Source organism: Mobula birostris, chromosome 6, assembly GCF_030028105.1.
Source record: "Mobula birostris isolate sMobBir1 chromosome 6, sMobBir1.hap1, whole genome shotgun sequence".
In the NCBI taxonomy this organism is placed as follows: Eukaryota; Metazoa; Chordata; class Chondrichthyes; order Myliobatiformes; family Myliobatidae; genus Mobula; species Mobula birostris.
In genome coordinates this window covers 166,623,766-166,767,944 of record NC_092375.1, presented here as the reverse complement: position 1 = coordinate 166,767,944, position 144,179 = coordinate 166,623,766, and the positions used below count along the sequence as shown (strand labels likewise).

Sequence of the window (144,179 nt, the reverse complement as noted above, 5' to 3'; positions counted from 1 at the left end):
TCCAAACAGTTCACCACACCACATATGAAAAAGAATTCTTCTCGTTTCATTCCAAGGCCCAGCCCTAACTCTTCCACCTGAGGGGACAACATTTCAACATTCACCCTTTCCTTGATCCATCTAATGCTCTCAGGTTTTGAATATAGAAGATCAGACCAGCCAGTTCTCATTAAATTCAGTTGCTTCTATTTGGACAAGGACAAATAACTTCAGCACTCCTATCTTCATAGTTTTGTTGTCCTGATGCAGTTGCAGGTTAGACTGATTAAAGTGTGAGGAATTCTAAAAGAAAGTCTGGATGATCATTGTGATTGGCATGGATAATTGCCCACTAGGAATTATTTCTTAAATTAGCACTTCGTCACAGTAGAACATAGAACTGAGCAGGCCTTTTGGACCACAATATTGCGTCAATTTTGATTCTAATTTTGAGTAGATGTCCACCTCCTCTGTATCATCTATATCCCTCCATTCCCATCCAATCCATGTGTCAATCTAAAAGCCACTTAAACTCCACCATGACCCCTGGTAACCTATTTCAGGGATCTTCCACTCTACGTAAAAATCCTGTCCTTCAAATTGCCTTGAAACTTCCTCCCTCTAACTTCAAAAGCAGTTCATCTGGTGATTGATATTTTCTACCTGAGTGGAAAAATATTTTGACTATCCACCCTATGTATGTAGGTAAATGTGAGGTCATCCAGTTTGGAAGGAAGAATGAAAGATCAGATTATTACTTAAATGGTACAAAATTGCAGCATGCTGCTGTGCAGAGGGACTTAGGAGTGCTTGTGCATGAATCACAAAAGGTTGGCTTGCAGGTACAACAGGTTATTAAGAAGGCAAACTGAATGTTGCCCTTCATTGCCAGAGGGGTTGAATTCAAGAGCAGGGAGGTCATGCTGCAACTGTACAGCGTACTGATGAGGCCGCACCTGGACTACTGTCTCCAGTTCTGGTCTCCATACTTGAGGAAGGATATACTGGCTTTGGAGGCAGTGCAGAGGAGGTTCACCAGGTTGATTCCAGAGATGAGGGGGTTAGACTATGAGGGGAGATTGAGTCACCAGGGCTGTACTCACAGGAATTCAGAAGAATGAGAAGAGATCTTATAGAAACATATAAAATTATGAAAGGGACAGATAAGATAAAGGAAGTTGTTTCCTCTGATAGGTGAGACTAGAACTAGGGGACATACCTCGAGATTTGGGGGGAATGGATTTAGGATGGAGATGAGGAGGAACTGCTTTTCCCAGAGAGTGGTGAATCTGTGGAATTCTCTGCCCAATGAAGCAGTGGAGGCCACCTTAGTAAATATATTCTAGACAAGAAAAGGCAGGTAGGTGGAGATGAGTCCATGGTCAGATCAGCCATGATCTTTTTGGAAAGGTTGAGCAGTCTCAACGGGTCGGATGGCCTACTCCTGCTCCTATTTCTTATGTTCTTATGTATGCCTCTCATAATTTAAAATACCTCTATCAGGTCACCTCTCAGCTTTCAACAATCCAGAGAAAATATCCTAAATTGGGTTATTCCTTATAGCTTATGCCTTCTAATACAGGTTGTGTCCCAGTAAACCTCCTCTGCACCCTCTCCAACAGTATCCACATCCTTCCTAAAATGAGCCAACCAGAAATGCACATAATACTTGAAGTACGATCTGACTAAAGTTTTATACAGCTGCAAAGTTTTTTCCTTACTTCTATACTCAACATCCTTCCCAATGAAGTCAGGCATGCCATATACCAATTTTTAAACATTTTATCCACTTGTGCAGCCACTAACCAAGAACTGTGAGCCTAGTCCTCAAGATCCCTTTGTATTTCAATGCTATTAAGGGGCCTACCGTTAACAGTATACTTTTCCCTTTCATTTGACATCACAATGTGCAACACCACACACTTGCCCATATTAAACTCCATCTTCCACTTCTCTGCCCATATCTCATATATTCCATTGTATTCTTTGATAATCTTTTACTCTGTCAGCAATCTTACCAACCTTGGTGTCATCTGTGAATTTGCTAATCCACCCATCTACATTTTCATCCAAATCATTGCTATTAATCCCAAACAACATGGGTCCCAGCATCAATCCTTGCGGAACCCTACTGGACAAAACCTTTCACCCCTACCCTGTCTTCCAAGGGCAAGTCAGGTCTGAATCCAAATTTTCTGCACCTTTCAATTAACCGTCTACAAACTCTTTCTTTTCTTCCACTTAGTGCTAATGAGGGGTCTATAATATAATCCCATCAGTGTAATTGTACTTTTCCTAATTTGGAGCTCCATCATAATTAGATTAGATTAGATTCAACTTTATTGGCATTGTGCCGAGTACAGATACAAAGCCAATGAAATGCAGTTAGCCTCTGACCAGAAGTGCAAAGAATAGTGTTATTTACAAAATGACTGTGAATAAAAACAGTGCTACAGCATACAAATATAAAAGTACTGAGACAGTACAATATGGGTGCAATACCGCTTAGCGCTGTGATGTGAGGTTCAGCAGGGCCATAGCCTCAGGGAAGAAGCTCTTTCTGTGCCTGCTGGTGTGGGGGCGGAGGCTCCTGTAGCACCTACTGGATGGGAAGAGAGTAAAAAGTCTATGGTTAGGGTGAGATGCATCCTTGATAATGTGTCTCGCCCTGCCCAGGCAGCGTTTATGGTAGATGTTCTCAATGGTGGGCAATTGGGTGCCGATAATCCGCTGGGCAGTTTTCACCACCCACTGGAGTGCTTTGCGGTCCGATACAGGACAATTGCCATACCGCACTGAGATGCAGTTGGTGAGTATGCTCTCAGTGGTACAGCAGTAAAAGCTGTTGCACCTTTTTGATCAGGATGGAGGAGTTCAAGGACCAGGTGAGATCATCAGAAATGTGGACATCAAGGAATTTGAAGCTTGATACACGCTCCACTACAGCTCCGTTGATGTAGATGGGGATGTGAGTGTGGCTCCAGCATGCCTGAAGTCCACAATGATCTCCTTGGTCTTCTGGGTGTGAGGGGCCAGGTTGTTATCGGCACACCATGCAGCCAGGTGCTGGACCTCGTCCCTGTAGGCCGTCTTATCATCCCCTCTGATCAGGCCAACCACCGTGGTGTCGTCTGCGAACTTGATTATGGAGTTAGAACCATGTACAGGAATGCAGTTGTAGGTGAAAAGGGAGTACAGAAGAGGGCTCAGCACACAGCCTTGAGGCACGCCGGTATTCAGGGTGAGAATGGAGGAGAAGAGGTTGTCTAACTTAACTGATTGGGGTCTGTTAGTCAGAAAGTCCAAGGTCCAATTGCAGAGGGAAGAGCTGATACCAAGCTGGCGAAGTTTGGTGATCAGCTTGGAGAGGATCACAGTAATGAATGCTGAACTAAAGTCAATGAGCAGCATTCTGACGTAAGAGTTGGGGCTGTCCAGGTGGGTCAGGGCAGAGTGAAGTGCAGTGGAGATGGTGTCCTCTGTTGACCTGTTGGTGCAATAGGCAAATTGATGGGGGTCCAGGGTAGAGGGCAGACAGGATTTCAGATGTGATAGAACCAGTCTCTCAAAGCACTTTGCAATGATGGGGGAGAGAGCAACTGGGCGGAAGTCATTCAGGCCCGTGGCAGTGGAATGCTTCAGCACTGGCACGACGGTGGCGATCTTGAAGCTTGTGGGGACAACTGCCTGTGCCAGGGACAGATTAAAAATGTCCGTGAAGACCCTGGCCAACTACCCTGCAGAGACTCTGAGCATACAGCCAGGTATTCCATCTGGACCAGCTGCTTTCCGTACATTCACCCTGCTCAGGGTGGCGCAAACATCAGAGGTGGAAAGTGAGAGAGGCAGTTCACTAGGTGGGAGATCCACTTTGAGTGTGACCTCCTTGTTCTCTCAGTCAAAGCCAGCGTAGAAGTAATTGAGCTCATCAGGGAGGGAAACAGAGCTGGAAGGGGGCACAGTACTCGGTGGTTTGAATAATTACCTCTGTGGATGAGCCCTACATTACACCTTTTCAGAGCACTGCTGCGAAATTTAACCCCCTACCTCTTTTACGCCCTCCCCCATTGAAACCTAGGAACATTAAGCTGCCAATCTTGTCCTCACACGACGAGCTCTCTGTAACAGCAACAACATCATAATTCCATGTACCGATTCAGGGTTTAAGTTCATCCTCCCTATTATAATATCCTTGACGCTGAAAGAAACATATTTCAGTGCACTGATCACACCATTTTATTAGCCTGCTCCTTGTTGTCCTTCCCTTCTGTCTTACTGCTCATTCCACCTTTCTTGTCCTCAACCCCACCACATGTTGGCCTTGAACCAAGCTTCCCATTTTCCTGCCACTTGAGCTTAAACCCTCCAGAGAAGCGTCTGCAACCCTCCCAGCAAGGATATTGGTTCCTTAGCAATGCGTGAAGGAAGTTGATCGGGAAAGACATGGTGAATGACACTATCCTTCCAATCATTTAAACAGTTCCATGTCTATTCATAGCACATGTAACATTGTATCAGCAGGCAGATTTAATGGCGTTCGCTATGTGCCGTGACATATGACATAGGCGATTCTGGTCTTTCCATGACTGTGATTGTTCTTCGCAAATTTTTTCACGGAAGTGGTTTGCCATTCATTGCCTTCTTCTGGGCCGTATCTTTACAAGGAGCACCTTACAGCTCCTTTGGTTGAGACATATCTCCACCCCGCCAACCTAGATGTAACGTATCTTTTGTAAAACTTCCAGACATCCTTTAAAATTAAGCAACCTAAAATATCTGAGTCATGTATTGTTTTTTTTCTATCTAGTTTCATAGTTTAACTGATGGAAAATTTCATTGTTTATATATTCAGGTTGAGGAAAAGACTTTAAATCTAGAAGGAATAAAGAGATGTGCTCTCTGAAAGTGGTAGGACATAGTGAGAAGCTGATAAATAAATGTTCCTCAGCTTTATTAATTGTTTCCATTAAGAAGGAAGATTTGCTGAATTTTTATAAGACTCTGGTTAGACCTCAGCTGGATAATGTATTCAGTTATGGGTTTTTCAGTGGTGTGTCAAATGGATAGGGTATGGAGCACATGCACAGAGCTTTGTAACAAGGCTGACCAAATGTGGTTACTTTGAGAGAATGCAGAAGCAGCATTTGGTCTCTTACAGAAGAGCTTAAATGAATATTTGATAGAAGTGCTAGTTTTGGGGGGGGAAAAGGGTCATTTGTTTTCTGTGGCAGAAAGGTCAATAAGCAGAAGACACAATATTAACCTGACTGGCAAAAAAAAAACCCAGAAACTATCTCTGGGTGCCACGGTAACAGGATGCCATTACAGCTCGAGACATCCTGGAGTTCAGGGTTCAGTTCCGGAGCTGTCTGTAAGGAGTTTGCACATCCTCCCCGTGGAGTGCTTGGGATTTCCCCGGGTGCTCCAGTTTCCTCCCACAGTCCGAAGGCATACCAGGTAAGTGAACTGGCCATTGTGAATCGTCCTGTAATTAGGGTAGGGTTACACGGCATGGCTCGAAGGGCTGGAATGGCCCACTCTGCACTGTATCGCTAAATAAAATAAAGTAACAAAATATATGAAGGAACATTTTCTGTACAGCAAGTTTTTATGATCAAGAATCTATTGTCTAAGAGGGCAGGGGATGCATTTAATAATAGCATTCAGAAGAGAAGTACTTGCAAAGAAAGCTTTACAGGGCTGCATGGACTAAAGCAGCTGAGTGGGCCTATTTGGATAGCTCGATCAAAGAGACTGATAGTTTTAATGTCCTTCTTCTGGACTGTATCACTGGTTGATTCTTTTTGTTCATCTTTTCCATTGGAGGATTTTACCCTAGCTCCAATGGGAGGCTAGGAAAAAAAGAGTTGGTAGCTAATTCAACACTGTCGGTGGTTAGGCAACTGCAGGGACACTCAAACCATTAAGTGTTGTTGATGTGTTCCAATAGAGTTGGGCTGTAGCAAAGCAATTCCTGCACTTGAAAAGTAACACACAGAAAATGCTGGAGGAACTTGGCAGGTCAGCCAGCATCCATGGAGGTGAATAAAGTGTCAATATTTCAGGTCGAGTCTCTTCTTCAGGACTGGAGAGGAAGGGGGAAGACACTAGAATGAAATGTTGGTGTGAAAGGAAGGAGGATAGCTAGAAGGTGAGAGGTAAAACCAAATGGGTAGGAAAGGCAAGGGGCTGGAGATGGAGTCTGAGAAGTGTGGGAAGTGCACCGTGGGAGAAAAGGAAAGAGGATGGGACCCAGGGGGAGATAAGAAGAGGTAAAGGGCCAGAGTGGGGAATTAAAGAAGAGAGGGGAAGGTGGAGGGAATTCTTTTTTACCATTAGTTGAAATTGATCTTCATGCCATCAGGTTGGAGGCAACCGAAATGGAATATAAGGTTCCTCCACCCTGAATGTGGCCTTGTTGTATCACGAGAGGAGGCCATGGACTGAGATGTCGGAATGGCAATGGGAATCAGATATAAAATGTTTGGCCACTGGCAAGTTCCCCTTTTGGTGGATGGAGCAGAGGTGCTTGACAAAGCGGTCCCCCACTGTACTTGAATGTGTTTATATGCTAACAGAACATCACAATGAAGACGATTATACTCCACTAGGTAGAAAGAGATGCCAAATCACCGCAGGGATTCATCCAATAACAAACAACCAAATCATTACACTCTTTCTCATGTTGGGTGTTCTGTGAGAAGAGACTCCTTTCTTGATTCCTCAAAGCTTTTCCACCATCTGTAAGAGACAAATCAGGAGAGTGTCAGAATACTCTTTTCTGGACCTGGGTAAATGCAGCTCCATCAACACCCAAAAAGCTTCTCACCAGGATAAAGCAGTTATTCTGCATGTACATCATTCACTATTGTAATATTCTCTTGGACATAGGCACACCATTGCTGCAGTGTTTACTGTGTATAAAATACACTGCTGCAACTTATCACAGTTTATTACTTTATTGTCACCAAACAATTGATACTAGAGCATACAATTGAAGCACAATATTCAATTGTGCTTGACAAACAAAAGTACCAACCTACAAAACAAAACACATGAAAACACGACCAAATATGAATTCTCTTCCTGGTACATGCCATGATGATATAAAAATGTATTTATTTTCAGCATTATAGCTGAATTGAAATCATGGAAATCTCTAGACAACAATATTGCGTGAGTACTTTCACCATGCTGGCTGGAGCAGTTAGAACCATACCTTCACACATCTTCCCAGGGCCAGGAAGGTTCAAAGGGGTATGGGCCAAGCAAAGGCAAATTGAACTCGCTTGGGTAGGCAACTGGATTAGCATAGATGAGCTAGGCTGGAGGGCCTATTTCTGTGCTGTCTGCATGACACTGTCAGAGTAGAGCCAGGGAATGAAGGCTAGCCTTGCCTTGCCATTATTGGCTGCATCACATGTTGTATACATTTCAAAATGAGATAATGTTCAATGCTGACAACACCAGGATTTGTTGTCCTTTGTTAATTGCCCCTTTAACTCAGGGGCATTTTAGGCAGTTTCAGAGTGCAGTTGTCAGCCACCCTGATGAATTGTGGTCTTCAGCTGTAGCCCATTCTCCAAGTTTCGATGTGTTGTGCATTCAGAGATATTCTTCTGCACATCACTGTTATGACACAATGTAATCAGAGTTACTGTTACCTTCCTGTCAGCTTGAAACAGTCCGAACATTCTCCTTTGAGCCTTCTCATTAACAAGTCATTTTCACCCACTAAACTGTCCTGCACTGGATTATTTTTGTCCTTTGCACCATTCTCTGTAAACCCTAGAGACTGTTGCATGTGGAAATCCCAGGAGAGCCACAGTTACTGAGATACTCAAACCATCTATTTGACACCAACAACCATTCCACGGTCAAATTCACTTGGATCACATTTCTTTCCCAGTCTGATGCTTGATCTGAATAACAAGTGAACCTGTTGAACATGCCTGCATGGTTTTATGCATTGAGTTGCTGTCACATGATTGGCTGATGAGATATTTGCAACAACGAGCTGGTGTGGAGTGTACCTAATAAAATAGTCACTGAGTATAAAGTTATTTGTAGGCTAAACCAAGTTAAGATGACCAATTTCCTTCCCTGACTGACAACAGTGAATTAAGTAGATTTTTACAATATTGGTCACCATTACTTTTGTTAGCTTTTCCAGCTATAAATGACCTAAATTTAAATTCCCCACTGCTGGGGTAGGATTCAAACTTGTAGCTCTAGATTAATAATCCATGCCTCTGCACATAAATTTAGCAATTTAAATTCCACGGTAAATGAATGAGGATAATTTTTGAAAATAGACCGAAGATTACCTTCAGTGTGTGATTGTGCTCTTTAGTCTACATAAAAATGGTACTGAACATCTGTTGTATCAAAAAGTGCAAGAGGTACAGATCTTGGACTACTTACTGGTTGTCTGCTGTCAGGAGGCATAGGCAAAACAAACTATATATCTAACAAAACTATGGAATTTCAAAAGTTGTTAGGAAATATTTTTCAGAACTATTTTGATTCCATTACTTCTCAACGAACACCATGTCCCTGGAAAACTCATACATTTAGGCCAACATGGATGATTGTGGATAGTTACTAAATATGGTAAACAAGAGACAGAGTCACAGAAAGATCATGATTCTGTTGCTTAAAATACTTAATTATCTAGGCATTATAAAGATAGGTAATGAAGTTGAGGTGAAGAAGTGGCAGATGTCACCCATACAGACTGAGGTGTGAGTGGGAAGCCTAGCTCGAGGAAGTCTAAGACTAGTCTAGGAAGCAAGGAGTAAACTGAGGAGGGTGGTAAATTCTTTGATTCCTGAAACAAAAACAGCATCTGAAAAGCATATGTGGAATTTCTGGATCTCGTCTTAGTACATGTGTGACATTGGAATGATTTCTAATCTTGAACTTCTGAACTGGCTTCGACAAACCCAAGAGATTCTGCAGAATGCTGGAAATCCAGAAAATACACAAAATGCTGAAGGAACTCAGCTAGTCAGGCAGAATCTATGGAGGGAATAAACAGCTGTCATTTTGAACTGAGACTCTTCATCAGGACTGAAAAAGAAGGGGAAAGAAGCCAGAATAAGAAAGAAGGGGAGAGGAGAAGGAGTACAAGCTGATAAATGATAGGTGAAACTGTTAGTGTGTATTTTTGAGATGCAATGTAGCACCCCTCCCTCTCCCCCTCCAATGGCTGCCAGCTTGTGTGTGTTGTGAATAAAGACTTTTGTATCTACCAGATGTGTCTATCTGGTGGCTCCATTCACAGTCATAACAAAACCAGGAGAATGGGAAGGTATAGTTTGTTAACTCATAAGAGCAATGCGGAATAAATTGGTGCAGGCCACAATATTAGTCAATTATTGCAAGGTATGCCTGAAGGGAAATGGTGATGTGCAGTCGTAATTTGGAAGCTGCTCTACACTTTTGGATAAGGCATTAAACTATGCCAAAAATAGGGACATTGGAATGACAACAAAAATAGAAAATACTGAAAATATTCAGCATCCTTGGAGAGAAAGAAACAGATCCATGTTTTGATTTGATATATTTTAATAAGATGAAAAGTTATCAGTCTGAAACAATAACTGTTCCTTTCATCTTTAAGGCTGTCTGATCTGTGGAGTATTTCCAGAACTTTCTGTTTTTATGTTTTAATGTCTTAAATTGAGCCCAGCTTGCTCTCTCGTCTGGTGTAAAACAAACCATGATGCTACTCTGAAAAAGAGCAGAGAGGTTATTTCCTGTGTCCTGGCAAACATTTGTCCCTCAATCAACCAATTTTTTAAAATTACCTGTCAATTATGTTAAAATTGGAATTTGAAGATATTCTGAGGTCATTAAAGGCACTACAGAGCTTTAATTCTTTCCTTCGAACATAGTACAGCACAGCGCAGACCCTTCAGCTCATACCTCTGCTGTCTATAATGCTGATTTAAACTGCACATCTGCCTGCATGCTATCTCTATCCCTCGCCTCCCTCCCTGGTTATGTATGTCCATTTCACTTCTACTCCAACCACAACATCTGGCAGGCATGCTCCAGGCATCTACCACTCTCTGTGTGGAAAAACATGCCTGGTAAACTTCCTTTAAATTTTCTACCTCTCACCTTTAAGCCATGCTCTCTAGTAAGTGACCTTTCCAACCTGGGGGAAAAAAAACTCTGATGGTCTACCCTCATAAATTTACCAATTAAATTCATAATTTTACATGTTGCTTTTCAGCCTCCAGTTCTACAGAGAAAACAATCCATGTTTGTCTGATCTCTCCTTATAGCTAACATCCTCATGAATCTCTTCTGCACCCTCTCCAAAACCTAAGCATTCCTCTGTTATGAAGTGACCAGGACTGCACACCATACTTCTAACGTAGCCTGGCCAAAGTTTTGTACAGCTGCAACATAGCTTCCCAGCATTTGTACTTAAACATCAACTGATAAAGACAAGCATGCCAATGCCTTCTTTATACTCAATCTATTGGTGTTACTATTTTCAGGGAGCTATGGACATGCACCCCAAGATTCCTCTTCACATTGCTACACTACAAAGTCCTGTCATTTACCACATATTTTCCTCTATATTTGACCTCCCAAAATGCAGCAACTCATACTTGTCCTGATTGAGTTCCATCTGCCCACATTTCCAACAGGTCTATCTCCTTCTGAATCCTTAGATAATCTTTCAAAACTATTCAAAACTCTCTCAAATTTTGTGTCAACTACAAAGTTACGAATCAGCCCATTAATATTTCCATTGATATATAAAACAAACAACAGGTCCCAGTACTGAACCATGCAGAACACTATTGGTCACAGACCTCCAATCAGAATAACACCCCTCCACCTGCACCCTCTGTCTCCCATGCCAGGCTAGTTTTGATTACGGTCTAGTGCCTATATCCTGTGGATCAACTTACTATGAAGGACTTTGTTGAAAGTTTTACTGAGGTCCATGTTTACACATCCACTGCTCTCCCTCATCAGTCACTTTTTCCACTTCCTCAAAAAACAGTCAAATTTGTAAGACGTGTGTTCCCCTTTACATAGCCTTGCAGATTCTCTCCAATAAGTTGGTGTTTTTCTAGATATGAGTAGATCCTGCAAGAGTCTTATTCAATAATTTGCTTACCACTAATGTAAAGCTCACCAGCCAATAATTTCTGGCTTGTCTCTACTATGTTTCTAAAACAAAGAAATCACACTGGATGCTTTGCAGCTCCCATAAAATGCTGAGGGAACTCAGCAGGCCAGGCAGCATCTATGGAAAAGAGTACAGTCAATGTTTTGGGCCGAGACCCTTCAGCAACACATTTTCTCTTGTTTGACACTGGATGCTTTGCCCACCTCTGGGATGAAGTCTGTGGCTAAAGAGAATACAAAAGGTTTTTGTGTTTCTGCCTTTGCCCATTCACTTACCGGTTCTTTTTGGAGTACCAAAACCAACGTGGATGTGGGAGAAAATGTGTTAAAACACAGATTAATTGCCCACATTATTGTTACAAAAGGAGGATTTGCATTACAGTTCCATTCTTCATCCATCTTTTTTAATATCGTAGCTGAAACTTAGCCATTCACTGTTCCATATACAAGTACAGTCCTGAACCCGAGCTCATTCCACGTAACCCAACTAACAGTATGGCAGTTTTTTTCTTCCTGGTTTATTATCTGTATCCTCTTTGGGTAAATGCTTTCCTCTTTTAAAGAAGGTTTGGTAAAAGAAGATCAGCGTATGTAACATTAAATACTTGCTATGGCCAGATCCAGATTACAGCATGCACAATTAACAAATGTGTCTATATTTCACTGGACAAAACATGATTAATATTTAACCATTATCTGGTTCAATTTATTATATGTACTCTATAAAGGATTTCTTCCATATCCCCATTAAATGATTTTTGTTGATTGCCAAGTGTTTGCATTCATTATGAAAAATGTACTTGATGCCTCGTCGCTATCTGTAAAAATTTTCAGTTCAGAACTATAATGCACTTTGAATTATTTATTAAAAGCAGTCATGATTCATTGCTAAATGAAGGTTAATATGATTGACTGTGCACTGAACTACTGAACATGTTGATTTAAGAAAATTTTATTGTGAGCCGTTCAGTTCAACAACTAACTTAAATGATGGTTAAGATGTTAAATGGAATGTATTGTTTACTGGACCTTGAGGTGCTTATCAGTTCCCAAACTATGTATCCTTTCACCTGTTGGTTAGGCAATGTGGGTCTAGTATATTTCTTCTTTAAAATAGCATCCTATTTGATACCAGTCCACAAAAAGCTCCAAGTGCTAGATGTATTTTTTTCAGATCACTACAGTTCATGAACACTACGATGATGGCCTTGTGGTGCATTGTAACGACTATTTGTGTCGGTCCTCACAGTGAAGGACACGCCTAACATGCCAAAGAAATAGAAGGTAAGAACTTCGATACAATGCTGTTGCTAAAAAGATATTGATGAGCAAACTAGTGGGCCTAAAAGCAGACAAGTTCCTTGGTCCTGATGGAATTCATCCTGGGTACTGAAGGGAATGATGGATGTTTAGCAGAGGCATTTGTGATAATTTACCAAAATTCCCAGGACTCTGGATAGTTGCTGGTTGATTGGTAGGCAGTGAATGTCATACTGCTGTTTAAAAAAGGATGCGGGTAAAAGGCAGCCAACAATAGGCCAATTAACTTAAGGTCTGTAGTTGGGGAAATGCTTGAAGCTATTATTGAGGAAGGAATAGCAAGACGTCTGGATAGAAATAGTTCTATCAGGCAGACAACATGGATTCTTGGAGGACAGGTCTAGTTAGGCAAACTTGCTGGAGTTCTTTGAGTATAAAATGAGTGTAGTGGATAGAGGGGAACAGGTGAATGTTCTACACTTGGATTTCCCTTAGGCATTCAATAAGATGGGTATTTCTCAGGCTGGCAGCCAGTGGTGAGCGAAATGCCACAGGGATTGGTGATCAGCTTGCAACTATTCATGTTAAGGATTTGGAACGGGGACCAAGTGCAGTGTGCCTAAGTTTGCTGATGACCCTAAATCTGACATGGTGTTTGGTGATGGCCAATTGCAGAGGGAGAGATGCAGAAGTGGAATAACCAGTTCACTGAGTTTTAATAAGAACTGTAGAGAACAAAAAGAAAATGATAAATGCTAGGCTACTAACTTAAACTCTCAAACTACAATCTAATGTTGTCCCTGCAACTCAGATGCAGTAACTTAATACTTTATTAATCCTTCTCCTTTACAGCATCAATCTAAATTATAATCTTCTTTCCCTGAATGTCAATGAAGGTAAGCAGAGAGCATTGCCATTGCTTTGGTTTGGTTAAGACTTGACAAGACTGGAACAAAGGAAGGTAGTTAAATACAACCACCAAGAAGCCTAATTGGCTGGAATGTGCATTCTCACAAGCATGATTGCTGACCCCGTTCAGCTGCCCTGTTGCAAGGATGCCCAGTCTCCATGGCAGAGTCTGTGGTTGTGACAAAAATGAGTAGAAAGGAAAATTATGCAAAGGATGCAGAGAATCTGCAGAGAGATAAATATAGGTTAAGTCACAGGGCAAGAGCCTGGCAGATGAAGTACAATGTTGCTAAATGTGATGTCATCAACTGTTGAAGGGAAAATAGAAGGTTATATTATTATGTAAATAGTGAAAGATTGTTGCATGCTCTTGTAGAGAGTGAACTTGGGAGTGCTTGTGTATGAATCACAGAAGGTTAGTTTGCAGATGCAACATGTTATCAAGAAGGCAAAAATGATATTCATCTTCATTGCTAGAGGGATTGAATTTAAGAACAGAGGTTATGCTGCAGCTGGAAAGGGGACTGATAAAGCTGCAGTTGGGGTACAGCGTGCAGTACCAGTCTCCTTACTTCAGGAAAGATATAGACACAAGAGATCCTGCAGATGCTGGAAATCCAAAGCAACACACACAAAATGCTGAAGGAACTCAGCAGATCAGGCAGCATCTATCAAAATGAATACAAGGGTTTCAAAGGTTTCAAAGGTACATTTAATGTCAGAGAAATGTATACAATATACATCCTGAAGTTCTTTTTCTTTGCAAACATCCACGAAAACAGAGGATTGCCCCGAGGAATGAATGACGGCTAAATGTTAGAACCCCAACTCCCCCCTCCCATGCATAAGCAGCAGTAAAGCAACAACCCCCTCCCCCACCAGCAAAAAAAAGCATCACCAGCTCCCACCGAGCACTCAAGCGTGCAGTAAAGCATGAATAAAGACACAGACTTGCAGTACCCCAAAGACTACTCGTTTACCCGGTATTCGACATACCAAAGGCTCTCTCTCTCCTCCTAATAATTGAAAAGAACGTGTCCCCGTTTCACAGTGAGAGGGGGGACATAACAAACAACTCGCTGATTTACGATGCTAAGAGTCCATTCTGTCACTTTTTCCGAGCTCTGTGCCAAAAGAACTCGGGTCTCTGGGCACACAGCCAGCAGCTAGCTCGCTGCTTACGATCTTCTGTCTCCCATGACACAACGATTTCCTGCGGAGGCACCAACCACGAGTCCGCCCGCCTCCAGAGCCACGAAATCCCATAACCCTGAAGGTGTGCTAGTCTTCTAGGCTGCGTCCTCGCTATATCGAATAGTGGCCAGTTGTGAGGCACGAGCGGGTCCTATTCCTGCAAAGAACCAAAGTCAGCGTGCAACTCCAGATCGGGGGCTACAAAAGAACCCTGAAACATAAAAATAGAGATAGAGATATTAGAGATAGAAGTAGAGCTGTTTCCCAAGATGCAAACAAAGGAGTCGCTGTTAGGCGCCATTGTCTCCTAAACTCCACCTGTCGGCGTTTCAGGCCAAGACCTTTCATCAAGACTGGAAAGGAAGGGAGAAGAAACCAGATGGAGAAGGTAGGGGAGGGGGAGGAGGACGAGCTAGAAGATAATAGAAAACAGGTGGGGGGGGAGGGGGATGAAGTAAGAAACTGGGCGTTGAGAGGTGGAAAAGGCAAAGGACTGGAAAAGGTGGAATCTGATTTGAGAGGAGAGTGGACCATGGGAGAAAGGGAAGTATGAAGGGTACCAGGGAAGGTGATAGGCAGGAAAGGAGAAGAGGTAAAAGTCTAGACTGGGCAACCAAAGAAGAGGGAAGTGAGAGGGGAAAATACTGGAAGTTGCATAAATCAATGTTAGGTTCGAAGCTACCTAGATGGAATATGAGGTTTGCCCCTCCAATGAGAGAGTGGCCTCATCATGGCAGAAGAGGAGGCCATGGACTGTCATGTTAGAACGGGAATTAAAACGGTTGGCCACCTGGAAATCCCACTTTTGTGGATGGAGCTGAGGTGCTCGATAAAGTGATCCCCCAATCCATGCTGGCTGTCTCCAATATAGAGGAGCCAACACTGGGAGCACTGGATACAGTAGACGCCTCCAATAGATTTGCATGTGAAGTGTCGTCTCACCTTAATGGACTGTTTGGGCCCCTGAATGGAGGTGAAGGAGGAGGTGAATGGACGGGTGTAGCACTGCTAAGACTTGCAGGGACAAGCATCAGGAGGATGATTAGTGGGGAGGGATAAATGCACAAGGGAATCACAGAGGGAGAGATTCCTGTGGAAGGAGGAGAGTACGGGGGCAGGTAAAGATGTGCTTGGAGGTAGGGTAGAGTTCAAAACAGCAGAAGTTGCAGAAAATGTTGTGTTGATGTAGCTGAAGACAAGAGGAAATCTATCCCTGTTAAGCAGGTGGAAAGATGAGGTGATTGCTCATGTCTGTACAATGAATGAGGTGCAGGTGAAGGCAGCATCAATGGTGGAGGAAGGGGAACTTCATTCTTTGAAGAAGGCAGACACATCTGATGTCCTGGAAAAGAAAGCCTCATCCTGGGAACAGATACGAGGGAGACAAAGGAACTGACAAAAGGAACGGCATTTTTACAGGAGACAAGGTGGGAAAAAGAATAGTCGTGGGAATTGATAAGTTTATCAATGATATTAGTAGATAGTTTGTCTCCAGTGATGGAGACAGAGAGATCGAGAGAGGGGGGAGAGAGGTTTCAGAAATGGACTGAGTGAATTTAAGGGCAGGTTAGAAATTGGAGGCAAAGTTGATGAAATTGTTGCTCTCAGCAGGGGTGCATGAAGCAGCTGTCAATGTAGAGCAGAAAGAGTTGGGGTGCATTACCAGGGAAGGCTTTGAACATCAGCTGTTGCACATACCCAGCAAAAAGGCAGGCATAGCTCAGGCCCATGGTGACACCTTGAGGTTGGAGAAAGTGGGAGGAGCTGAAAGAGAAATTGCTGAGGGTGAGGACTAGTTCAACCAGACGGGGGAGGGTAGTGGTGGTGGTAGGAAGATTATACTGGCTTGGGAGGCAGGTGTGGGGGAAATTCATCAGATTGATTCCAGAGTTAGGGGTTTATCCTATGGGGAGAGATTTAGTTGCCTGGGACTGTACTTGCTGCATTTCAGAAGAATGACAAGGGGTTGTGAGAGAATCATATAAAATTATGAAAGGGATAGATAAGATATAGGCAAGAAACTTGTTTTCACTGGTAGGCAAAACCAGAATTACAGGACATATCCTCAAGATTTAGGACAGAGATGAGGAGAAATACTTTCCCAGAGAGTAGTGAATCTGTGGAATTATCTGCCCAAGGAAGTAGTAGTGGATACCTCATTAAGTATACAAGACAAAGTTAGATTTTTTTTTTGCATAGCAGGGGAGTTAAAGGTTATGGGGAAAAGGCAGGTAGGTGGAGTAAGTCCATGGCCAGATCAGAGGATTCAAAACGAATGGCAGAGTAGGTTCAATGGGCCAGATGGCCAACCCTTGCTCCTATTTCTTATGATCTTATAAAAGAGCATTGCTACACTTAACAGCAACCCAGCATACTGCATCATCATTTTGTGGATGGTAGTGGTGAAAACACTCATCTGGTTAAGCATAGCATAGTGATTGTTCTACATATTTAAGCGGCTATGTTTCCCACTGGAGTCGATATTTTTGCTTTAGCTTGGCTCAATCACCTTTCTCTGCGTCAAAATTTAGGCTGATGCTGGGCGTGTAAACTCTAAGGAGTTGGTTCTTTACATGACTAATTGCATTATAACAAACATTCAGAAATATTTATTGTACTGGACTGCTAAAAATGAAGAGTCTCAGTGGTGGGTTGCCTGCACCTCCACTCTAGGGAGACGGTGTGAGGGGTATGTCAGGGGTCGGGGGTGGGGAAGAGAGGGATTGGAGGGAAATGTGGGAGGGTGGTATAAAATTTGACAAATCTCTACAATTTCTCCCTCGAGAGTGGGGAGCAGGGAATGGCAGGCACAGGCAGTCTAGTGACAGGTGAACACAAATCAATTACTTCTGAAGGTTCTGTTTCTCACTACTATCAAGTCAAGTCGCTCTTTATTGTCATTTCGACCATTAACTGCTGGTACAGTACACAGTAAAAACGAAACAACGTTCCTCCAGGACCATGGTGCTACAAGAAACAACACAAAACGACACTAGACTATGTGAGACAGCATAAAACTACACTAGACTAACAGGCTACACTAGACTACGTAAGACAACACAAAAACTATACTAGACTACAGACCTACACAGGACTACATAAAGTGCACAAAACAGTGCAGGGCAGTACAATAAATAATAAACAAGACAATAGGCACAGTAGAGGACAAATTACAATAGAATAATAAATGATGTAGATGTCAGTCTAGACTCTGGGTATTGAGGAGTCCGATGGCTTGGGGGAAGAAACTGTTGCACAGTCTGGTCATGAGAGCCTGAATGCTTCGGTGCCTTTTTCCAGATGGCAGGAGGGAGAAGAGTTTGTATGAGGGGTCCGTGGGGTCCTTCACAATGCTGTTGGTTTTACGGGTGCAGCGTGTGGTGTAAATGTCTGTAATAGTGGGAAGAGGGACCCTGATGATCTTCTCAGCTGACCTCACTATCCACTGCAGGGTCTTGTGATCCGAGACGGTGCAATCCTGACTGATCTAGACACTGGGTTCATCTGTTCCATATTCTTTGGCTCTACAATGTCACACAAACACTTGAGACAATTAGCTTTAATCCCCGGCACTGGATGAATCCATAAATGTTGGGACAGTAATTTTTCCCAACTATCTGTGTTTGGTTATCTTTTGTCATCCAACTGTTCAGTTGATGGAAGTTAAAGATGATGTGTGGAATAACATTCAATTGTAGTTTAATGTCATTGTAGATGTTGTGGTTTGAGAAAAGCAATGGACACTGGAGATCAGATGTCAATAGCAATCTTATGAAACGTAACCCTTAACTAGATGATGTCACAGAACTGCAGCACCTGGATGAAGGAGAGGACCGAGAAGTGATGGTCAGAATGGTGAGTAGACATTCAGAAAGACAGGCAAGCGACCATATAGGTAGTTCCACACAGTCGGACAGGAAAGGAATAATGAGGGAGACAGGTAATGTGGAAGGAGACAGAGTGAGAAGGACAAGGAAGGATGGAATATCTTTATGCATGATCACATAAATATAGATCTTTATGGCCTTATGAGAGTTGTATTTTGTTCTACTCAAAATATGGCAAGCTGGACTAGAGGAATTCAAATATACGCAGAGATCTGGAAAAAATAGATGTACTTAAGGAATTTGTCGAGAAAAGAATGGTTTAATTACTTGCAAGGGAGAAAGGATTGAAGTTTTTTAAAGTAGAGAAGGGAGGTTTCCAAATTTAGAAGAGGGGTAATAGTCCCTCAAAGGGTAAAATGTTAAAACTCAGCTAACAACGGAGCCATGAGTAAAGTTGTGTGGTCAGAACATGGATGAGTGCAGAGAAGGCAAGAGAAGAGATCATGTGCAAGGTGGGACAGGTGGAACCTCAAGCTGTTTGGTATCATGGATCCAGATAAGCAGCAGAAGCAACAGAAGCAAGGACCTAAATGTGTAGGAGTTCCTTGCACATGTTGTTGGAGGTTGGTAGTTGTGACTGGCATGAGGAGGACTAAGCATTGAATTGTGGAGCTCCTCCAGACCGAGAGGAGAATCTTAAGCCATTGTTAGGAAAATCTTCTCAGCTATACTCCTTTAGACTGATGAAGATGGAGATGAGGGCTGTTTCAGCAGGAATGGTCAGGTTGAAGAGATCTTGTACAGAGACCATAGCATTGAAAATTACAAATTAAATGTGGTTGAGCATGCTCTCCGCTGTAGAGGTGTGGCTGGAGGGTTGAAGGCTCACCAGTTGGGTTGTTGAAAGTGCAGTCATTTAGGCAAGAATGTTTTCCAGCTGTATACATAGAAGAAGGGTGATTGGAATCAGATTTATTATCACTGAGTTATATGGCATTTAATTTGTTGTTTTGTGGCACCAGTACATCACAGACATAAATTACAGAAATAAATAAATAGTTCAATAAAAGCAATAATGATGTTGTATTATGGGGTTGCGGATCGTTCACAAATCTGATGGAGGAGAAAAAGCTATTTCTGAATTGTTGGGTGTGAAGAAGGAAAGTGAGACAAGAGCTTGGTCAGAGATGAATTTATCTGTCATCAGAGATAATGGGAGTTGTGAAATAGCAAAGGCCAGAAGATTAACTGTGAATACACACTGTAGACTTTGTACGAAGGGAAAACTTAAAAAAGCAGTGAACTCATCTGAAAGAGACTCAGTTGAACTGTAATGAACATTGAAATCAAGGAGACATACAGTTAATATTTCAAATCAATGACCACATGAAGGGATATTGAACTGAAACATTGACCCTTATTTCTCCCTGCTCTTGCTGAAAATGTTCTGTTTTTAATTCTGGTTTTCAGCATCTGCAGTATTTTATTTGTGGAGAATGAGAAGTTGATTTTACTGCACCTTGAGAGGAGTGAAGATAGAAACATAAAAACATAGAAAATAGGTGCAGGAGTAGGCCATTCGGCCCTTTGAGCCTGCACCGCCATTTATTATGATCATGGCTGATCATCCAACTCAGAACCCCGCCCCAGCCTTCCCTCCATACCCCCTGATCCCCGTAGCCACAAGGGCCATATCTAACTCCCTCTTAAATATAGCCAATGTACTGGCCTCAACTGCTTCATGTGGCAGAGAATTCCACAGATTCACCACTTTCTGAGTGAAGAAGTTTTTTCTAATCTCGGTCCTAAAAGGCTTCCCCTTTATCCTCAAACTGTGACCCCTTGTTCTGGACTTCCCCAACATCGGGAACAATCTCCTGCATCTAGCCTGTCCAATCCCTTTAGGATTTTATACGTTTCAATCAGATCCCCCCTCAATCTTCTAAATTCCAATGAGTACAAGCCCAGTTCATCCAGTCTTTCTTCATATGAAAGTCCTGCCATCCCAGGAATCAATCTGGTGAACCTTCTTTGTACTCCCTCTATGGCAAGGATGTCTTTCCTCAGATTAGGGGACCAAAACTGCACACAATACTCCAGGTGTGGTCTCACCAAGGCCTTGTACAACTGCAGTAGTACCTCCCTGCTCCTGTACTCAAATCCTCTCGCTATAAGTGCCAGCATACCATTCGCCTTTTTCACCGCCTGCTGTACCTGCATGCCCACTTTCAATGACTGGTGTATAATGACACCCAGGTCTCGTTTCACCTCCCCTTTTCCTAATCGGCCACCATTCAGATAATAATCTGTTTTCCTATTTTTGCCACCAAAGTGGATAACTTCACATTTATCCACATTAAATTGCATCTGACATGAATTTGCCCACTCACCCAACCTATCCAAGTCACTCTGCATCCTCTTAGCATCCTCCTCACAGCTAACACTGCCACCCAGCTTCGTGTCATCCGCAAACTTGGAGATGCTGCATTTAATTCCCTCATCCAAGTCATTAATATATATTGTAAGCAACTGGGGTCCCAGCACTGAGCCTTGCGGTACCCCACTAGTTACCGCCTGCCATTCTGAAAAGGTCCTGTTTATTCAAAGGGATATTTCAAAGGGAGTCTTTCTGGAGGAATGATAAACAATGACAATTTTAGATTTGGAGGGAAGAACAACATGAGGTTTAATGGAATAGAAAGTGTCAAGGAACAGGGGGAAGCACAAGTTGTGAATTGATCAGGAAAGCCATGCAGGAAGTGCAATAATGATAGAATGTACATTGAGGAAGGGGGGGGGGTCTTCCTATACCAGCAACATCAATTAGCCAAGCTTCCATCAAGGTAAGTACTGAAGGTGACTTGTGATATATTGATGCTGAATTGTGTTTCTCATTCTACCTAAACATTTTGGGAATAGAGATTAAAGGTTAGTGGTATCCTTCTGCACACTTGGCATGGCCTCTGCTTTGGCTAGCCTCTCAGTGCTTGGATAATTATAGCAGTACCCACAGGGGCGATTCTGAAAACTCAGTCAGAATCCACGAGTATGAGCTTTGGTTTAGTTCAAGGTTTCTCTGCTGACAAATGTCAGACCAACATGAAAAACAAATCAATTCTGGAATCAACTAATTAATAGAATGAATGAAGGACAATTCATTTCCTGTTTTCATCTTCTCTGCCATGCTGAAGCAAGATGTAGCAACAAAATCAACCTGCAAACTTTATCTTCTCCTGTGCATAATAAATCAAAACTATCATTTGTGTTTATCCCCTTTGGCGTCAATGTTTCATTTTACTTTCACAGTCATGACAATATTTTAGTTTATACCACTTCCAATCTATTGTAACACTCACTCAAGAGCTTTGGGTTAACTTTGTACTAGTACCAAGCCCAAGGCAAGGCTGTTATTTTTATTCAAACTATCTCCAAAAATAAAATTGTAATTTATATTAACATTGACCCTTGAGCTGGACTGTGGTTTCTACAAACACTTACCCTAAGATAAGACTGTAATTTATATTGGTAATAATTCCTAAGGCAAAACTCATTTGTACAAGCATTAACCTCCAAGATAAGGCTTTGGGTTGTACTAATATGATACCCTCGGGTAATGCCGCGGTCTGAATCTATGGTTACTCATTTCTTTCAAGGAATAAGTTTCTTCAGTACTTGGGAATATTCCATAACGAAATGGAAAGTATGACTTAAAACAGACATATTTAGGTTAATTACGCTTCTGCGTGGAAGTGAACAATCCATAAATCACGTTCGTTTTAGGTAGATCACGAAATTAAATGATTACTGTTTGGTTTTCGTACAGTACTGCGTTTGCATGAACACAATTGGGTTAAAACATTAATAATTCCAAGTAGCTTAATTCTTTTAAGGAAATAAACAGAGTCAATGTTCTGCTATACTTTATCCAAACAAACATTCACATACAGAAAACACTCAGGAGGCAAAGCAACATCCGTGGACAGAAAATCTCTCGAAGTGCTCTATAGAACGACATGTAAAACAAAATCGGATCACAAACCACTTCTCTTCAATCTCAGAAGGATTTATTAGCTCTTGGAGACGGAGTCTTTGACACTGGGCGTCGCTTTTTCCATTGTTCGCAACTCACATGTATGACACGACACCGGATTTCCCAGAGTAAAGGCAGTGACTTTGGGTAGTTAGCGGCACTCTTCTTGGAGTAGCAATGAGAAAGAATAGATTTATTTTATATTCGTTTGACACATCGCTCTTTAGACTTAACCAGTTCGGAAAGCATCACTGCGATTCACATAACTTCATAAATACAGCCTGAGGCATTCCGGAGTTCGGGGCTCAATTCCGGCGCCATTCCCTGAGGCGCCTCCGTACGTCCTCCTCGGGGGAATGGGTGGGGCTTCCCCAGGCGCTCCGGTCCCCCTACCCCAACAGTCCAAAGACGTACCGGATAGGTTAGTTGGTTATAAAATTGTCCCGTAATTGAGTTAGGGTTAATCGGCGTGGCTCGAAGGGCCTCTGCGCTCTATATCACTAAATAAATAAATGCATAAATGAAGATATGCGTGTTCAGCCGATAAACCACGGCTTTATTTAAGTGTAATACTAGAACACAATGTAAGTAAAAATTAAAGATACTCGTTGTGAGCCAAGTATACATGGTGGCGATAAATGTACTGATGAGAGGTCTCGGCTGAAACATCGACTGTTCATTCGTTTCCACAGAGGCTGCCTCATCTGCTGAGTTCCTCCAGCAGTGTGTGTGTGTTGCATTGGATTTCCAGCATCTGCACGATCTCTTGTGTTTATCAACGGGAACATAAGTTACTTTAATTAAGATATGGCATTGGCTGGAGGCAGGAAATGCAATTTCTACGTAAAACTGACTTTGGAAATTCCTTTGCAGTTTCATTTCGTTTAAAATCCAGCGTTACGCTCCCTGAACGTTCCCGGTCATACGACATCGGCGTTTTCAAGTGCGTTTTGGTCATTTTGACCACCAATTTAGTCACACAAAAATGATCAATGAATGTTTATCTGTATGAGTATGCCCCCCAACCATATTCGAAGCCAACAGAACGGGAAAACACCACGAGCTCTTTGATCTTTGGTATTAACCGATGTTGACCACTTTAGTCAAACACCAAGGAAAAGACATGTTTATTTATTTAAAATTTTATGTGCAATATGTAGAAACTGGCCGTCGTTAAACATAGAAATAGGCTCTGAAAAGTATAATGAATAAATTATTTCTGAACCGTAAACTGTTGCACGACTGATTAAATATCGTTGCACCTAAACGTAAAAATATAGTTGCTAAGTTTTTCTTCCCCGAATATCAAATTGCTCCTGTGCAGCCGGTGCCAGTGCGCATCACTCCGAAGCAAGTAGGGGTAGCTGCAATTCCAGAGCACAAACTGCACAAACAGCGCCCCCAACTGGCCGTTGTGCAGAAGAGCTTCAAAAGGGAAAAGATCACAGGCGACCGCGAAACGATTTGGAAAGTGTCCAAGGTGAAGAAACGTATGTATGTAGCACTTGGCACGTGCAATAAAACTCTCAGAGTCTGTCAGTGGATATTGATAGCATATTGTAAACCATGCAGCATTAGAATGGAAGAGTCTTCTTGCTAATATTTTTGGCAACTGTTAGTTGCAGTTCGTCAACTAACTTAAATGCTTTAAGTATTTGCTCCCACACTGAGAGCTTTTGAATTCAGTGGGAATTAACCTTTGGAAATTTGCCAGTGGGCCTGCTCTCAAACATTTATTCTCTGCAGTTAGAGAGCAATTTGGAATTTGTGGGAGAGTTGAAGTGCAGAATTCATTGCCTGGGAAGCAGTTACATTTTATAAAGGGAAGTTAAATACACCTTTATGGGTTTTGTTCCCCGCTTGAGACCGATTTAAACAGCAGAGGCAAATGAGCCAGCACGGAAAGGAATGTACAGATAGTAAGTGAAGGATTTACGGCCTCGTTACAAACACAGGATGTTGAGACGCGGTAAATTATTTGTCACTGCCCCTTGCTGAAGCAAGAGGCTGGTGTGAATGGCTGTGTCCGGACATAGCCGGCTGGCACGACATCACTGACTGTGTGAGAAGATCGCTGACTCTCCCAGGACACTACTAATTCCTCCCACATAACCAGTACTCGGCCATTACAAAATCTCCAAACGTACAACTGACACGCCGGAGATATCTCCCTGGGAATCAGAGACACTTGTGTATTGACCAGCCTCTCCAGGGGTATACTGAATCCCAGAGCATCACGGATATCACTGGCTCCCCGATAATTGCTAGCTCGTTAGCATTCACTGACTCCCTAAAATTCCAGGATTATTTAATCTCCCTGATGTTCAATAACTCCCCCAGAATCCTCCTGATATATGTGCCCCTCCGTAATGCCGCCGATTTCCTGGGCATAACTCTATGACTGGACATCACAGACTCCCCACATTGTTCACTGACTATGAACACCATCGAAACCCCGCAACTCAGGAGATCGCTGCCTGGAGAACGTTGACTCCGGATATCGGTGATAGTGCCACATCACCAGCTTCTGAAACCTATATGAACAGAGTTGTCCAGCTCCATCATGGGCACTAGCCTCCGTCGTACCCAGGGTATCTTCAAGGGGCGATGCCCCGGAAAGGCGGCGTCCATCATTAAGAACCCCCGTTACTCAGGGCGTGCACTGTTCTCATGGTTACCATTAGGAAGGAGGTATAGGAGCCTGAAGACGCACACTCAGCGATTCAGGAATAACTTCTTCCCCTCTGCCATCCGATTTCTGAATGGATATTGAACCCATGAACACCACCTCACTACTGTTTTATTTCTATTTTGCACTACTTACCTAACTATAAATCTACCTGCTGTAATTCACATTTTTTCTCTATTATTGTGTACTGCATTGTACTGCCGCAAAAACAACAAATTTCACGACATATCCCTGATTCTGATATCTGGCCACCACCACCCTTCATAGCACCAGCTCCCCGGGGCTCGGCATCTACGGAATGCCCTGGAATCGCAAACTCTTCACGGTCACCGCGCCGCGTACTTCGCTGATTCCCGGAAAAGTCCCGACTCGCCGGTGATCCACGATTCCCTGAATATTTCTGCCTTCCCGGGGTCTCCTCGACTCCAGTGGTGTGAGAGCAGCTCCATGGACCAATGGCCAGATAACAACCTTCTCAGGAAGAAGGGAATCCAACGACACCCGGCCCTTCCGCTCTTCTCCTTCTCTCCACCAAAGCCACCATCTCCCTGGACATCAGCCATTCTTCTGAAAACACCGACGGCCTGAACGTCACCGTCTCCCTGGCCCTCAGTAATTCCACTGATATCACAGATTCCCTCGGCTTTATGAATCCCCCATCTTCATTTCAGTTAATCCATGAATTACCACTAATTCTCTGGGCATCAGGAAGACCCTGAACATACATCCCTCATGCCCTGGAAACACCGACCCCCCTGGGAATGAACCATTCCTGCATATCATTGGTTCCAGCATACCACTGCTCCCCGGATAAAACTGAAACCCTGCCTATAATTGACCCAAAGGACATTGCCAACTCTCTGGAACGCCGTGGCTCCCCAGACTTAAGAACTCCCCGCACATTCATGACTTTCTGAAAGTGCCGGATTCTGGGCCATGAGTCCCCCGAGAGCACCAATACTCTTGAACATCTCGGGGCCCGGGACGGTCCACGGCTGCCTGAAAGTCGCCGGATCACTGAACGAAACGGAGTCCCTAGATATCACCGAGTTACTACTGATTTACTATGAATTATTATTTCCGGGGGATTACTGATTGCATTGTTAGGCAGGGACTATTGAATACCTGGAATACAGCAAATCCCTGAAATCCATTGCTTACCTGGGCAGCACTGGCACATTGGATAACAATAAGGATTGGGACATCGCTGACCAGAAATCCGTGACTTTCTAGAAAGTATTAAGCATGCCGACATCAATTTATCTATACCGCCTCAATGGACATGCATGATTCCTGGATCGCTGGAACACCCTGAGTGTCTGATATCAAAGGGTCCTCATACAGCAGTGGATTCCGGAGTATTAATGAATAATGATTAACTCCATGGAAATGACTGATTCTACAGCGGCACTAAAGCGCACTTGCTGTCGAAACATTACTCGGTCCCTGGATGTGAACAATTCCCAGGTATCGGGGGGTTGTTGACATCCTGGTGAAGGGTCCTGACCCGAAACGTCGACTGATTGCTCTTTTCCGTAAATGCTGCCTGCCCGCCGAGTTCCTCCAGCTTGTTGTGTGTGTGTGGCTTAGGATTTCCAGCATCTGCAGATATTCTCGTGTCCCTGGTATTACCGATTTCCACGTGATCGCTAATTCACTGCATATCATGTACACCCAGAACACCAGTGTCTCTCGGGGTGCCACTAGATTACACTGACATCAGTGATCTTTTGGATATCCACAAATCCCTGAAAATGACTGACTTCATATATTGCTAACTCCAAGGATCTCATTCTTAGGGAATCACTGCCCTTCCTGGTCATTATCCGCACCCAAACACCATGGAATCACTGGACATCACCGATTCCTGGGATATCATATAGCTGGTTCTCACTGATTCCCTTGATAAAACTGTCTGCTGAGAAATCGTTGACTCACCAATATTCCTATCTCATTGACCACTCCTGAATCTCCTGATATCAATGCATTACTGAAAGTCATCTTTGAGTGCTGGAAAACTATAATTTCTGTGACTGAGCAGAGATCGCTATGTTCCGGAATGTTACTCACCCCTGGACACTGCAGGCTTGCATCCCTTAAGCAGCACAGAATACTTGAAAATTACTGATTCCCACAGCTTTCTGAGTCCATTACTCTCTATCCATACCTGTGGACTGTTCCCTGCAAAGAGTGTGAACCCTTGAAAAGACGCTGTTTGGAGCCAGTGAATTCATACTCACCACTGATTCCCTTGAAGTTACTCAAAGCCGCTGAAAATCTGAATCAGAAGGAATCACAGGATCCCTGGACATCAGAGTCTCCCAAGAAAATACCAACTTCTCAAACATTACACGTTCTCTTGGATATCACTGACACCCTGAAATTCACTGACTCCCCAGATACGACTGCCTAACCAGTGATCACAGGTTACCTGGACATCACTGCCTGCCCACTGATCACTGACTCCTGGACATCTCTGCCTGCCCAGTGATCACGGGTTACCTGGACATCTCTGCCTGCCCAGTGATCACTGACTCCTGGACATCTCTGTCTGCCCAGTGATCACGGGTTACCTGGACATCTCTGCCTGCCCAGTGATCACGGGTTACCTGGACATCACTGCCTGCCCAGTGATCACTGACTCCTGGACATCTCTGCCTGCCCAGTGATCACTGACTCCTGGACATCACTGCCTGCCCAGTGATCACTGACTCCTGGACATCTCTGCCTGCCCAGTGATCACGGACTCCTGGACATCACTGCCTGCCTCGTCAACACTGACTTTTGACATCACTGGTTTCCTGGGGCATGGTTGACTCTCCAGACATCACTCACTCCCTGGAACAACAGATAATCAGCGGGTGGAACTCAATGGATCTCAATGGGGAAAAGGGAGTTGTCAATATTTCGGGTCAAAGCCTTGCCTTTCCTTCTCCACTCTTCCCCCTGAACTCTCCCTTTCCCTCATTCGAACCCACCCCAGGCACCCCACAATTACTCTTCACCATCTTCTGTGTCCAGACTTTGCACCAGATACAATTCCTGCCAGATACCCCCCCCCCCCGCCTCAAAACCATCCTCCTCTCTGACTCTGAGCTCTTCATATGTCGCTTTCCTCTGTTCACTCCCTGGAGAACATGCATTCCCAGAAGAACACAAGCAAATCAGAGTAAACGTTGACCTCCAGCACCCACTCCCCCCCACCGTTCCATCATTCAATGTGAACACAACGAATTTGCCTCGGTGCAGAGCCCCTCTTCCTTCCTGTTCCACATTGTCTTCAATTCCCAAAGCCTTCAAAGATGAATCTATCTCCTTCTTAGTTATTCAACCTCCATTACCTTCCTGACCACCGAATTCCAGACATACCCCATCTTCAAGAAGCGGTGTCTCAGAAAGGCAGCGTCCATTATTAAGGACCTCCAGCACCCAGGACATGCCCTTTTCTCACTGTTACCGTCAGGTAGGAGGTACAGAAGCCTGAAGGCACACACTCAGTGATTCAGAAACAGCTTCTTCCCCTCTGCCATCTGATTCCTAAATGGACTTTGAAGCTTTGGACACTACCTCACTTCTTTAATATACTGTATTTCTGTTTTTGCACATTCAATATACTGTACATAATTGGTTTACTTGTTTATTTATTATGTTTATTTTATTTATTTATTTATTTATTATTCTCTCTCTCTCTCTCTCTCTCTCTCTCTCTCTCTCTTTCTCTCTCCGAGATTATGTATTGTATTGAACTGCTGCTGCTAAATTAACAAATTTCACGTCACATGCCGGTGACAATAAACCTGATTCTGATTCCTCAGACAGAAGAAATTCCCGGGCACCTCAGTTTTTAATGTTGACTCTGTATATTGTAGCGATATTCCAAACTCTTCCACTGGCGATACCACGTCAACAACTGCTTTATCACACCCCTGTTCTCCCTGTCACACCTCACCCCAGATCGTTCAAACATGATTTTCCCTTCATTAGTTCATGTTCACTCTGCATAATCCCATTATTCCTCCACAACCATTACCACGTCCATTATGGATCCCAGCATTTTACCCGCTATTGATACGAAGCCGACAATCTGCGGGGATCTGTTTTTCTCTTCCCCAGGCTCCCCTCCTTTTTCTAAAATAGTGAGATCACATTTGCTATCTACAATTTACAAAACAATTTCTGTAAGTACAGACCCTCGGAAGGTCACTGCAGCATCCACAATCCCCAAAGCCACCTCCCCGGTGTTCTTGGTGTCACCGACTCTCTACCCTGCAATAAACTGCTAGCTTCATTTGAACCAGAGATAGGTAGATTTTGGGAGGCACGATAAGCAATCCCGGTACAGAGGCATAATTTTCGAAAATGGCGTTGAGGTAGTTGAGTCATGTTCGGATTGAGTGAAGGAATAGGTTTGAAGTGCTGTGAGGTTTACACCTGCTCCTATTTTTTTATGAATCCCGAAATCCAGTGGTTTTAGCATCACAAACCTTCCCCGCGATCACCGAATGCGTGAAACCATTGACTCCGTCCACACTACCACTTTATCGAATAGAACTGACACCCAGACAACACCGATATCTAGACTTCACAATTTACTAACGCCCCAAATCCCTGGAGTCACAATCATTCCACGGGATACTGTGCATTCCCCTGAAATCAAAGAATCAGCGATAATCACCGACTCATGGGAAATCACTGAATCTCTGAAAACACTACTTTCTCTCGGGACATCTCCCCAGAGTATCGTTAATTCAGTAATTACTCAGACTCCTGGGGCGTTACAGTTCCGCCAACTGTTAGAGACTCCCGAGGCATCACTGTCGCCCTGAACATAGCTCGCTCGCCCGACATCATAAATTCCCGAGAAAACGCTGACTCCCAGGGTTGTCTTAGCACCCTGGATACCACACAATCGCGGGCCGCTGGGACATTTCTGACTCCCGGGATATCACGGAACCCCTCCCTTCCCCGCCCATAACGACCATATCACAAAATCCCGACTCTCCGAACAATGATTCCTCAAATATCCCAGGACATCGTTGACACCCACTCATTCACTCCTGAGACATCACCGACACCCGGGACATCATCGACTTCACAGCGGCGTAGCTGGGGGAAAAAATCCGTTTTGATTCCGATTTCCTTGCGCGGCTTGTGTGGAGAGCGCCCGTTCACTCAGCGACCATATGGGTGTCTCCCGTTTTCTCCCATTCCGCGTGTAGGGTGCTATGTTTTCGGTAGAAGGCGAGGCTTAGTGGGACCGTGGGGAGAAAGGTTACAGGGGAAATGAGTGGAACTAGTTGATCCAGAGCGACAACAGACTGCTGCCTCATAGTCCCAGTCATCCTGGCGCAGTCTCGATCTCCGGTCACTGTCAGTGAGTTTTCTCTTTGTCTCTGTGATCGGAAGGGGTCCCGCCGGCCGAGAGGTCCATGCATTCAGTGCCATCTCTGGAAGCAATGATGTCTAAAGAGTTCAAACAACAGGAATTCTGCAGATGCTGGAAATTCAAGCAACACACATCAAAGTTGCTGGTGAACGCAGCAGGCCAGGCAGCATATCTAGGAAGAGGTACAGTCAGGACTGACGAAGGGTCTCAGCCTGAAATTAGAAATGTGTGCAATAAAGGAACAGCAGTTATAATGGGTGACTTCAATCTACATGTAGATTGGGTGAACCAAATTGGTAAAGGTGCTGAGGAAGAGGATTTCTTGGAACGTATGCGGGATGGTTTTTTGAACCAACATGTCGAGGAACCAACTAGAGAGCAGGCTATTCTGGACTGGGTTTTGAGCAATGAGGAAGGGTTAATTAGCAATCTTGTCGTGAGAGGCCCCTTGGGTAAGAGTGACCAGAATATGGTGGAATTCTTCATTAAGATGGAGAGTGACATAGTTAATTCAGAAACAAAGGTTCCGAACTTAAAGAGGGGTAACTTTGAAGGTATGAGACGTGAATTAGCTAAGATAGACTGGCAAATGACACTTAAAGGATTGACGGTGGATATGCAATGGCAAGCATTTAAAGGTTGCATGGATGAACTACAACAATTGTTCATCCCAGTTTGGCAAAAGAATAAATCAAGGAAGGTAGTGCACCCGTGGCTGACAAGAGAAATTAGGGATAGTATCAATTCCAAAGAAGAAGCATACAAATTAGCCAGAGAAAGTGGCTCACCTGAGGACTGGGAGAAATTCAGAATTCAGCAGAGGAGGACAAAGGGCTTAATTAGGAAGGGGAAAAAAGATTATGAGAGAAAACTGGCAGGGAACATAAAAACGGACTGTAAAAGCTTTTATAGATATGTAAAAAGGAAAAGACTGGTAAAGACAAATGTAGGTCCCCTGCAGACAGAAACAGGTGAATTGATTATGGGGAGCAAGGACATGGCAGACCAATTGAATAATTACTTTGGTTCTGTCTTCACTAAGGAGGACATAAATAATCTTCCAGAAATAGTAGGGGACAGAGGGTCCAGTGAGATGGAGGAACTGAGCGAAATACATGTTAGTAGGGAAGTGGTGTTAGGTAAATTGAAGGGATTGAAGGCAGATAAATTCCCAGGGCCAGATGGTCTGCATCCCAGAGTGCTTAAGGAAGTAGCCCAAGAAATAGTGGATGCATTAGTGATAATTTTTCAAAACTCGTTAGATTCTGGACTAGTTCCTGAGGATTGGAGGGTGGCTAATGTAACTCCAGTTTTTAAAAAAGGAGGGAGAGAGAAACCGGGGAATTATAGACCGGTTAGCCTAACGTCGGTGGTGGGGAAACTGCTCGAGTCAGTTATCAAGGATGTGATAACAGCACATTTGGAAAGCGGTGAAATGATCGGACAAAGTCAGCATGGATTTGTGAAAGGAAAATCATGTCTGACGAATCTCATAGAATTTTTTGAGGATGTAACTAGTAGAGTGGATAGGAGAGAACCAGTGGATGTGGTATATTTGGATTTTCAGAAGACTTTTGACAAGGTCCCACACAGGAGATTAGTGTGCAAACTTAAAGCACACGGTATTGGGGGTAAGGTATTGGTGTGGGTGGAGAGTTGGTTAGCAGACAGGAAGCAAAGAGTGGGAATAAATGGGACCTTTTCAGAATGGCAGGCGGTGACTAGTGGGGTACCGCAAGGCTCAGTGCTGGGACCCCAGTTGTTTACAATATATATTAATGACTTGGATGAGGGAATTAAATGCAGCATCTCCAAGTTTGCGGATGACACGAAGCTGGGTGGCAGTGTTAGCTGTGAGGAGGATGCTAAGAGGATGCAGAGTGACTTGGATAGGTTGGGTGAGTGGGCAAATTCATGGCAGATGCAATTTAATGTGGATAAATGTGAAGTTATCCACTTTGGTGGCAAAAATAGGAAAACAGATTATTATCTGAATGGTGGCCAATTAGGAAAAGGGGAGGTGCAATGAGACCTGGGTGTCATTATACACCAGTCATTGAAAGTGGGCATGCAGGTACAGCAGGCGGTGAAAAAGGCGAATGGTATGCTGGCACTTATAGCGAGAGGATTCGAGTACAGGAGCAGGGAGGTACTACTGCAGTTGTACAAGGCCTTGGTGAGACCACACCTGGAGTATTGTGTGCAGTTTTGGTCCCCTAATCTGAGGAAAGACATCCTTGCCATAGAGGGAGTACAAAGAAGGTTCACCAGATTGATTCCTGGGATGGCAGGACTTTCATATGAAGAAAGACTGGATGAACTGGGCTTGTACTCGTTGGAATTTAGAAGATTGAGGGGAGATCTGATTGAAACGTATAAGATCCCAAAGGGATTGGACAGGCTAGATGCAGGAAGATTGTTCCCGATGTTGGGGAAGTCCAGAACGAGGGGCCACAGTTTGAGGATAGAGGGGAAGCCTTTTAGGACCCAGATTAGGAAAAACTTCTTCACACAGAGAGTGGTAAATCTGTGGAATTCTCTGCCACAGGAAACAGTTGAGGCCAGTACATTGGCTATATTTAAGAGGGAGTTAGATATGGCCCTTGAGGCTACGGGGGTCAGGGGGTATGGAGGGAAGGCTGGGGCGGGGTTCAGAGTTGGATGATCAGCCATGATCATAATAAATGGCGGTGCAGGTTCGAAGGGCCGAATGGCCTACTCCTGCACCTATTTTCTATGTTTCTATGTTTCTATGAAACGTCGACTGTACCTCTTCCTAGAGATGTTGCCTGGCCTGCTGCGTTCACCAGCAACTTTGATGTGTGTTGCCTGTCTAAAGAGTTACTGATTCCTGACAGGTCAATGTTCGGGACGTTAGCCGCGGCTCAATTAATGGAGTCCTGGGAGTGAGTGGTTTGTGATTTTGGGGGTCACTTCGAGAGCAATGGAAATCACGAGTGAACGAGAGTCCTTGGAGTTGTTCGCTCGGGGCTCAACTATGCTGGGTGCCAGTGATATCCCAGGGCAAGGGGCGGGTGATATCCGGGACTCGTGGCTGCGTATGGAAACGAGGGTATCCGGGGACAGCAGTGATGGCAGAAGACACTGATGACCACAAGAGTCACAGGGAGGTACGAGTCCTTTCCTCGACAGAGTCCGCGGCCACCAGCACCCACTCTAATCACATTTTCCTCTTTCCCTTTCACCACTGATTTTCCCTTTCTCCCTCACACCTGGGGCATCTTCTTGGCCATTAACCGACCAACGTGTGTGTTTCGGGATACGGGAGGAATCGGAGCACCTTGGGAAATGCACCGAGCTACCGTGTGAACTGTGATGTCCCACGAGTCGCTGATACCCAGGGAGCCTGCAACCTGGGAGTTTTAGAGAGTCCGAGCTAACAGGAGAATCCCTTACCAAGTGCATGTTGTCCCACCACGCCAACGCCGATCAACAAGCGCCCAGTAACTCGGGGTGAGTGTTATTCTCCCCACATTCCCATTCACTGCCCGCAACCTCTACCACTCACGCTCCCACGGGTTTTCAATGCCGCGCATATCTAATTTTCCAGCCCATCAGAGTTCTCGATTATCACCGACTCTAGAGGCTATACCAAGGGTTTCCAAACTTTTTTAATGCCGTGGACCCCTAACATTAACCGAGAGGTCCGTGGATATCAGGTTAGGAACCCCCCCAGAGTACGTCAGGCTTGGTTAGCATCACTGATCAGCGGGACATGACAGATCTCCAAACATCACTCACTCTCCGAATTACACTCCCCGTATCCTCCATCTACAGTGACCATCTCTAGTGAACACGCGTAATGAATATCCATGTAAGAACTCCGTCCTCTGACTTCACACACTGATTGCCCTTTTGGTCTTTGAAAATCAGTGTCGTCAGCAAACTTAAATATGGCGTCGGAGTTGAGCTTAGCCACACAGTCTCGTGTCAAGCGTGTAGCGCACACTCAGCCCCGTGGTGCACCTGTGCTGATGGAGATTGTGGAGGAGATGTTGTTGCTAATCCGAACTGACTGGGGTCTGCAAGCGAGGAAATCGAGGATCCAATTGCACACAGAGGTATTGAGGCCAAGGTCTTGAAGCTTATTGATTAGTCTTGGAAGGGATGATCGTATTGAATGCCGAGCTGTAATTGATAAAGAACACCTGATTCACAAGCAACACTACCAAGAAAGCATAAATGAAACTTAAATTATGTATATTTTTTATAAGAAGGAACAGTTATTCTGTGTATTGTGATATCACTGATTCAACAGACATCGTTAGCTCTCCAATGTCCCAGAAGCTCTCTAGAAATCAGTAATTTTACGCGGGGTCACTGATCTCTCGCCAGCCCTGACTCACCCAAAATATCTCGAACTGTCGTGGGTTTGGCACCAACTTTCCCGGAGTGACCGACTGTCCCTGGCATCCTCGACATCATTGACTCCCCAAGTATCACGGACCGCCCGGACACCGCCAATTCACCACATGCAAGGGAGTCGGCATTTCCGGGAAGTTACCCGCCTACACACATCAAAGTTCCTGGTGAACGCAGCAGGCCAGGCAGCCTCAGGGTCTCGGCCTGAAACGTCGACTGTACCTCTTCCTAGAGATGCTGCCTGGCCTGCTGCGTTCACCAGTAACTTTGATGTGTGTTGCTTGAATTTCCAGCATCTGCAGAATTCCAGTTGTTTGTGTAAGTTACTCGCCTACCACAGTTTCAACATGGACTGCAATATCGCTACCTTGGCTCCTCTGCATCTCAGGATTCACCGACTCTCTGGGAATACGGATTCCTCACACCTCATTAACTATCCCCAGATATCACACATTTTCTTCGGAAATTTCTCTTACTTTCCTTGGCTATTATTGACTACCTGTCTTTCTAACATCCCAGACTCTCGGAATCTCAGACCGTCCCTCCGCAGGAATGCATGTGTGTCATCTGCTTTATTTAAGTGTATTCGACGCCTCACAGCCGGGTTGTTGTTCTTCACTACGTTCAGTCAAACACACTGCAGGCTCACGCCGCCACCCGCTCCCCCTGCACCGAGCTTTCTTTCAACTTTTACAATCCCGGAAAGTTGGATAAAATCGAAACAGCCCGCAGTGTTTTCAGGAGGAATCCAAGCGCAGGTTGCGGCGAGAAGCCTCCCAGCACTAGACTCATTGACCACATGCCATGGAGAACTGAGCCGCAATTGTATTCTCGTCAGGAGGCAAGTGTTATCGAACCAAACTTCAGCCGTGCGCATTGGTAGGCTGCAGTTTATTACTCTCCGATTGTACCTTCTGCACTTAAAAGCGCCACTCCGCAAGTGTAGCACGTTGTGACGCTGACTTGATATATAGTGGGCGCGACGCTAACACGTTGACAATTCCTGTAGCCTATAGCCGATGCAGCCTGAGCCCTTTCTTGGTGGTGCGTGCTTTCAGAAGGAAAGCATTTAGCCTTTCGTTCCGACAAATAATATTTTAGGCAATCATGATTTCTGTTTTATCTGTCTTGTTGGAAAACGGGGCCTTTCTTAGGCTTCTTGTTCTATAAGGCTACACGTTGCATCTGTCTGGTCCAGTATAGGAAATGTTTTGATTGTCAATTTGAAGTGCGTTGCAGGGCTGCCTTCTGTATAGTAGCGATATTAACCTCCTGCTAGAATTATGGTTAAAAAAAATGAACGAGGGACTTTGTAAATGGATATTTTAAAATGAAAGGCATGATGACAAGTATATAATTCTTTGTAGTCTCATTTCCAGGAAGGACTTTGGAAGGGCGTGTCTGGGGCAATTCTTCAGCAGCGGTTGCTGGGCTGTTGGAGTACAATTCAAGAGCTGACAATGAATATATTATGTGTATTCTACACAAGCTGTGTTTCAGTGCCCTACAAGGATGTGTATCTAGGGTGGAACGCCACTTTACATCTCTGTTCGTAGGCGGGAACAGGAAATAGTTAAGCTAAGATGACCTTAAGATTTACAGCGAGGTGGGTTAGCAAAACAGTAAGGAGGTTGTACTTCAGTTATGTAGAGAACTTCACGTCATATTGTCTCATTTTGGAAGCAATTCAGAGGATTTGCCATACTGGTTTTAGGGATATACAGGCTCACTTGAGGAAATGTTTTCTATCCGCTGGAATTAGAAATGAACAGTGACTTAATTGAAATGTATGAGATCTTGATAGGTTACAGAGGCGGGCCATCTTTTCCCCTTGGATTCCGATTTTTTGGAACCCGCTTCCTCAAAGGGCAACACAAGCAGAATCTGATATTTTATGGTGGAGATAGATAGATTATTGATAAACAAAAGGTGCAGAATGTTCTTGTGGATATATGGGAATGTGGAATTCAAGTTCCAATTGTATCAGCAAGGAGGTGTTCAATGCTGGAACAGGCTCAAGGAAGAAAAGGGGCTTTTCCTGTTCTTAATTGTTACATCTGTATGTATGTTCAAGTTTTGTTTCTTGGTCATGTTTATGCCTTATGAACAAATGCATCATTGCTAAGACACCACATTTAAAACATTAAGCCATTCCACTCTGCTTCAGCAAGTCTACTTATATTGCCCAGGATTTACTTATTCAAACCAGTGATACCCCCACAGCCATCGTAATATATTTGCATCGCACTTGAGCCAGTGAAAATTGATTTTCTCGAGGCAGTCATGGTTATTTTGGGATCAGGTTGGAGGAGATAACCAAATGATTAAGCAGTGGTCAGTCCAACAGTCTTGAATCATGGCATGAGTGGTGCTTGCAGTCTCCTTCTGGTGTCAAGATATAATCAAACCATCCACCATTGCAGAGGGGTCTTGCTGCACAGAGAATTGATTATCCAGGTACTGCTCAATACCTCTTAATGATGGCAGGAATTGCACTGTGGATTTCATCCATCTGGGCATTCAATGGGCATGATCTTCATTGTGTGAATTCAAAGAGGAATGCAGGAGAGTAGCAAATCCATCTGTACACCTTTTTTGATCTCACAAGAGTCTATGTCTTCATCACTGCAGAAAGGACAGGGAAGCAACATGCTCAAATTTGGCCATCTACCGAAATGCCCTTCCATCTCACATCTGCTTTATGACTGCATACAAGCTACAGTCTTATACTATGTACCCACAATAGACCCAATAAAGTGCAAACCATGCTTGTGTTATTGCATCAACACTTTTCATAATCTTAGTGCTGTACCTCACCTCAAATTTCCTGCTGGAAAGGAGGTTATTTGTCAGCAAAGTAGGAATTTATTCAACATACGTCACCTCCAGTTCAGAAAGAAGATTACTCAACACCAAGCACCACTTCTATATGTGCATGTTTGATGGCTGAGGTTTAAGTTATTAACAGCTTGTTAACAGCCTGGTTCTTACTGAGGGTGCAGCAGGTATGAAAGGCTGATTGTGCTCATCTTGCTTTTATTTCTTATATTTTCATGCTTCAAAAATGAAATTGAGAGTTCAGTGCCAACTTTTTCCCCATAAGAGTGAAAGGACCCAAAAAGTTAAAAGAAAAACTGAGTGTCATGTGTTATCAAGGGTTGAATAAAAACCGGTAGATTATAGCTGGCATAGAGAACTATGTCTCAGAGGCCTATACAGATGTAAACTATGCAGGGTGTACTAATAATTAGTTTGGCAAAGTGGGCATGAAATAGCACTGGTGGACAAAAGTTCCAAAGGAGGTAACCAGGAAAAGATTAGGAACATTTAGTACCAAATTGACAGTTTATGGATAGAGCCAAAGGATGTAGGTAAGGTCTTAAATTAATATTTCTCAGATACATTCACTATGGAGATCCATATTGTAGTTAGAAAATTCAGGGAAGTGATGATAGAATTATAGAATAAGTTACTATTGAAAAGGAGAAGACTTTAGCTGTCTTAATGGGGTTAAATGTGAATAGATCTCCAGGGCCTGATGAGATGTTAGCCAAGCTGTCTTTGGAGTTAAGGAAGGAGATTCCTGGGGCACTGACAGAGATTTTCAAATCTATTCCGGCCACAAGATTAATCTGTACTTGGAGATCAAGGATTAATCAAGGTTAGTAAGAACGGTATTCCTAGGGAAAGATTGTGCTTGACTAATCAAATTTATTGAAGAGGTAATTAAGTGTTTTGGGCTGTGCAGTTGATGCAGTTGCACTGACTGCAGTAAAACCTTTTGGAAGATCCCATATGGGAGACTTGCCCAAGAAGTAAATGCCAATGGGATCCAGGGTAGAAGGCAATGACAATCAGGAGTTGTCTTTGCAACTGGAAGCCTGCAACCAATTGATAAAATATTTGTGCCTGTCATCATACAAACTTTGCAAAAATAGAATATTTTTTATACATATGGAGTGCAGCAAAGTTTCACCAGGATGGTGAGTTCATTATATGAAGACAGACTGTTTAGCTCCAGCTTCCATTCTTTAGAGTTTAGCAGAATGAAGATGACCTCACTGAAACACATAGGATTCTTAGAGGGGATGTCTTCCTGGCCGAGGAGTCCAAAACAAAAAGATACAAATTCGAAATAAGAGTTAGGCCAATTCGGACTGTGACAAGGAGACATGAAAATTGGTCGTTCAATTGGTGGTGAACCTATGGAATCCTGTACCTCAGAGAAGCTGGAGACTCTGTCATTCATTGTATTCAAAACTGAGAATAATACATCTCTGGATGCGAGAAGGTCCTAGGAATCATAGGACGTGGTAGAAACGTAGTACTGAAGTTGAAGATCAGTCCTGATCTTGTTGAATGAAGGAGAGGGCTCCAGGGTTTGAATGGCTTATTCCTGCTCTTTTTTCTCCTGGTATTTTATGTCAATATTTCTCAAGCATATTCATTATCAGTACTTCATCTAAATTCTTAGCAACAAATTATTTTAAATGAATTATTTCAGGAGTCAGTAGGACATTTTTTACTTTTTTCTAGTACAGGCATATGATTTATTAACACTGAAATTTAGCCTTAGTGCTGTAATACTAATATACCACGTAAACCCAAGCATAACGTTCGGAACAGTACTAGATTTATTTAAGGATCAAGGCAACGAAGTCTAAAATTGCTCGAGCAAAATCATCGCAGTCTCATTCGCAATCACCGCTCTGGCCTGCATTAAGCTTCCTCAGTCTACATTCACGTCGCGAATCATTTTTAGATCGGGCAGAAAAAGGGCTCGCAGCACTCATGGGAAGCACCGAGAGCGGGGATTTTTATCCGGTTTAGGGGGGGAAAATCCCCCTTCGAACTTCAAAAACCAATTTCTTTGCTTCTCTTTACGTGACAGGAACAAAAATGTGACAGGCTTGGAATAATTTAACGTTTCCTTTGAGTAGCTGCTTGTACATTAACGTTCGGAAAACATTTTCATCCCGTCATAAATTGTCCAAAAGAGGTCCTTTTAACATTAAAAAATCTTATTGTAATACGGCATGAATATAGTAAATTTAGATTCATTACACAACGGAGAGAATTTGTGCTTGTTGGCAGCTCTGTTCTGGAATTGATGCAGATGTCGGATTCTAATTCTTAGTAGGATTACAACGTTATACACAGGGAGAATTTTCTGAAGTAATCAATGCTTCGATTTTAGAAGGACAGCTATAAATGACATTGAGAAATTCTAAACACCAGGATATTCTTCCAAGATCTCCAGGTATTCTTAAAGTCCGAGGTGCTCAAAAGCACCTATATAAAAAACAATGCCGTTAGTTGCTATAGTGAGGGATCAACTCGGACGAGGCCGGGATTCTAATAAAAAACACGTTTATTTGTTCTTGACTTTCTTCGATTCCAATTTGCTGTACTTGCCTTCATTCAAATATCAAGGCATTTGCCGTCAAATGTGCAGATTCAGCCGAGTATTCCTCAGGAAATAGGTGTCGTTGTTTTTGACCCAGCCTCATTCGCGATCAAAATTCTGCAAAGAGCCCTGTGCGCCTCTTACTCATTGCCGACTTACTAAGTGATTTTACTTAATCCCCGTTTTCAGAAAAAGAAAATAATTACTAATGTGCGGACATTATGAAGATACAAGATGGAATATTGCAGAGATCTGGAATCTTCAGCGTGTTTTAAAATATCCATCAAAATTCTTCATTTAACGAGTAGTATTAATTAATGATTGAGATGAAACAATATTCAAAATGTGCTTAGTATTTAATGTGGGTGTAGCCCTTCAGCCATATGCAATGATCTATCCGTGCCCTGATATGACCCCTGACAATCCTCGTTTCCGTGCATCTTCTTCACGCAAATAAGGACGACTCTGGATTGTAGTCTTCACCCCAGAATGCGCTTGTACCACTTGGCCGACGCTTTCTCACTGGTAGTATAACTGTTGTGAATAGCGTGGGCTCTGCTGCGGTTCTCATGCTGGCGGTTCAGATGGTTAGAGCGTAGAAAGGAAGACATCTCCGATGTTGCCTGTAGTAAAGGCTAAATAATCTATGACAGAAGTATGGGTGCGCAGAACTCTCGCCTGCCAATCAGGGGTACAGGACACTGCAATAACGGGAGTCAATTAAAAGAAAAGGGAAATCCGACGACTTTAGTTCTTGCTCATTTTCTCGTGGAAAACTTGCCGAGGATTTCACGACTTGGAAGAAGCGGGTTCCATTCATCAGTGGGCGTTTCTGACGCTGGACCTGTTCCGACGGTTCAGTCGAAGAATTCGCAGCCACGGTCGCTATCTCCCAGGACAGTCTGTCAAGCCCACTTCTGTCCTCAACCTGCAGGACCAATCCAAACCCCCTTTACAGTGTTTTATCTAACCGGCTTACAGTACATTTACAGGCAAAACTTACGAAGTCCTACACCTCTCCAAGTTAAAATATTCCAACCCAAATTGATGAGGAATCTATTTCTGCTCGTTTGCCCTCAGCATATAATTCAATAGCAAAGTACTCCAGATGCTGGAAATGTGAAATAAAGTAATCTGAGGCGAGACAGCATTTTGTAGAGAAAGACAGTTAACAGAAATCATATTTATTCTATTCCTCTATAACAGTTCATGTATGATTCACTGGATATTTTTCATATTTTCTACTTTATGTCAGAGTGAAGAGTTTTTCTTTATCTACATTTTCCATTTAGACCTCTCGCCACATCGAGAGTCTCAAGTGAGCCATCTGTTCATTTTCTCCAAGGAGAAATCATACTTCTCAACATTAAGTTTACTTACGTGGCAACAATGGTCATGCTTTGGGAAATGATTTCATAAACTGTAAAACTCTTTAAATATGAATATTTTTCTTTGTCCCTTGTGCCTGCCAATCTCTGGATAAACCTTTTAAAATTCATTTCTAAAAAATTACAACTTTTCTAAAGGTTTTTACTCGGAGGTTTTCACCATAATCCAGATAAGACCTAACCAGTCATTGTAACATTTGGGCATACTCTCTTTGCATTATGTTCTTTTCTGTTTTTTTTTTCAAAGCTCCAAAGTAATCCATATAATATTTTAATTTCTTTGCAAACTTTACAGATTTACATATGTGGACACAGAGTTCCATTTGTTCATATTTGCTTTTCCAAATTATGCCATTTTATAATCCTGTCTTTTGATTTAATCATTACAAGCTGCTGCAAATCAAATGTCTGCACAGAGAATACACTTTGTCTCTTATTTTGAGAAAATGTCTTGTCCTGGATCTGAAAAATCAACTCTAATTTGTTCTCACTTCCCCTACCTCTTGGGCACTGAATTTTTACAATATTTCTGGATTATTTCTGATTTCCAGGATAAGTATTCCTGCTTCAGTCTTTTATACCAGCTATTCATCCTTGATGCTAAAACATTTCATGAAGGCATTAGTAGATAAAATATAAGTATCACCTTGGTAGGCAATGTGGTAATAGCTGGTAACACTTGAATTCCCTTGTCTAAATTGTACTGTCAACATGATAACACCTGGAATTATATGTCAGAGTGATAAATACGCCACATATTAACATTTTAATTATTCTCCAATCACATCTCATCATTCTCACATCAAAACAAAAAAAAAACTCATTACTAAATTTTTGATCAAAATCTTTGCCTGATAGAGACAGATAGAAAGAGGCTAGTTTAGTTTTTTTTGTATTTAGTAAAGGAGCACTTTTGCTTAAACCCTTAGTCATTTAAACATGAAAGGCAAATGTTTCTATTTGTGTCACAGTACTTCCCCCTGCAGGCTATGATTCCTCAGAAGTATCACAATTAGATCACTGGAGGGTGAAAACAGATTTCTGCCGTAGATGAGGCAATTTATCAGTACTTTCTGAATATTTTCAAGACAGAAACAAGCTATCAAGCATTTAAGTACTTTGCCTGAAAAATAGTCTCATTTTCCAATGAATTTGTTCATTCTTATCTAAATGATGAGAATAATTGTGGAGGGACGCCAGTGTTAGTGTGTTTATAGTTCTTCAATTACAACAACAGTGAAATGGGCCAAAATATTTCAATGAATTTACATCATCCTTAATACAAATATGGTTGTGTATTTCATCTGCTGTAACTGCCACACAGTGCTTCATATGTCAGCAAAGAGGGAAGAAGCATTTGAACAGATTCCCACGGCTCTCATATAGACAGCACCAAGCAGCTGAAGAAGGGAATGAAAATTTGTCAGAATATCCAGTTCTAATTAATTCATGCTCTACAAACTGATTCCCCTGTAGAATGTTAACAGCTTCAAATTACAGCATACTAAATATTGACAGATAGTGAAAGAGAGAACAGTTTGCATTTGTAAATGATGTAACATTGTGAAACGTTGATGTTCAACTGTACCTGAATGTCCTTAAAAAGAAGTTATCAAAATCTACTACGTAGGTGCACAAGGCACCCAGGAAGGCAAATTATCAAGCTAGGTAATCTGAATACAAGAGTAAAGATGATGTATTACAATTATATAGGATCTTAGCGAGAGCACACCTAGAATATTGGTCACCTATCATAAACAATATATTTAGTATTGAGAAAGTGTAGCAAAAGTTCACCAGTCTGTTCTATCATGGGAGGAGAGATTGAATAGGCTAGAGCTCTATTCTCCACAGCTGGAAGAAGGGGAGGTGACCTCACCATAATGAACAAAACCTTTAAAGGGTTCAAAAGGGAAGTATTTTACACTGCCCGGGGAGTTCTGATCTAGCAGAACAATCTCAAAATAAAGGTTAGATCATTTAGGATTGGAATGAAGAGAAATGTTGTCATTCAGATGTTGACTCATTCTTCACCCTGTAGGGCTGTGGAGAGTCAGTCATCGATGACCTATTAACCAGACATGATAGATATGAAAACAATCAACAGATACAGGCATAGAACTGCAAGGTGGTGTTTGGGGTAGAAGATTAGCCACAACCTTGTTGAATGGTGGAGCAGTCTCGGTGGCATGAAGGTCCACTCCTTCATCAATGTGTTACATTGTTATGGAAACATTTTTTGGAATTAATGTGTTAGCAAATCAGATTCATGAACATAGAAAATCATGGCAAGGAGTGAGAGTAAGTTACAAGATTTGCCAGGCAGTAAAGGCAAGCTAATGAAACATAGAATGTCTGTAAAAAAAAAATCTGAAATCTAGACAAGATTTATGAACTGTTTTCTATGACAGTGTAATGTCAACCACAATATAACCTAGGTCTTGGCAAAGTCTCTGAAAACTGTTTCCAGCAAACTGTTATAGCACTAACATGATCATGTGCAAGTGTAATATTTATAGAAGTCAGGAATCTGGAAACAGTGTATGTGAAGTGTCAAAAATGAAAAATCATGTTTTGAAAGGGAGCATGCATCACATAAAAATGTTGCAATGAGCTTTCTAAAAAGTATGCCTGCACTGTTTGTTCTTTTGTGCACATATATTTTTATTTAAGTTTAACTGGTTAGATCTTTGTCATACACTTTATTTTTTCACAATATTGAAATTTGATTCTATTAATATATAATTAATACAAACATTAATAATCTAATTTTCATACACAGAATAGCCCTCGAGATCCAGCTCTGCTTGAATTACAGACATCATGTGATGTTTTTCCCCTTAATTCTTGTAAGAGTTCTCTTATCAAGCTGTACAGGCACTTTTAAAAATCAAACCCATTCCTTAATAATGAGAAACAATTCTAATTTAAATGCCAGCTTTATTCTGGAACATGAAAATAAAGGGCAAATGGATAAAAACATTTGAAAAAGCAAATAGTACATATGCTGAAAATCTGAAATGAAAATTGGAAGTGCTCAGCAGGTCAGGCAGCATCTGTGAAGCCAGAAATGGAGTTAATGTTTCAGCTTGAAGATCAGAATCAGAATCAGATTCGGGTTTATCATCACTGACATCTGGCATGAAATTTATTGCTTTGTGCTGGCTGTACAGTCCAAGACACAAAAAGTATCATCAATCGCATTAAGAAAATAAAATAGATGTGCAAAAGAGGAATAGTGAGGTAGTGTTCTTGCGTTCATGGTCTATTCAGAAATCTGATGGCAGAGGGGAAGAAGCTATTCCTAACACATCAGTGTGGGTCAAGAGGCTCCTGCAGACACCCCGGTGGTGGTAACAAATGAAGAGCTTGACTTAGATGGTGATGGTCCATAATGATGGATGCTGCCTTCTTGAGAAACTGCTTTTTAAAGTTATCCTGATGGTGGGACGGGTGGGACCTATGATGAAGCTGGTTGAGGCTACAACATTCTGTAGTGTCTTTTGATCCAGCACTTTGGAACCTCCATTCCAGGTTGTGATGCAACAAGTCACAATGCCCAACCACTGTAAATCTGTAGAAATTTGCTAGAGTGTTTGGTGATGTACCAAATTTTCTCAAACTCTTAATGAAGTATACGCACTGGCATATCTTCTTCATAATTGCATCAATGTATTGGGCCCAGGATAGATCTTCTGAGATGTCGATGCCCAGGAATTTGAAGCTGCTTACCTTCCCACCAGTGACCACCTCCCCCACACCACTCCCACCCCCCACCCCCACAATGAGGATTGGTGTGTGCTCTTCTGATTTCCCTTCCTGAAGTCCACAACCAACTCCTTGATCTTGCTGACAAGGTTGCTGTTGCGACACTACTCAAACAGCTGAAATATCTCACCCCTGTACATCTCATCAATGCTATCTGAGATTCTCCACACAAGAGTGGTGTGATCATGTACTTACAGATGGCACTTGAGCTGTGCCTGGCCACACAGTCATGGTTGTGGAGAGAGTAGAGCATTGGGTTAAGCATGCGTCATCGGGATTGGCCTATGTTAGTTGTCAGCGAGAAGAAGAAAGACCTGTCATCAAAAAATTTAATCTTTCATTTAGCTTTTCCAGGCCATAAATTCCATCTTAACTTTGAACAGACAAATATACAAAGGGATGTATGGTGAAGTTAAGTACTATAAGAATGTCCTTCTGCTTCAAATATTTGACATATCTGCTATTGTCTTTCATTAAAGCTCTGTTTGTATCATTTGATAAGCTAATTACGGTATAGTTAATATATCGGAGGTTACATTAATATTGAGCAATATAACGTGAAGGGTGTAGCAGCTAGGTTTCACCTGGAAAGGGTTTGAAATTCAGTCCAGGTCATCTTGTTGAAATTAAGCAGATTTCTCTGGTCTTCCAAAGCAGCTGGTAACGGAGCTGAGTATTGCACTGAATAGCATGTGTGTTTATTATATGAACACAACCTCTATAGCCAAAGCTATGACAGGTGAGTTTGGAAATGAAGATTTAGAGGATAGGTTCCAGACACTGCAAATGGGCAGAGGAATATGTAAGAGGAATACAATGTCTGAAGTTGATTTGTGTTTCTGAAATAGGGCAGCTTTACTCTGGACTTCGGCATTCAGATTTCCTGTGCTCCAAAATGCAACAAATTGATTATACGTACTGCCTGATTTCTTTCTGAAACTACTTCTGGTTAAATTTTGTGCCAGTAAAGGTGAATTTGGTTAGTACTGGGGCTAGGAGCACGAATCAGTGTAAATATCATGAAATGCAAGTAACATGAGCGAGCCGAGTAGAGTTCTGATTCTACAATGTAGATTTCCTACCATAGAAGAAGATGCCATATAACAGGACTGAGAACTTCAACTCTTCAGATGTGCAAGTGTTGTGCCTTCTTTAAGTGCTAATAAGTGATTGGAAGTTTTCTTGCAGGTTGCTAGATGTCATTGATTAGTGATCATTATGCTCTGGCCTGTTCAAAGTTAAAAGTTCAAAGTTCAAAGTAAAATTTATTATCAGAATACATCCATGTCACCACACACAACTGAGATTATTTTTCTGCACTTACAGAGGAAATGCATTTCATATATACACTTTATACAGACAGCAGGTTGAGAAGACTCTCAGGTGGATGGGCATAAATAGACTACAGAACTGAAAGTAGATTAAGCTGGCCCATTGGACCAAGTAGTCCCTGGAAATATCAATGATTCATTTAACAAAGGATTTTTTAATGGCGTCTCTCAGACTAAGCCCATTATTTTTATTTCAAAAAACTTTAATCCAGTTTTTTTATTATTTTTCTTCAAACGAATCCCTTTCTAGGTCCTCCCACATACCTTCTTCTTCTCAGCCCCTCCTCTAACCCCATATTCCATCCTCAACTTACTCCATCTTCCCTTCGCTCACACACTCCTCCCCACATGGTCCCCTATTTTCTCTTTCTCACCACTGATCCCATCTGCTCAGCATACCACTCTTCACCTTCCTTTCCTTACCAGGTTCCACAATGTGCAGCTCCTTATTGTCTCCACTGTTGATGTCTGCACCTCTCCCTCACCTATCTGACTCCATCTGTCAATCAACACCTCCTCTTCTCGATCCACCTATCATTTGCTGCCTTCCATGAAGTTGCCCAATTCAATTAGTTCTTCAAGCAGCTCTTGCTTTGCTCTAGATTCCAGTATACACAATCTCTTGCCTCTGTCTCTCTGGATATCTTTGCCTCCTATCATTATGAGTATGCTTTACTCCTTACCCAATACTCATATTCTGTTTGCACTGCCCCAGTCTTGACTTCTTCATTCTCTTCAGAGTCAACCACTCTCCCATCTTTCCTAATGCAAACAATGCAACCCATAATCCCAGCTGCATCCTTGACATTGCCATCTCAAATATCCTAGCCATGACCATTATCTCAATCACAAGGCTATTGCTGATCATTTATTTGCAGCACCAATCCCACTATTCCTTCCTGTTTACACCTCTGACAAATACCACCCCCACAAATGCCCTGCATTCATTAAAACCATGTCTCTCTCTTCACTATACCAAAACCATGAATGGTATTCGTGTCTGTTCCCTTAAGTCTAAGAGCAGATATATTGGCATTCACCACCAGATATAGTGGACCCACTCATGTACTTAAAACCTCTCTCAAAAATAAACACCTTGACTTTCCCTCGCCTACCAACCACTTACCCTTTCATGCCCTTCAAGAATTTCTGATGAAATATTCTTGCCATCACTCAAGAAGCCAAAAACCAGTTCTATGTCAATATCTGACTACAGTTCTGTCACCGCTCTTTGATTTTAGTATCTCTAGAACTTAGTATTTCAATTCACATTTGAGAGGCCTTGTTCCTTCTTCCTTTTATGAGCTTCAGAGTAATTAAAACTCTGATATTCATGTCCTGCCACACTCTATCCATCATTTCTCTGCATTCTGACACCTACTTAAACAAAGCTTTAATTCTAAATCTTATTTCCAAATTGCTTTGTTGCCACACCCATCCCGATCACTTATGCTCTTGCCTTCAGATGGCAAGGCCATAGCTCCAGCAATCCATATTTAAACCTATCCCTTTCCTGACATCTCTTCCCTCCCCTGACTCACTGGCACACTTGTGTTGTTTGGTGTCAGCTTCGATTTAATGTTTCTTTGAAGCATTTTAAGAACTTCCATTAAATATAGGCCATCCCTGTATTATGAAGGTTTGATTTATGGACACTCCTTGCATATGAATAAGCTTAAATTCAGAGTTTTAATGAATGTATACTGTACTCTTGTTTCTTACAAACCACAGAGGTAGTTTCCTCTCTCTCTCTCTCTCTCTCTCTCCCTTCAGTTTTAGTACATTTTTTTCTTATCAGTCCTTTATGTTTTTGATGTCATTCATTACAATATAGTTGGAGGTACGTTTACCATATTGAGTGATAGTATACGTTTACCATATAGTATACGTTTACCATATCGAGTGATTTGTGTATTTCACAACTTAAGAACAAAGTTGTCTGTAAAAATTGAATCTGTTACCCAGGTTGGTCTATAAAACAATTAAATTGTTATCATTTCTTGGTCTTGTGCCTATAGGTATATGCAACACTTGGTATAGGCACACAAATTCAAAAGGCTGTAATTGTAGGCCTTGAGCCAATTTATGATGTTTCTGGAGACACAAGAGTCTGCAGATGCTGGAATGTGTGTGCAAAAAAGAAACAAACAAACCTGGAGAAATTCCACATCTGTGAAGGCAAAGGGATCGCTGACTCTGCAGCAGAACTGATGTGTCTCTCAATTCCATAATAAATGTAATATTGTGCTTTGTTGTGAACTCTAAATTAGATTTACTCTGGGAGACCGTCATCATTGTGGCTATCCCTTGAGGTCGAGGATGATGGTCTTCATTCTGAAGAAGTGGCCCACAGAGCGAAGATGCCTGTGCGTGTGTTTGTTTAACGTGTACTTGATGTTGCACTCCAAGAAGCACACGATACTTCACAAATCAACCAACTGATTCTAATGGCATGGAAACCATGACGATTGGAGCTGATGGATTTGTTGCAGCCTTCATCCGCCTTCACAGCCGTTGAGTTCGAAGTAACTTTGTCCGCCTGTTCCACTGTTGAGGTCTTGGTTGGACTGTTGTTTGTCAGGGACCTCAGCCTCGACCTTACTGCCATGGGTGACCCTACCAGGAGCATAGCTCCAGACGGCATTGCTCTCAGGATCACAGGACCACACAAGCTTCTCCACCGTGACAAGGTGACAATCCACTGAGAAGTCTGGGAGATAGTTATCTGGACGTTGAACCCATGAACGCAACTTCGCTGCATTTTTATTTCTGTTTTCGTACTACTGGTCATGGGGGGGGGGTGCTAAAGGCAGACCCAAATGCAAGACACAGACATTAAAGTACTAGGAACAGGACAAGGTGTGTCAAGAAAGCAAGGGAAGTGGGGAAGAAAGGATGCTGGACATGACACAGGCCCTGGATGAGACAAGGATTCTGGGCCTGGGCTAGGACTAGACTAGAGACACGGGACCTGGATGTGGAACTGGAAACTAGGAGCCTGGACTAGGACCCCAAGCCAAAGACTGGACAAGAACCCAGAACCCGGGTCTTGACTCGGGCTCAGACCCCAGAACTAGGCGAGGACATGATGTGGCTACAGGACTGGACGAGGCTTGGGTTCTTTGAGGTTTTCCTGGGCAGGACTAGGCACAAGGACAGGACGAGACCCCAAAGCCTTAACTTGATCTTGGCAGAACAGGAACACAGGGACTTGGTCTTGGCAGAACTGGAACACAGGGACTTGGTCTTGGCAGAAATAGAACACTGGAGCCTTGGACGAGGACTGGACGCTCGGAGCCTTGGCCTAGAGAATGGGAACATGGAGCCTTGGACTTGAGAGACAGGAACATGGAACACAGAGCCAGGACCCCTCCTTGGGAACAGGACGTAGGGCCGGGACTCATACACAGAACACAGAGCTGGGACCCCTCCTTGGGAACAGGGTGTAGGGCCGGGACTCATACACAGAATGCTGAACAGGACGAGATGGTTCCCAACACAAGGTAGCAGCAAACAGCAAGACCTACCTAGCGAAGGTATGAACACAGAGGCGGTTCCCAACACAAGGTAGTAGCAAACGGCCGGACCTACCCAGCAAAGGTGAGGACACAAAGAGACAGTTCCAAACAACCACAGACAGTTCCTTATCTAAACACAGCCAGGCTCCGATCTTGCTCCGGCAGTAGAACTTGACAGCCACACAGGCGAGGATGCAGGTGAGGTTGCAGGCAAGGCTTCAGAAGGAAGGATCAGGGAAGAGAAGGGGACAGTCCAGCACATGAAACTGAACCCAGGAGCTATTTATGTAGCCAGTCCAAAATGAGAATCATGTGCCTCAATTAAGGCACACAACAGGACAAGGGAAAACTGGAAAACCTGGAATAAGGATTGATGGACCGGTCCGTGAACCGGAATACGGATTTCACGGACTGGATGACACTACTGAAGTGTTTCTTTGTGATACTTATTCATCATTCATATCTGACAATTTAAAAATGCATTGCACTTAAAAATTATATTTAATTTTCTTAAACACAAGAGATTCTGCAAATACTGGAAATCCAGAGCAACACACAGAAAATGCTGAATGAACTTTGCAGGTCAGGCAGCATCAATGGAGGGGAGTAAATAGTTGACGATTCAGATTGAGACTCTTCATCAGGACTGGAAAGGAAGTGGGAATTGTATTTCTAAGCTATATTGACTGTTCTGTTGTATATCTTACTGTACATCCTGTTTATTACATATTACTAGAATTTGCACATTGCACATTCAGCCAGAGACATAACATAAAGAATTTTACTCCTCATGTATGTGAAGGATGTAAGAAATAAAGTCAATTCAATTCAAAAAAGCTGGAATAAGAAGGTGGGGGAAGGGGAAGGAGGAGGAGCTGGCAAGTAACAGGTGAAATCAGGTGAGAGGAAAGGTAGATGGGTGGTGGAGGGGGGGATGAAGTGAGAAGCTGGGAGGTGATAGGTGGAAGAAGTGAAGGGCTGAAGAAGAGGGGATCTGATAGGAGAGGAGAGTGGATCATGGTAGAAAGGGAAGGAGAACAGGTACCAGAGGGAGTTGATGAGCAGGTGAGGAGAAAAGAAAGTGTGGGAGGGGACCCAGAATGAGTAATTTAAATGTTCTTTCTGTTTGAAAGTTCCAATTATTAAAAATACTCATAGTATTTAACATTAGTTCTGTTTCTGATTCTGGATGCATTTCTCTGGTTCCCTTTGATGAAAACCCAGCCCCTAAAGGGCTTCTTCAGTTTCATAGAGAATGTTTCCAGTATTTAGCTCCTGAAAACATTTGCTGTTTTATTTCCGAAAGAGTAACAGGAAATGCTGCCGACACCCAGTATGACAGGCAGCTACTGTGAAAAGAAAAGCAGAGTTAACAGAAAGCATAGGTTGGACATATTTTATTAGTTCTCATGAAGGGCCTTTGCCCTGAAACATTATCCACAGATGCTGCCTGACATGCTGAGTAATTTTATTCTAGATTTTCAGCACCAGTTTTTTAAATGTTTTCATTTTGTTGCTTTATTCTTTCATGTACAGAACTAAATACAGATTTCAATATGATTCTTTCACTGTTTTGCAGATACAACCATGAATATTGACCAGATAATGGGAATGATTAGTGGAGCTTGAGAGCCCTACAATGATAAATCCAGGCTGCCAAGATTCAGTAAACTTTGCAATAGAACCTCTATATCATTACCAACAGGTAAATAGTTCGCAATGCCACTAGCCAATGAAGAAATCAACGTTGAGAAATCAACACTTGACCCCAGTATCTGCAGAGTATTTTGTGTCGGGAAATCAAATATCTTTGGCACTGATCCCAAATGTAGGGAGAGGGGATCAAATCTGAGGTGGGAAACATTTATTTATTTATTGAGATAGGCCCCTCTCAACCATTGAGCTGAGCTGTGCCACCCAGCAACTCCCGATTTAACCTGAGCCTAATCATGGGACAATTTGTAACGACCAAATAACCCACGTCATTGGACTGTGGGAGGAAACCGGGAAGTGTCGGTAGCAATTGGAGGGTATCAAGGGAAAGAGTGGAGAGGGAGTGGTTGGGGCCAGGTTGGGGGGAGGCCGGAGGCTCTGTGAAAGACCAGGACTCTGCTGGTCCCACCCAGGCTCTAACCTCCCACTCGCTGCCTGGCCTCCCCAGCGCCAGGAAACCTGCACAGCAGCAGGCTTCCATTTGCATTGCAGCGGTCTGATTTCAACGTGCTACATTTTCTTGACCCTCCACAGCGTGAAATAAGGGGTCATGGGGGGCTTGGAGGCTTGCTGTCATAGAAAGGAGAACAAGGCGGGATTATCTGACATGCATTTGGCACTCTGGTGTCACACTACACACACCCCCCGACTCCGCCAGCATGCATCGTCTCCTCCCCGCTGCCTGCCTCACTAACAGTGATGGCCCCGTCCTATTGGTTGTGGGGACTTATAATCAAGGATAACCTCTCTGTTTGTTGGAAGGTACAAGTGATTAGCAGTTGGGCATATACTGATCAGATTTAGTTAATATCTTGTGATTTTGATATTTCTAACCTAGCTAAGAAGGAAACACATTTTAAAATTTAAACATACAGAAGCTTTAGCTGCCCATTTCATGTCATCAGCTGTTGATAAAGAAGTAATGCTTTTATTTAATAAGTGAAACACACTCTATTTGAAATGGATACTGATGGCATTTTTTTGGAATGAATTACAATGTTCGGTTAAAGAATTGGTTACTGGAAGAGTGTTCTTCATATTAAATAGTTATCCTCTGTCGGTCATATATTCAAGACATGGGACAATAAATTCCTTAGAGTTGGCTCTCCATTCCACGCAATCTTTGTTAAGCATCAGACTGCATAATGTACTCTACAATATGATATCTACTGGTTGATAAAGAAGCTGTTTGTAATTTCATTTTGTTGTAGACTCTGTACACCACTGTTTTTCAGTGAAGGGGTCTATTGTACTTGCAGCTATTCAAATTAAAGTTGTCTGATGTTGGTTCAAAAGTTCACACAATTCCCTGATGGGATTCTAATTTTCATTTGATTCCCTACAGCCGTGCACCAACAGTCTGCCATCTTATACAACACAAGAGGCTGATAAATAAAAGCAAATAATGACAGAATGTAGGATTATTTTCCTTACAAAAATCCAAAGGCCTCATTTTCTTCCTTGTTAAATGGGATAATAGGATGAATTTGATAATATAAGATTATATAGTTGTCTGAGGCTAGTGACAATGGGAAAAATGGATTATCCCAGCAACTGATGAATCTGTGACACAATTAGATTGCGAAGCAGTGCTCTGAGGTTTGGTCAGTTCTTGGCCTGTTCTGATTGATGACAATATCATAACTTCATCATATTAACTGCAGAGTTCACTGGCAGGTTACAGGAGTCTGATTCTGTCTTGTATTAAATTGTGACAGGAAAAAGCAACTTAACCCTTTCTCTGGCACCATAATGCCTTTGTTGTATTAAACAGTTGCATCGGAAGCATGTGGTACTTTGAGAGCTGGACTGGGTTCCTGTGCACGTGTGGCAATGTGTAGCTGGAAATATACTGGTATATCAAACGTAAGCCCGACGGAAACTAGAACCCGATTGTTTGGTGTAGCATTCACCACACGAAACAGGCCTTCCCCCACCAATAACACACAGGGCTGCTTGGTATGGTATCTAGAAGTTGTACTGCAGTAACTTACCAAAGCTTGAGCTATGACTCTGCTGGTGGTACTCAGAATCAGAACGTTGCTTGTTTGTCCAACTTCAGAGGCTTGAGCACAGTTCTGAAAATCTGAACAATCCAGCACATTTCTGAGAGGGTTAAGCACATAGCACCTAACTGAATAAGGTATCTTGGTCAAATTCTCTCCCTCTCCACAACCTACAGCTCAATTACTATATTGCTATTTGTGGTGCAGTTCTTCAGCAAATTGGTTGCTGTGATTCTTATATTGCAAAGTGAATACTCTTCAAAGTACTTTATTAGCTGTAAAGTTCTTTGCAACATCCCGTGGTCTGAAAGGTACTATATAAATTCCAGACGTTCTTTTGAAGTCTCTTTGACAACAGTTCTTACACTTGCAACCTCTATCATCTAGATGAACAAGAACAGCAGATGCATGAGAACACCCCCATTGAGTCATAGCCCACTTAGACTTTCAAATATATTGCTTATTATTTAAAGGGATACTTAAAAACTATGCTAGATCCAGGTAGACCAGGATATTTAACAGACACTGAATATTTAACAGATTTTTTGCTATTAACACGTGATGCAGTTTAATGAAATATGATATAGACTGGGCTCATAAGGAGTCTAATAAAAATGCAGGACAAGTTTGTCAATGGCAAAATTTAAAACATTATAATAACAAGAAAAAAACTAATATAAAAGTAGCATTGTTTTAATTCAATGTGTGCAACTTATGGCTGGAATATCCCTTTAAGGGGGCATAATCCAGATGGTAATTAGAATTTAGCATGGCCCTTTAAAGTCACTTGTGTTGTGAATAAACTGATCTGGTCATAAACTCCTATTAAGGGAATGGTTTGCCCATGTTGCTGAGTTTGTGAGGGTTAGGTCTATGACACTCGTAGCAATCTGCTTCCTGTCCTAATGACAGGGAGGAGTGCTTTCACATTCTTACACAGCTCAGTCGATAAATAAAAAGGATCAGGCTTTATTGGAGCTAAATGCAAGTTGTAAATCTATCTTTGTCTCACATGATAGCGCATGTTTTAGCAGTGTACTATAGTTGGTGGTGTTCCAGAGTACATACACGGATATGTATAGCTTACAGATTTATAATTTTGAAATTTGTCACTAGATTTCCCTTAGTAAGGAAATAATGACAGAAAGTATGTTGTTTTGAGGGATGGTGCAAACAATTGTCTATGATGATGATTCTTTAGCAGAATTATGGGAATCAATTACATTAATTAACTTAAAATATTATTTTGGTAGCTGCCAACAGGGTACATCAGAAATAAGAAAGTATTTACCTTCTTTAAGATCCATAATTAGTGTTGTCCCAAAGAATTCCAATTTCCACATTATGCAGGTGAATGCCAGAGATATTGTATTTTTAATTTCATTTTCTAGAGAAAAAATATTGCATTGATGCCTGATAAGGCTATCTGCTGTTAACCATGTTTCCCTTTCTGTGCCAATTGTTTGGAATCTGCTTGTGTCTGACAGTCTAATCTGTGATTTATATCCCCCTGACTTCCTCTCACGCCTATTAGAGCTGCAGGAAAGCTGCAAAGTGATAAGTGCAGTACTGCAGAGAGGAAAAAATCTGGAGTAGACATCAAATATTCATATCTTCCCTGGCCTTGAAGCATGTCTGTAGTGTTTCCTTCTTTCAATAAAATTGCAACGGTAACTGAAGTACAATTAAAAAGAAGTCTGTTCTTGGGGAATTACACAGGCACACTTCATATTCACACATGTATTCATACATACACAGCATGGTTCTAAACATGTAGAGAGTTTAAGGGGGGAAAACTAAATGGCCTAAGTTCGATGCATAATGAGAGAACATCAGAATTTACTAGATAGTTTTTTTTAGTGTAGCTTATTAATACTGTATATACTCTATATAAGTTTTTTTTTACATAATTCGGTCAGAATGCAAGAAGGAATAAACAATTCTCCCCCTTGTTTTGACTTTTCCCTTTGCTCTCCTGAATTTATTGATAGACTGCTGTATAGTTCTATAGGAAATAGTTATTCTCCAATCCATTACACAAGCAGGGATGTGTGAAGGAATCTAAATTTTTGGGATTTTCGAGAGGCAGCTGTGTGCATCCTTAATTATAAATGAGGAACACATCTGTAGCATCGTGTAATGGATTTTTGCTAGGTACTTATTGCAGAGGCTAATGCCCCTGCTTGCCCCACCTCCTTCTGCACGCCCATGTACACAGTGACCTCTATTCTCATGTGAACCCAGACACCAAAGCGATAATTTTATGAGTCTATGCTGTTAAAATATAAGGTCTCCATCAGAAGCCACTCAAGTGTCTGTTGACTGATTGAATATTTCATCTCATCTGCTGCACTTGTTGAAAAGAGCTATTAAGTGCAATAATTTAATAAGAATTAGTCACGTTATTCATTGTGCCTAATGGAATTAGTTCAAACTTTATATTTTTCTGTGCTTCCTGTTCTTGTCATTAAAATGCTAAACTGCTCCACAAGAATGTCCAAATTATAAGCATTTTCACCAAATGTTAAGAATTCTTAGTGGTCTATCATAATGCAGAAATTGAATATTTTAAGAGACTCACAGTGCTGTCATAGAGAAGCAAACCTGCAATCCATTAGGGACCCTTCTTAATTGTTTGTTAAAATGAGTAATTGATATTCTTGACATTATGTGCCAGTATCCATGAAGTGCATTTATCCAATGATTTTACTTTCAAGGCTCCTCTCCCTCTTTAGTTCCTATTTGGTGAAACATGATTGATTGGGGAGCCGGCAATGTCACTTGTGCGAATGTAAGCCGCTCAGCCCCTCAAGCTGCTCCTGCCATGTGTTAGGTCACAACTAGTCTCTGCCTTGATGCCATTAACCTGTGCTGTCTACATACCCTGTCATATTCTTGTTTAACACAACTCTATTAATGGTAGCTTTCAAGTTTTTGATTGGCAAAGCTGCTGATATATTTTTTTTGGTGCTGGGCAGGATGCACGTTCAGAGTGTACTGCAGCACTTGGCTGAAGAAGTGCTTCCTGAGTTTACTTCTGAATAGCTTACATCTAATTTTGAATCCTTGTCCTGCATTTCCTCACCAAGTAGTTCCTTGTAGCTATCCTGTCAACTCCCTTAATCATCTTCAATACATCAAATCGATGACAATCTTCTATGCCAAAAGTAAAACAATGCAAGCTGTCCTCCTCATAAAGTCTTTGTGTCTTCCTATAATTCTGGGTTTCCTCCCATCGATGCTAATGTTCCCTTGATGAGCTGTGTCCTAAAACTAAATGTGTAAAATGAATTAGTTTGCTTGTTCCTTACCAAATAAGCCAATGAGATTATCGTTGTCCGTTTGAATTGGAAGGGGGTGGTGTGGTGGCTGTTTCTTCAACTTTCTGCATCCAAAGCAGAGAGATCCAATCAAGCTGGCACATTGAGTTGTGAGTCTGGGCAACCAGGAGGTGCCCCCAAGCTAGTCCAGATTCAAGTAGCACACATCAAAGTTGCTGGTGAACGCAGCAGGCCAGGCAGCATCTCTAGGAAGAGGTACAGTCGACGTAGTGATTAGGCCTTGGGCAACATAACAAAGAGGCTCTATTCTTAGGAAACCTTGATGACCTTTGACGGCTTGTAGCTACCAAATACTTTTTAAAAAGACTCTGATTGTCAGAGACATTCTACAGTATTTAAATAAAAATAAACATGATTTAAAAAAGACCAAAAATGCAACCAGCAACTTGTTAAAATTCTAACAAAACATTAAAATGAGTATTTTATGGTAAGGTAACTTTTTCACTTCTGCTTACCTTTCTCCCTGGGGTTGGCAACAGCATTTAAATAAATGGCATCATCACCCGAATGCCAGCCTTCCCCGGAGGAAAGCTGGGCGCTCAACCTCTCCTCCAGCTCACCTTGTACTCTGTGTTTGGCCTGGCAAGTGCAGAAATTGGGGCAAACTGAGCCACCAGGGGCAGGCAATGCAATTCAATGCCAAGTGTTTGATATTTGGGTGTTGCCCGGAATGTGGATTTGCTTACATTTTCCCGTTCCTTCCAATCAGATGATGTAAATCAAGCCTTAATAGGAAAAATATTTCCCACTACATCAGAATAAGTGTAGTGGTGCGATCACTCGAATTGAGTATCATGTTCTCCTTATATGACTACAGTATACCTATACAAGACAATACGTGAAATATTGATAAATTTTCTACCAATTCCATATGAAATACCTTTGAGGAGGTCCAAGGAAAAACAGAAGAAATATTCTTCTTGGTAACTAAGTAGGAAAACTTTACTTTACTAACAGTAGACCAATCAAAGCACTTTTCAGCCATGACAGTATGACTGAGCCAAAGTTAAATCATTTCCTGGATAAAGGCAAGGTTCTCCATTATTGGGGCTGATTGTTCGCAGGTTAGTTATTACTGCTCTGTATGCAGAGAAAGAAAGGCTCGTAATAAGAGTCCTCTATTAGATGCTTTGTAATAATAACATGCAAGTGCCAGGGAGAAAATAACACAAGAGAGCTTGAGCCACTCGCCTGTGTTTAATTGATAACAAGGAGAAAGTTGCCATTCTGTTTTGTCGTTATTATTTTCATTCTCCCCAGTTCCTTTCTGCTCCCTTCACCTACCTATAGTCTCAGCTGCAAGCCAGGATGTCATCCAAGCCAATGTTACCAGAATATTTGCTTTCTTTTGAAGTCTACACTATAATGGCAGGTTTTGTTCATAGAACTATTTTCATCTACTTTCAATGAACCAGTAAATTTCCGCGAGGCCACCTTTTAGCTCTACTGCCTTACTGGCGAGGAGTTAACATTTTGACCATTAGAGATGGTGACTGTATTTGCATTTGTTTATGAGAGATTACAGCTAAGTGCTTCTGAGCAGGTGTGACCATAAAATGTACCAGGAGCTCATGCCGAAAAAAAGGCCTAGTTTGTCTTTTCTGTGGAATCACATTTAGATTAGCTATAAAGCAGGTTTTACTTTGTTTTTCGGTCTGGCGTGGCTGCACATTGAGAAGTGAAGGTCTGAGTCTGTGTTTGAAGAAATGCCTATCACACTGACACACCACAGATTTGTGTGTTGTTTGGGTGGGTGCACACAGGCAGTTTAGTTAATAAATCAGAGCAGTGCCACAAGAATGTCTGCTGTCTTCTTTAAGAAGAAAAGAATTGCATCAACTGATCACAGGAAAGCCCCAGAGTAGCTTTGTTGTTTATGTTTCAGGAATCTCTCCATTATAAATTGGAAGCATCAGACTGGTTACTTGGTTTTTCTCATTTGGAAGTGAATCCTGTCTGAGGCCTGTGATAAGATTACAAGCTGAACCACTGCTGGACAAACGATTAAATAGTAATATTATAGCCCATTTAAGTACAATCCTTCTAACTCTGATCACTGTAGCACAAAGCAGATCAGATTAATCTTTAATTCATCCATTTCTTTAAAATATCTTGTAAATACTATTTCAGCGTTTGACATTATTTGGTTTTGAAACCAGCAGCACTGAAGTAATCATCCTTCCTTGCATGAATAATTTGATTTTCATTTGTGACCAGCATGATGGCTGACCTTTGCTCTTTGGAATGGTCTCTTCGTCTTTCAGAAAGTTCACGGAAGGGTCAGACAGTTGCATTGACTTCCTCTTTGGAATGTGTGACTGTGTGTTTGTGTGTGCACCAGATTTGTGCAAGGAGACAGCCTCTACTACCTGAGGCACTTTTTGTTTCCAGAATAAATCAGAATTAGCGAGGACATCACCGTGCTGTGTTATGGGAAGCTATACATATTTCACAGTAATGAGGATTCATCGGGATTGCAAATCAAATCAAAAGGCACAATATGATTGGAAGAGACCTAATTGGAAAACCTTCCTACTCTTCAGCATTACGTCATGATTGGATACCATTTTGAAATATTCTGAGCAGAGAAAAATATCCTGCATGACCAAACAAAATTTCACATGAGGCTTAAAGTTCCCTTTTGAAACTTACAGCTTTATTAATTCTACATTTTAGTAGAAACAGATGACACTTTTACTGTCAAAAAAAGATATATAGTGCTTTCATATACTGTAATTGTTTGATGTTTTTTTCATTTATTTCTTTCACAAATGTCAGCATGGAGTGTTACAATATAGCTTATTATTCCAGAAAACACTGTTGACATTATTCAGTCACATACAGCGGCAGCCGCATCAGTCTTGATACAGCGCTGAAATGATGCAGAGAGAAATGAATTTTTCATTTATTTTCTACCAGAGCTCGGGTTCATGCCGAGGTCATGGCATCTCTGAATTGTATAAGCAGAAGGCACTGACTGCACAGAACAGGTAAACAAATGGAGATGTGAACGCTACTTTGAAACTGGAGGTACATAATAACGGGGCTGACTAGCAAGGAAGGTGTCAAAGTGATTGTAAAGATAGTGTGCGTGGATAAAAATGAGGGGGCAGTCAGTGCTTTGGGCTGTCTGTCACGTAAGCAGACTGGAGGATATTTGCCATCAGCTGGTAGGCATGTATTCCTGAAAAGAGATCTCTAGCCTGACATTAGTCATATATCATTTCAGCCGTGCCCTTTGATTACACAGAGGGCTCACGGTGTCATTAATAACTTGTATTAGACTTTTTGTCTGCCAAATGACATCTGGTCACTAAGTGACTTAACACCTAAATACTTCTTTTTGGCGATGTACCTGTGGTAAATTTATGTTGGCTTTATATTATCGAGCTGTTGGCTGCAAGGAAAGCATTATCTTTACGCAGAAGGATCAATTACTGGAAGTGGAGACATATTTAAAAGGATGTAGAAAACTCCTGAAACTCTCATGGCCTCTCATTTGAATTCCCTTCACGGGAACTAAAACCATAAACACGAGTGATTCTGCAGATGATGGAAATCCAGAGCAACACACGCAAAATGCTGGAGGAATTCAGCTGGTCAGGCAGCGCCTATGGAAAGGAATAATGGGTCTACCTTTCAGGCTGAGACCCTTCATCAGGACTAGAAAGGAAGGGGGGAGAAGACAGAATGAGAAGGTAAGGGGAGGGGAAGCAGCACAGGTCGGAAAGTGAAGGGAGAAACTCCGTGAGGGGGAAGATAGGTGGGTGGAGGAGAGGCGCCGAAATGAACTGAGAAACTATATTCTGTTTCAGCTCTTTTGTGGAAAGAAAGTCCCAATAAATGTTACACACAGAAAAAATGCTGGTGAACGCAGCAGGCCAGGCAGCATCTCTAGGAAGAGGTACAGTCGACGTTTCGGGCCGAGACCCTTTGTCAGGACTAACTGAAAGAAGAGATAGTAAGAGATTTGAAAGTGGGAGATCCGAAATGATAGGAGAAGACAGGAGAGGGAGGGATGGAGCCAAGAGCTGGACAGCTGATTGGCAAAAGGGATATGAGAGGATCATGAGCCCAGGGGGAGGGGGGAAGCCCAGAGGATGGGCAAACAGTATAGTGAGAGGGACAGAGGGAGAAAAAGGAAAGGCAGAGAGAAAAAAATAATAATTAATAATAATAATAATAAAAAAACATAAATAACGGATGGGGTACGAAGGGGAGGTGAGGCATTAACGGAAGTTAGAGAAGTCAATGTTCATGGAACTTCTGACTTCTCAAGTCAAGTCAAGTCATCACTTTTTATTGTCATTTCAACCATAACTGCTGGCACAGAACATAGTAAAAATGAGACAACGTTTTCTAGGACCATGGTGCTACATGAAACGATACAAAAACTACACTGTACCACGTAAGAAAAAACACAAAAACTACACTAGACTACAGACCTGTCCAGGACTGCATAAACTGCACAAAACAGTGCAGGGACTACAATAAATAATAATAAATAATAAACAAGACAATAGGCACAGTAGAGGGCAGTAGGTTGGTGTCAAGCCAGGCTCTGGGTATTGAGGAGTCTGATGGCTTGGGAGAAGAAACTGTTCCATAGTCTGGTCGTGAGACCCCGAATGCTTCAGTGCCTTTTTCCAGATGGCAGGAGGAAGAAGAGTTTATATGAGGGGTGCGTGGGGTCCTTCATAATGCTGTTTGCTTTACGGATGCAACGTGTGGTGCAAATGTCTGTAATGGCGGGAAGAGAGACCCCGATGATCTTCTCAGCTGACCTCACTATCCACTGCAGGGTCTTGCGATCCGAGATGGTAGAATTTCCGAACCAGGCCATGATGCAGCTGCTCAGGATGCTCTCAATACAACCTCTGTAGAATGTGGTGAGGATGGGGAGGGGGGTGGGAGATGGACTTCTCTCAGTCTTCGCAGAAAATAGAGACACTAACTTCCCTAACTTCCGTTAATGCCCCACCTCCCCTTCGTACCCCAACCATTATTAATTAATTAATTAATTATTATTATTTCTCTCTTTCTCCCTCTGTGCCTCTCACTATACTCCTTGCCCATCCTCTGGGCTTCCCCCCCTCCCCCTTTCTTTCTCCCTAGGCCTCCCATCCCATGATCCTCTCCCTTCTTCAACCTCATATCCCTTTTGCCAATCAGCTTTTCAGCTGTTAGCTCCATCCCTCCCCCTCCTGTCTTCTCCAATCATTTCATAGACATAGAAAATAGGTGCAGGAGTAGGCCATTCGGCCCTTCGAACCTGCACCGCCATTTATTATGATCATGGCTGATCATCCAACTCAGAACCCCGCCCCAGCCTTCCCCCCATGCCCCCTGATCCCTGTAGCCACAAGGGCCATATCTAACTCCCTCTTAAGTATAGCCAATGAACTGGCCTCAACTGTTTCCTGTGGCAGAGAATTCCACAGATTCACCACTCTCTGTGTGAAGAAGTTTTTCCTAATCTCGGTCCTAAAAGGCTTCCCCTTTATCCTCAAACTGTGACCCCTTGTTCTGGACTTCCCCAACATCGGGAACAATCTTCCTGCATCTAGCCTGTCCAATCCCTTTAGGATTTTATACGTTTCAATCAGATCTCCCCTCAATCTTCTAAATTCCAATGAGTACAAGCCCAGTTCATCCAGTCTTTCTTCATATGAAAGTCCTGCCATCCCAGGAATCAGTCTGGTGAACTTTCTTTGTACTCCCTGTATGGCAAGGATGTCTTTCCTCAGATTAGGGGACCAAAACTGCACACAATACTCCAGGTGTGGTCTCACCAAGGCCTTGTACAACTGCAGTAGTACCTCCCTGCTCCTGTACTCGAATCCTCTCGCTGTAAATGCCAGCATACCATTCGCCTTTTTCACCGCCTGCTGTACCTGCATGCCCACTTTCAATGACTGGTGTATAATGACACCCAGGTCTCATTGCACCTCCCCTTTTCCTAATCGGCCACCATTCAGATAATAATCTGTTTTCCTATTTTTGCCACCAAAGTGGATAACTTCACATTTATCCACATTAAATTGCATCTGCCATGAATTTGCCCACTCACCCAACCTATCCAAGTCACTCTGCATCCTCTTAGCATCCTCCTCACAGCTAACACTGCCACCCAGCTTCGTGTCATCCGCAAACTTGGAGATGCTGCATTTAATTCCCTCATCCAAGTCATTAATATATATTGTAAACAACTGGGGTCCCAGCACTGAGCCTTGCGGTACCCCACTAGTTACCGCCTGCCATTCTGAAAAGGTCCCGTTTATTCCCACTCTTTGCTTCCTGTCTGCTAACCAATTCTCCATCCACATCAATACCTTACCCCCAATACCGTGTGCTTTAAGTTTGCACACTAATCTCCTGTGTTTTCGAATCTCCCTCTCCCCCTCCCACGTTCAAACCTCTTACTATCTCTTTTTTCAGTTAGTCTGACAAAGGGTCTCGGCCCGAAACGTCGACTGTACCTCTTCCTATAGATACTGCCTGGCCTGCTGCGTTCACCAGCATTTTTTGTGTGTGTTGCTTGAAATTCCAGCATCTGCAGATTTCCTCGTGTTTACCCAATAAATGTTATATTGAAATGTTCATAAATAGAAATATTTCATCATTGATAAATAGAATCTGATGTTGGAAGTTTATATTATTTTCTCATGAATATGGAGATCTACTTTCTCTACTTCTTGAGGAGACTGAGGTCCTTTGGAGTATGCAGGCCTCTCCCTCACATGTTTTACCAGTCTGTTGTCACTAGTACAACTCTGCTATGTGGCGGTGTTCTGGGGCAACGGCATCAACACGGGTGATGCCAACAGGCTCAATAAACTGATTAGAAAGGCTGGCTCTGTTATAGGAGTCAAGCTGGACACACTGGGGGCTGTAGTAGAACTAAGGACCCCACAGAAAATCCTGGCAATTCTGGACAATGTTTCCCGTGCTCCGCATGCCACCTTGGCTGAACAGGGGAGCACTGTTAGTAATAGACTAAGGTAACTGCACTGCTGTAAAGAGCGCTATATGAGGTCATTCTTACCCTCGGCCATTAGGCTCTATAATGAGTCAACCTATAGCCAGGGAAGTGATGACACCTTCCTGTTAGACTGTTTGAGGTGACTTATTTTTTATTTTTTCTACTTCTCTTCTAATATTTATATCTGTGCACTTGTAATGCTACTGTGACAATGTAATTTCCTTTGGGATCAATAAAGTACAAATCTATCTATCTATCTATCTCAATTAGCCTGACTTGGGCCGAGGCAGGGAAGGAGCATAAAGGATTCTGATCCAGATTACCTCCGTATAAATTCAATTGAGATTCTGGATGCATAAAAACTGAAGAAGCCTCAGCCCTCTCAATGGCAGTTGCAGCAAAGTGATGCCATACTTGGGAATGAATGTTCACAGGCTCCAGCTTGGCTTATATGTGCAGCAAAGACATGGCAAATACATGCGTGGCCCAAACAAGGGTCAGTACGGGAGGCAGGGTGGAGTCCGCTGGTGCATTTCAGGCTACAGTGATGTTAAATCTGGTTCAGTCTTCCTGAAGCCCCATGTTCATAAATTTCTGTAGTCTCCAAGTAACATGTGGGGAGCTCCCAGATGTAATTGACATCTTAGATTCTGACTACCATCTTCCAATCCGTTCCTGTGAATGCTGTAAAAATTAGAATGCCTGGTTCTGCCCTTGAAAAGCATCAGTAGCAGGTTGAGAGGGTGCTGCTGAAATGGAACTTCTTATGGTGATTTTGGTTATAAGTTTGGACTCAATGTGGGTACCAGGAAACTTCCCACTGTTACACAGTGGAAACCTTCCCTGAAGTTTAATATTGTTAATATAGATATTCAATTTAATTCCATTAAGAGAACTACTGAGGAGATGATTAAAGAAACACAAGACTCCCAATTAATCCCATCTTTATGGAGGAGAAGCAAGGAGGTCACTTGGTCATAAGGAAAGTTGGGGAATCACCGTGGTTTTGAGGCCCAGTCCTCGCCTTGATGCCTGACTCCCGCTAGGCAAATCCATAGCTTTGAGGCTCAGTCCTTGCATATACAAGCACATGTAGAATATCAGTAAAAGCACAACCAGACAAATACATACTGTATGTATACAGTCCAGTCCCCTCAGTCCTTTTGAAATTTTGAGACACCACAACTGTGCTACGCCACTGCTGGTAGAGCGCAATGGCTTGGACGTATCTTCTCCAGTGGCTGAAAAGCAAATGACTTCGCAGCTTGAGGCCTGTGTCCATTGAGTGCCGTTAAAAATCTGCGGCCAGCCAGAACAGAACTTGCCTTCTGCTGAGAGAAACCCTGGGAGGGCAGCTCCTTTCTGGACACCGTGCCACACTGCCCCCGGTGAAGTACAACAGCTTTATCCCCTCACTCCAGGTGGCTGCAAACAGGCTTCAGGCCTAATCCTCACCATGACCAAGCACTTGGCCCCCTCCATCCACTCCTGCTCGCATCCAATAAATCAATGGATTGAACTTGTGGCATACCACATTAACAATGTCCAAAGGAGTCTTGTAATCACAAGCAAAGTGACCATGACAGCCTCCCGTTATTAAACTATAAATAGGGTTGCCAACTTTCTCACTCCCAAATAAGGGACAGAAGTAGCAGTCAAATACGGGACACTTGGGTTTACCCCGAGAAAGACTACCCTGACCATGAAGCCTTGCACGGGCACCTGTGTGCTCATGCACGTACGTGCCGATTTTTTCCCCACAAATCGGTTTCGGCTTAATCTTCCCGAAAACACTGGACATGCATTATTTCTACTTTATATAGGCTGTGTACTTATCATATCATTCCTGCTTTTACTATATGATAGTGTTGTTTTAGGTTTTATGTGTTATTTGGTATGATTTGGTAGGTTATCTTTTGGGTCTGGGAACGCTCAAAAATTTTTCCCATATAAATTAATGGTAATTGCTTCTTCGCTTTACACTATTTCGGCACGAAAGGTTTCATAGGAATGCTCTACCTTAGCGGGGGAAATACAGGACAAGGACGGTGGGACAAACCAACTTAGCCCAATATATGGGATGTCCTGGCAAATACGGGACAGTTGGCAACCCTAACTATAAGCCTCCATTGACTCAGACAGCAGCGTATTGTGCAGTTCCTTCAATATCTCCGCCAGCGAGCAACTTGCTGATGGTGTAGACATGCAGTCCTTTGAGTTCTTACTGTATAATAGGAGCTTGCAAACATTAGACGTACATTTAAGTAGAATGGTAGCACATTTTGTTGACCCTGTCGAAGCCGCTGTGCCCGGTTGTGCCACCATCTTGCCAGAAATGTCAAATGCACCGATAAGCACAGCCCCAATGAGCTGCCTGCAGGTGCACAGAGGCCTGGTGCCCAATTCCGTTTCAAGCAACGTAATATGTGGCAGGCTGAGTTACTAACTGAATCTTCCCACCAGTGATTCCTTCATTTCAGAACTAACTGCTGAGAGAAACTTGGAGTTCATTAGACTGGGGCAAAACAGTAGACTAATGATAAGATTAGCATTATTACAGCACCAAAGACCTGAGCTGAATTTTGCCAGTGATTTGTACGTTCTCCCTGTAACTGCATGCATTTCCATCAGACGCTCCAGTTTCATCCCACATTCCAAAGGCGCGGGCTTGCTGGGCCAGGAGGGCCTGTTACCATGCTGTATCTCTAAATCAGTAAATACATTTTGGAATGTGGGCTTTCTCAAAGGCTACATTAATACTACAGCTGATTATTATCTGCTTTAATCTTCATCACAGCATATGTATCGCTGGGCCAGATGGATTGAAAAGGCAGGGTGCCGGGACCAGAGGCAAGGGTTAGGCCAGTTCTTCTCGCTGCTCCATGACTTCACTGCACTGGGGCTACTCTGCTATCTGATAAACTGAGGCTCAGGCTGCGGCCTGCACTGGCTGTTCCAGGCCCCGTGTCTGAGAACTCACTTTCATTCTAATTGCTATTTGCTTACTTTTAGTGCTTGCACGATTTGCTTTTTTTCTCCCCTCTCTGCACATCGGGTGTTTGTTGATCATTTTTTAAAATGGGTTATTTTCAGTTTCTTTGTTTTGTGGCTGCCCGTAAGGAAACAAATCTCAAGTTTGTATAATGTATACATACTTCGATAGTAATTGTACTTTAAGCTTCATAAGTGCACCAAACTTTATCAATTTTCATCTGTACCAGTAGGATCCCACCAAATTTCAGTCAGTAAATATTTTGCATCATAATAAGAATAAGTGAGCAAGACGAAGACGGGATTTAATCTTAGAATTTGGATGATGGTAATGAACAGCTTGAACTTGTAGTTAGCATCATTTATTGACTTTCTATCTAATCCAAACCTCAGTCCTGTCAGTTCTTGATAGAAATGAAAGGCAATATAAAGGGATGCGGTGGGTGGTGAGGACCCTCTGGCACATGTCTCCTGCTGTCCATGATCTGTGTATAGAGGTCACACGAGAACAACAAGCATTTAACAGTACAGGCCCTTCAGCCCATGATGTTGTGTTGCCCTTTTACCCTGCTCTAGGTTGCCATGAGTTGATAGATGACCCGATGGCACTCAACAACAACAATATCAATCTAACCCTTCCCTCCTATATAGTCCCCCATTTTATTGTCATTCATGAGCTTATCTGAGAGTTCCTTAATTGCCCGGAATATATCTGCCTCTATCACCACCCCTGGCAGCACGTTCCACACACCCGCCACTCTCTGCATAGAAACCTATGATATCCCCCCTGTACTTTCCTCCAATCACCTTTCAATTACGTCCCCTTGGATTAACCATTTCCGTACTGGGGAAAAGCCACTGGTGGTCCTCTTTAGCAATGCCTCTTGTCATCTTGTACACCTTTATCACTTCACATCTCATTCTCCTTTGCTCCAATGAAGATACAACGCTAACCTGCTCAACCTATCCTCCCTTATCCAGGCAGCATCCTGGTAAATTCCTCTGTAAAGTCTCAAAAGCCCCCACATCCTTCCTGTAATGAGGCAACCAGAACTGAAGTCAATATTCCAAGTGCAGTCTAAATAGGGCTTTATAGACCTGCAACATTGCCTCATGGCTCTTGAACAATCCCTTGACTAATGAAGGCCAACACACCATATGCCTTCTTAACAACCCTGTCAACTTGTGCAGCAACTTTTGAGTGATCTGTGGACGTAGACCACAAGATCCCTCTGTTTCTCCACATTCTGAAGAATCCTGCCATTGAACTTGTACTCTGACTCCGAGTTCAACCTTCCAAAGTGTATCACTTCACACTTTTCCAGACTGAACTCCATCTGAGAGAACAATAGTAAAAGAAAGATGTGTACAGGTTATTTTCACCTCTGTCAAAGATACACTATTAGACCCTAGACCACAAGACATAGGAACAGAATTAGGCCAATTATCCCATTCCATCATGGCTGACTTATTATCTCTCTCAACCCCATTCTCCTGCCTTCTCCCTGTAGCTTTTGATGCCCTTACTAATCAAGAACTTATCAACTTCCACTTTAAATATACCCAATGACTAGGCCTCCACAGCCGACTGTGGCAGTAAATTCTACAGATTCACTACCGTCTTTCTAAAAAAATTCCTCCTCATCTCTGTTCTAAATACATGTCCCTCTGTTCTGAGGCTGTGCCCTTTGGTCCTAGACCTCTCCACTCTTGGAAACAACCTCCCTGTTAGCCTTCAGTATTTTTTTGTAAATTGCAAGTAGTAAATTGAAGTTAAAAGCATATGCTTCTCCACAGACTAAGAGATTGCATATCCAAGATCCATATGTTAAGACAATGGGGTTGTGTTAATTGGCTTGCATCAAACCAGGAAACATGGTTAAGTTATTTGCACCATTGTGACTTCAACGCAAGATGACAGACTAGACAGATGTTGTCACGAGGCATATCAAACATGGTCACAGGTACAGGCAATCAATGGTTTTTTGTGTACTTATCATATTTGTTTACTCTGAGACAGCCCTGACAGCATGAATTTTGGGTGTTTGGCTTTCTGTATTCAAAAGATTTTTAGAATATTTGTGTTAATTAGTTTCTCCCAAAGGCATTTGGACTTCAGAGATGTCTTATCAATTACAATGTGCTTCCACTATGTTTCTCAAAGGAACCATTTGCTGACCTAAAGTATTAAAGTAAATAATATCATTGTAAATATTGAAATTGTATTGAATCAATGATCTTCAGGGTATAAAAATGTGATGTACCTTTGGGGTTGTGAGCCTCTACCAAGAGTGCCTACAAAATGATGCCTGCCTGTTGTGATGAATAAAGATTTCAATATCACCAGCTTAGTGTCTCTCTGGTGAGTTTGTTCACAGTCACAACATTTGGGGGCTTGTCCGGGATAAGTTTGTGACCCACATCATGGCCTGTGATCTCTGCAGTCTAAGGGGGTGAGTGTATTTCAGAATAGCACCCACACTTAGATCTATTCAGGTCAAGGGTAGCAAGAGTTTTAAATGCAGGGGAATACAATAGGCATAATGACTTCAGTGGCACATAAGTGGCAGATTACAGAGCATATACTTTGTAGTTTTAAGTATGTACTGTTTATTTTTTATCCATTCTTTATAGTTTTCTTAGAATGGAATTAGTGTGGGGAAATTTAAGGGGGAGGTTACACCCTGATATATCTTTTGGGATGGCAGCTATTGAGGACAGACAACATCAGGTCGAGAATCCTGAACCAACCCTTGACACTGATTACTACCATTCACAAGGCCTTCACCCTCAGGGAGAAGCAGAGCATTTTGTCAGAGGTGCCCCCACTTAAAGTCACTTGTGGGAATTCAGAATTCTGGCACAAGCTCAAAGAGATGATTAACATATACCAGATGAACCCAAAAGATACACACCTATCGGTAAAAGTGAAATGCCCGAGGAGTATGTGGGATAGTATGGCCCAAGGAATGAAGAATGGTACATGGGTAACTAGAGAGAATGCCAGTGGTGAGGAGACATATCAGGGGGAAGTGAGGCAGCAACTAGTGGGTGGTAAGAGTAGTCCAGAGAGCTGATGAGCTTGCCATGGAATATGAAGAGTCTACATATTGAGCGTATGAGGAGCATTCATGCTTGGACAATACAGGGAGGGATGATCCAGTTTTCGTGAAAATGCTGAGGGAAGGCCTGAGCTTAGCCCACCAGGAAGCTTTAGATTTGGGTATAGCAGTGGCCGGGGAGATAGACCAGAGGAGGGGTAAGAGAAGTTATAAAGTGGCTGTAGTGGACACAGCTACTGTGAAGACACAGGTGACAACAGCCAGGACACCTAACTGACGGAATAGAGCTGTGGGGGAGGGTAAAGGAGATGATCTGTTACAGCTGTGGCCTCTCAGGCCATGGTTGGAGGCAGAGTCCTGATAAGGGACGAAGGTGTGAGAATCACTCACGAAAACAGGTAGTGCCCTCAGTGTCCGATCTGACTACCAACCAGATCAGGTTAAAGCAGCATCCAGGTCAGACAAATGGCCGGCAGCAACCTCCATTGTGAGTACTATGGATATACACAAAAGGTTTTATTGGGGAGCAGCAACACAATATGTTAGTGATTTCAGTATCGATATCTGATCTACCTGTGTCCACAGATAGACCTACATTACCAGGGGTTGAAACAATGAGATCAGAGAGAAGTGAGCCTCAGTTTCTTGATATTGAAGGAGTGCAGCTTCCTAAAGATTTTTGGGTGTGTCCCAACAATAAGGGTATTGTCCTGGGGATACTGACACTAAGTAAGGCAGGTAGGTGCTGTCATAGACTCAGGAAAAGGAGAAATAGCATACACAGGACAGGGACAGCAAACATGTGTGGTACCCAGACCAGACAGCATGGTTCACAGAGAGAGAAAGAGAGAGAGAGACAGCAGCCCCAAGCAGGACAGTGGTCATGAATCATGTCAGGAGGTCCCAAGGGTGGGGGCCAAACACAATGAAGACCTGCTCCAAGTAGTACAGCTGCCTGCAGAGGAAGCAGCAATTAAAGTAATGAAGCATCAGACGGGGGAGAGTAAGGAACAGACAGTGAATGAGCGTGCAGGTCATGGGGCAAAGGGAGCAACAGAAGATCATGAGATGACAGAAATTGAAGAGGAAGAAACTGCTGGAACTAATTCTATTTATTTATTTAATGATACGGAGTGGAGTAGGCCCTACTGGCCCTCAGAGCCACACCACCCAGCAACCCCTGACTAACCTAATCATGGAGCAATTTATAATGACCATTTAAACTACCGGGTACATCTTTGGACCATGGGAGGAAACCGGAGCACTTGGGGTTTTTGTAAGACCATATAGAGATATGAAGAACCATTCTAATCAGGATAATGCACTGAGGGGCAGAGTGAAATAGCAAGAATGGATTGCTGATTGGAGAAAGTCAGAGGGTGTGAAGAAAGTCCTCCCACAGCCAGATGACTAAGTCATGATACGGGAGCTGCCTGAAAAGGGAAGGCTCATTCTCGGGGGGATAGGACCACAGGCAAATGACACAGTGTTTGTGTGCAGGCCCTGCGAGGCAGCCAGGGACAACACTGGGCCCAGGTTAAACCATTAGACTCACCTTTTTGTTGCCCTCACACCAGAATAGGGGATCAAGTCTCTTCAGTAAGTGTCAGTAAGAGAATCTAAGTGAAGAACACCAGCCTGTGGTATCACATCTGATGGAAGTAGAGCCACAGATGAAAAAGAACGGAAACGCCAATGCAGAAGACAGAGAGGGTGTGTCAGCGAACTGTGAAGACAGTTTACAGCCCAACAATAACTATGCTTTGTAATAAAGGCTGGTTCTTGGAGACAGATGATAAGTTGTGTAGATCAGAATAGAAATATACTGGGGAAAATAGATGGAAAGGGATCCAAGTTAAGGCAGTGATAACAAGTTCCACAACATCGATGGCAAGGCAGATCAAACCAAACAAAAAAAAGACAAACCAAGTTTGATCATCATTCAAACCATACTTAGATACAGCTAAATATTACTGCCATGTTTAATCAAATCCTCTTTAAAATTTGTCATTCCTGGGACAGACTTCAGTACAGGGGCCAAGAGGAGGGTATGTTATATAGTATTCTTGAGTTATATGAAAATAGCTCATATTAATTCAAATAATAACCAGTTCAGTTCTTATTGTAAATGTAAGTAAGTTCAGGGAGCTTGCAATTAGCTTTCTTTGAAAATTATAAACAGTAAATTGAAGTTAAAAGCATAGGGTGCTCCACAGAATTAAAGATTGCATATAGAAAAGCCAAACATTAAGAAAAGGGCTTCTATCATACCAGGTAACATGGCTAAGTTATGTGCACCATTGTGACTTGAGTTTAAGCTGGCAGAGCAGATGGATGTCGTCACTAGGTATATCAAACATGGTCACAGGTATAGGGAATGTATAGTTTTTGTGTACTTGTCATATATGTGTACTTAGATACAGCCCTGACAAATATTTTAGGTGTCTGGCTCTCTTGTCAAATGTGATAATTAGTTTCATCCAAAGGTGTTTGGACCTTCAGAAGTGTCTTATCAATTATCATGTGTATCTCAAAAGAACCATTTGTTAACCCAAAGTATTGAAGTAAACAATGCCATTGTAACTATTGAAATTGTATTGAATCACCTGCTGTTGCCTTTGATCTTAAGGGCGTAAAATGTAATGAACCTTTAGGTTGTGAGCCTCTACTGAGAGCGTCTCCAGAATGATGCCTGCTTGTGCTGAATAAAGAATTCTGTATCACCAGCTTCATTGTATCTCCAGTGACTTTGGTCACAGTCACAACACTTTCCATGTCCACTCTATTTAGGCCTTTCAATATTCAGCAGGTTTCAATGGAATCCCCCCACCCCATTCTTATAAATGCCAGCGAGACAGGCCCTGAGCCATCAAATTTTCCTCATACATTAACCCTTTCATTCCCAGAATGATTCTTGTGAACCTCCTCTGGATCCTCTCCAATGCCAGCACACCTTTTCTTAGATACGGGCCCAAAATGTTCACAATACTCTAATTGCGGTCTGACCAATGCCTTTTAAGGCCTCAACATTACATTCTAGTCCTCTTGAAATGAATACTTTCCTTATTACCAACTCAATCGGCATGTTAACATTTAGGGAATCCTGGACAAGGATTCCCAAATCCATTTGCACCTCTGAATTTATATTTTCTCCTTGTTTGGAAAGTAGTCTATGCCATGATTCCTTCTACCAAAGTGCATGACCATTCATTTTCCTACTCAATATTCCATCTTCCACTTCTTTGCCCATTCTCATAATCTGTCTAAATCCTTCTGCAGACTCCCTGCTTCCTCAACACTCCCTGCCCCTCCACCTATCTTCGTATCATCTGCAAACTTGACCACAAAGCCATCAATTCTGTCATCTAAGTCATTGACATATCATGTGAAGCAGTCCCAACAAAGACCCCTGTGGAACACCACTAGTCACCAGCAGCCAACCAGAAAATATCCCCTTTATCCCCACTCTTTGCCTCCTGACAGTCTGCCAAACTTCTATCCATACTAATATCTTTCCTGTAATACCATGTTATCTTGTTAAACAGCATCACGTGCAGCACCTTTTGAGTTAGTGGTGGAAAGGAGGTCACTAAACAAACTATTATCCATTTTAGAAATCAGGCACATCCTTTCCATGACCTATTGAATAGGCAGTGGAGCACCTTTTCAAACAGGCTCATTCAGCTCTGCTGTCTCAAGGATTGTTACAGAAAACTTTTCCTACCAAATGCAATAAGTATATACAACAGTTCATTGCTGTGCAACAGGAAAACACGCATCATAGTACAATAGTCTATGTTTTATTATTTCGTACATTGTATATTATTGCACATTGGTAAATTATTATTGTGTATATTATTATTCTGTACTTTATTATTAGTTAATATTATTATTTTTTATTGTTATTGCTAAGTGTGTTTTTAAATATTGCTTCTGTAACAAAATAATTTCCCACTTGGGATCAATAAAGTATTATTATTATTATTATTTGTCAAAGTCCTTCTGAAAATACAAGTATACAACATCCACTAACTCTCACTTGTCTATCCTGCCTGTTATTTCCAACAGCTTTGTCAGGCAAATTTACGCATAAGGAAACCATGCTGACTTTAGTCTATTTTTCCCTATTAGTGTCTGAATAGTCAGCAGTTAGCAGCCTATGAAGGTTTGGTCTCCTCCATCTGATCCAAATGCAACACTCAGTCCTAAAACTCATAAAAAATGTTAACATCCTGTTACGTTTGTTAAAGTGTGTTAATCTCAAGAAGGCTCTATTTGCTTAACAGCAGTGAATGCAGTTTTATTTCCTGCTTTACTTGAGTCTTGGCCAACAGGCAGGAAGATCAACGAAGATAGGGAGTGTTTCAGTTTGGAAGGAAATTGAAGGTCTGAAGACAACTGTCATCACTGGACAGTCTTTGATATCTCCTTGTGGTGGCTGGTTTACAGGCAGATTTGGCAAAAGTTTGGGAGCTGCTAATCCCATTCTTTTTCAAGACCAGGTGCACAAACTAACAACATATAAATAGGAAAAAAATTACTGTAATGCCCTGTAAAATAAAGTAAAATATTACTTGCTAAGGGCATTAAGCAGTAAATTGGATTTACTTTCTCATGCCAGCTTTTTAATTCATTCTCAAGTGAAGGAAGTAAGTCTTCGTTAATTCTAATGGCTTCCTGTGTATGTGTTTGGTGACTTTTAATCTAATTTTCACAGAGAACAAATCCGCCACAGCCATCCTCCCAAATCCCAGCACAAATTGTCAACAAAGTGGCAACTTTTTAAAAATCCTCTTGAGCAGTAGAAGATGGCTCAGAGTTCAGCCGTAATTTTGGATGCGTTTTCAGAGAGAAGTGCTTGTTCTAGCTAGCTTGGTACCAATATTTTGAGTTTAGGAGTAAAGATATCTTACAACTGTTCTTCAAGAATAACAAGAGAGAATGCTGGAAACACTCAGCAGGTCGGACAGCGTCTGTGGAAAGTGAAGCTGGGTGAACAATTTAGGTCGAAGGCAATAGTTCTGTTTTAATTCCAGCTTTCCAGCATCTGCACTTCTTAAATATTTATTAACACAGTAATAGGTCTTGTTTCTTTAAGGCTGCTGTAGTCGGGGGTGGTAATGGGCACTCACTCCCACCACCTATTAAATGCTCCCAATGGCATATACTTCAAATAGCCTCTGACAATCGAATCCAGCTCCTGGCCTTCATGTGTGGATTAGCTGCTCAGCCCAGTGGAACCACTTCTACTGGCAGGAGAAGAGGCAAAGGCGGGTTGCTGGCAACTTAAAACCAGTCGCTTCATGCAGATGGGGCTCGTCAGCTGTGATTGGCAGCTAACCTGGGAGGAGGAAAACTCTGATCTCAAACCTCCACTGTCTTGCGGCTATACCCATTCATGGGGAAGACTTTGGCAGTAAACCCCTAGGAAAAAAACAAGAGCTGAGGTCCCGAAGGCAACCCTACGTTGAGTTCAATGCTGACTGGCAGCTCCTGCAATGCTGGTGGTGCCAAATTGTATTGGCCTCTGCCGTTCCTTTGGGTTCAGCAGATGTGTGGAGAGGGGGAGCCTGCTACATGGGCAACAGCTTGCTCTCTATATTGTACTGCCCTGGTTTGTGTATCTAGACAGCTGGGAAGCAACGTCCATGGTCTAGGTGAGAAGACATGATCATCAGGTCTAGGTGAGAAGACATCCACAACACTTGGCATCTCTTTACCGTAGAGGGAGTGCAATGAAGTTTCACCAGCATGTTTTTTGGGATGCTTCAGCCGTTGTAACAGGATCACTAGGCTTTTCTTCTCCAGTGCTGAGAAGAAGGAGTAGATATCTTACTGAAATGTGCAGATATTTGGCAAGTCTGAACAGACACAAATGGAGGGAGCCTGCTCCTCTGGCCTAGGCATCACAGGCTGAGTGATTATGAGGTGAGGAGAAATTATTATTGGTGGTAAACTGATATCTCCAACTCAGAAGGCAGAATATACTTAAAAGGAGATAGATTGAAGTACACAGAGATGATAGGAATATAGTATTGACATAGATGGTTGGTAATGATAGTATTGAGTGACAAAGCAAAGAGCCTAGTTCTGCTCTTTATAATGCCTCTATGTATTCTGACACTCTGTTCAAAATAATATTTGAAGATTTTGAACTCTTACCTTTTTGATATTTTATCAAAATCTGTGAAAGTCGAGTACATTGAATAACTTTGTGTGGGATTCAGTAAAGTTTCCATTGTTTTGAAAGTTGCGTCATCACTGAACCAGGCACTTGTTCATGCTGGCGTGTTTCTTCCTTCCTTTCCAGTCATGGTGAGAGGTCCTGAAGAGTCGACTCTTTGTTCCACTCCATAGATGTTGGCTGACCTGCCGTGTTCCTCTGGCACTGTGTGCATTACTCTGGATTTCCAGCAACTGCATTATCCCTTTTGTTTTTTAAAATGATTTGTTCACTCAGTCTGTATTGTCATAAAAATATATAATTTTAACATAGCAGATCCATGGTGAATAAAGAGAAGCAGGGAGCAGGATTGTGGTGTCTGGAGTACAAGGAGAAAAATCAAGCAGACTTCCCATTGCCAGCTGTTCAGTGATTTCTAGTGGGGAAAGGAGAAGGCTTTTGTGGTAGAGTTGCACCCCAGGATTTGGGGAAGTACAGACACAGAGCTCCGCATAATCATCCAGTAAAAAAAGTAGGAGCTTTAGATGTTCCTGTGCAGTCCTGTCCTATAATATTAAGTTAGATTGTGTGTACTTCTCAAGATTTAGGGAAATTGGAAGTCCCATGAGGGTATCTGGTTTGCTACAAAAGCCAGCAGAGTGGACTAATTCAGCAACAACCACCGCCTGGCCATAATCAGGAGGATTTGCCACTTGAACAAATTATTGGAAAGCTACCAGGTACTCTGGGCCAGTTAGGGAGAAGCAAAGAGTGCACTGGGAAGTAATTGTTTAACATTAAAACTCTGACGTGTCAGAAATGGGTCTTAAAAGAGACGCCAAAAATAATTTGTATTTTTTCAATCTGACCTGGAAAGTGATATTTAGGTAGTGACATGTCACCATAGTGGTGAGGGGTTGTAATACCATAAGATATAAGAGAAGAATTAGGCATGCTCCACCATTTCATTATGGCTGATCCATTTTCCTTCTCTGCCCCAATCTCCTGTGCCTTCTTCCTGTATCCCTTATGTCCTATCTAATCGAGTATCTATCAAATATATCCAATATATTCTTAAACGTATCCAGTGACTTGGCCTCCACAGCCACCCGTGGCAATGAATTCCACAGATTCACCAGTCTCTGGCTAAAGAAGTTCTTCCTCATCTCCATTCTAAAAGGATTCCCCTCTATTCTGAGGTTGTGTCCTCTGGTCTTAGACCCCTCCAGGCTGGAGACGACCTATTTTGGAATTGTCAGCTAATGCAAAGAAAAACATCTTTGTCACTAATCCTTTTAACATGCCAATATCATTTTGTTTCTTTGATAACTTGCTGTGATATTTGATAGACATATGCTGTGCTCCACTGTGCACATTCAGATGCGCTGCTGAGGCTGCATTGTGGCATCAGAAAGCCAACTGCAATGCCTTAGAAATGGGATTTTGTGCTTGTGACAAAATTAGTTAGTTTACATATAATTAAAGGACACTGACAGGAACCGTCAACAAATTGGGTAATTTAAATGATTTTTCCCTCTTACGAAACAACTTTAATAGGAGAAAATTAATGCGGTCATGCATCTGCAGTTAGTATGGTTCTGCAGGTTCAAATCAGATCAGTGTCTGTTGATGCATTGATTTAAAGATGAGTGTTTATTAGCAATGAGAAGAATTCAGATATCAGTAAATCAATACCTTGTCATCTTTACAAGCTGCCTGACTACAGGAGATCATCTATCCCATGGTGATAAGGCAGGTTGCACTCCCTCCTGTACCTTTCCTTGCTGGTTTTAACCTTACAGTGGTTTATGTCTTTGTAATATGTCTCTGTGATCTGAAATATTAGCAAGTAGACAGCTATGGTGAAAGGATATACCACACAGGAAATAGTATGTTTTAGAATCATTACCTTATGTGAGAGGAGTCATTTTGCTATTGATATCGCTCTGCTATTTTGATGACTTGCTGTTGAACTTTTTAAAAAAAGTAAGTCTTTTATGTCACATTTATATAGGAAATTGCATTGTTTATTCAATATTCTGTACAGAATAAGGGTAAAAAAAGTTCCCTAAAATATCGTGGCACCTTGTACAGCCATTTAGCTTCATTAACTATAATGATTTTTAGCTGAAATGCTTAGATTAATAACTACATTCATAATTTTGAATAAAAAATAATTTAAATAAGATTTTCTTCCGCAGCATCTTGCTCTTCAAATACAGCTGGTGCGGGAGTTTGCTTTTGGATAGAATGTTAACTGCATGCACATTATACTCATGCATGTCCATAACATGTTTGCTGATTAATGGGATAGTCTTTATCCTGGCTTGCATCCTCACTGTGCAGCCTTCATCTTCTCAATATGTGAAAACCTGAACATGAAACAAGCGATTTTGAAAGTTTAATGAGATCACTTTTGTTGTTTATGGAGCTTTGTGTTTGCAGAAGTGCATGCAAGCTAATAAATCGCTCGTGTTCATTTAAGGGAAAATGATTTGCTTCTATCCTCCTGGTAAGGCCTAAAAACAGAATTTCAGAACGTGTCATAACTATCTCATCATCTTTATATATTTATTTTAAGAATCTAAACATATACACACAAATGTGTTTTATTTTTGCTCATTTCTGTATCGAAACATTTAAGTTGTGAACAATTCTCAGGAACTGAATCCTGTCGTAACCTGAAGACTGTCTGTATTTCACATAATGAAGTGTGCGAGCTAATATAGTAGAACCAATAGGAATGACCTAATTAGCGAATAGGAGTGAAAACTATTTCCAGGTAACCAATAGGGTACCTCAGTGTTCATGAACGATTTTAATTATTCAGAGGAAGGAACTAAATGTATTTTAACCATATTAATCGATGTAATAGAAGGTGTTGCAAAAAGTTATGCGGATGATACAGTTCACACAGTGATGCTGATAGGGAAAATTGGTAAATATAATGTGAGAAAACGTAACAATTCTAACTTTGGAAAGAATAATAATAAAATAGATTATTATTTAAATCACAGAGGGCTGCAACACAAGAGGATTGGAATATAGAAACGCAAGTGACATACAGAGGGAGGGGCAGGTATTAGAGAATGTGATGCTGGCTTTAATTTCAAGTGAGTTGGAATATAAAACTAAGGACTTCTAATTACAGCTGTGCTAGCCACCAGGAGGCCATGTCAAATATAGTTTGGGTTCCTTGTTTAAGGAAAGATATTATGATTAGAGGAGGTCAGGGAAGGTTCATTAAAATGACTAATTATCCCTGATGAAAGGTTGAACAGATTAAGTCCGTATTCATTAGAGTTTCGAAGAATGAGAGGCAATTTTATTGAACTACAGATGACGCTTAGGGAGGAGGGATGTTTTTCATCAAGAAAGAGTCTAGGTCTCAGAATAAGAAGGCATTAGAGGAGGAAGAATCTTTGGAATTCTATACCATAGACAGCTGTAGAATTGAATCATTGAATGCTGAGATTTTCAGTCAGTAATGGAATTAACAAATGTGAGGAAAGGGCAGAAAGTATCCATCAGCAATGATCATATTGAATGGCAGAGTAGGCTTGAGGGGCCAAATGGCCTACTTCTGTTTCTATTTCTCACGGTCTTATACCCTAAGAGGATACTGACAGAATGGGAACATGGGCTATCAGTTGAGAGATAACCAAATAAAAATCAGCTATGTGTGCTTCCTGTTGGTCAGCCAACCATTTAATTGCCAGCTGCTGCATCTTGGCTGACTGACTCCTTCACCTAATGTTCTGATTCACTTTAGCTAGCCCTGTTCAGGCCCACATACTTGCTCTCAGTTCAGTTTGAAATCCAAGCCTTGGACTCATGCTTTTCTCCCTCAAGCAGAAGGCAAATGTAATTCACATTTTGATCTCTTTAACCTGGGGTGCCTTCATGATCAGTTTATTAATTAATCTTGTCTCATGTTGTAGTCTGATCAAGTCTGTCTTCTGGATGGCTCCAGGACATGTTGTTCTACAAAGTTATCCTGAAAACACTTCATAAGCTCACTGAGTAGGCTGCTTTGGCCCTTCTGAATTTTCTGGTCTATGCAGTATGTATGTTAAGATCACCTATGATTAATGCTGTGCCTATTTGACAAGCTGTCATCATTTCTTCTTTCACACTCTGTTCTATCTTCGGAGTTACCATTCACCATACTAGGGATTCTGTACCCCATTTTTACAAGTCCTCATGATGGCCCATGGCCTCCTCCACGGTCACAATGAAGCCACTGTTAGGTTGGAGGAGCAACATCTCATATTCCATCTGGGTAGCCTCCAATTTGATAGCATGCACTTCGATTTCTCTAACTTCTGGTAATTTCTCTCCCCCCTAGCTTCTCTCTTTTTCCCCATTGTGGCTTCTCCTTTACCCTAATCCTCACCTGCCCATCACCTCCCTTTGATGCCCCTCCTCCTTTCCTTTCTCCTATGGCCCACTGTCCTCTCCAATTAGGTTCATTTTTCTTTGGCCCTTTACCTCCTCCACCTATCCCCTTTCAGCTTCTTACTTTTCACCCGCCCACCTAGTCTCACCTATCACCTGCCAGCTTGTGCTCTTTTCCCTCACCCACCTTCTTATTCTGGTTTCTTCGCACTTCCTTTCCAGTTCCGATGAGGGGCTTAGCCCTAAACTTTGACTGTTTATTTCCCTTTATCGATGTTGCCTGACCTGCTGAGTTCCTCCAGCATTTTTCTGTGGTTGTTCATTCCTGTATTTTTTCTTAACTCAAACTACACTACATGTATATCCTGGTTCCCTGGACTAAGGTCGTCCCTCTCCATTACACAAAGAACATCATTATTTAATGGAGTCTCTCTTTCACAGCTTTCTTGCTTCCTGATGTTCCACTTACCCTCCACTCACAGAGAAAGAAAAGGGCTTTAGTACTTCAAACCTGCAAAGGCAGTGCAATTGTGTGTGCTGCAATAGGTTTCACACATGATAGGCTTTTGCTATAGCGAGCGCTTTAAAATGATAGCATGCTGTACATGCCCTGCTTAATCTGCCCTCTTAGCCACCAAAGCATTTCCAAGCTGTTCCTGTGATCTTCCCCGTTGGTTCCCAAAGTTAGGAATATGTGAATGAATCTATAAAAAAGTAATTAAATATTACAATATGGCAACTGCCTGTGCCATATGACAGGAAGGAAATACTGAAAGCAGTTCATTTCATTAGAGGGAACAAGTCCAGAGGGATGCTGCCTAGCATCAGATCCTAGCCTTACTTCAGCACCAGCTGATCAGGGTGACATTTGAAATCCTGAAATTTTCTAGCATTTATCTCCTGGCATTGTTAACTATTTGAGTTAATACTTTGAAGTATATCATATACAGCTAATAAACTTCATAAAAATGATAAGTGAATTAATAAAGGTTATGCAAGTTTTATTGCAATACTTGTGAATTATAGCCCAGACATTTCAACTGAAAGAAGACTGTAGCCTTAATCAGATTGATTCATTAGTTGGATCTATTATCATGAGGTCTTGTTTTATAGTTCTTTCATTCCAAATATGCTGAATTTTATTTTTCTACATGACTACTTTATTTTTTTACTATATCTTCACCCTTTCTTTCTTACAAGAAACACTGCATTCCTCAGTTCCCTGTCAACATAAAAATATAATGCAATTCCACGCATCTTGCTGCAAAGTCCACATTTCATCCAGCATTGCTAAGTGCAGGATCATGTATCTAAATTAATATTAATAACTTCATTTACATTAATTTCCTGAGCATTTTATGTGAGTGTGCAGGAATTAACAATTGAACACTGGAGGAAGCATCACTAAATTCTGCTCTAAATTTAAAGGGCATTTTCTTTCTCATTCCCTGGCCTCAAGGGAAAACTGTTTAAATTGTAATAACAGCCCGAGTTTGAGTAGGTGAGGGATTTAAATAGCCTTGCTTTCCATAATCACTTTGACAAGATATTGGAGAACTGCAACCACACAGGGAACTGCTGCACATCGAGAGCCCTCTTTTCTAGACACTTAATGTATTTTGTTTAAATAAAATGACACTCCAACTGTTTGAAAGTCAACTATCATACAGTATATAAAGTAAAATGTGCTTCTTTATGGATTTTAGTAGTACGCAATGCTATGTATTTTCCATAGCATCAGTTCTCCAATACGTGGTCTGAGTGAGTATTTCCTAATGACCCTAGAAGTAAGTAGGAAATTTGTTGTTGCAGAAGACAGAGGTAAACTTCTATATATCTGTCACACCACCTCATGAATGTATGTGTCCTTCAGAATCAGGTTTAATATCATCGGCATATGTCGTGAAATTTGTTAACTTAGTGGCCGCCATACAATGTGATACATAGTAATATCGAAAAAAATAATTAAGTCGATTACAGTAAACATATATATGTGTATTAAATAGTTAAATTTTAAAAAGTGCAAGAACAGAAATAATATTACAAAATTGAGGTAGTGCCCATTTGGGAATCGAATGGCAGAGGGGAAGAAGTTGCTCTTGAATCACTGAGTGTGTGCCTTCAGGCTTCTGTACCTGCTTCCTAATGGTAACAATGAGAAGAGGGCATGCATTCAGTGTTGGTTGCTGAAAAACCAACAACAATGGAAACCCAAATGTTATTTATCCTCCTACCCACAGAATCATTGTGGTCATGTGACTCCCCTCCTCTTCCTTGCATTGCAATCCCAGCTACAGATCTTCTTTTCATGAGCACAGATTAAAGCTGTATGGTTCCTTCTGACAAAGCCATGCAACTCTTTGGGAATTTCCTGTGTCACTACAGTATGTTGGGCCCACTGCTAGTTAAATCTTTTTTTTCCATTGCTGATCAGAGGGGTACCCAATATACCAAACTCTGGCAAAGTCTGTTCAAGTTTGTAACATTACATAATGAAACCTAGAAAGTAATAGTCAAAATGAATAGTAATGGCCATTTACTCACTTGTATTACTTTGTAAAATAAAAATATGAAACATGGCTCAGGATCTGCCTGATGGAAAGGGGCAGGTTCAGCCTGCATTTACAGTTTCCTGGTTTTACGCTCAGTGGAATTTACTGGTTCTACCTCCAGTGAAGAGACAGTAACAAATTCATCCTTTTCTCACTGTTGCTGCACTCAAACCACAAATATGTGACTCTGTTTCACAGCTTAGCTGACCTCTTGTGGATGCTGGTTATTTTGTTTTTCTCTCAACAATAGCTTACCTGCTCTTTCTCTCTGCTGGGGCCCAATCCGTGCTGAGATTTGGATCTATCCTTGCAGGTATTCCTCTGGGCTACCCAAGTGTCCAATCTCAGTGTTTGCTCTGTGAATATCTTATTCAACTGCACAAGTCATTGCAAACACACTGTATTGCTGAAGTCCCCTCACATGTGTTTTCATCAGAAGTTAATTTTCCTTCAGAAAGTAATCATATTAAAAACTCCTAAGCATTGTCCAATCATAGTGTCACCAAACTCATCACTGAAACAAATAACTGCGCAGATAGTGTGACTCAGAGATAATGGGGTATGTATCTCCTGCTGGTCTGGAATCAGGAGAAGTGGACCGCCTGACATTTTTAGAACCACCGTCTCAGGCTGTTACCTCACAACTGCAGCAGCCCAGGTTCAATACTGACCTCTGGTGCTTTCTTTGTGGAGTTTATAAGCTCTCTCTATAACCACAAGGAGGAACCAGAATCAGGTTAAAATCACTGGCATATATCGTGAAATTTGTTAACTCTGTGGCAGCAGTACAATGCAATATATGATAAATAAACAAAAAAAACTGAATTACTGTAAGTAATGTATATAAAATAGTTAAATTAAGATAAGTAGTGCAAAAAAACCCCAGAAATTTAAAAGAGTAGTGAGATAGTGTTCATGGGTTCAATGTCTACTTAGAAATTGGATGGCAGAGGGGAAGAAGCTGTTCCTGAATCGCTGAGTGTGTGCCTTCATCCACATCCCAAAAAGTGTGTTGCTTTTTATATTAGTTGGCCACTATGAATGGCCCCCGGTGTGTAGGTTAGTGCGGGGAAATAGATGGGAATGTATAGAGAATAAAAATGCATTTGGTATCAGAGGAGTGTAAATGGGTGCCTTGTGGTTGGTGTGGATGAGCTGAGTGAACTGTTTCCATGCTGTATCTGTCAATGAATGCATCAAAATTTGGGCAGGGATTTACACTCTCTTCCTCCTGATTGCTGTCTGAGTGGCGGAGATGAAAATCTGCTTCTCTGAGTACTGAGCTTTAGACAGAGCATTTGCTGATTCAGAAGTATGCGGATGGCTACTCATGAATAAACTCTTTGAGTTAGGGTAAACTTCTGAAGACTGATCCTATATGAAGTTCCCAATTTGTGCCTGTATCTCTGGACCAACATGTATTCTGTGTCAGATCTAAGTGTTTTCTAGTGATCATAAAGCCTATTAAATGGTCAGGCCTCCAACATCCTAATGCAGCTCTTGCTGCAAAGGAGGTTAATTAGTCAGTTGTCATTGTGGTTCTTGACTGAGAGGTTAATGAAGGTGAAGAGTTGATACCTGAGGATATTGGCACCTGCTACCCAATGCATTGTGGCACTGAGACTGTTCATGACCCAGCAAAAAGGAAGCAAAGAGAAGCAACAGGAAAGAACATGTGGTGATGCACAGAGACTCACAACGTCAAAACGAAATACCTTGGAGTATTAACATTCTTCAAGTAAGATTTTTTAAAAAAGGTGAAAAAGGCATTAAAATATCATCTCTCCAAAGCAATTAATAATGCTGCTAAGCTACTTGGACATTACACTTTCAGCAGATGGATAATGAGTCGGGAAAGGGAAATGTGTCATTCTCAGGTGGATCATTATGGAAACTGGATATGTCACGCATGCTGAAAGTTTCATACTGAGTTTCCAACTCTGAGAATTATTTTTGTTAAATATTTCCTTTTCACTGTCCTTCATTGTCCTTCATCAACTCAACTGGCTCTCACTGTCAGCTGCTGATTTGCTAATTAATGCAAACATGACACATCATCGGATCAATCTCATAGGAAATCATATACTGTTGTTGATTGTGGGTTTATTGCACTTATCCTCAGAAGATGATCTGCAAAGATTCTAACAATCTAACATTTGACTAATGTGTTGGCAAAGTCATGGGCAAACTTTTCTCTTAGTGAATAGCTTCCTTTGGTTAATTTTTTCTATCTGAAAAACACAATTAAGTCTTTTATCAACCTGCTACTAAAGTTATTTTTGAATTGCAATTGGTAATGCAAATGTTGCTCAATAGTAACGTAATGACTGCCATTCAACAAATTTCCTTTCGCTATTTCAACACTTCTTAAACAGCTTTTGCATTTTATTCTATGTTAATTGTACAGCAATGATTTTGGAAGAGGTGCAAAAAAAAATTCTGTGCAAACATACCGCAAAGAACTTCTCTCTGTTGGTCCATTGCATATTCACATCTTTAGTTTTAAAAAGAAACACGAGGTATGATTTTACAAACAGAAATATTTGCTTTTCCTTTTGTTTCACACCCTGAAATTTACGTACTTGTACTTTGTGCAAACAGGATTAAGCATTCACTTCATATTCAATTGCAGACTGACGATATATTCAGGCCTTGCTCTGGATAAGATAGAGAGCTCAGTCTAGCCATCCATTCTAATTATTGAACTTCAATGGCAATCATATAGGAACTCTGAAGCTATGCCAAGTAAGTCAATATAAGTCATAAAAGTCAGATGGTGCCTGCTTTCTTTTCCAGAGGAGAGGGAACAAGCCAATGTGGATAAAGCTGAGTTTAAAATGGTTGGATAACATATTAGAGGGGCCATAAACATTAGTATATTTAAAAAACTATCAATAGATGACTACAGCTGGCAATGGAGCAAGAATGGAAGAAGTCACAGTGCTTAGGTTTCAAAATAAGCACAAGGAATTTAAAGGCATTTGGGTGTTTTCTTTTTGCATCTAACACACTTCCTATTTCCTTCTGCTACTGGCTACACCAAGACTGCCAGAAAAGACCAAAGCTTCCACATCTGCAGTCACTGGCTTACAATTGCCAGACTTGTCCAGCAGTGGGCATTGGGTGTACAGCTGGTGATTCTCAACGAATACTGAATCTTTACATTCACTCCTCACATCCAGAAGAAAAGAAGAATTCAGGCTACACTTGCTAAGAATCTGAAGCAAAACGAGACCGTATGTAAGAGGCCTGTAAATGACCAAAACAGGTCAGGGCATGTTACATGTAGCAGTTATCGCAAAGTTACAGTATTATAGCTTGGGGCTTTAGAGGTCAGAGTTCAATTTCGCCACAGTCCTGGAAGGAGTTTGTACGTTCTCCCTGTGACGCACTGAAACTTGGTGCAGCCACCGCAAGGGCCCGGTGGGGAAGGACCACAGTATAGGTTTTCTCCACCCGTGGGAGTGGGAGGGGTCGGTGGGCGAGGAGTATACCCCTCAACAATGAGATGCTAAGCTGAACTACTGGAGTGCCACGTGGGTGGCTATAAACACGGATATTTTACTGAGTATAATGGAAACGTATGTAAAGGATGAAAAGTTATTGAATGGTTTATTGTATATATTTATTTTTGAATAAAGTATATTTTGAAATATAAAAAAAAATGGGTTTCCTCCAGGTGCTCTGGTTTCCTCCCATAGTGCAAAGGTGAACTGGTTAGTAGGTTAATTGGTCATTGTAAATTGTTCTGTGATTAGGTTAGGGTTAAAGAGGTGGGTTGCTAGGCAGTGCGGCTCATTGGGCTGGAACAGCCTGTTCCACACTGTACCTTTAAATAAATAAAACTCTGGATATCTGAGTCAGCCTCCTGGAAGGGCTGACCCATTTGAAAATTCCTGCAGAACTTAGTCATGTTTCTCATTGTTTTCCGAGTTGCTTCATCATTCGAAGCATGCTTATTAAATAATTGGGAAGCATTTCCCCGTGCCTGGGACTTTGAGTGACCAGTAGAATGAAGCAACATCTTTCCCTTCATTTCAGGACTCTGCCAGTCTCTGCGTAGCTCAGTGTGTCTACCTATTTTCCTCTTGAAGTCTTTCTTTTTTTCCGGAAAAAAAAACCCATGAAACGTCTGCAGAATCCAGCCACACTCAGCCCTGGGCTTTGAAATAAGGTTGACATCTTTATAATGAAGCTCTCAAAACAGAAGTTACTAAACTGCCGGCTCCTTAATATAATCAATGATCTGTAGAGTGGAGCCCATTTGCCAGCTATTAACTTTTGACTGAATTATTTTGGGCACTTGGAAATATTTATAGGAACATTAACCAGGCATAAACTTTGAGTAAATATTAACAGATAATCTCCACTGCATGAGTGAGATCTGCACTTCTAATCTTAAAAAAGATGACACTTGCAGATTGCTTTTGTCTGTTTTCCCCAGACCCTCCTGGAGGCACTGACTGGCATCAAGGACATTTTACTCGCACACCATTGTTTTTGTGTATTTATTTATTTAGAGATACAGCGGGAACCAGGGCCTTCTGGCTCAACAAGCTGCATCGCCCAGCATCCCAATTGATTTAATCCTAGCCTCATCTCAGGACAATTTACAATGACCGATTAATCTACTGACCAGTAAGCTGGAGCACCTGGAGGAAACCCACGCACTCCCAGGGAGAACATACTAGCTCCTTACAGATGACACCGGAATTGAACTCTGATCTCTGGGATGCCCCAAGCTGTAATAGATAATAGAGGTGTGCTAACGGCTATGCTACTGTGAGCATAGGCGTCACAAAGCCAATTCTGTGCTAGTGAATGAAGTTTTTACCTCTTTGGAGGGCTATAATGACTGAACCTGTTCTCAACACCCATGTAAACACATGGCGTTCTGCTCGCTGTTTTCCGCAGTTAAGATTCACAAGGCAGTTTGTAGGGGCACTGCTTCTCAGCTATACTCTAAATGACTTCAGTTTAGACAAGGAATGAAAGATAACACCTTACATTTGATATAGGATGGGAGCGTAGGGCATGGAACCTTTTCAAACAGAGTCTTTAAAGTTGGACTGGAAGGTCATTGGTGTTGGAGATGATAATTCATGGATTGTCACCCTGATTTAGGGCTGTAATCTAAACTGGGGGAGGTGAGAGGCTGCAAAAATAACGTCAGTCTCTGATGATCTTGCTCAGACTGGGATTGCTAGTACCACTAACGGGCCTCTGCGACATTTAAAAGAAAATGGTCATGGGTGCTGTTTTTACTGTGTGCATAAAAGCAATATGGCTGAATGATGGTTGAGATTTCAGTTATCATCTTGTAATTTGTTTATTGAGGAATATTTATAAAAGGGTGCCAGATATGAAGTAAGTCTTGACTTTTCTCATCCTCAGAAAATGGTTAATTTGCAACAGTGATTTTGTGAGACAAGTCCACGTCAATGGCTGGAACCCAGTGAAGTTTGGGATCTGCAGCAAGGATCTGGAATAGGGCACAAAACAGTGCAGCACAGCACAGGCCTTCAGCTCATAATGTTGTACCAATCATTTAGTCTACTCCAAGATCAACTTAACTCTTTCCTCCCACATTGTCCTCATTTCTCTTTCATCTACATGCCTATCAAAGAGCTGGTTAAGTGTTTCTAATATATTTGCCTCTATCACCACCCTTGGCAGAGCCTTCCATGTACTTACCACTCTCTGTCTAAAAAACTTATCTCTGATATACCACCCTTTACTTTCCTCCAATCACCTTAAAATTATGCCCTCTCATATCAGCCATTGCCACCATGGGATGATGAGTCTGCTGGGCAAGTATGGTTTCTGGTCTGAAGTAAGGCTTTGTTTGACTGTCACTCTGCTGCAGTGGATGCCCTGTGTCTTTTTAAGATAAAAATAATATGCACAGATTAACAAAATATTATTAGCTCAAGTTTTATGACAATGAAGAAAGAGCTAATAAATGATATTTACATAGAACCTTTGAGTACCAGTGTTGTAACATGAACAAAGTCCCTGGAGAGGCACTGAAGCTAGTGGATATTGAAATGTTTTATTCAACAAAAACAAGCAGCAGGCATCATATTGAGACACTCTTGGAGGAAGAAGCCTCCTGACCCAACATTACGTGACACTTTTATATGCTAAAGATCAAAGGTAACAGCAGGACAATTCTATAGTTATTACAATGCTTCCTTTGTATCACATTTACTTTTCACACACCTCCTTCTTCGCACACACCTTCCAGACACCTAAAATGAATGTTAATCAGCATTGCCCAGTTTGCAATCAACTCCAGGCTACAGCTCCAGGAATACTACTGTTCAGGGCTGCATTTTAAATTCAAGCTACTATCCACCTTCAGGTCTGAAGATTGGTTACTGGTGAAGTTAAAATTTGCAATATATCCTAACTCCAGAATATGCCCTAACTCCAGAGGCTGTCCCCAGATTCTTTACAGCCAAAGTATTACTGCTAAAGTGAAGGTTTCAGTATAACACAGATCGAAGAATTTAAAGCTGATCAGTAGAATATAACATCCGCCAAGTTCCCTTCACATGTTACAAAGCTGCAGCAATTAAAATCCGAGGAAATTTTGTCCTTGAGTATTGAAGTTGGGTTGGATGGGAATGTGCCTGGAGCCACAAGGTCTGGAGTCACAAGGTCCTAGGGCAGGAAGCAAATTGTGGGAGGAACTCAATGGGTTGGGCAGTATCCGTTGAGCCAAGGCGTGGTCAATGTTTTGGCTCAAGAACCTGCATTAGGACTGAGAAATGTGCCTGATTTCTTTCTGCCTTGTGAAACATGAAGTTGATATGACAACTTTGCAGATGATCTTTATGATAATATTCTTACTGCTCCATTGTTCAGAACTATTGGGAACAAGAAGCACGAGAACAGAATCAGTAAAGTTGCTAGGAAATCTCAAAAGTTCTCTTATCAGCATTGAAAATTGCCAGTGCAGATACTCTGTGACAGTTCACAGTATTCTCTATTAGGAGTCATTCCAGGCATTAATATGACACCTGAATGAGCAACATCGAGTATGATTGAAGGTTGAATAAAATTTGTTGAAATGAAATCTTGGTAAAGCTAATCTTTTAACAGCTATAAGATGTCTAATTTTCCCTCTAGAATTGTCCATTTTATTCAATGGGTTCTCTTTACCCTTAAAGGTTAAATTAATTTAATTTATGAATACACTTAACACGGCTGTAGCTGCATCCTTTGTGTAGGAAGTATAGAAAGCCTTTAGCCATAAACCATAAGCCATAAGACATAGGAGCAGAGTTAGGCCATTTGGCCCATCAAGTCTGCTCCCCATTCCATCGTGGCTGATTTATTATCCCTTTTAAACCCATTCTCCTGCCTTTTCCCCATAATCTTTGATGCCCTGACTAATCAAGAACCTATCAACTTCTGATTTAAGTATACCCAATGACTTGGCCTCCGCAGCCGTCTGAAGTACTGATTTCCACAGGCTCACCACCCCCAGCTAAAGAAGTTTCTCCTCACCTCTGTTATAAATAAATGAATTTCCTTCTATTCTGAGGCTGTGCCCCCGGTCCTAGAGTCCCCCACTGTCTGAGACTGTAGCTGCTAGTTCAATCTTTCCCGCTATAAAAAATATCCTCTCCACATCCACTCTCCCTAGGCCTTTCAATATTCGATCAGTTTCAATGAGATCCCCCTCATTCTTCTAAGCTCCAACGAGAAAAGGCCCAGAACCATTAAATGTTTCCTATACTAACTCTTTCATTCGCGGGATCATCCTCGTGAACCTCCTCTGTACTTCTCCAATGCCAATACATCTTCTCTTTGATAAAGGGCTCCAAATTGCTCACTGTACACCAAGTGCAGTCTGACAAATGCCTTATAAAGCCTTAGCTGGTGTTAAGAACCCATTTCTGAGCTGTGAAAAGTTGTATAAAGTAAAAGTTTGTTTCACCTGACTCCCATATCTTTGAGGCCAATGTTCCCTGTAGAAAGCTGCTTATCGTGAAGGAAAGGGAGAGATCGGTTATTGCTTCCTTCCATTCAGACATGAGATCAGATCTGTTCTGAGGTACTGTTGAAAGGTCACTGAGAATCACTTTGTTTCTCTCTCAGCAGATGCTTTGAACACATCCCGCGTTTTCTTTCTTTAGTCCCAATCGGGGTTATGATCAGTGTAATCGAAGAGGAACTGGTGAACTAAATTTAAACAGTCCTCGCTTTGTCCCTTGTGTTAAAATCAGATATTAGTGTCTCAGAATAGGAAAGAAAACCAGCCACCTCTGTTAATGTGCCAGAGGAGAATTAAGCAATCAAACAAATATATTATCTAAGGATATCGAAAATGATAAAGACTCAATCTAATTGTTTTGCAAATAAAGAAATTACCTGTATTATTAATAATGTGATATGTGTGAGGTGAGCTATAACTATTTTCAAATATATAAAAGATTAAAGATTAGCTTTACTTGTCTCATGTATGTAGATCGAAACATACAGTCAAATGCTTCATTTACATCAAATTAAATCAGCGAGGATTGTGCTGGGGGCAGCCCACAAATATAGCAACATAGCGTGCTCACAGCTTACTGACCCTAGCCCCATCCATACTTCTTTGGACTGTGAGCGAAAGCCAGAGTACCTTGATGAAACCCACAAACCCGCACGAACACAGGGTAAATGTACAAACTTCTGAGAGACAGTGGTGGGAGTTGAACCTCCGTCAGTGATCACTGGTGCTGTAAAGCGATTGCACTACTATGTCACCCTCTTAGAATATAGTACCCAATAAATATATATCAGAATCGGAATAACGTTTGCTATCACTGTCATATCTCATGAAATGTGTTGATTAGGTAGCAGCAGTACAATTTACAGTGGATTGTAGTTAATTGGGCCATCAGTTAATCAGGACAGCTACTTATTTGGGAGAACACTTAAAGAACAAAGACAAATCGAGAAAATAGCTGGGATTCCCTTTGTTCATTTGAGACACTATGCTGCTTAACTGGGGCAGGAGAGAGCCAGTCACGTGTACTTGCGTGGCCATTAGACACCCAACCGTGCTCAGAGCAAACAGTTGTGTCATATGTGTGTGCTTGTGGTATGTTATCCATAAATTTCAGGGGTGGTTGAATATTCTTACACCAGCATTCCTTATATTGCAGCTTTTGGAAGTGAAGGAGAGAGAGCAATAGAAATCAACTAATAATGTGGGCCTAAGACTCAGTGCTCAATCTCAATTCTGAAGACTTTCCACTCGACCACGGGAATCCCAGCATTTAATGCACCAGTGATGCAGTATTCTATTTATTACACTGAGAATCCTGATTCCATTTTAAACATCTTCTCAAATGTTTGTGGCTTGCAGTTCAAACCATTAGGTAATAATTCACAGCAAACAGCACTTAGAATCACAGAGCAGTGAGTTATTACCTGGCCAGACTGTGAAATATTTATCTCATTCATTTTTACTGATTTACATCAGAATGCAAGATGACTAACATTGTTCATTGTTACCATAAGGAATTGCCCTATGCTGGTCATGTATTATCACATGAAGCATAGCAGCTATTTTAAAAGATGTTATAAATTGAAATTGACACAGTATAAATATGTGTTTCAGGATGACCTGATAGTTGCTTTAACCTCTCCATGTTTAGGTGCTAAATTCACTGACGTACTTTGACAACTTTATGAAATTATCTCTATTATCTAAACTACTTGATCTTTTTAGAACATTATTGTAAAGCTCCATTTCACATCTGTGCTTAAAGTAGATTTTCTGGCTACATATTCTCCATAATGTATTCCTGCATAATTGCACATCTGTGTAATATCATTAATGGAAGTGATCAGGGTATTTGGGAAAGGTAAGAGATAAAAGTGTTCTCACCATCTGATTATTGATAGTTCTGGTGGTTAAGTGAAAACCAACGTGGAGAGGTTCGGTATGTTGCATATTATATGGCCTTGAATGCTTAATCATTTTGAGATTCCAGTTTGCAGTCTGTGGCAGAATTTGGCAGAGAACCTGATCTGGCTAACTTTCCATCCCGCATTTTCACTAAACTGCTTACGGCCAAATCTACTGTATTTTCCATTGTAAGTACAAATCCTCCATAAATAATGAAAGAAACACTTGAGAGTTTTTATGGTTTTTCATGATCTCATGATGTATCAAGCTGCTGTAGTTACTGCGTGGTCGGGAATCTTTCGGAGGGTAGGCCTCAAAATCCCCGGCTTTGCCTGCTGAGGTTGAGGTCGAATTATTCGGACAGAGATGGCACTCAGTACTCGGTGTCGGAGAGCTGATCAGAGCTCGAGTTTTCGGATGACTCAGAGTCAGACTGTGGTCGGCATGGCAGGGAGAGTTTTTCTTCCTTCTCCCGTCTGCGTGAGATGTGGGACACTTGAGAGACTTTGAACTTTTGCTGTACTCATGGACTTCTTCATCAAGTTATGGTATTGTTACACTGTTTGTAACTATATGTTATAATTATGTGGTTTTGTCAGTTTTTTCAGTCTGTGTGCATATCCGGGAATTAAGTGAATTACACATTCACTTCTAATATTCCTTCCTAATTTCAGAAGGTATCTCTTTTCACTGCGTACTTCAATTAACATCTCAGTTCCAAACCACTGAGTGATTTTAATACACAAATTCTATTACGTTCTTTGAATTGATCCTTTCTATGACTTGAGTCATACTTTTGCTTTAGTCTCAATTGTCTCTCTCTTCCCTCCCCTCCAAGATTTTTCTTAATTAGTGTAATCATCCTCCTGACGCAGGGTTTTGACGTGAAACACTGACAGTTCCTTTCCCCCAAAAGGTACTGCTTGACTTGCTGAGTTCCTCCAGCAGACTGTCTGTGGCTCCAGATTCCAGCGTCTTCAGTCCCGTGTGTAATTACTTTTTAAGTTGCCTTGTAGAATGTGGCATTATATATGGTTTAACAATTGAGTTCTAAATTAATACCTCACTGTTAAATACAAGCATCCTTGTGAAACCTGTCTCTTCAATGCTTCCTTGACAATTCTCTTTGATCATCCGGCTTTAACATTTGTCGGTGGATGAGGCAGTTAAATAAATTGGTGATTAGTACTATCTTGTCTCATTTCTATTTGAGTATTTTATGAGCCTTTATCCAATTCTAGTGCTCCATGTAAACTAGAAAAAACAGATCTCACCTTTTCTCCTATATGCTCTGTAGCAATCTGGAGCTGATATGTTTCATCTCAAACTATTGCATGTGACTGCCCATGAATTCCCAAAGTTACCAAACCTTTTCCTTTATAATCAGTGACTTTTGTTAAGAATAATCTTATTGCCCATTTCTGATTCTGTCCGAGTGCTCATATCATTGGTCATATTACATTCTCATGTCCTCATCTGAAGATTTGTCTGATTGAACTCATCCTGTCAAAACAATTTCATATTCCGTTTGAACAATTTTTTGAGCTGTATATGCATCTTCTACTAATTTCAATGTGAAATATTATGCTTTTGTTCCTTAACCCTGAGCTTTCGTATAGTAGCCTTGACAGTGCATCTGCAATAATTTTCTCTTTGAACTTTTATATTTGAGTGTGCAGTTTTACTGCGATGAGGAAAAGGTCTTGTTTCCTGCACTCTTGACATACCCATTGTTGGCATTGATGACATTCAGTAGATCAAAGTACTGAGGCTGGTAATCTGTGATCAAAGTAAAAAACTTGATCTCATGAAATATTTTGACACCAGAAGCAACCCCTAATATCCCTTCCTCAATTTAAGCATGACTTCTTTATCTCTTCATCAATATTTAAAATGCAATTTTGATTGGCTTTCCTTGACCATCATGATTACATCACTGATTACAACTCTCAATTTATAATCTGTAATATTACATTTCAAAAATTAAGTTGTATCAAGTGAACTATCAAAGAAGCACTTAAGGTTCTTCATGTGTAAATGAAGCACTGTTTGCACCATGTCCCAGTTCCATTCATGGGTTTCTTTGGGTGCTAATATAATGTTGTCAGTAATATTGCAAGATCAAGCAAAAGTCTAGCATTGTACTGCACCGTGCCTTGGAATGATCTAGATCCTGTTATGTTTTCAGGTTTCCCTGCCCAGCAATTGCTTTCGCCTCTTCTTTGACTGATTGCCATCCATTTATACCTGCTTTTAGTTCAGTAGCTCTCTATCCATTTATACCTGCTTTTAGTTCAGTAGCTCTCTCTGTACTAATGCGCATTTGATTCTTTTGTGCTTGATACTGTGTGTCGTCACCTCAGTAATTCTAATGCATTCTTCATCAGCCCATGTAACCATTAGTGCATCATTGGATTGAACAGACAATAATCTATACCTTGCAATGTCCTGTCATGGCAGTTTAAAAGCTCTTTGGTGACAATTTTACAGCATGAGATAATTTTGTGTAGGAATAAAGATCCTTATATTCAGTGATTGTCAAATATTGCTGACTAGCCTTATTCACGTCAGCTGAGCGTACGCATGAGACAGATCTAATCTGGTGAAAACATTGGTTGCTGCCAACTCTAACTATGAAATCTCCGAAAAGAGCAATGTTTGCTTTTCTCAACAAATTCTCGGTTCAGTGTTAAGCACAATCATCACTGTTTTGATTAGGAAACACTGGAATTAGTCTTGTTTTTGTCTTCACTAGAACTCCCTTTCAATCTACTTTTGCTATTTTTTCTTACTCCAAGTTCTTCAAAGGACAGGCACTGATTAAAGATGTTTAGAGATTGAATTCATACCTGTCTTAACACAGAAAGAGACACTATAACCCACAAAATTTGTATTGCATCCAGAAATAAATATTACTGCACACTTTCCCAATAGCAGCCCAAAAAAGTGGATCAATTGGTGCCTGTTGTTTGTACTCAAAATATACATAAAAAGTATTTAACGCAGATCACTTCATGGTCAAATTTCCTTACCTTACTGACATGACTCCTTTTAGTTGTCAGACATGCATCTATCAAAGTCATAAGTTGAACATAGCATAATTCTTTCTTTACCAATGTAAATTGGGGTTTATGTGTCAACGTATCGTAAGCACTGAAGAGCAACATACAATCATTAGACTAGAACATAAAATATAGAATTTTCAACAGTACAGCTCAGGAACAGGCCCTTCGACCAACAACGTTGCGTCAAACCAAACAAACTGGTAATCAAATGGCCAACTAAACTAATGCCATAAGCCTTCACTATGTCCATATCCCTCCATTTTTCTCACATTTGTCTGCCCACCTAAACATGTTTTAGATGTCTCTGACGTATTAGGTAAGTTATTGGAGGGAGTACTAAGAGACAGAATCTACAAGCATTTGGATAGACAGGGACTTATTAGGGAGAGTCAACATAGCTTTTTGCGTGGTAGGTCATGTTTGACCAATCTATTGGAGTTTTTCGAGGAGGTTACCAGGGAAGTGGATGAAGGGAAGGCAGTAGATATTGTCTACATGGACTTCAGTAAGGCCTTTGACAAGGTCCCGCATAGGAGGTTAGTTAGGAAAATTCATTCGCTAGGTATACATGGAGAGGTGGTAAATTGGATTAGACATTGGCTCAATGGAAGAAGCCAAAGAGTGGTAGTAGAGAATTGCTTCTCCGAGCGGAGGCCTGTGACTAGTGGTGTGCCACAGGGATCAGTGCTGGGAACATTGTTATTTGTCATCTATATCAATGATCTGAATGATAATGTGGTGAATTGGATCAGCAAATTTGCTGATGATACAAAGATTGGAGGTGTAGTAGACAGTGAGGAAGGTTTGCAGAGCCTGCAGAGGGACTTGGACCAGCTGGAAAAATGGGCTGAAAAATGGCAGATGGAGCTTAATACAGACAAGTGTGAGATATTGCACGTTGGAAGGACAAACCAAGGTAGAACATACAGGGTTAATGGTAAGGCACTGAGGAGTGCAGTAGAACAGAGGGATCTGGGAATACAGATACAAAATTCCCTAAAAGTGGCGTCACAGGTAGATAGGGTCGTAAAGAGAGCTTTTGGTACATTGGCCTTTATTAATCAAAGTATTGAGTATAAGAGCTGGAATGTTATGATGAGGTTGTATAAGGCATTGGTGAGGCCGAATCTGGAGTATTGTGTTCAGTTTTGGTCACCAAATTACAGGAAGGATATAAATAAGGTTGAAAGAGTGCAGAGAAGGTTTACAAGGATGTTGCCGGGACTTGAGAAACTCAGTTACAGAGAAAGGTTGAATAGGTTAGAACTTTATTCCCTGGAGCGTAGAAGAATGAGGGGAGATTTGATAGAGGTATATAAAATTATGATAGGTATAGATAGAGTGAATGCAAGCAGGCTTTTTCCACTGAGGCAAGGGGAGAAAAAGACCAGAGGACATGGGTTAAGGGTGAGGGGGGAAAAGTTTAAAGGGAACATTGGGGGGGGCTTCTTCACACAGAGAGTGGTGGGAGTATGGAATGAGCTGCCAGACGAGGTGGTAAATGCGGGTTCTTTTTTAACATTTAAGAATAAATTGGACAGATACATGGATGGGAGGTGTACGGAGGGATATGGTCCGTGTGCAGGTCAGTGGGACTAGGCAGAAAATGGTTCGGCACAGCCAAGAAGGGCCAAAAGGCCTGTTTCTGTGCTGTAGTTTTTCTATGGTTTTTATGGTATCTCCTCTACCACCATCCCAGGGCGTGCATTCCAGGCACCCACCTCTCTCTAATATAGAACTTCCTCTCTCACCTCTTTTAAAATTACCCACTCTCGCCTCATACACATGTCCTCTGGTATTAGGTATTTCAGCCCTGGGAGAAAGATACTGCCTGTCTACCCTATCTATGCCTCTCATAAACTTACAAACCTCTATCAGATCTCCCCTCAGCCTCTGCTGCTGCAGAGAGGTCCAATTTCTTGTTATACCACTTACCCTCTAATTGATGGAGTATCCTGTTAAACCTCTTCGACACCCTCTCCAAAGCCTTGATATTCTCTGTATAAGGGAGTGACCAAAACTGTATGCAATACTCTAGATGTGACCCAACTCGAATTTTATAAAGCTGCAATGTAACCTCCTGACTGCTGAACCCACTGCCTCAACTATTAAAGGTACACATGCCATTTGCCTTCTTAACCACCCTATCAATCTGTGTAGCCACTTTCAAAGAGCTACGAACTTGAACCCCAAGGTCCCTCTGCTTATCAACACTGTTAAGGGTCTTGCTTTCATGGTCTCTTTACATTTGACCTATCAAGGTTAAACACTTCACATTTGCCAGGCTAAACTCCATCTTCTATTTCTCAGCCCAATCTGTAACTGATCTATATCCCATTGCACTCTTTGCCAATCTTCTATAACGCCGCCAATCTTCTATAGCATCACCAATCTTTGTATCAACTGCAAACCTACTAAGCCACCCATCAATATTTCCATCCAGGTCATTATTATGCATCAGAAGTCTCAGCACAGATCCATGTAGAACACCACTAATCATGCACGTCTGGCTAGAATAAGTCCCTTCAACCACCACCTTCTGTCTTCTATGGGCAAGCCAGTTCTGAATCCAAGTAGCCATTTTGTCATTGATCCTATGCATCTTAATATTCTGGATGAGCCTCCCATGAGGGACCTTGTCAAACACCTTACTAAAATCCATGTAGACAATATCCACAGCTCCTCCATCACCTCATCAAAAAACTCCTTCAAGTTAATGAGATATAACTTGCCCATATAAAGTCATGCTGGCTCTCCCTAATTAGGTCATGGCTTTCCAAATGTTCATAAACCCTACCCTAAGAATCCTTTACAGTAACTTTCCTACTGCTAATGTGAAACTCATTGGTCTATAGTTTCCAGGATTTCTTCTTGAACAACGGAACAACACTAGCTACTCACCAGTCCTCTAGGTTCACGCTTGCTGCTAGAGGGGACACGAAGATATTGGGCAAGACCCCAGCAATCTCTTCCCTTGCTCCTCTCAATAACCTGGGGTATATCCGATCATGCCCTGGGGACTTACCCACCTTAATGCTCTTTAAGAGACCCAACAGCACCTCCTCCTACATCTCGAAATGTCCAAGCACATCAATATTCTCAGCTCTGATCTCCCCAACCCCACATCCTTTTCCTGGATAAATACTGATGTAAAGTACTCATTAAGGACATTACCCACATCCTTTGAATCCAAGCAAATCTTCCTCCCTTTGTCCTTGAGTGGTCCTACTTTCGACTTATTTATGCTCTTGCCTCTGATATATACATGGCCCATCCTGGCTTTCCGAATTCCCTTCTTGAGTTCTTTCCTGGCTTCTTTATAATCCTCCAGTGTTCTGCTTCATTCTAGCCTCCTAAGCTTTACATACTTTCCCTTTTTCTTTTTGACTAAATTCATCTCCTCCCTTAACATTCAAGGGTCCCCTTGCTTCCATCCTTGTTCTTCCTTCTGACTGGAACATACCTGTCCTGTACTGTGCAGTTGATCTTTAAACACCCTCCACATACTGGATGTGGACTTGCCCAAAAACCACTCTTCCCAATTAATTCTCCCTAGTTCCTGCCCAATTCTCTCCTAATTTGCCCTGCTCCAGTTTATTAATCTCCTGCAAAATGCATGCTTATCCTTAGCTATAGCTGTCATAAAACTTAAGGAGTTGTGTCCCCTCCTCTAACTGCTGACCTACTGAAAGTTCTGTCACCAGGCCCAGCTTATTACCCAGCACCAGATCCAGTCCAGCCCCTCCTCTTGTTGGCTATCTACATATTGATTTAAAAAACTCTCCTTGATGCACCTAACAAATGATGCCCCCTCTAAACCACTTGCATTAAGAAGTCCAGTTTGTATTAGGGAAGTTGAAGTCTCCCATGACAACAACCCTGTTGTTTTTACACCTTTTCTCAATCTGCCTGCATATTTGTTCCTCAGTATCCCAGTGGCTATTTGGAGGTCTGTAGTACAATTGCACCAGAGTGATTGCATCCTTCCTATTTTTGAGTTTTGCCCTTATAGACTCAATGGATGGGCTGTGCAGCTGTGATATTATCCTCGATTCGCAGTGTCATTCTCCTCTATCTTTTCTAAAACATTGAAACCTGCTCCTGTCACTCTCTCAATCAAGTCTCTGTATTGCTTCAACATCATAGTACCATGACTACATTGTTCTATTTATGTCAATTTAAAGGAACAGGCCAGGGAGCTTCAGAACAAAGTGTAGTCTTTTGAGAAAACTTCACAGAATATGTTGAGACTAATTAGGAGATGTTTTTCCAGTATTCATCTGCTGAGATGTGTGTGTCGAATGGGTGGCTGTGTGGTAAACCCACTGCTGGAGGCGATGGCATAGGCTTGGTTGGGCAAGGGATAAAGTAATACTCATCAGTATAGACACTGCTCTCACAGACAACTGCATCCCTCCCGTGACCAGACTATTCACAAGCATTTTACAGAAAAACCTTTGGCCATTCTCTCTTGCTAGCACTGCTTTCTCTGTGGAGGTCAAGGTTATCATGACTCTAAATTTCCTTGCTACAGCATCTTTCAAAAAGGTCAAACGTGATGGGCTATAGATTGGCACCAAGAACTGTCCACTTGCCCTCATAGACAGATATAAAAGCTCAACCTCCTTATGTTGATCTTCTATTTTTGCTACTGATTTGTGATGTATCTAGGTGTGCATGCATCCCTTCCTTCAATTGGGAGCAATGACAAGTGCAAAGAGATAGACAGATTGGTATGTAACTAGTTTACACAGCCCCCAAACTACACTGCATGTGTATCATCCATGCATATCATACTTCTACATGACCTACAAATACTGCACTGGGCTCTTCGCCTGGATTTCACACTCCAGCCTCTGAACACACAACTTTCTGACTTTGAGGCTACTGACTGAGATATAACTAACAATCTATGAAATGAATTAAAAAATAACTACTTGATGAAGCATGTCTGACACAGAGTAAAGAACTGACAGTTCTTTCTTTAAACCAGCTAACATGGCAAAACGTTTCCAAGTAAAGGCAAATTGATGAAATGACTTAGCTTTTGGTACATAAGCGGCAGCCATCGAAAAGTAATGAACAATCGATGATAAGCAAGTTAAGGTAGAACAAGAAATCACCCCCGTTTTAACCAATATCTGAATATATGTACATTTTTTTAACTCTATAGTGGCTCTGCAGCGTTTTTAGGTAAAGCCAGTTTAATTTTGAAAAACAAACTTTTCCTGAATTATCTCTAATTCCTCATTTACGATTTACAGCAGGGGGTACCCGGCAAGCGCCGACTACACAAGGATCTCCTCCCATCAAGGAGAAGACTATGCAGCATCCACGCCAGGACCACCGATTTCAGAAAAAAAGTTCCTTTCCCCAAGAGTAAGGCTGGTCAACACCTGTACCCACTGACCCATCCCACCACCACTATTTCATTATTTCCTGTCAGTCACCTTATGTACGTGTGCCTAGTGTCACTTTATGGACATACAATCGGTCAATATATGGTATTTATATTTATTGTGTTTTTCTATTATCGTGTTCTTTATCTTATTGTGTGTGTCGGATCCGGGGCAACAATTATTTCGTTCTCCTTTATATTTGTGTACTGGAAAACAATCTTGACCTGCTCTGGATTGGCCGGAGGGTCCGCAGCCTTAGCAGCGACACGCTCGCTGTTGTCACTCTTGCCCAGATAAGCACCACAGACAGGAACAGTTCGAATGTTACAGGGCCGGTATAGAAAGGAGAAAGAATATTTTGTGTGCAAGAGCATTAACCTGTAAAAACGTATGCATTTTGCCGCATGTTCAGTCCTTGTATGTGTGGCCATCCTGTTGTACAGATTCCAAATTTTTCTCCAGCCCAGATAAGGCCAGGTGATTGCCCATGTAATGTAGTGGGGGAGGTGAACGAGTACGATCTCCGTGGTCTGGTTAATGTTCCTTCTATTCTATCCTCCCATGACTGTAAAGAGGATATTTTTTCTATGAGTGATGGTCGCAGCATTGGCGGATTTGCTCCCCGTGTGCTATTTACCACATTTACCACCGCCCCTGTGCTTGTGATCATTTTGTAAGGCCTTTGTATCTTCAGCGTGGTGAATATATTTTATTCTTCTGACACTTGCTTCTCCTCCGAGATCACAGTGGCTTCTGGCTGCGTTGACCTTCAAAATGTAACGGTGAAGAATCGTTCGTATAGAGGTGATTAAAGTATTTTGCTGAGTGTATATTTTACTTCACTTGTCTTTTCCCTTGCTGCCCTGCGAAGGTACGGGTATATGTTGGGATTTTTCACCTAGTGACAATGAACCCGAGCGGCCACCGTTTGTGTTTCGTGAACGTCAGCAGACTGGAGAAGCGTCACTTTAAAGTGTTGACTTTACAGGGACGAAAGATGTTAAAGACTTAAATATAAATCAAATCGATACATTTGTTAACTTTCAATAGAATGACTGAAGTGTGTGAAATCATCGGCGCCTCATTTGAATCTTCTGACCAGACTTTTCAGCTTGTTAATGTTTCTTTCATTGCCTGATTTAGTGGTCTTTGACTTTTTCCCCTGTCAATTGCTGCATATTTTGTTTTAATCAATCGCTAGTGGCCATCAGCAGATTAAATTAATTTCGGCAATGTGGTAACTGATCTATAATAATTAAGCCACTCTTTTAATGACATGACGTGATGCGAAGGGAGCAATCACAGAATTCCTATGACATTTGCAGATTATTGTTATGTCTTTTAATTTTTGAACTTATTACCATCTGTGTAAACTGGAAACAATATTGCGTCTCTGTAGCTTAAAGCTTCATTCCTGCGGTAAAAACAGAACATTTCAACACGTTTGATTGTGCGTCAACTTTCCACGACGTAGAATTAGATAATTTGTGGAAATGTTTTCTTTTCCTGTGAAAGTTTCCAAAGTATCTCAAAGCTTCCTCCCCTCCCAGTACCTGGGCAAACGTTCCGGCCAGTGTTTCCCGGCCGCATACGGCGTTGGAAGACGCAACTCTTCCACCTAGTGGTTGGGTGGCGAATTGAAAAACTTTCAGTTGGGTATTAAATCAATGAAGAGCAGACTGAAGCTCTTTAACCTAAGAGCCTGAATTCAGAACATGTCACCCTGAACCGAATTTCATCTGTTATGCAGTCCATGAAGAAGGGCGCAGAAAAGTGAATGCGCAGCTGTCCAAACGAGCTCAACTTGAAAACAAACTCTAATCGTCCTCTAATTTTACGGGTGACAGTGTCAAGGTGATAATTCTATCTACGCGTTGGAGAAGACGCCGACATCACCACCCTTTGCTGTTATACCTGAAAGCAGGCAGCATTGTGCCTAATCCTGTCTTCACCAGACCTCAGTAGAGGCTCTAGGAACCTGGGTTTATCCCTCCTCTGACTATATCCATTGGTCAAACTATGCAACTACGCTCGGGCCACAACAGAAATTCTCCAACTGCTCAACTCATTGTCGCCACTGATGACTTTTCACTCCCGCCTAAAAGTGTCCTTCCTGTTTTAGGCTTTATGAAACAGCTTCTATTGTGCTGTGTACCTCAGGGACTCGACTGTACGGTTAACTCTGCTGAAGGCGAATGGCTGGTTAACCGTATGAAGCTGAAAATCTAAACGTTCTTCTATTCATCATGGCCAGTCCTCTTAAACAAACCTTCCCGCTTTCCATAATTTATCGAATTAATAGACCAATCAGATAAATTATGAAAAGTGAAAAACATGTATTTATTGAGATACAGTGTGGTGTAGACCATTCCAGTCCTTCGGGCCACGCTGCCCAGCAACCCCCCGATTTAATGCTAGCCTAATCATAGGACAATTTACAATGACCAATTACCTTACCAACCGGAACGTCTTTGGACTGTGGGAGGAAACGGAGCACCCGGAAGAAACCCACGCGGTCACGGGGAATACCTACAAACTTCTTCCAGGCAGCGGCGTGATACATATTCATAGGAGTTGTGACACGCCTATGCCATGAGGTTCTGCATCGTTTCCATCATCTTTCCCACCAGCACTTGGTCCTAGGTCATTGAAAAGGTAAGATGTCCCAGAGGCAACCATTTAGCTTCCTTCATTGGATCGCTGTTAGGTTGCCCCAAGCTTTTGATGTGACCATTTCTAACAAGGAAACAATATACTCTAACCTGGCAGTTGCTTTTAATCTCGGAAGATGCAGATACACGCATTGGTTAAATAAAACTCCACAAGGAACCCTTTACCAGGAGAGGTTGTTAATACTGGACGATTCACTAAGCATGTCATTTACCTCAATATTTGCAACTCAGACATGGCATAGGGATATTTTTGTTTCCTGGATTCTCTCCGTATACCAAGACTGCATCCTCACGATCCTTCCCAGGATCAAATCCTTGCTACAGACTAAACAAGGCCCAGCCCCAGATTTCTAAAGTGGACAAATGCTAACACTGCTCTGATGTGGCTGGAGAATGAGTCTGCCTGGCAAAACTGCTCTGTAGATATTCCTAGACTTGTAGCACTACCTAGTGGGCAAAAGAACTAAATACTTCTTTCTTTGGTGGTGCACAGAAAATAAGAGGCACTTTTTCCATATTGGCTTGTGGTGAGCTTGGCCATAAAACAAGCAATGATCACTGGACTTACTCTGCCTTAACTGAATGCTTCTCCTTCTTCCCAAATAAACCTAACCATATAATATCCTACCACCATGCTGCTTGTATAATTTTATTACATCCACATGCTTGGTGTCGCTTTACTGCCTAATCCATGCTAAGTTGGTTTTATTGTAATTTGGAGAGCCTGTCATTTTCGGCATTTGTTGGGACAGTAAATTTTGTGGGTTTTCATTCTTTCATTTTATTTGACTTTTTTAACACTTCATAAAATTTAACTAGTTCGCTTCATGTTTACAAGGCCACAGAAGTTCTGGCAGCCTGTCAGCGTCTCTTTCATTATGATACTCAGTGAAATATTACTAGACCTCAGATAATCTTGCCAAAGAAAAAGTTTATGGGAGGCCAAGGAACGGTCCAGCATCATTTCCCTGTTGATAAGTTAGAGGATGAATAGGAACAGTCCAATGGGACTTTCCCCCAGAGTGCAGAAGGGAAGTGTAGGGAATGTGTGCTATTCAAGTAGCAAGATTTTCCATGTTATTCCAGACATGCCTTTGTTTGTTTGCAGTAATCAAATATTGTGGGCAGTAACCAGCTGTAAAACCAATGCTAGGCCAGAAAAAAAAATGGAAAAGTTAGCTTGCACAAACAAATAATGCAAATGTTATAGCAGATTAATGTCTGTGGGGAAATATTATCAGCTCATTTAACTTTATGACTCAGTCTTCTCGGCATGCAATTCTGATATTCTTACTGCTGTATCTTTTTGTGTGTTTTTTTTGAAGTATTGCACATCCATAATTCCACATGGACAATGTGAGATATGCACTGTACATTCTTCACACTGACATACAAGATCCTCGAAAATTAACGGGGTGGATGTCGAGAAGTTGTTTCACTTTGTGGAACAATCTAGAAGTTGGGAGTCATCCTTTAAAATTTGGGATCATCAATTTAAGGCAAATTTCTCCCTCACATAGGAACTCCATTCCTTAAAGGGTGGTGGAAGCAGAGCTTTTGAACATTTTTAAGGCGGAGGTGGACAAACACTTGATATACAAGTGGGGTGAAAGGTTATCTGGTGGGAATGTGAAGTTTGAGCTTTCAGTCTGGCCCTGATCTCATTGAATGGCAAAACATGCTCAAGGAGCTGAGCAGCCCTCTCCTGCTTCTAATCCAAACCAGACATGCAAAATGAACCAACCCCTTCGCTAGCTTGCTTCTGAAGGTTACCATGAAGTTGGTGACTGATCATGTTTTAAAAAAATCAAACCATACACAGTTTTGCACACAATTTCCAATCCGAAATGAACACCTGACCTCAACGTATGTGGTGGACTACAGATACAAACAGAAACTGAGTTTCTTCTGGGTCTATTCCTCTTACTACAAAAGTTAGTATGCATTCCATCCATTCTATATTTTGTACATTAATGAATGAACATGACTTATAAATGTCACGACAACAATGGCAGAAACAATGGGTGGAATAAGGAATGTAGATTTATTTCTCTAAGGAAATATTGACCTAGAGTGTGAATCTATATAATCTGCTCCTTTAACTGTTGTATGATATTATGCATTCTTCCAATGACAACACCAGGGCATGCTATTATTGTGACTAAAACTAATAAAATACAGTTGTGATGCTCGCTCATTGATACCATCCCCAGAACACTTTCAAAATTGAACTTAAAGGGTTTGGACGACATCTTGTCACTGCTGGATGTTTTCCATGTGTGATTTGTTATGTTTTTCTTTGTCTGCATATAATTTACACAGACTGGATGTAGGACCTTTTGCTCCAGTTGTCTAGGTCTGTGGTACTTACTGAGTTAACTCTGGATGGGTGACAAGGCAGACATCTGGTTGTCAGCTACAATTACAACCCTGCACATGAAATTGTTTATAAATACTTTGGTTTCCCTTTGAACGCGTAACTGTGACAAATAGCAGTTTCGGGTCATTAATATAAGGGGTGAGTCAATTTAGGGATTAAACAGAATTAAAGGAGATTTATGAGAAGCATTGTATCCCTTTTACTGAGAGGGAGTCTTTTTCCAGCACTATCTCAGGGATGCTGTTCCCTTTTATGGCTGATACAGTCAGGTTTCAAACTGCAGCAAGGTCCTTTTCCATAACTCCTCAGCAGATTACCCAACAAAACCCACAACTACCCAGAGCGCTGCTGTCAAGGGTTTCTCACTGCATTCAGAAAGCATAGAGTGCTAAAAGAGAGTGATGAATGAAAATCCAATTCAGTTCTGATAATGTGAGCGGAAAATCTTTGGAGTAAGATCTGTGATCAAAGAGTTTCCTAATCTATTTTACATGGAACTTTGTTTAGTATATAGAGTGAAATGCACAACTGAACCACATTACGGAGAACAGTAGGAGAAATATAAATCTTGGATTTGTTCTTAAAAAAAAAGCATTTGGACCAGCAAATTATCTTTCTTAAAGGAAATTTATACACATTTCTGCCACAATCTTTGTATTTCTGGACTGTCTATAGATAAATACAGATAGAAATTTTGAATATTAGCTCCTTGCCTATGCTTTCAGATTCTGACTCTAAAGCATTCTTACAATGTTCTTGGCAGAGAAATTTCAAAGCAGCCCCAGTATTGGCTATTATGAACCAGAGCAGCATAAATCGACTAATGTGTGTTCCAGCACTTCTCACAGCCCGCGGCAGTGACAGCACAAGAGCGGAGCTTGCATTATGACCCCTTTGGAACCAAACACTGTGTTTCTCAATCAAACCATAAAGTGTACCTAGCTGTCAGTCCACAAAGCATAGGTGGTTAATAACGTCCTTGCTGGGATTTATTGTAAGATGTGTAATGATCATTTTATACATGCTACTTTTGAAGTTCTTTGGTTGAATTTATACTGATGCAAGCTTGCGGAGCCTTTAAATCTCATTTATTGGACAATTAGCACTGGTACTGTACAAAATAATGACTAGTGCAGAGATTTTAATGTAAACTGCGGCGTGTATGCAGTGATTAAAGGAGTTGGATCTTAGCTCAGCCTCCAACTGGCCATGTTGTTTTTCTGCCAGATCTGTCAGCACTGAGCTATAGAAAAGAAATGTGTGTCTAGTGGCTCTTGAGGACTCTGACGTTTCAGCCATGGATCATCTTAGTCGTGACTGTACGAAGCAATTAAACTGTTTTTATTGTGGGCTCTTCTGTAAAATAGTTACCTTGCTCTGGCAGGACAAACAGTTCACTCTCCCGTATGCTTATGCTCGCTCCCACATTTTGTTTCCCTAATTCTAAATTGAACAAGACCAAATGCTCCTTGCATCAGCTGTGTTCTGTGGAATGTAGTTAAAGCAACATAAGATAGATGAATAACTCTTATGAAAATATATATTACAGTTAGAACTAAGCAAGTGCTCTGGTTAGCTGGGAACCCTATTAAAACTACACCAGAGTCATGAATTCACTGCCCTTTAATAGCTGTCACAGTCTTTGGACACACTACAGTAAACTCAGAAATATTATCAGTAGCAACAGAAACAGTAAGCATTTTGATTTAAAAAATGCTTTAATTTGAAAGTAGAATTCCAACTTATACTGATTACGTGATTTGGTTGCCCCCTTCCGTGTTCCAGAGGCCATTTATGCTCAGGCAATACACACAAAATGCTGGAGGAACTCGGCAGGTCACGTAGCACCAGGCGAAACCTTTGGATGGAAAGGAAATGTTTTCATTTTGGGCTGAAATCCGTCAACGGGATTTCAAGCCCACCATAATGGCAGCAGGAATTTGGGGCTTTGGTTATTAGGGCAAAATGAGTCCTTGGCTACCAGTTATGATCCTTTACTGAAACTTAATTCTACTCATCAAGAGAGGAAGTCAGTCAGTGGTCAGTAATCTAGGTCTGCTTTCATACCAGTGACCAGTGTAAGGGGCGTCTGTTAATTCCCAGTTTAAGTTTGCCTAGCCCTATCACTGCTTTCTTAACTACCCTCATGTTACAGTAGATCTAAAGATTAAAGGTTAGCTCTATTTGTCACATGTACAGTACATCAAAATATTGAGATCAATACACCTCTTGCTTCAAGCAACACACATAAAAATTGCTGGTGAACGCAGCAGGCCAGACAGCATCTCTAGGAAGAGGTACAGTCGACGTTTCGGGCCGGGACCCTTCGTCAGGACTAACTGAAAGAAGAGCTAGTAAGAGATTTGAAAGTGGGAGGGGGAGGGGGAGATCCGAAATGATAGGAGAAGACAGGGGGTGAGGGATGGAGCCAAGAGCTGGACAGGTGATTGGCAAAAGGGATATGAGAGGATCATGGGACAGGAGGCCCAGGGAGAAAGAAAAGGAGGAGAGGAGGAAACCCAGAGGATGGGCAAGGGGTATAGTGAGAGGGACAGAGGGAGAAAAAGGAGAGTGAGAGAAAGAATGTGTGTATATAAATAAATAACGGATGGGGTACGAGGGGGAGGTGGGACATTAGCGAAAGTTTGAGAAGTCAATGTTCATGCAGTCAGGTTGGAGGCTACCCAGACGGAATATAAGGTGTTGTTCCTCCAACCTGAGTGTGGCTTCATCCTTACAGCAGAGGAGGCTGTGGATAGACATATCAGAATGGGAATGGGACGTGGAATTAAAATGTGTGGCCACTGGGAGATCCTGCTTTCTCTGGCGGACAGCACCTTATATTCCGTCTGGGTAGCCTCCAACCTGATGGCATGAACATTGACTTCTCAAACTTCCGCTAATGCCCCATCTCCCCCTCGTATCCCATCCGTTATTTATTTATATACACACATTCTTTTTCTCTCTCTCCTTTTTCTCCTTCTGTCCCTCTCACTATACCCTTGCCCATCCTCTGGGTTTTTCCCCCCTTCCCCTTTTCCTTACCCCTGGGCCTCCTACCCCATGGTCCTCTCATATCCCTTTTACCAATCAACTGTCCAGCTCTTGGCTCCATCCCTCCCCTTCCTGTCTTCTCCTATCATTTCTGATCTCCCCCTCCCCCTCCCACTTTCAAATCTCTTACTAGCTCTTCTTTCAGTTAGTCCTGACGAAGGGTCTCGGCTCGAAACGTCGACTGTACCTCTTCCTAGAGATGCTGCCTGGCCTGCTGTGTTCACCAGCAATTTTTACGTGTGTTGATTGAACTTCCAGCATCTGCAGAATTCCTCGCGTTTGCATCTCTTGCTTCAAATCAAATCAACAAAGATCGTGCTGAGGGCAGCTTGCAAATGTCGCCATGCCTCTGGCGCCATCATAGCAGGTCCATAACTTACTAACCTTAACCCTAACTGTACGTCTTTGGAAAGTGGGAGGAAACCAGAACACCTGGAAGAAACCTTCGCGGTCATGGAGAGAGTGTACAAACTCTTTACCGACAGCAGTGGGAACCGAACCCCAACTAGTGCTGTAAACCAACTGCACTAACCACTATGCTAACTAGTACCCTAAGAGTTGATACAGTTCAACATTTCACTGTTCAATTGTGTCCTTGATTGACAATGTTGTTTCTTTAATGCTTTTAACATTGGCCACCGAGTGCAGGGCTGGGAGGGATTTATCACTTGATATCACTGTGGCCTGAGACTGTGAAATTGACAACTGCCTAATCTTTTCAGGACTTGAATATTTCCATCTTTCCAGCTACCTATCCCCAGTGCCCTTAAAGTTGCCGTGGTAGTGCGTGAGAAAGTGCGAATGAGCAATCACTAACACAGCGAATCAAAAGTGGTAAATTGACGGAGCGGTCCAGATTCTAATTTACCACATCTACAGTGAAAGATATAGTGAAAGGCGTCATTTACGTTAACAGCCAACAAATCCGAGGAGGCGCTGGGGGCAGCCGGCAAGTCTCACCACACAATCTGGGACCCTCACATATCTTTCAAGAACTGCTTCAGAGCAAAATTGACCAGGGTTTAGGACTAAAATGAATAATTACAATAATCCCCAAATTCAAAACCAGTCATACAAAGTAGGTCTTCTTTCAACAGATCAGTTCAGTTCAGGAGCAAAGCTGAAAATGCAACCTATTCCCATACATTCACTCAGTTACAGTAGAATCTTGTATTCTACGCTTTATTCTTTCTTTTTGTTATTGGGTAGGTCCATTAAGATTTTATAGCTTTGGAAATAGTTTTATTGGATTCCATAGCACAAAGTGCATGTCCTGTTTAAGGCTGATATCATTTTCAAGGAGTCTCTCTCAGAGCATGTAATACAGCTGATAGGAAGTAGCAGCCATTTCAGCAAATGTTCAATTAATTGCAATCAATACACAGTTATGGTTAACTTAGTTCAATCAAAAATCTGTGCATCCTCTGAGTTTATTTGGCTCCTTTGTCTTATCTGCTTGGCTTTGTGTCAATGGTTGTGTTGTGAAGAATTCTGAGGATTTAGGAAATATTCCTGATGTACTCTTGTGAAGCTTTCAGATGTATTTGACCTTTACATGACATAATTCCACTGCCCTGCATCAGGTACACTACAGAAAACAGATGCAATTGACATTTGAAGGAATAGTTTTTCTAATTAAAATGAATTGTCTGCTGATAAAATTGAATTATTTTTTAGCTCCAAATTATACTCAGTATTGTGAATTCCTGTATTTGCTGATATTAAGGCTATAATTTTCTAAATGCCAAATATATTTATATTAATAAAACATGAGTAAATGTACTAAAATGAAATAATACAAGCAAGTGTTAATATATCAAAATATGACGATGCACCAGAAGAGAATAAAAGTAATATTTAAATTGTACTTTTAGTTGCTAATTCACAGAAAAATCATATGCGTGTTAATTATTTTATGAATAAATTTGCTTTTATTTAATGAGCCAGGGCATCTCTTTATTCTTTGCCAACCCCTCTTTAGTCAGTGGGATCTTTACTATGGCCAGCCCTGCAGTACTGTTGTCTCCAAAGCAATTGGCGGGCTCACTTGGATAGGTGCATAGCACCACAGCTAATGGACAATGCAGGTGCTTGGCTGCGCTCTCCAAATAATCAATTGCTGCTGAATCTCAGGCTTGCATTAGCAGGAAAGCTCTGGATGGTTAGAATTCAAGGCTTAACACGTGAAGAAAGCTCAGGGCAGGCTGTCCAGCACAGGTTTTAATCACTTCTGTTCAGCTGTGCCTGTGATTCACTGAGTGCTCCCTCCTCCAACCCCACAATTGTTCCCCTGCACAGAATTGTGCTAATGCTTGCCTTTGGTTAAGGGAGTGTGTGGTGGTGTGGACCAAATCATTTTATGTTTCCTTCTGTTTTTTTTTAAGGGCAACAACAAAAAAAAGATGAAATCATGTTTTACAAAGCTGTTAAGAAGACCCCCACACCAAGCATGCTTGCATGACACAAGATTTGTGGTATTTATGCACTTGTAAAAGGGAATGGATGAGACAATATGAGAATAAATGAAAGTGAGCTATAAAACCCAAGGCTGAGGGTTCACCTACTCTGTTCCCTCAAATGGCAGAATCTCGAGAAGCTTATCTGGTCGGGCACCAATATGCACCATTTGCAAGGTTAAGCTTTAGTGTTAATTCCTATCCCCATTCCTGTTCCGACATGTTGGTCCACAGCCTCCTCTTCTGCCATGATGAGGCCACTCTCAGGATGGAGGAGCAACACCTCATATTCCATCTAGGAGCCTCCAATCTGATGGCATGATCACTGATTACTCCAACTTCCAGCGTCTATCTCCCTCCCAATTCCACTTTCTACTATTCCTCACTCTGGCCTCTTACCTCTTTTCCTCACCTCCTTCTGCTTGGTACCCTTCCTCCTCCCCTTTCTCACATAGTCTACTCTCCTCTCCTGTCAAATTCCTTCTTTTCCAGCCCTTTGCCTTTTCCATTCATCATCTACCAGCCTCTTACGGGGAGAAAATCCAAAACTCTGAGATGCAAAGGGACTTGGGAGTCCTTGTGCAGAACACCCTAGAGGTTAACTTGCAGGTTGAGTCAGTGGCGAGGAAGGCAAATGTCATGTTAGCATTCATTTCAAGAGGTCTAGAATAAAAGAGCAGGGATGTGATGCTGAGGTTTTATAAGGCTCTGGTGAGGCCTCACCTTGAGTATTGTGAACAGTTTTGGGTCTCTCATCTTAGAAAAGGTTTGCTGGCATTCAAAAGGGTCCAAAGGAGGTTCACAAGGATGGTTCTGGGAATGAAAGGGTTAATCATATGAGGAATGTTTGATGGCTTTTGGTCTGTACTCGCTGGAATTCAGAAGGATGAGGGGGGATCTCATTGAAACCTTTCGAATGTTGAAAGGCCTAGACAGTGTAGATGTGGAAAGGATGTTTCCCACGGCGGGAGTAGAGGACAAGAGGGCACAGCCTCAGGATAGAGGGGCACCCTTTCAGAACAGAGATGCGGAGAAATTTCTTCAGGCAAAGGGTGGTGAATTTTTGGAATTTGTTGCCACATGCAACTATGGAGGCCAGGTCGTTGGGTGTATTTAAATTAAGGCAGAGATTGATCGTTTCTTGATTGGACATGGCATCAAAGGTTGCAGGGAGAAGGCTGGGAACTGGGGTTGAGGAGGAGAGAAAAGAAGGATCAGCCATTATTGAATGGTGTAGCAGACTCCAATGGGCCAGATGGCCTAATTCTGTTCCTGTGTCTGATGGTCTTACTTAATTCTGCTCTCCCACCCACCTGGCTTCACCTTTCACCTTCTAGTTTGTCCTCCTTCCCCTCCCTCACTTTCTCATTCTGGTGTCTAGCCCCTTCCTTTCCAGTCCTGATGAAGGGTCTCGGCCCGAAACATTGAGTTTCTATTCCTCTCCATAGATGCTGCCTGATCTGCTGAGTTCCTCCAGTATTTTGTGTGTGTTGCTCAATGGCCAAGATGTTTACCTTGGCAAAGTGTTTGGAAGTCCTGTCTGGCAAGATATATGTGCCTAATAAATTAATCACTACAGAATAATACAGGCCCTTCAGCCCACAATGTTGTGCCTACCTTTTAACTATTCTAAGAACAGTCTACCCTTCCCTTCTATATAATCCTCCATTTTTCTACCATCCATATGCCTATCATCCACTAGCAATGTGTGGTTTTGCAAGTGCAGCTATCTACAAGCAATAAAGTGAACCCTAAGGGATTTGTCAATCAGATGCTGTGTTTGTGAGTGCCGTGAACGTTATCTCCTCTGAACAATTGCTGGAGTTCTTTGCGAGGCAATATATCAAAAGCAGACAAACTGTGAACAGATTTACTTTGGAATCCTTTTTGAGGTCCAAACATTTCCTTTTCATCTGTTGCCACAATCTACAAGCAATAATATACTTTGGCATTGTCACACAGATGCTACGCATACTCCAGTTTATTGGAAGCTGCTTCCAAATCAGCAAAAGTGTGGTGCCCGTGGAGAGATGTTCATAAACAAGGCCTTCCCACTCCTCATCTTATTTGCTGTTACATTTATAACACGCTGGAGGAACTCAGCAGGTCGGGCAGCATCTGTGGAAATGATCAGTCAACGTTTCGGGCCGGAACCCTTCGTCAGGACTGAAGAGGGAAGGGGCAGAGGCCCTATAAAGAAGGTGGGGGGAGGGTGGGAAGGAGAAGGCCGGTAGGTGCCAGGTGAAAAACCAGTAAGGGGAAAGATAAAGGTGTGGAGCAGGGGAAGCAGGGAGGGGATAGGCAGGAAAGGTGAAGAAGGAATAGGGGAAAATACAATGGGTAGTAGAAGGAGGCGGAACCATGAGGGAGGTGATAGGCAACTGGGGGAGGGGGCAGAGTGAAATAGGGATAGGGGAAGGGAGGGGGAGGGAATTACCGGAAGTTGGAGAATTCTATGTTCATACCAAGGGGCTGGAGACTACCTAGACGGTATATGAGGTGTTGCTCCTCCAACCTGAGTTTAGCCTCATCATAGCAGTAAAGGAGGCCATGTATGGACATATCTGAATGGGAATGGGAAGCAGAGTTGAAGTGAGTGCCAACCGGGAGATCCTGTCTTTTGTGGCGTCCATACATGGCCTCCTCTACTGCATGATGAGGCTAAGCTCAGGTTGGAGGAGCAACACCTCATATACCGTCTCGGTAGTCTCCAGCCCCTTGGTATGAACATAGAATTCTCCAACTTCTGGTAATTCCCTCCACCTCCCTTCCCTCTCCCAGCTGCTTATCACCTCCCTCATGGTTCCACCTCCTTCTACTACCCATTGTGCTTTCCCCTATTCCTTCTTCACCTTTCCTGCCTGTCACCTCCCTGCTTCCCCTCCCCCACCCCTTTATCTTTCCCCTTACTGGTTTTCCACCTGGAACCTACCAGCCTTCTCCTTCCCACCCTCCTCCCACCTTCTTTGTAGGACCTCTGCCCCTTCCCTCTTCAGTCCTGACGAAGGGTTCCGGCCCGAAACGTTGACTGATCATTTCCACGGATGCTGCCCGACCTGCTGAGTTCCTCCAGCGTGTTGTGAGTGCTGCTTTGACCCCAGCATCTGCAGAGTATTTTGTGTTTATTATTTGCTGTTACGTTATTTCTATCAGTTATTGCCCATGCAATGAGCTGTGCAAGGATAAGTTGTTTATATTGACTATGTTAATTGACAAAATGAGCTGACACGGCCCATTCATTGGTGCTTAGTGATTTAGGTAAGGAAGATATGCTTATGTGAGAGCTCCCTGACTCAAAGGACATGAACCCCAAGGAATGGTGTAGTCATTAATTTACAGGATAAGCAACCAGAGTTCTGGACTATTGATCGTGAGACATGCACCCGGCAGCTTAAGAAGTAATATAGACCTGGAAATTCAGAAGAAGTAATTGCAATCATGAAGACACTGTTTTGGAAAAACTCACCTGGCATCACTGGTGCCTGCTAAGGAGGGAAATCTGACATGCTGGACTGGTGTCGATGTGACTCTGGGCTCACCAGTGTGGGTGGTTCTTAACTGCTCCCTCAGTTCAAGGGCATTAGGAATGAATAATAAACGTTGGAATTTCTAGAGGCAGCCACATTCTGTAAATGATTAAATAAAATAAATGGCTCCATACTAATCATTACTCTTGCTTGGCAGGTGAACTGAGACCTACCTTTGAGAAAAGGCAAAAGATTACTGATGCTGGAAACCTGGAATATAAAGCTGAGAGTGATGGAAATATTTTCTGGTCAGATGGCATCTGTGGGAAGAGAAACAGAGTTATGTTTCAGGTCAAAAACCTTCATCAGAGTTGGGAAAGAGGGAAAACAATTTAGTATAAAGCTTCAGAGAAAGTAATTGGATTATTATTGTCACATATACTGAGGTGCAATGAAAAACTTGTCTTGCATTTCATCCACATAGGTCAATTCTTTACAACTGTGCTACGAGGTACAAGAATAACAGAATGGAGAAAAAGATGTTACATTTACAGAGAAAATGCAGTACACACAGCCAGTAAGGTGCAAGGACAACTGAGCTGTCTTCCTTCTTCAATGAAAGGGGCTTTCCTTCTTCCATCATCAACACAGCCCTCACCCGCATCTCTTCCATTTTGCACACATCTGCCCTCACCCCATGTCCAGCCGCCACATCAGAGATAAGGCTCCTCTTGTCCTCAACTACCACCCCACAACCCTCTGCATCCAGCACATAATTCTCCATAACTTCCGCCATCTCCACCGGGATCCCGCCACCAAGCACATCTTTCCCTCCACCCGTCTTTCTGCTTTTCATAGGGACCGCTCCCTACGCGACTCCCTTGTCCACTTGTCCCTCCCCCACGGATCATCCTCCTGGTACTCATCCTTGCAAACAGACTCAGTGCCACACCTCCTCCATCACTACAATTCAGGGCCCCAAACAGTCTTTCCAGGTGAGCTGACACTTCATCTGTCAGTCTGTTAGGGTCACCTACTATATCTGATTCTGGTGTGACCTCCTGCATATTGGTGAGTCCCGACATAAATTGGGAGACTGCTTTGTTGAGCACCTTTGCTCTGTCTGCCACATAAAGCAGGATCTCCTGCTGGTCACCCATGTCAAATCTACTTCCCATTCCCATTACAGCATGTGAGGATGAGGCCACACTCAGGCTGGAGGAGCAATGCCTTATATTCCGTTTGGGTAGCCTCCAACCTGATGGCATGAACACTGAGTTCTTGAACTTCCTTCACCATTCCCAATTCCTGTTTACTTTTCACACCTTTTCTTCTTACCTGCCCATCAACTCCCTATTCCCTTCCTGCCATATTCTTTTGTCCTATCCGACCAGATTCCCCCTTCTCCAGCCATTTATCTCTTTCACCAATCAACTTCCCAGCTCTTTGCACCAGCCCTCCCCCCTCCCCATTTCACCTATCACCTACCACCTTGTACTTCTCTCTCCCCTCCCCCACCTTCTTATTCTGACTTCTCCACTTCCTTTCGAGTCCTGATGAAGAGTCTTGGCCAGAAACGTCAACTGTTTACTCTCTTCCATAGGTGCTACCTGGCCTGCTAAGCTCCTCCAGCATTTTGTGTGAGTTCTCAGGGTCACAATGACATAGACTGTGAGGTCAAGAGTCCATCTTATCCTGTTAAGGAACTGTTCAATAGTCTTATAACAGCAGGGCGGGAATGGAAAGGGCAAAGGGTATATCTGAAATAGAGCGAGACCAGGGTTGTCATGGGAATTGGCTGAAATGAAGTCATTAAATCAATAGGTTAATTAAATAGGAGAGAGAGAAAGAGAGAGGGGGGTGGGAGAGAGAGAGGAAGGGAGAGGGATGGAGAGAGGGAGGGAGAGAGGGAGAGTGAGGGAGAGAGGGAGGGAGGGAGAGAGAGGGGAGGGAGGTAAAGAGGGAGGGAGAGTGGGGGATAGAGAGAGAGAAAGAGAGAGCTCAAAAGAAGATAAAAGGTGTGAAATACAGAGATCAGGTCTTGCTAGAGGAAAGCTGAGCTAGTAATACAGATAGATGACCTATGATAGAAATGGCCAATTCTGACATAGATGAAGAAAGTGGGAGACCAAAAGTTACAGAATCCGATACTGAATCTAGAATGCTAAATCTGTCTGGAGGGAAGTGGAGATGCTCAACCTTAAAATTATGCTGTGTTTTGTCATAAGAGTGTAGCTGGTCAGAGACACACATATCAGAATGGGAATGGAATGATGTGGCAACAACAGGAGCCCTGAGCCTCCCCTACACCATGAATGCAAGTTCTCTCCAAAGTTTCCACTAATTTATATTTGATTTCTCAGCAGAATACAGTATACTAGAGGGAAAGGAGTACAAATGAATTGTTGATACACTTGGAAATCCAGTCTGCATCGTTTGAAAGTACATAATAAAGACTTAAAGAGGTGGGTTTTGCTTCTCCTATGGTTGCATGGGAAAGTGCCTTGAGAGGCAGGAAGGCCAGTGGAGATGGAAAAGCATAAAATAAATGGTCCCTTTAAGAAAGAAAGGGAAAGTTGTTTCTGGTGGTGGAACCTGATAGGAATTGGCAGGGATTGTGAAGGATGTTCTGTTGGTGGGGTGGAAAGAGAGGACAAGGTGAACTCTATTGTTAATCTGTCCAGGGGGACAGAAATGGGTGGGATGAAGCCATGGGCTATATCAACTGTGATACAGGGGAAACTGTGATTCAGGAAGAAGAATGAGACTTCAAAGGCACCTGTATGGGAACACCTGAGATCATCAGAGCTAGGACGATGGAGATGGTGAGCTGGGAGAATGGAATGGAGTCTTTACTGGAGGTAGAGTGGGAGAAGGAAGGATATTTGGGTAGTTGTGGGTAAATTATTTAAATTTATTTGAGGTTGAACTATGGATAATACCTACAAAGAGCCAAGAGGTTTCCTTCATTTTGGAGGTTAATGCAACCTTGGCATCTATACCTTAAGATTTGCCTGTCAGTTAGTCTGCAGCGCAGAAATGTATTAAAAATGAGCATCAGTCAAGCTGAATCGTCAATTGAACCTGACATTGAATATTTCTGATGGAGTGGCGTTCTCCACATTCAGAAGCACCTCAGAAGCAGGAAACCAGAGATGTAAGTGCTTGGTAGGCCAGGCAGCATAGGCAGCATCCATTAACCCAGATGTGCAAGCTTATATTCAACACATGCCACACTGTGCTTGTCATCCAATGCACTGTGCTTCTGATGGTACTGACGCTCAAAGCATAAACTCAATATCTGTATGTTACAAGCAAACTTCTCACCTGTGAGTCTTACTGCAGTAAACAAGAATCTATTATGTACTTTATGTTCTTTAATCATAATCAGTGCCCCTTCAGAATCTGGCAAGAGACAGTTTTCTTCCTCACCAGTCGGCCTGTTGTGGCTGCTTTACTGGGACAGGAAGGATTTTATTGAGATGGAGTCTCTTGGCGGTCAGAGTTGGCGCATTTCCATTGTTAATATTATATCATGCTTTGATTTGTCTGATTTCACACAATTGATGCTAGAGTATGTGTATAAATCAGACTGTCTTTGATATCTTCTGCAGACCACAATATGTTCAAACTTACAATGTAGATACAATCAATGCATGTTTATAATGGGTACATTGTTGATATAATATAAAAATTATAAAATTTTAATATAAAAATGATCCTTTTGACTAAAATCCATGCAGCTATTGTGTGTAGTGGAGGAAATTTCTGTAAAATGACCTTTTTCACATCAAAATATACCGTATTACGTAAGTATGACTTCCTTGTATGCTTGGCTCTGTACCTAATTTACAACAACATCCTGTCAGCATTGGATTATAGGTTTTTTCTAGACCTGTTTTTTTAAGTGAATGCCATGTTTAGCCATGCAAAGTAATCCTCAGAGTACTGAATTTCCATGTCTTCACAGACAATAACTAAAAAAGCAAATACCTTATAAAAGAACTTCAAATTAATTCTTAGGAAAACATACTCAGTGCATTAGCAATTCAATTAAGCTTATTTTTAATCAACTTTGGAATTGATTTTTATAAAAATGGGAAATAAAATGGTAATTTGAAGTTAAATCTTTGCTTGATAGAGCAAATATTGTATCAGCTTTTACTTCATCAGTTAAACATTTTAATTTCTATTAATCTTACCCTACCCATAAATATAATGGCTTTGAATGCTACCTAATTATGTACTTCTATCAAAATGAACATGTAAACCAGTTGATACCTTTACTCTCTATCATTAATTGCTTCAAATGACCCATAACATTTTAGTGCAATGGTATGTTTATCAATAAAGTTTATCTAGTAACCGCATTAGTGGCACAGATTAAAGTGCACTTTGAAGCAATATCATAAATTTCGCATGTCAAAATCCTTGTAAATGACAACTCATCAGTAAGTAATTGATCATAATAGCCAAAAACATCTCAGTCATAACACTTCAACTCATACCGCACAGTAAGCGGAAATAAGGTAACTGTAGAGCAATGTACGTTGTACTCTCAGCTTTTAACAAAGGTGTTAAAAATGCAATAGTACCAATTTTACCTCACTTCTTAGCAGGTTTGTGGTTGTCTGAGATTCCAAGAGACATAATGCTCACACCTAATTTCAATGTTCACAGCTAATTTCAGCAATGTCCTCGCTTGGTGTTTTAATCTCCATTCACAATGATACTGGGACTGGGTATTGGGCATCCATGGAGAGCCAGATTGCTTGGCCAATGGAAGTGCTGAGATTGAGAGAGAACTAAATATTCAACTTAGAATCCAGTGCTCACCAATGCTGGCTTGGGTTCAACTGTGAGCTGAAGCAATCAGAGAGAACATCAATTGGAATTCACATTGACTGTTCAGGGAAGGCCATGGACACACCCATGTGAGAGTGAAATATCTCAGGACTCTTGTAGTTTGAGTATTGTACTTTGACTGGGTAAGAAAGATGACTGGGATTTCTCCTGGTGTGTTGCATGTTGCATTTGGTGTGGACAGGTAGAGCAGCGGTGAGCCTGTCCACCAAAAGGCAGACGTGTCTAGACTCTGCTCAGCTGCGTGGAGACAGTGTATCTTGCTGGCAAGCAGAAGAAAAGATCGTATCGTTTATTGCCAGCCATTCTGGCCAGACTTTAGGTGCTTATAGAACGGTTGCAAACCGACCTTGAGCGTAAGTGTCGTGATGTCACAAGTGCCTCTGAGTCTGCCCATGGAAAGAAAGTCTGCTGGCATGGAGTGTCTGGTGCAATAAATCTATAATGACTTTCTTCCTGTTCAGCATTCAAAGTAAATTTATAATCTAAGTACCTATGTGTCACCATGTACAACCCTAAGATTCAATCTTTTGCAAGCAAACACAGTAAATATAAGAAACACAATCAAATCAATGAAAGATTGCACCCAAAAGGATGGACATACAGCCAGTATGCAAAAGACCACAAACTGTACAAATATGAGAAGAAAGAAAAAAGAAGTATTAATGATAATGATAAATAAATAAACAATCAATATTCAGAACATGGGACAAAAAATCCTTGAAAATGAGTCCATAGTTTGTGGGAACAGTTCAGTGATGGGTGAATTTGAGTGAAGTTATGCCCTCTGGTTCCAGAGACTCAGGGCTGAGGGGTAATGACTGTTCCTGAAATGTTACCAAGGAACACTGGGCTATGAGAACTAGTCTGGCCAGCTGTGCACTAGGACAAGAAGGAAGTGTCTTTTCGATTTTGCTGGCTATGTGACCTTGTGCATCCAACAGGCCAGAAGGAAGTGTGCTTCACTTTCTGAGCCTGAGATCGCAACTCCAAAAATCCGTCCTGCACAGCTCGGAGCTTTGTGCTTCTGAGAGCAGGACATTTTGCTCCACACCTCAACCCTTTCTGCCTGAACGGGAGTGACGGGTTTACACGGCAGCTTTTTGTTGGGTACTCAGTGAACTGACGGCACTTGTACCAATCCGTTTGCAATGCTGAAATGATGTGCTATGTTCATATGGCATTTTGCAAACACTGGTAAATTAAAACCCTCTACAACTTTTTTGAGTCACTTTTTTGTGTTGTGAGGGAGAATGTGAGGAACCTTTCATGTTGTAAGCCTCAGGATATTGCAGCATTTTCCACAGACTGGCCAGCAGAAGATCAAATGGTCACATTAGCGAACTAATTGGTCCAAAGTCAATAGGATAGTAGTCAATAGAATTTCCTTATGACGGAAGGGGATGTTCTGTGGATCAAGCAGTCATTGTGTGGTCCTGGGAGTTCTCATACCAGGACTAATGCCTGGGACATTGAACTGTGTATGTTTCCCTTCTGTAAAGGCTACGGACTCCATAATAGGAGGTGCCATAGCCCGAGGCACTAATAGCAAAAATATTTCTGCATTTCTAGTGGGCTAAAGATATATGATTTTATCTAGTCCTGAAGCAGTCCCGACTGTGCTACATTCCAAATCCTACATGACAAAGTTGCACAACTCATTTTAATGTAACAGAAAACACAGAGCAATATAGATACAGAAGAAAGAAAGTAGCTGTGTCCATAGCTAGTGCTCGACTTGCTGAGTTCATCCAGCATTTTGTGTGTGTTACGCCGGATTTCCAGCATCTGCAGGATATCTTGTGTTTAGGAAAGGAAGCTTTTACTTTGAGGCAATGCAATTGTACCTTTATGAATACGTTAGCACTTCACTTACTGGTAAACTATGAGCATAGACTGCGCGGAAACACATAGAGTAGCATTGATCTGGTATTTTGTCAAAAGTTGGCATTAGTAAGCATTTAGTAATGAGATTCCTCATTATGTTGTTAGGGACTGATTGTGGATGCTTCCCTCTAGTGTCAAACCCACAGCACTGCAACAATAAGCAAACTACATCTGTCCTGCTGATCAGCCAACATCCTGCTGTTGGAGGAGAATTTTCTTTGTCTGCTTCTTTAAAACTGCTATTAGACTATTTATTTTACTCGAGGCAACATCTCTGTCAAACTCATAGCGAAACTCTGTGTCACTAACATTAGAAACAATAATTTCTAATGTATGGTTTTCCCATGTTAACACTGGTAGTTCTACATTACCAAGTCACATAGAAGAGTTATGAGAACAACTTGGAGTGCAGAATATGTGATGAGAGTGTAAAACTAACACTGTGCTGTGCCGCTGTTGTGTTTTCACGCTCACAATATAAAGGGATAAAAAGACCAGATTAACAAAGCATAAACTGTACGAGATATCAAATAATAAGCAAGCAAGTAAGAGAGTTAGTACTGTAATCTATAGTGCAAAGAACCGTATTGTTTATTTCTACATCTTTAGAGGGACGTTTCGACACTGTACCTGTGCTTGGTGTGTGATGCACAGAGAAGGTAAATGTGGGATCCTCGCCTGAGAAAAGAATACTGAAGTGTAGTTCACTGTGGGGTTGGAGGGGCAGTTTACAGGGAGCTTAATCTATCATATTGCCTGGACCACCCATCTACCTCAGGTTCTGAAAGCCCCCTTGGGTCAGTGGATTATAAATAGATTAATTGGGAGTAAGACTGACCCATCAATACCAACCAAGGGTGAAAGGGGATGGAGAGGGAAACCAGGTGCTGTGCAAAGCAGGGCTTGCTTCACTATCAGTCCACTCTACACCATAGCCATAGCCAATGATGAATTCCTTTTCCCATCTTCCTTGCTTTCAAATTATTCTCTTTATATCTTATAGTAAAACATTGTGCGCTTCATCACACAGTAATCACATTGGCCGAGGGGGCCAAATGTGGTGTATCCAGCACCCGTAGCCTGAATGTTCACAAATTCCCACGAACCGCTGCTGGTTGAGGTGTTCAGGGGGTTTTTGAGTTGTATATTACCTTGCGTTCCACTCCGGCAATTCAGCATTGAATCAGAATCAGGTTTACTATCACTGACATATGTTGTGAAATTTGTTGTTTTGTGACAGCAGTACAGTGCAAGACATAAATTAATTACCGGGACTTACAATAAAAATCAATGAACAGTGCTGAAGGGGAGTACTGTAGCAAGGCAAAGTTCATGGGTTTGTGGAAAGCTCAGAAATATGACATCAGATTGGAAGAAGCTGTTCCTAAGGTCTTCAATACCTCCTCCATGATGGTAGCTATGTTTTGTAACTCCAAAACATTAAACTAATTCAAAGAAAAACAAGTGAGCCGAGAAATACGAGTCTAACTTCGTTCTTTTACTTGAAGTGAGGTGTGCAGTTACCACGGATGGTGTCATGACGTATGCAATTCACATGTTTTTATGTATAACCATAATGAATTACTTAAACAACAAAGGATGCTTAACCAAACAATAGATTTACAAGATTGCTCAAATATTACTGAATTATTGAATTCACATGTTAATAATGAGAAGAGAGTGTGTCGCGAGTGGTAAGGGTCCTTCTTGAGTGGGGGTGGGCATTGTGGCCATTAATGTAATGCCTCAGCCATGGCCTGGTTTTTCCCATGCACCTTATTCTGCAATTTTTTGCTTTCTTCTCCCTCACAATAATGAAGCATCGTTCTTCGAAGCGGAGTGAGTATAAGAATGGTGGAAGGGGACGAGATTCAGCAATCCCTTTGGTACAATTAACCTATGCCACATTTGCCACAATCCCAAATTAGGCGGTGCTTGAGACATGCTGCTATTAGCATTGAAACGTTCCAGAATATTTCTTGGAATGCCCCTCCAATCAAAATTGGCTATGGAAAATTGGAATGTACTGCTTCTGCTAGTTACGGAGAAGTCACTTTTAAGCACTCAGGAAACAGAAGTGGACACTGATTAAAAATAGAGGAAGAGTTTGATGCTTTCAGAAAGATTTGATGGCACTTAGTTACATGGGCTCTTCTGGAGGCGATATTTACAAAGTAATATAATGGTTATGTTGGAAATAGACCTCTGAACCCGGCTCCGCGGTCGTGGCCTGCAGCCACTGGGCTGCTCAACTGGTTGCAGCGCTAAACTAACTCGACGGCTGTGGACTCACTTTTGGGGACTCTACGGTTCATGTGATTTGTTTACTTTCTTTATTGTTTGCACGATTTGTTCTTTTTTCACGCATTGGGTGTTTGGCGTTTTTTTGTCGTGTGGGGTTTTTTAGTGGGTTCTATTGTGTTTGTTTTGTGGCTGCCTGCAAGAAGACGAATCCCAAGATTGTGTGTGGTATACATATTTTGAACTTTTGACTTTGAACTTTGAACTCTACTAGGACCAGGATATGTTGATAGAGATTTGATAGTTATGGGGATCAATGGATATGGAAGAGACGTTGTGGAATTGAGCAACTGTATTATGTGGAGCATCCATCTGGCATTCTCGACCTAATCTGTGTCTTTGTTAGCTATGCTGCTGTATGGCTTTCCAGCAATGACCTTCAGACCACCTGCTGTTAACTAAGTTCCAGGCAGAGTCCACACATCCTTGGCATGACATTTCCCCAGGAGGATTTTGTGCATAGAAGGGATGTTTTACCTTGTGGCACAGAGAAAGAATGTATTATCGTACCGCCGCTAAGAACTGCACAAGCTGCGTGATGGGAGTTACTGTGTCAGTTTTGTTTTAGACCTGAAGCCTGACTCTCTGTGGCTTTTTGAAATACAGCCTGAATTGTCTAAAGGAAGGGTAGAACCGGGCCACCTGTGAGCAGAGTTGGCCTTATTCTTCCAAAGGTGCGGGTTTGTGAACCAAATGAGGTAAGATCAGGGCGTAAAGAGCTGGAGTCAAGAACGGCTGTGAAATTACTCTTTCCTGCCCTCTGCAGACTGCTGACCTGGGTTTGTTCCTAGGGTCATTAAAGTCTCTAAGTAAACAGCTAGAAACATAGAATCATATAGAAGTTGTAAGATAGAAATTCGATATTCAACAGAACAGGTCAGTGTTTACTCTTAGTGTGGGCAATTAATTTCAATCTCATTTACTCATTTTGTTCTTGCATTCATCTCATTCCTTTTATTAGGAACATAATTACTCAAGTCACATTATTCCTATGGTTTCAGAGCAGATCAGAGACTTGACATTCTTAGCAAGTGATTTACCTCCTACCTCCAAAGCCTTTTTCACTATCTACAAGATATGTCAGATAGGTAATGGAAAAATCTTCATTTGAGTGGATAAATCCACCACCAATAATACTGAAGAAGCTTTTCTTCATGCAGAGCAAAGGTGCCTGATTGATTGGTACCAAATTCATCCCTGTAAACAGTCAGTACCTGCACCATGAGCACCAGAACTACCTCCTTCAAGATGCAGAGCAGTTCCTCATTCACTCTTCTTCTGCAGCACCATAAGCTCCTTTACCTGGAAGGAGATAGACAGCAGGTGCGTCAGGACACTATCCCTTTTAAGTTCTGTGTCACCTTGACTTGGAAATTTATTGCTGATCCTTCTTCATTGTTGAATTAGAACGCAATAGCATTGTGGAAACAGCTTCACCCCTTTGCAAGGAAGATTCTAGAAGGCAGTTCACTGCTACATTATAGAAGGCCATTGGGAAGGGTAAATGTTGACAGTGCCATTTATACACATCTTGGGGAGAGCTTTCCAATTTTAACTTCAGATGCAGATTTCAGTTCCAGCATCAACATCGATAGTAGTTCATATAACTTTCTGTGTGAAGAGGTTTTGAGTACCTCCATACTAAACCTCACTTTTCCTTTTGTATCTAAGACCTCTTCCACCCCTCCCCTGTTCTTAATCTCTCAGTTACTTGGAGCTGGCAGCTTTGATTGAAATTGCTAGATATTTTAAACAGAATATGCATCAACTGAAGGAGTAAACCATGTTCACTTTGGCTGACAGCCATTGTATCTGGCGCCACTCTCTCTTTGGAGACTTCATGTTGTTGGTAATGGTGTTTTAGCAGAGATTACAGTGCCCTGTGATCCAGTGATCAGTACTCAGTCACCCAGTGAACAGTGCCCCATGATCCAGTGATCCGGTGATCAGTACTCAGTGACTTAGTAATCTGTATAGAGTGGCCCATTGCACAGTAGGAGGTTATGACTTATTGCCTGTTACATTGCTGGTGTTTAGGGCAGCAAGATGATCCTCATTCCTGGCAGTATTCAGGGCTTCCTTTTGGTTTTCACCACTGTCAGTCATGCAAGTCCTGGGCCGAAAATCCGCTGCACTCAGATGTAGAAGGATTCTCCATTGCTGTTTCCATAGCGATTTTTTTTTACCAGTCAGGGTTATTAACTCTAAGATGAACCCCACCCCACCCCACCCCCCGAACTGGAGCTGTCGTGGTTTGGAGGCTTGCGTGCCTCCATGACCTAGAGAGCTACGTTGGTTGGAATCAGGACATTACGCTTCAGCTCTTGGCAGAGTCACCCGTGCCAAACAGTTCAAAGGGGTAGAGGATAGACTAAGAGTGGTTCACCAGGGGGTTATAGGGTTGTGTTTTATTCCCTCTAAGAATTTGAAATGCCAAAGTCTATTGAGCTCTGTTGGTTTTAAAGTTATTTTTATGCTTTCCTTATGGATGAGAGTGTTCTATGTTAGAGCTGCTGGTGAAATATGTTAGAGCTGCTGGTGAAATATGGATGTTGAAATTTTCCATAGCTTGTGCTCTTTGATAGTAGTTGTCTGAATCATTCTGTTAATAGACATTCTTGGGTCATTTTTGGGATTTTTTTCATTGAAGATCAATGAAAAGTAATCCTTTGGGACACAGCTGTGAACTTGTGAATGAAATCAGAATCAGATGAATTTGTAAACCAGACATTTTTATTCAGGTTTTCTTATACTTCAAGTTTTGTATCTCATTTGTACAGCCTTGAAAGGAACAGGGTGATGATGAGTTGCAGCAGTTCGTGCCATGTTCTAGAGCAATGTCTCACATCTGATCCTGGACAATGAACGTTGCTTGAATGAATGATGCTAAACAGGAGCAGCCATTGCAACTCCTTCAGCCTGAATCAGACCTGAACATGCCTGCAGTTTTCTGGACAGCGATGGTGCAGAACCTAAGGTTAACTTTGCTCCCTCTTAGTTTATCTTAGTATGGACTGACGAGGTGTAGCCACAGCATCCTCGCTGACTTCAGATGTGTTCCGACCTCCATCTCCAAATCATCCGACTTCACCTTCATAACAGGAGGCAACTTCTTAGTTCATCATTTGAAAGCTGAAGATAAACATCTGTAATCATACCTCTGAAGAATTTTAACTCAGCACGGATCAAATATCAAAGTTGGGAATCTATTATTTAATGAGCTGCTATTGGCTCCTAAGGAAACAAGTTAGAATTAAGTTACCTTCAGAAAGTATTTTTGACATATCTCTTTTTTTTCTAGCTGTGCACCGTAAAACATAAACCAAGCCTTCATATGGAAAAGACATAAATACTGCCACTTATTTAAGCCGTTCTGAAATCAGGTTCCAGAGAAAATTGTTTTAAATTAGCAAAAGGAAAGCTGACATCAGGAAGTTCTTCACGCAGCGGTCAGCTCAGGGAATGAATGTCTAATAGCGGAAACAAAGATCCTGGAATCATTTATGGATGCCGTGACGGGGGTGCCTGTAAGCCGCTTTTGAATGGATGAGCTAAGATGGATCAAATGACCTTCTTCATTGTACTTTCCTTTTGATCTGACAGAATGCCTGTTGCAGTATCAACATGGCACTCTCAAACCCATGTTCCTTATTACAGGAATGGTACTGCAACCCTAAAAATTAGAAGCCTATATATTTTACACTTGAATATTAGTCATTAGCCCAGGCTGCCAAACTGCTATAAATTTCTGTTGCTGATTTGTGAAACAATGTTAAGGAAAGACTACAATTTACAAAGAAGAATGGCAAGCAACGGTATGCATTAAAATTGTACTGAAAGCTCAGACAGTATTAGAAACAGAGTAGCTCACATTGTCTCTGTGAGCTTTCCAACTGGTTGTAAATGTAAGCTGATGTGCAGGAAAAGATTTGCAAAGTGCTGCCTTTTTATTGTAGTAACAAATTGAGCAACTCTAATAAAATAGAATCGTTGCCCTACTATTTTCATTTATCTCCAATTTTCATGAAAGGAACATAAAATTTTCATTATAAGTTAATTCTGTTATTACACTGGAATAAAAATTTCCTGATACCCTAAAGAGCTACAAAGTAAGCTTGTAATGAAAGGGTTACTTGTGACGGAAGGAGATAAATCACCAGTGGTAATGTTGTCCTTTTGAAAAACCACATATTAGACTAAATGAGATCTAATGTATATATCAGCAAACAGTTATAGATACATTTTGCTTTGAAAGTCTCATCTGTCTTTCTCGTTAAACAGCATTTGACACTCAAGAATGGTGGGTGTAAGCAAGCAGTGTATGCCAAAGCAATAAGACTTGATGGACGCCTCAGCCACAAAGAATGTGACATATTTTACAACATTATAGGGCCGGTTTGCAGCAACGTGGTTGAAGCAGGGGCAATCACAGGACTGGGTGTTGAATGGAGGAATCACCTAAAGTGCTCGCTTGTGCAGTGGGTGGGGGAAGGGGTGTTAACACTATCCAGAGGCCATTCATTTTCCACGTTCTCAATTGCATTTCAATAGTCAAGTTGAGCTGCAGCACACCATGTTTGATGGAAGATGAAGAGTAATCCAAGACCTTTCAAGCACAGATTAACATGTAATTAAAAATAAAAGAAAATACTGAAAGCTTCAACAGGCCAGTGAGCAGCAGTGGAGAGGTGAGCTGTGTCATTCTTCGAGGCTGCTGACTTTCATCAGGATCTCGCTTCCTCTCTGCAGTTTCTTGTTTCATTTCAGGAGCCTAACATCTGTGTTCTCTGCTTCTTGATACATTAGAATGCCTTTTGGTTAATGAACTAAAGCCAGGAAATGTAGAAACTTTAATTTTAATGGGTGACGATAGTACCTCAATAATTTGGAAAGGCACGCAATTAAAAAGGCCTGGCTGAAATACAGAAAAGTATCTAATTTCCAAATATAGATAGCATCTTATTTTTTCCACAGCCAATTATCTCCTTAAACCTTCTCCCTAGCTCCTTTCCATTGGCACATGCACAATTAAGTGGAATTAATTTTAACAAAGACTGATATTTGCTCAGCACCATTTCCATTAAATAGAGAAGAATAGATCCTCTCCTATAATTTGTCACTATATATCTGACTTCACCTTTCCATCAGTGCAGCCATCTACTCTCTCTGGACAACTCGAAGTTGCTAACTACACAAGTTCCACTCTTGCCCTGGTTGCCCTTCTCTATCACCAGCCACTCTCCATATACAAGTACCCCATAACCCTTAAACCCCGAGACATTGTGCCATCTGTAAAATCTCACCCTGAATTTCCTGAAGCTCCTTGTTGGAATTGTTCTACACAGATTCGTACCCTCCTACAGTATGAAAAATGTCTTTTGTGGAAAGTCACTAATGATATCCTTGAAGTTGGTGACAAAGGTAGTCACTCCTATCTCCCTGTTCTTCAGCCTTGAAAGATGATTGTGCACTCCAAACTTCTCGTTACTCAGTTTCACTGTTACCTATCTGGTTGGGGAGCACATTTGCCTGATCCACTCCTCCCTTTCCAGGAACAGCCAGAGAATTATCTGCAGTAGCTTCCTTCCTGCATATGCACCATGCTGTTGTGATTACCTTGAATGTCACACTTCCCTACTATCATCTGGTAGCACAAGATCTGCTACACTCAGTACACTGTCTCTTTCACTCGAAATGCTCAGACTCCACTTCTGACATAGAGCACTGGATAAGCAGAAAATTTCATCTGCTATCTACGGGGAACCTTCAAGACCTTGTTGTGGTTTGGAGGCTTGTGTACCTCAATGACCCCGGGAACTATGCCGGCTGGGGTCAGGGCTTTATGCTTTGGCTCTTGGTAAGGTCGCCCATTCCAAATAGTTCAAGGGCTAGAGGCCAGACTAAGAGTGTTCCACCGGTCCTCCAGGTTTGGGGGGGTGGGGTGGGGGGTTCAACTCAGGGCTAACAACCCTGACTGGTATAGCAAGACTGCTACAGAAACAGCAATGAAGAATCCTTCTACATCTGAGTGTGACCGTATTCCTGAGTCTTTACTTGGGACCTGCATGACTGGCAGTACTGAAAACTGGGAGGAAGCTACTGGCATGATGAAGGAACACCACCCTGAACACTGCCAGAGATGGAGGACCTTCATTGCTGCCCTAAATGCCAGTGGCGTAATGGGCAGTAAATACGTTCCTATTGGGGATACTGAAGCAATTGTCCTCTGTCATTGACTCATGTTTCCTTCTCTGACTTAATTCCTTTCCTCAGAAAGGAGCTTGAATTACTTGTCGTCATGCTGCTATCTTTGACTCTGCGACGAGTTTTGGAGCATGCTTTTATCCCTATGTTGAATGGCTATTTTCATCCCTGTGATGGCCTACGTTGGCTCCCACTCCAGTAAAAAGCTGCTTTAAAAATTTCTGCCCTTGACACATTGGCACAATGGTTAGTGCTGTTGTCTCACAGTTCCTGTAACATGGGTTCAGTCCAGATCCCTGCTGCTGCCCTTGACACATTGGCACAGTGGATAGTGCTGTTGTCTCACAGTTCCTGTAACATGGGTTCGGCCCAGATCCCTGTGGCTATCTGTGTGGAAATTGCACTTTCTCTCTGTAATTACGTGGATTTCCCCTGGTGAGCAAATTTCCTCACGGCATGAAAGAATTGCTGGTTGGTAGAGTAATTAGCTACTCAGAAATTAGCCTGGTACCTGCGGGTGATGGGCATGTGAAAGAATACGTTAAAGTCAGGTATGTGAATAAGGATTTAGCAAGCGTTGGACCAAATGGCCTGTTCTTGCCAAAAAATGTTCTAATGTGACAGAATGGACTAGAAGAATTTCTCTGACACCCAGCAGTAAGCTAAATGGCCTTCTTTTATTATCAAAATATGAAAATATGAGAAATGCAAAATTCCTCTAAGGTTGCACCTCTCCTTACTTCTGGGAGATGAAGCTATCTAGATATCTCACTCAAGATATCCGCATTTCTCTGATTTTGGCCTGGTGAAGCATCCCTGAATTTAGTTGTTGTTACAGTGGTGGTTACGGAAATTTTGTCTCTGCCTTAATGCTACACTTACTCGCTATAGTCTTTGACCAATAGATTTTCCCCTGTATGATATGAAAGTATGATACTCTTGTGGACTGATTTCTAAAGTTTACATAATTTGGACTTAATATCTTGCCAAATTCGAGGCCTTATGAGAAAATAGTTGTTCTTATTTTCAAATATTTATTTATCTGTCTGTCTACCTATCTATTACAATCTGGCCAGGATTTATTGTCCAGCCCTGATTGGTCCTTGGACTGAGTGACTTGCCAAACCATTTAAGAATTAGCCTCATAGATGGGTCTGGAGTAACACAAAGACTAGACCGAATAAGGATACATTCCCTCCCCTGAACCAGCTGAGTTTTTTGCAGCAATCAGTCATTTTGTAGTTTTCACCATGAATAACTATTAAAAGAAATACAAGTTATTGTCTGAATTTAAATTCTAACACCACTAGTGAGAATTGAACACTTGTCAGTTTCCTCGGCTGGTAACCGAACCACTGCCTCACAAAATGCCCATCACAAAAGGAAGTACATATAATTAGTAAATGAAGCTATTCTAAGTTAAGAATGTGTAAATTCACTTTAAGCTCTGCTGCATTTTGGAGCTGTTCTATCCAGAATCATTCATTGATGTGACTTTGTGACAACACAATGTCCATATCCTTCCATTTTCCTCATATTTATCTGCCTCACTAAACATCTCCTTAAAAAGTCCCAAATGTTTCTGCCTCTACCACCACCTTGTGTGTAAAAACCTTCTCCTCACATTTCCTTTGAAATTACCCTCTCTTCACTTTAATGCTTACCCTCTGGTATAAGATATTTCAACCCTGAGAATAAGATAATGCTGGTCCACCATATTTCTGCCTCTTATAATCTTATAAACCTCTATCAGTTCTCACCTCAAACTTTGCCACTCCAGAGAAAACAACCCAAGTTTGTCTAAACTCTCGTTTAGGCACACGTCCTCTAATCCAGGCAACATCCTGGTAAACCTCTTCTGCACCATCTCCAAAACCTCAGCTTTCTTCCTATAATGGGGCAACCAGAACTGAATGCTATACTCCAGATGAGGCCTAACTAGAGTTTTATAAAGCTGCAACGTAGGTTTTGGACTTTTGAACTCAGTGCCTCAACTGATCAATGCTAGCATTTTGTCATCAGGTCTAAGGTGGAAATGAAAAGTTGTCATCCTTATTAACTGAGAGCTGTGTTAGCACTTGGTTCCTTTTGAAACCAGTGACATGTTGGACATGGTACTCAGAGATACCCAGCATATATAAGTGAGTGCTGGGAAGGGAGTTAAGTGATTACAAGAATTTAGCTGAATGTGCATACTCACTCTGCATATTTGTTGTATTTCTAATTGGCACAACTCTAAAATTGAGAAGAAAATGAGAGCTTGTGGTGAAATTCAGGAAGATCAGCTTCAAATGTAATAGTCTCTATCTTTTTGCATCCACCTGCTTTGCCCGACAGGTGAAACTGCAAACGCTGTAGATTCTAGCAGCATCACTAATGTGTGTGGAAACCTTTTAAACCAGATAGTCTTCTGGTGGTAACCCTGTCACAAAGTTGCATCTTTGACATGGCATGGAATTAAGTGGTTACTGCCTAATTACTTACAGCCAGCAAGATGCTGCCAACTATATTTTAAGTTCGAGGTGGCCTGCTGTTGACTGTAAATATCTATCTTCACAGGGTCTGGGTCATTTGTAGAGCTATGTCATCCATTAAAAGGAAATGTGGAACGACCAAAGCTAGTGAAGGCAGAGGCAATAATAGTGGGCTGTGTTTCCTTTTTGTATCGATCCTGTGGTGCTGACCGACGGAGACAGCACTGTGGAGAGCGTCTGAGGAGAAGTCTCCTTGCACACATTTTATGAAGCATCAACATGATTCCAGGAGGTCAGAAATAAGGTTGAATTCCTGGTATTCTCATACTAAACCTCAGGTCTGTTCCCTTCAATTGTTGTAAAATCTTTATTAATGTCCTACATTTGGCAGATAAAAATACAGATTAATTGAAAAGCCATTGAAGGCTCTCCAATAACTTGCTGATCTGTTGCTTCCGTTATGGCACACTTATTGTCTGCTTACTTTTAGGTTTTACAAAGAAGTCATAACTCTCTTCTGTGCTTTCTATACTTACCTTATTTTTGCATGTAACCGGCACGATGACCATTCAATATAAAATTATGCTAAAGAGCCAGCAGTTTTTCAATACCCTTCATTAATGTCATTTCACTGAAAATATTTCAATGAGGAGCTCCATTTATCAAAGTAAGTCTTGCTTTGTGTAGTCATCATTCCTTCCTATCATGGCTACTTGGCTATTTTGTTTTCTACTTTTTGCTTAACTTTGGTATCTAATGCTTTCTTCCTGTTAGGAACCATCATGTTCTTTGTAACCTGTGATCTAAGCTCGGGTATTTGCCCTTGTCCAAATACAGCATATCTTTTCAGCAGTGTTTTGTAATTGGGAAACCATCCAAGCCAAAGCCATAGCTGGACGCACAGCTGTCTGAGTGGTTGGGCTAGAAGTACAATGAAGAGATATGTGTCCGAATGCTGTTAATCTAATCGTGAGACTGTGTCTGACTCCTGATGAAGTACTAGGGAGTGGAGGGTCTGCCCGTATTAGACCATAAGACCATAAGATATAGGAACAGAAGTAGACCGTTCAATCCATTGAGTCTGCTGTGCCATTCAATCATGGGCTGATCCAGTTCTTCCAGTCATCCACACTCCCCTGCCTTCACCCCATACCCTTTCACGCCCTGGCTAATCACGAACCTATCTATCTCTGCCTTAAATGACTTGGCCTCCATAACCGCTCGTGGCAACAGATTCCACAGATTTACCACCCTCTGACTAAAGTAATTTCTCTGCACAAATGAAGTTATAGTCTTTAAGAAAATGATAAATAGTTGTCAATTGCATGACATGGTTAAACAAAGCATGCAAACTGAGTCACTGAATGAGAATTGGATTGATCAAGAATTATTTTCCAAAATGGCGGGGGCTAGAATGTGTCAAGCTGCTAATACACTCTCTGTATTTTAACACTGGACTTGCCAAAGGGAGGATACTGTGCTATTTTTGTCTACATTTACATCTTTAAATATTTATATAATGCATTGTTAAGGTCTGAAAATTGTTGCTTAGATTAGATTTTAATTACAGATTTAAATATATCAAAGAGTTTAATAGAAGCTCTTTAGTAAGATGTTTGGTTTCAAATGGCAGTCTCTGACAATCTCAGCAGCCGAGACATACCTTTCACTGACACACTATTTGCATAAGAAAACATAAAGAATTATCTTTAAAAATCTGACAAATTCTGTCTTTTTGAATTGTAGACAGGTGTTTTTGTTTTATTTGAAATATTAGTAGCTTAAAAGAAAACACATTTCATTGTGCAGTAAATTGTTTACACTTTCTGTCAGAACACTAATACCATTCCTGTTTGGCACCAGGAGGATTGTAACAACCACACGAATTGCATGTTTAAATATTTTCAAAGTAAAAATGGACTCATCAACAAATTGTCAGTATTTCAAATATACAACTCAAGCCATTCATTTATATCACCCTCCATGCCTTTTTGGAACACCTGTATTTCACAGAGTTATATGAAAATAACACCAATTTATTCAATTCTCTATTAATTGTGTAAAGCCAGAGAGTGTGGTGCCCAGTAGAGACATAGCATACTGCAGTTAGTTATTAGTTCAGCAGAGAAGACAAGGGTTGATTTTTCCTGAGTGGAGCCAGCTGCCTGCATTTACCACTATTTTCCCACCACATTGTCACATCTGCAAAGTTCTGAAGACGAGACTTGAAAAATTCTGAGCAAATACCTCACTAAGGATGCACAGGTCTGAAATGTCCCGTGCACAGTTCTTGAGTCATTTCAAGCTGTCAAGGTTTATCCTTGTTTCAAAATGCTATTTTATTTTTTAACAGAAGTTTTATTAGCTTAACTAATTTTTAATAGATTTTTCTTTGTTTTTTTTTCTGAATGTGAGGGACATTTTGAAGAACTGAAAAGCCAGTATAGCTTTGATAGACAGAAGACCTGCAGGCGCGACATTGAAGTCTGTAAATGAGGTTCCCACGCAGAGGACTTGCTTTACATTGTAGAAATAGTTGATAGTGAGATGAACAAGTGGATATTATATATACTTTACACAGTTAATATAATGTACTTAACAAATGTCTTCCACTTCCATTTTGTCATTTATTTTACTGCTAACCGAAGTGAAAGATATCAGTTCAAATGAACAGGATACGAAACTAATCTATGGCATAAACAGTAACTCTGATTTTTGTCCTTAAGAGCACATCAGTTTTAAAAGTTAAGGACAGGCAGTTTCCAAATGTGTAATGACTGATGAGTTATCATTGATAACCAAACACCAGAAGCCTCAGAGAGTGTCTTTGCCTTGTTACGATATATGAGACATCGTGTTGCATTGGTTATGAGGTCTCAGCCTGTCAGCGAGCTATTAACATTTACACTGGACTTTCAAAACTTATTTCAAAGCAATCTAAATCTTTGGCAGGGTGGCAATAACAAATGCTTTATTTGGGTCAGATGTATGACAGTAAAGAAAACCAGAGGAAAATGGGAGGAATTCTTTTACTGGTGTTTAAACAGCCAAGTAGGGTGGTTTGAGTACATCGCAGAAAATAAATTGCAACATTGATGGAGGAGGAGAAATTTCTTTAAACACCTTATTTAGGAGCTGTCTGTATTGGTAAGGTCATATGGTGATGCTTTATACTTTATTGTCGCCAAACAATTGATACTAGAACGTATAATCATCACAGCGATATTTGATTCTGCGCTTCCCGCTCCCTGGAGTACAAATCAACAGTAAATATTAAAAATTTAAATTATAAATCATAAATAGAAAATGGAAAGTAAGGTAGTGCAAAAAAAAACGAGAGGCAGGTCTGGATATTTGGAGGGTATGGCCCAGATCCAGGTCAGGATGTGTGCAGATATTCAAAGGAAAACATCAAGAAGGGAAATAGTTCTAGAAAATGCAAATTCACTGAATGTAAAAGAAAATCCAATCAACCTGAATGATGCAATAGAGAAACAGCAGGCCTGTGTCACACGCAAAAAAAAAACTTTTACCTAGCAGAGTCTCAGCTGTCGTGTAGCAATAAAGTTGATTATATTTTAGTTTATAAGCAACACGATAGCCAGTAGGTATTTGACCTGCATCTGCTCACAGTGGCGATATCCTGGACAAAGGGACTACAGGCGGTAAATTAGCTTTCTTAGTACTGCATAGTGCAGACACCATTTTACAGGCTGCTACAAGACCTCCTACACTTGGATCTGATCACTGTGCTTTACCTCTGACTCTCAAGATGGCCTCAGCTGTTTTTTTGTTGGATCCTTTCAAGGATCTTCCAGAGATATTTGAAGGATCCTCCAGTTGTTTCTGTCCTTTTCCGCGCCTTGTGGCCTATTGGGTGGGAACCTTGTCTTTTCTTTGGCATATGTCTGTTTTTTATGATGCTGAGTTGTTACCCTGACGCTTAACCCAGCAGGGATGGAAAGTGTGCAAGGAGCCGTCTGGATTCGAGCCCAGAACCACTCGCCTCGGACGCCACGACAGCTCGATCCTCCAGTTGTCTGCACACAAATGCAGTGAAGAATGCTTTGTATTCCCATTAAGACAACATCAGTGATGACATTAGTTGGAGTGAGTGTCAGCTTGGTTCTTCTGTTTAGTTGGCTTCCTGCAATACAGAGAAATATCTGCTCCACTGTCACGGCATTAGGATACCTATAGATCACCTGATATTTTTTGTTGACCACAAGCATTTAATCAGATAGTCATACAGCACAGAAACAGGCCCTTTGACAACAATCAAACACCCATTTACAATAATCCTGTTTTGTTCTTCCCACCAGACCAATAATAACTCTGTTCTAAGTACACAAAACCAAGCAATTAAATGGAATAGCAGTAACTAGAGCCATAATGGATGAACATTATTAACTACTGGTCTTGTAAGACTTGTGCATAGAGCTAGCAAGAGAAAAGTGATTGACAGAATTGAATTTCACTCATGCCTACACCTGTTGGCAAATGTCAATAGTAATGCCTGAACATTAACACACAGACAAATATCTACTTATACACAAATTTACCCTGTGGACTCAAGTCTTTGTCGAAATCTTTCAAGACATGAAGAATTAATTCTTGCAGCTAGTAGGTTATTGATTGTCTCGACACCAGGTGAACTGTTGATTGCCCCTAGCGCAGAAGAAAATCTGATTTGTAATAAGGGTCACACCAATACCTGAGAGCCTGAAAACACAGCAGAACAAAAGTTGTTCCCAGGGATGTAGCAGTATTACTCGTGAAATTGTTTTTTTTCTCTGGCAGGAGAAATTATATGAAGCATATTATCTAAAAAGTGAGAGATTTCAGAGTTTTGAGCTGCAGAGAGCTCTGGAGACCCAGTGCATGATTCACAGAGGACTAGAATGCAAGTACAGCAAGTTACTGGCAAATTGTAGGAATGCAAATGTTTATTGCTTGGGGAATTGAATAAAGAAATAGAGAGGTTATACTTCAGTTATCTAGGGAAATAGTGAGACCACATCTGGAGTACAATGTACATTGGTGGTCTCATTATTGAGGAATCATGTAAGGTGAAGGTTCTGGAATGGTGGGGGCATGTCCTATGAAGAAGGGTTGAACAGACCAGCTTTCTACCTTCTGAAGAAAGAGAGGCAACTTGAGAAACGTGAGATCTTGAGGAGACTTGTGATGAAAGATGTGGAGAGGTTGTTTTCTCATATGGGAGAATATAGAAAGAAGGGTCACCATTTTTTGGGGCATATTCTGGAATTAGGTGATAAAGAAAAATATTAACTTCAGTAACTAACTTCTGCAACCAGTCTTTAAGACCTGAATGTGGATTGTAGATTAAATTTAAAATGCAGCCCTGGACAATAGTTTCCTGGAGCTGCGGACACCAGTTAATTGAATACTTCATTTTGGGTATCTGGAGAGTGGGTGCGAAGAAGGAGGTGTGAAAATTATATGTAATTCAAAGGAAGCATTGTAGATACATTGTAAATATAGAATTGCCCTTTGATCTTTAGCATTTAAATGTCATGTAATATTGGGTCAAACAGGCCTCTTCCACCAAGAGGGTTTCATTTTGTTGAATAAAACACTTTAGTATCCATTAGCTTCAGTGTTTCTTCGGGGACTTTGTTCATGTTACAACACCAGTGAACTATGTGGGTTTGCCTGATTAACACAGAAATGAGGTGAAATTCTTTCTCCCATAGGGCAGTCAGTTTTTGGAACTCATCCTCAAAGCAAAGTAGAGGCAAAGCCTTTGAACATTTTTCAGGCAGAAGAAGATAGACCTTGTCAGGAATTGGATGAAAAATTATGATAGGCAAATGAAAATCAGATCGTCCATGATCTTTTTAAATTGCAGAACAAGCTCGTAGGGCTGAATTGCCTAAACTTGCTCCAAATTCAGATGTTCCAGATCTCGTTGACTGTGTTCATGCCATTACATCATTTGTTGAAAGAGGACTTGGGATGGATGTGGAACAAGGAGTAAGAAAGTAAATGATAACTGCATAAAAAGACTTAAGTATGAACCAGCTGAAGCTGCAGTGCAGTGTGTCCACATTAATGTACAGTGTGGTGAAAGGCTTGTGACAGTGGATATGGCTTTCTGATATTTAATTCTGTCATCCAGCTGCTGTAGGATGTTCACATTTACCATCTCCAAAGGCCAGTGCTTTGGTAGGTGTCACCTCCCTGTCCAATGTTCTCTACTCACTTTTGCTGACAGGAGGCTGATGTGTGAAAGGTCAGGGCTTGTGGTCACCCAATGGGTGAAGAATATTTGTTGAAGCAGAGTAGGCGAGGATGAGGTCCATGTCCGATGGATGAATATGTCATTGAACTGCTAGTTTCACTGGATCCTGCTGCTGATCTCTCTCCTGGTGCCCAGCACTTCGATGGAGACACTCATGAGGAGGAGCACAATCCCCCATTCACCTCCAGTTCTGAACCTACTCATCTTTTTTCTAAAAAGTAATTGCTACACTTTGGATGATTACATATGCCAGTTTAGATAAATCTGAACTCTATTAAACCCTGCTAGTTTTCATCTGTCTCTTTCACTGGCCCTACCACACTCCTCCAATCCTGACCTCTTGATCATTCCTGAACTGTAATCTCATCGCCGTGGTAACCATCCCTTTACCTACCAAGACAAAGGTTTACAATCCACTCTTAAAAGCTTTCCCTTTTTCTTCCTATTTTCTGTCCTTAAAAGCCTACTTAAGTTTACCTCCTTCATGAAACTCATTGTCATCTGTCTCACCTTCCTGTATGATTAGGTGTCAAATTTAGTATGTAATCATTTCTGTGAAGAACTTAGGATATTTTATTACTTTCAAGGTTTTAAATCAACAAAACTTGCTTCTGCTGTTCAAGTGTGTCCTTTAACATTGCAATGAGGATGCTCTTATAAGATGGTCTCTTATGGGACATCACTGGGGTGGCACGGTAGCGTAGTGGTTAGCACAGTGCTTTACGGTACAGGAGACACGGGTTCAATTCCAGCTGCTACCTGTAAGGAATTTGTATGCTCTCCCCGTGACCATCTGCGTTTCCTCCGGGTGCTCCAGTTTCCTCCCACAGGCTAAAGACGTACTGGTTGGGAAATCGTAAATTGCCCCATGATTAGGCTGGGATGAAATTGGGGGATTGCTGGGCAGCACAGCTCAAAGGGCCGGAAAGGCCTATTCCGTGCTGTATCTCAATAAATAAATCAATCATCAAGGCCCCAGACAGGACTGGACAGGAATCTCAGAAATAAAATACCAATAAAGTGGCAATAAAAAGCCACAGCACTAACTACATAACTCACAGTATATCTGACCTCAAAATTCTGTTCTTTATATGAAGAACTGCATTTAATATTCCCTATTAAATCCACTTATAGTTGAACCAACAATAGAAACATAGAAAATCTACAGCACAATACAGGCCCTTCAGCACACAAAGTTGTGCCGAATGGATCCCTACCTTAGAAATTACTAGGCTTACCTATAGCCCTCTATTTTTCTAAGCTCCGTGTACCTATCCAAAAGTCTCTTAAAAGACCCTATCGTATCTGCCTCCACCACCATTGCTGGCAGCCCATTCCATGCACTCACCACTCTCTGAGTAAAAAACTCACCTCTGACATCTCCTCTGTACCTACTCCCCAGCACCTTAAACCTGTGTCCTCTTGTGGCAACCATTTTAGCCCTGGGAAAAAGCCTCTGACTATCCACACGATCAATGCCTCTCATCATCTTATACACCTCTATCAGGTCACCTCTCATCCTCCGTCGCTCCAAAGAGAAAAGGCCAAGTTCACTCAACCTATTCTCATAAGGCATGCTCCCCAGTCCAGGCAACATCCTTGTAAATCTCTTCTGCACCCTTTCTATGCTTCCACATCCTTCCTTCTAGTGAGGTGAACAGAACTGAGCACAGTTCTCCAAGTGGGGTCTGACCAGGGTACTATATAGCTGTAACATTACCTCTCGGCTCCTAAATTCAATTCCATGATTGATGAAGGCCAATATACCGTATGCCTTCTTTGTCACCACCTTCGTAGAAACTTGTTTTTAATATAGAAAATGCATCTTCTGCTTCTTTGTTATATATATTATTTAGCTGGAGTTTCAAATTGCACAGATCTTTGTGTAAGTCATCGATATATTGTCTTGATAAGACCTTTTCCGATGTGGTTATTTCTGCTTCCAGATTTTTTATTTGCTCCATACTTTCTTTCTTCCTTTTAGATGTTTGTGCTATTAATTTTCCTCTTATATACGCCTTGGATGCCTCCCATACCGAGGACAGCTTTACTGTGGTCCCCACGTTCAATTCAAAAAATGAAGTCAGATCCTCAGCCAACTTATCACTAAAATCCTCATCTTTTAACAGCATAGTATTCATTTGCCACCTACCCCTCCTTCCCCTTTCAGTATTTCAACCATTGCATGGTCTGATAATGCTGTTGGGCCAATTTTACCATCTATCACCTGTTCAACAATAGAGTTGGATATTAGAAAAAAGTCTATTCTAGAGTAGGATTTATGTCGATGAGAGAAAGAATGTATACTCATTTCCGGATGGATTCACCAATCGCCGTATATCCACCAGACCAATATCCTCAATAAGCTGATGTCAGGCAGCCCTGTCCCTAGGTACTGGTGATGTCTGAAATTTGCTTTTATCAATAACAGGGTCCATTACTTGGATAAAGTCTCCTGCTAAAATTATTTTTCCTTCCTTGGTACCTAAAATTTCATTCACCTTGTTAAGAAAGTCTGGGTCTTCTTTATTAGGTGCATATATGTTACAAAGTACTGCTTTCACCCCATTAATAAGTGCATCTAAACAAATTATCCTGCCTTTCTTGTCTTTAAATTCCCCAAGCAATACAGAACTAAGCTTTTTGTTAACTAAAATCATTGTCCCATTTTGTTTGCTATTAAATGATGAATAGAATACCTAGCCCACCCAATCTCTTCTAAATTTCAGTGCTTCAGCATCTTTAAAATGTGTTTCCTGGACAAATGCAACATCAATTTGTTTACCTTTAAGGTATGATAAAATCTTTTTCCTCTTGATTGGATTTCCACACCCATTAATGTTCCATGATATGAAATTAAGCATTTTCATGTCCTAAACTTCATGCACACATGTGCAAAAATATACATTGACCCGGATGGCTGAGTCTGGAATGCAATAAAATGAAAACGCCAAAAGAAACCTGTACTCTGTCCCCATGCTTAATTATTACCAACAAATACTGCAAATGCTGCGCTCTCAAACAACAAGTAAACAACCAACATAACCCAAAAACATAGAAATAGTATATTCCTGCCAGATTAACTAACAAATAAAAATAAACAACACACATCAAAGTTGCTGGTGAACACAGCAGGACAGGCAGGATAAACTCCACAAAGAAACAGAAAAGAAAAAGACACATGATATGGTCCGCAAAGTGCCGTGCCAGCTAGTAAGCCTAGCCCTGATCAGACCGGTTTATTCAGCTCCCCACCCACCCTGTTATACCCAAAAAAGTTATCTCCATCTATTACTGTAATCATATCCTGTCTCTCAGTCAGTGCCAGCGCCGCAGTTTTCCTAAATGAATTTCTTTGCTTCTGCAGCAGTAGTAAAGAACTTGTTTTTTCCCTTCCACGTGAAGCGTAGAACTGTTGGATAAGCGAGTGTATACCTCACGTTGACTTTTTGTAGCATTTTCTGAGCCGTAGTAAATGCCCTCCATTTCTCAGCCAATTCTCTGGACATACCTGGAAAGAAGGAAACTTTGCATCCCTCCCACTCAACTCCTCTCTTTGCTTTGGCCTCTTGCAGCACTTTCTCTCTGGCTGAAGAGCGCAAGAATCATAGTAGGACCAGCCTAGGAGGGCGATTCTTGACCGGCCTAGGAGCCGGTGCCCGATGTGCCCTCTCAATCTCAAACTCTGTGTTCAGTTCGATGCCAAATCCTTCAGACATAATTCTTTGCACACACTTAATCAGACCGCCTGTTTCCGCACCCTCCTTTAGACCGATCAGCCTGACGTTGTTGCGTCTGCTTCTGTTCTCAAGCTCCTCGACACAGTTCCACAGCAGGTCCAAGGGTTTATTATTCTGTTCGCTGGGACCCACCAGTTGCACAGTGGTGTCCTCCGCACTGGAAAGGCGGCCCTCGGCTTCCATCAGCCTCTCTTGAATGGCATTGACGGAGTTCTTCAACTCTGTTGTAGTTTCCTTAATCCTCGATACAACAGCAGCCACCACGAGTAGAGTGGAACTCATACGACTAACCTCAGCCAGTAAATTCTCCATGTTGAAGCCTTGGTCCGTCTGTGTCATTACTGTGTCTTGAACTTCGGATTGTGGGCTCTGTCTTGTAGCCACGCGGCTCATTGTAGCGTTCTTAGAAGGTCTTGATATTGTACAGAGTTATCTCACAAAGTTGTTATTAGCACTTTTAGTGAAGAAAACAAACAATTTCTAACTGCGGGACAGCTGTATCCGGACAAGGCGGGATAAATATGCTCTAATTAATAGAATTTCATGGTGGGTTGTCGAAGCTCCACTAACGTGCGGCCATCTTGCCCAGCATCCACGAGACTCCCACC

The 144,179-nt window shown here is 41.8% G+C and overlaps 1 long non-coding RNA gene across 3 annotated transcripts; it reads right to left on the bottom strand.

Annotated features, from left to right (window-relative positions):
* Positions 1-34,141: 34,141 nt before the first annotated feature.
* Positions 34,142-115,882, bottom strand: LOC140198634 (uncharacterized). 3 transcript variants are annotated; one of them, XR_011886230.1, is made up of 7 exons: positions 115,837-115,882; positions 57,257-57,471; positions 55,237-55,332; positions 53,934-54,025; positions 46,460-46,605; positions 45,573-45,691; positions 34,142-34,580 (listed from the first exon to the last, which is right to left on the bottom strand). It is a non-coding gene; the product is annotated as an uncharacterized lncRNA (long non-coding RNA). The 3 variants fall into 3 exon arrangements; XR_011886228.1 differs by lacking the exon at positions 55,237-55,332; XR_011886229.1 differs by lacking the exons at positions 34,142-34,580; positions 45,573-45,691; positions 46,460-46,605; positions 55,237-55,332 and adding an exon at positions 50,834-51,575.
* Between the last annotated feature and the right edge of the window lie 28,297 nt (positions 115,883-144,179).